The sequence below is a fragment of the Rhododendron vialii genome, chromosome 2a (genome assembly GCF_030253575.1).
Source record: "Rhododendron vialii isolate Sample 1 chromosome 2a, ASM3025357v1".
Lineage (NCBI taxonomy): Eukaryota > Viridiplantae > Streptophyta > Magnoliopsida > Ericales > Ericaceae > Rhododendron > Rhododendron vialii.
In genome coordinates this window covers 20170016-20313067 of record NC_080558.1, presented here as the reverse complement: position 1 = coordinate 20313067, position 143052 = coordinate 20170016, and the positions used below count along the sequence as shown (strand labels likewise).

The 143052-nt window shown below is 37.5% G+C and overlaps 9 protein-coding genes, 4 long non-coding RNA genes and 2 other non-coding genes across 22 annotated transcripts; 9 read left to right on the top strand and 6 right to left on the bottom strand.

Moving 5' to 3' along the window:
* Window positions 1-13304: 13304 nt before the first annotated feature.
* Window positions 13305-18162, bottom strand: LOC131315689 (uncharacterized). Its single transcript, XR_009196863.1, has 2 exons — window positions 17558-18162; window positions 13305-15220 (listed from the first exon to the last, which is right to left on the bottom strand). It is a non-coding gene; the product is annotated as an uncharacterized LOC131315689 (long non-coding RNA).
* Window positions 13922-18162, top strand: LOC131315690 (uncharacterized). Its single transcript, XR_009196864.1, has 2 exons — window positions 13922-15225; window positions 17566-18162. It is a non-coding gene; the product is annotated as an uncharacterized LOC131315690 (long non-coding RNA).
* A 13427-nt stretch (window positions 18163-31589) lies between these two features.
* Window positions 31590-44430, top strand: LOC131315688 (splicing factor U2af large subunit A-like). 2 transcript variants are annotated; one of them, XM_058344881.1, is made up of 18 exons: window positions 31590-31809; window positions 33115-33260; window positions 33579-33692; window positions 34602-34669; window positions 35279-35349; window positions 35420-35473; window positions 35548-35607; window positions 36784-36844; window positions 36943-37055; window positions 37915-38030; window positions 38933-39031; window positions 39223-39298; window positions 39599-39687; window positions 40389-40455; window positions 40545-40643; window positions 40751-40832; window positions 42112-42179; window positions 44104-44430. In XM_058344881.1, the coding sequence occupies exons 1-18, from the start codon at window positions 31723-31725 to the stop codon at window positions 44239-44241; spliced, it is 1608 nt and encodes a 535-aa protein (XP_058200864.1). In that variant the 5' UTR covers window positions 31590-31722; the 3' UTR covers window positions 44242-44430. The 2 variants fall into 2 exon arrangements, with proteins under 2 accessions (XP_058200864.1, XP_058200866.1); XM_058344883.1 differs by having other exon boundaries at window positions 31660-31809; window positions 33084-33260.
* Window positions 44431-47522: 3092 nt separating this feature from the next.
* Window positions 47523-50678, top strand: LOC131315686 (stem-specific protein TSJT1-like). Its single transcript, XM_058344880.1, has 4 exons — window positions 47523-47909; window positions 48541-48781; window positions 49414-49534; window positions 50398-50678. Exons 1-4 carry the CDS (start codon window positions 47692-47694, stop codon window positions 50592-50594), a joined length of 777 nt encoding a protein of 258 aa, XP_058200863.1. The 5' UTR covers window positions 47523-47691; the 3' UTR covers window positions 50595-50678.
* LOC131315687 (uncharacterized) lies at window positions 48873-49463 on the bottom strand. The gene is made up of 2 exons (XR_009196862.1): window positions 49356-49463; window positions 48873-49049 (listed from the first exon to the last, which is right to left on the bottom strand). It is a non-coding gene; the product is annotated as an uncharacterized LOC131315687 (long non-coding RNA).
* A 6774-nt stretch (window positions 50679-57452) lies between the features above and the next one.
* LOC131315685 (putative serine/threonine-protein kinase) lies at window positions 57453-66163 on the top strand. Of its 4 annotated transcripts, none has more exons than XM_058344877.1 (7): window positions 57453-57974; window positions 60148-60268; window positions 61258-61370; window positions 63021-63231; window positions 63326-63563; window positions 63913-64063; window positions 65534-66163. In XM_058344877.1, the coding sequence occupies exons 2-7, from the start codon at window positions 60193-60195 to the stop codon at window positions 65861-65863; spliced, it is 1119 nt and encodes a 372-aa protein (XP_058200860.1). In that variant the 5' UTR covers window positions 57453-57974; window positions 60148-60192; the 3' UTR covers window positions 65864-66163. The 4 variants fall into 4 exon arrangements, with proteins under 4 accessions (XP_058200860.1, XP_058200861.1, XP_058200862.1 ...); XM_058344878.1 differs by having other exon boundaries at window positions 60143-60268; XM_058344879.1 differs by having other exon boundaries at window positions 60037-60268; window positions 63976-64063.
* Window positions 66164-67182: 1019 nt separating this feature from the next.
* LOC131315684 (RNA polymerase II C-terminal domain phosphatase-like 1) lies at window positions 67183-81687 on the bottom strand. 2 transcript variants are annotated; one of them, XM_058344873.1, is made up of 17 exons: window positions 80984-81687; window positions 79064-79540; window positions 78034-78244; window positions 77789-77946; window positions 77302-77372; window positions 77050-77155; window positions 76874-76957; window positions 76211-76768; window positions 76015-76078; window positions 73045-73172; window positions 72828-72881; window positions 72522-72618; window positions 71504-71739; window positions 70735-70821; window positions 69081-69146; window positions 68833-68906; window positions 67183-68080 (listed from the first exon to the last, which is right to left on the bottom strand). In XM_058344873.1, exons 1-17 carry the CDS (start codon window positions 81254-81256, stop codon window positions 67975-67977), a joined length of 2850 nt encoding a protein of 949 aa, XP_058200856.1. In that variant the 5' UTR covers window positions 81257-81687; the 3' UTR covers window positions 67183-67974. The 2 variants fall into 2 exon arrangements, with proteins under 2 accessions (XP_058200856.1, XP_058200858.1); XM_058344875.1 differs by lacking the exon at window positions 70735-70821 and having other exon boundaries at window positions 80984-81681.
* Window positions 71228-71335, bottom strand: LOC131318337 (small nucleolar RNA snoR100). Its single transcript, XR_009197660.1, has one exon. It is a non-coding gene; the product is annotated as a small nucleolar RNA snoR100 (small nucleolar RNA).
* Window positions 81688-88416: 6729 nt separating the features above from the next.
* On the top strand, window positions 88417-91460 carry LOC131317296 (uncharacterized). Its single transcript, XM_058346855.1, has 2 exons — window positions 88417-88521; window positions 90741-91460. Exons 1-2 carry the CDS (start codon window positions 88417-88419, stop codon window positions 91458-91460), a joined length of 825 nt encoding a protein of 274 aa, XP_058202838.1.
* Window positions 91461-95056: 3596 nt separating this feature from the next.
* Window positions 95057-95497, top strand: LOC131317295 (uncharacterized). Its single transcript, XM_058346852.1, has one exon. The coding sequence runs from the start codon at window positions 95057-95059 to the stop codon at window positions 95495-95497; it is 441 nt and encodes a 146-aa protein (XP_058202835.1).
* A 4015-nt stretch (window positions 95498-99512) lies between these two features.
* Window positions 99513-104642, top strand: LOC131315683 (uncharacterized). Of its 2 annotated transcripts, XR_009196860.1 has the most exons (4): window positions 99513-100737; window positions 101846-101994; window positions 102205-103782; window positions 104141-104642. It is a non-coding gene; the product is annotated as an uncharacterized LOC131315683 (long non-coding RNA). The 2 variants fall into 2 exon arrangements; XR_009196859.1 differs by lacking the exon at window positions 104141-104642 and having other exon boundaries at window positions 102205-104113.
* An 8280-nt stretch (window positions 104643-112922) lies between these two features.
* LOC131315682 (uncharacterized) lies at window positions 112923-117457 on the top strand. 2 transcript variants are annotated; one of them, XM_058344871.1, is made up of 4 exons: window positions 112923-113094; window positions 114488-114556; window positions 116207-116410; window positions 117245-117457. In XM_058344871.1, the coding sequence occupies exons 1-4, from the start codon at window positions 113044-113046 to the stop codon at window positions 117446-117448; spliced, it is 528 nt and encodes a 175-aa protein (XP_058200854.1). In that variant the 5' UTR covers window positions 112923-113043; the 3' UTR covers window positions 117449-117457. The 2 variants fall into 2 exon arrangements, with proteins under 2 accessions (XP_058200854.1, XP_058200855.1); XM_058344872.1 differs by lacking the exon at window positions 112923-113094 and adding an exon at window positions 113549-114376.
* LOC131318233 (small nucleolar RNA snoR100) lies at window positions 115014-115121 on the bottom strand. The gene has a single exon (XR_009197567.1). It is a non-coding gene; the product is annotated as a small nucleolar RNA snoR100 (small nucleolar RNA).
* Window positions 117458-126962: 9505 nt separating the features above from the next.
* On the bottom strand, window positions 126963-131425 carry LOC131315681 (uncharacterized). The gene is made up of 4 exons (XM_058344870.1): window positions 131025-131425; window positions 128611-128778; window positions 128284-128519; window positions 126963-127442 (listed from the first exon to the last, which is right to left on the bottom strand). Exons 1-4 carry the CDS (start codon window positions 131307-131309, stop codon window positions 127196-127198), a joined length of 936 nt encoding a protein of 311 aa, XP_058200853.1. The 5' UTR covers window positions 131310-131425; the 3' UTR covers window positions 126963-127195.
* Window positions 131426-135355: 3930 nt separating this feature from the next.
* Window positions 135356-137164, top strand: LOC131317294 (kinesin-like protein KIN-4C). The gene is made up of 6 exons (XM_058346851.1): window positions 135356-135446; window positions 135698-135763; window positions 135863-135954; window positions 136044-136169; window positions 136543-136650; window positions 137009-137164. The coding sequence occupies exons 1-6, from the start codon at window positions 135356-135358 to the stop codon at window positions 137162-137164; spliced, it is 639 nt and encodes a 212-aa protein (XP_058202834.1).
* The last annotated feature ends 5888 nt before the right edge of the window (window positions 137165-143052 follow it).

Genomic DNA, 143052 nt, shown 5'->3' with positions numbered 1-143052 from the left:
AAATGTTCCTTATGATTTTTTTGTGCATTTTCAAATCTCAAAAAAAATATACTTTTGAGTATTAAGAAAAGTAATATGTAGAAATATATTTTTTGGGGTTTGAAAATGCACAAAAAATCTTAGGGGACATTTAAATTGGAACGAAATGAGTACTAATATAAGCCATCAAATAATTTTTTTAAAAGAAATTAACCTCGATTAATCATAAGTGCTTCATTCAATAATTCATTTTTCCATTCAGAATTCATGATCTTGAAATCTAAATATATTTTGTACAAAAATCAGTTCCAATGGATATCCGAAAATACTTGATTTTTTTTGTTCAATTGATAAGGAGAAATAATTACATCATGTATGAAGTATAAAATATAAATCACATGACATTACATCACTCATGTGACAGTCTACAAAATAACCAAACCTAACAACTCAACCAAAAAGACAAATAAGCTCATTAAAGGGATCATCACTGTAAGCCCGAACTTCTACAAGGGCCATTAGGGTGGAAAATAATTCTTACAAATACATAGAGAAGAACACCCACACTTAGATAAGGAGACCCGAACTCCTAATCTTTTATTGAGATGCAATAGTCCTCACTAATCGATTCAATTGTCTAATTTTTTTCTTTAGAATTAGAATAATTGATTGAAAAATTGTAATAAATTCAAGATCAAATTAAACTGTTTTTTTTCCAAGACAACTTGAAAAATAATGTTAGATATGAGGAACAACTTAAGCACAACTCCTGTTGGTTTTGAACAAAAAAAGAAAGTATATAAACTTGAATTTCTTGTTTGTCCTTTTTCAAAAAAAAAAAGTCGTATTTGTTAGTTTTGCTTCAAAAGCTACAAATTATTGATTGATTTTGAAGAGAGGATACAAAAAAGTACACAATTATGATCGACAGTCATAATTTTTTTTTAAAAAGACAAAAACAAGTCAAAAAATAGCCTTTTTTGACTTGTTTTTATCTTTTTAAAAAAAGTCTTTTTGATTATTTTTGTCTTTTTTAAAAATAATGAGTTTCAATCAAAATCTTTGCCTAATTTAATTTCGCTTGTCGAGACGAATCAATAATTCACAAAAGTTTGAAACAAAATTAACAAATGCGAAAAAATTTAAATGAAGACAAAAAAATTGAGTTTATTTTTTCTTCCGAAACCACCCGGAAGCAAATCAAAATATTAAACAAGAAAAAATCTGTCTTGGATGGACTAGGGGATCCGTTTCATGATTCATTCAAGTCAGAAGTAGGGGTATCTTTTGCTAGCCAGGGGAGGGGAGTAGTGATTTGGGGCAATGTGGTCATTTAAGTTTAAAAGCGAAGCATTTCTGTAGCACTTGACAGTGTACTGAGACTGACGACCAATCCAATAAAAAATAAAAATGTTGATTTTAGCATTTGCCATTTATAGTAGTAACGTAGAAAGGTTACGATGAAAACATGCCGTAGATAAGTTTCAGTAGAGCTCATGGATGTCACGAGGTAGTCAAGGTTATGAAAAAATAAAAATGTTTGTTTGGTGGTAGGGTTCTTCTAATCGGTGCGATTAAAAAAGATGAACCGTCCTTCTCTATTCAGTTAAGAATTAATAGCAAGTTGTTGGGACTCCCACTTTAATCCCGATATTACAATTTTGGGTTGGCATGGTGGGTTGGGCACGCACAATTATTTAGTTGTGGAGTAGAGAGAGCAATGCGCACCCGCCATATCAAAGTCCCAAATACCACCATTCAAACATTTTGATGCCCCACTTGGTTACAAGCCCACGCTACTAAGCTCGGCGTTTAAAAGGTGCAACGTTGTAACTTATAAAGTGAAGTATTGAGTGATAATTAACCGATGTGGGATCGCAAATCAGTTTTTGACATGCATCTCATGCGATTAAAGAAAACCCAACAATTACTGCCCAATAGCCAGGTTTTCTGTTTGGAAATTTAGTAGCACCATAACTAGTACTAAGAGCTAATTCTTTGAATCGAAAACGTTATTAATAGGATTTTGATAGATCATAATTCATGTTTCATATGAATCATATGTGGTAAAAGAGCCTTGCAATTAAAGAAACCTAATACTATATCACCATGAGAGAGATGGTAAAATATGAATATTTTATGTGTTAGAATTTGGGAGTTATTCTTAAGAACTCCATCAATAAAACAAATTACAACCTCCAGTGTGCATAAAATACAATTAGAAAATTATCTATTCCACACGAGTGAGACAAATATGACATCAAAATCAAATAAAGGATATACCAAAGATAAATTGATCAGACGGTCAGATGTCACAGAAGCACATGCAAGTGATTGATGTACATCTGTCACGCTCTAATCGTTTGTGTTGGGCCCCAAAATAAGTCCCACAAACCCATCAATCTATGCACAATTTCTGCAATGTGTAGTAACCACTGTTTTATTGTTTTCAAAATCAAAATTGCTATGGGTACAACACTTGTACATCATCTTGTCTGTGACCCACTTCGAGGTCCCACATAAATGTTACTCCCTCCGTCCCAAAATATTTGTCCGGTCCGCAAAACGGAGTCTTAAAAATAATACGATTTTTGCAAGAAAAATTCAAAAGTCTTTTAACAGCTTACTAGATATCAATGACTTCGATTAATTTGTGAAAAAATTTTGAATTTTTTCTTAAAAAAATTGCATTATTTTTAAGTTATCGTTTTGCGGACTGAACAAACAATTTGGGACAGAGGGAGTATGAGCTGTTCACTTTGTTTAAAAAAAAATTGAAGGGTCTTGTAAAAAATCCGTTCAGCTGAATATCGGTAATTCTTGATCCATACGTCCGCTTTTGTTTTTTGGTCCGTCCGATCAAAGACCAAAAAAAAGAACGTCTGTATCAAGCAGTTACGTATCGATATCCGGCTGAACTAATTTGTTACATGAACCCTTTGAAAAAATTCTGAACAAATTGAATGGAATCACGGTGTTCCTAAATTAGCCGAGTCCTTTTGTTCATTTTTTGTGGCTCTCTCTCGTTCACCAATGTTATGATCGACACACATACGCACACGATTTACAAGTATAAACAGTAAAGAATCAACACAAAGATATACGTGGTTTCCCAAAATCGGGTACGTCCACAGAAGCGAGAGCGGCTGCTGTTCTTTATTATCACAATATGAATTAGGGTTTACAACATAGAGTATTTATACCGACTCTATTCTAACCCTAATATGGTATTTGGTCTATATCTCAAAAATACCCCTATACGAACCGTACTGTACCGCGGGAGTCGTTGACCCCCGTACCCCCCAATTATGGAAAGCCTGGGCCTTTGGCCCAGTCTACTTTCACTGGATCATCGGCGATAGGCCAAATGCCGTCGCTCCACTACGCTCCGGCATCTGGCCTTCTTTTTAGAACTCCTTAGTATCTCTTCATATTTAACATATGAGCCATAGTTCTAACAGTCTCCACTTTGGCGAATTCACTCTCGCCCCTTCAGAAGATAACCATCACCATTTAGTAAGTTGGGGGGATGCCTCCTTTTTCCTAGCATCGGGAGACATTAACCAAGTCCAAGCAATGCTCGAACTTGTCTGCGTAACTGTCTTTATCAACATATCAGCTGCATTCTCAGAAGTGTGCACATTTTTCAGTATCAAATCACCTGCATCAATCATCTCTCTCACCTTGTGAAACCTCACGTCGATATGCTTGGTTCGAGCATGATACACCTAATGCTTTGCCAAATAAATGGCACTCTGACTGTCATAATGTAACTGAACTCCACCTTGATCTATGCTAAGCTCCTTAACAAACTCTTTCAACCACAATGCTTCCTTAGCTGCCTTAGTCACCGCCATATACTCAGACTCAATAGTAAATAACGCCACCAGAGGTTGTACCATGGATCTCCAACAAATAGGCCCACCCACAAGTGTAAACACATAACCAGTTATAGACCTTCTGTCATCCAAACCCCTAGCATAATCCGCATCCACATACCCAACAACTGAAATCTGACCCCGTTGCCTACCAAACATAATCCCGCGATCTGAAGTACCTTTCAAGTATCTGAACATCCACTTGACTACCTTCCAATGCTCTCAGTCTAGTTTGGCCATGTACTTACTGACTGTGCTAACTGCATGTGCCAAATCAGGCCTCGTACAAACCATTGCATACATTAAACAACCCACTGCACTTGCATAAGACACCCTTGACATATCCTCAATTTCTTCATCTGACACCGGACACTGAGCTGAAGATAATCTGAAATGACTTGCCAATGGAGTGCTGACCGGTTTGGCATTATTCATACTAAATCTCTCCAACACTTTCACAACATAATTCTTTTGAGATAACCACAACTTACTAGCTGACCTATCTCTGCGAATCTCCATCCCAAGTATCTTCCTAGCTGCTCCCAAATCCTTCATGTCAAACTCTTTACCCAATAAAGACTTCAGCCTGTTTACCTCAACGATACTCCTTGCAACAATCAGCATATCATCCACATAAAGAAGCAAGAAAATATAGGAATCATCATCAAGACTCTTAACATAAACTCAACAATCATACTCGCAGCGTGTGTACCCAATCCGTATAAAGGAGTCAAACCTCTTATACCATTGTCTTGGAGACTGTTTCAGCCCATAAAGGGACTTCTTCAACTTACAAACAAGATGCTCAATCTCTGGCTGTTTGAACCCCTCAGGCTGTTCCATGTATATGACTTCCTCCAAATCACCATGGAAGAATATCGTTTTCACATCCATCTGCTCTAACTCCAGATCATAGCTAGTCACCAATGCCAAGATAATCATGATTGACGTATGCCTCACCACTGGAGAAAAGACCTCATCAAAATCAATCCCTTTCCTTTGTAAATACCCCTTTGCCACTAACTGAATCTTGAACTTTTCCCTCTCTTTTTTTGTTGCTGCCTCTTTCCGCTTGTATACCCACTTACAACCCACTGGCTTCTTTTCCTTGGGCAGTTCTTTCAACTCCCAAGTCTTATTCTTATGCAAAGACTCCATTTCCTCTACCATGGCTTCCATCCATCTGTCCCTTTCAGAACTCGTGATAGCATCCTGAAAAGTAGATGGATCCCCACTAATAGTAGTCAATGCATAAGAAACCAAGTCATCAAACTCATACCTCACTGGTGGCTTGATAGAGCGCTTGGTTCTCCCAACGGCCAAGCTTTGTTGCTGCTACTGCTGTTGATCAAGCTATTCATCTGGCTTAGTATCACCTATATCAAAACTCTCCAGCTCAATCTGTACGCCCTGCTGTTTGCTGTTCACTTCCTCTGACTCAGAATTTTAAACCTTCTGATGTGCCTTGATCATAGAGTTCTCATCAAATACCACATCCCTATTGATCACCACATTCTTTGTCTCTGAATCCCAAAGCTTGTACCCTTTGACCCCTTTCTCATAACCAAGAAAGATACACTGTCTAAACTTCGCATCAAGCTTTAATCTCTCATCACTGGGAACATGAACATAGGCCGGACACCTAAAAATTCTCAACCTTGAGTAGTCAACGTCTTTCTCTGTCCACATCTCCTCAGCTACCTTCCCATCCAAAACAGCACTCGGTGACCTGTTTATAACAAAGCATGCCATACTTACTGCTTCTGCCTAAAAAACCTTCGAAAGTCCCGCATTCAATCTCAAACACTTTGCCCTTTCTGCTATAGTTATGTTCATCCTTTCTGTCACCCCATTCTACTGTGGTATCTTCCGAACAGTAAAGTGCCGCTGAATCCCATGTTCCTCACAAAACTTCAAAAAATGTCCATTCTTGAATTCCTTCCCATTATCTGTCGTGAGGCACTTAATCTTTTTCCCTGTCTGGTTTTCAACTTCAGCTTTCCACACTCTGAACTTAGCAAAAACTTCAGACTTGTGCTTCATAAAGTACACCAAAACTTTCCTTGAAAAATCATCAATAAAGGTCAAGAAATACAGAGATCCTCCTTTCGAAGCTACCCTCACTGACCCCCAAACATCTGAATGAACGTAGTTAAGAATTCCCTTCATTCTGTGAGTTGCATTCCTAAACTGCACCTTACACTATTTTCTCAAAACACAAAACTTGCAGAAATCCAATTTACAAGATTTAACCCTTTTCAGCAGATTCCTCTTATGCAGCTCTAACATCCCACGCTCTCCCATATGTTCCAACCGCATATGCCAAGGCAGAGTATCATCAGTATCGTATCAGTATCGTCTGTTGTAGTGGCAGCAGCTCCACCTACAACTGTACTCCCTACCAACTTGTAAATATTACCAGGAATTTTACAAGCCTTCATCATCACCATAGCACCCTTCGTTACCTTCATGACTCCACCCTCTATTTTATACCCACAGCCATTGGAGTTTAAGGTTCCCAACGATATTAAATTCTTTCTCAATTTTGGAACATGTCTAACATCCCCCAAAGTTCTCACAACACCATCATACATTCTGATTTTAATTGTGTCTATTCCTATGACTTTACACGATGCATCGTTACCCATAAAAACATTACCACAATCCACTGACCTGTATGTATTGAACCATTCCTTGATAGGAGATATGTGAAAAGAAGTAAAGAACATGCTGAATCCATAATCCACGAATCTGCCATGTGATCTGAACTTGCTGAGACCGAAAGCATATCACCATCATTTGACTCCTGCTCCACAACGTTTGCAGAAGTTGATCCATCTTTCTTCTCCCCTACCTTTCCCTTCTTCTTCCAGTCAGTTCCCTTACCCTTCTGCGTACAGTCTTTCTTCATGTGCCCCAGTTCATGACACCTGTAACACTTGAACTCAAACGTGCCCTCGGACATGTTCTTTCACTGAGACCTCCCACGCCCTGAAACTGATTTACCCCTCTCATTCCTGTCACGATCCCCGTACCCCTTAACCACCAGACCTTCACCCTGCAACGATTCTGTTTGTTGCTTGTGTTGATTATACGCCAGAAGAGCTGCAGTGACTTCCTCCAGTTCTAGGGTTTCTTTCCCCCGGAGTAAGGTTGTAACTAGGGTTTCGAGAGAAATCGATAGTGAACACAGTAACATCAGCGCTTGGTCTTCCTCCTCAAATTTTACGTCAATCCGTTGTAGGTTGCTCACAACCTGATTGAACGTGTTGATATGATGAATCAGATCAGCACCCTCGACCATCTTCAACCCAAACAGTTTCTGCTTCAGAAACAGTTTGTTCGTCAATGACTTTGACATATACCTGCTCTCCAGTTTAGTCCAAACCCCAGCCAGCGATTTATCACCCAACACATGATACATGACTTCGTCTGCAAGACACAGACAAATCGTACTCACCGCCTTCATCTAGAGTTATTCTCAATTGTCGTTTGACATAGTTTCTGGCTTCGCCTTCAACCTCTTGTACAAGCCCTGCTGCACCAACAGATCCTTTACCCTCTGTTGCCACAATCCGAAATTCGAAGTTCCATCGAACTTCATCACATCGAACTTCGAAACAGATGAACTCGATGACATCGTTCTTCTGTGTGATCAAAAACAGCATGTTGCTCTGATACCACTTGTTAGGATCGACACACACACGCACGCACGCACACGATTTATGAGTATAAATAGTAAAGAATCAACACAAAGATATACGTGGTTCCCCAAAACCGGGTACGTTCACGGGAGCGAGAGCGGCTGCTGTTCTTTATTATCATAGTATGAATTAGGGTTTACAGCATAGAGTATTTATACCGACTCTATTCTAACCCTAATATGGTATTTGGTCTGTATCCTTAAAATACCCCTATGCGAGCCGTACCATACCGCGGGAGTCATTGCCCCCCGCACTCCCTAATTACGGAATGCCTGGGCCTTTGGCTCAGTCTACTTTCATTAGATCATCGGCGATAGGCCAGATGTCGTCGCTTCGGTACGCTCCGACATCTGACCTTCTTTCTAGAACTCCTTAGTATCTTTTCATGCTTAACATAGGAGTCATAGTTCTAACAACCAGGAAAACGTGGATGTGGTTACAAACGAACGACCTTTTCTCCATGACAGAGATATATAAACACATTCTAGTGTGAGAGTGGCTAGCTGTAAAGTGAAAGACTCAACCTTCGTGAGCCACAATATTCATTCATGTGGTGAAAAAGAAATTTAAGTGATTGGTTGGACACCCTCGTACATTTGCAATTGACAGGTCATTACGAATTAAAATTTGAAAAGACTCGACAACTTAACCAAGACAAAAGAAAAAAAAATATCTGAAAATACTGTGAAAACTGTCTTTCATTATTTTTTTTTTGTTCGTTTTATGGCTGTACTGCTATAGATGTTCAATTTTTATTGTAGAAAAGACTTATTAGCACACAAAAAAAATTATTAAAAACAAATAAAATATCCCTAAATGTCAATTCTTTACCATTGGCTAGGACCAGGAACCAATTCGAATTTGAAACTTGACATGTGTCTTTTGAAAAAATTAATCTAGGCAAAAATATATATGCACAAGTAATTTATTTAATCCTCGTATGGCCTATTAATTGGATGGTTATGTCAGCCTCTTAATACATGATTGTTGTATTGTTTTGTTATTGCTCTCTCATGATACATGTAGACATTGTTCTCTAACCTCTTAAATAAAAATAATAAAAAAATCTCATTTTACTTCGTTCCAATTTTCAAATCTTAAATATCTCATAATTCAGTTATAAAAGGTCAAAACGTTCAAGTTGTTGAAACTATTCATGAGTGATACCGTGCGTTATTAGGCTCTTTTGATACTGACAGTTTTTTTTTTTTTGACCGTTGCTAAAAAACCGATGGGAGATCTCGATTTTTTTTGTAGTGGTAGTTCTTTTAAAAAGTATGGAGTACGTACCTTCAAAGCGAGGAAAAAATGTTGAAAATAAATCAATTGTATTGCAATTGAATGAATTGAATAAATTTCAAAGATTTTCAAAAGCAGTGCATTTTGATTTGACTCTAACAGCTCATAGTAAATATCACTGATTTGTTTGTTTTCTCATTATCAATTAGGTGTTGTTCTCCTCATCGAGCTTTTTGGGCTCTTTGAATTTTGTCTTTATCTAAATTTTTTTCGCATTTATTAGTTTTTTATCAAATTTTTATAAATTATTAGTTCGTCTTATTGAGATGAATCAAAAAAATAAAAAAGCCCAAAAAGCCAATTATTGCTAACAGCCCAATTATTTGCAGGTCATGTAAGGTCCAATTAAGTTTGTCTTATCTAATTTTTACCCAACTGTTTTTTGAAATGCTATTCAAAATAAAACCCAAAATGCCTAATAATATATAGAAATATATATATATATATATATATATATATATATATATATATATATATATCTGTGTGTGTGTGTGTGTGTGTGGGGTTTAAAAATGTATGAATTTTCGTATGGGACATTTAAAGTGGAACGGATGGAGTATATACAACACCAATTCAAAATGCACTCACATGTTATCGTCTTTGTGTACACGCACATCCTTCATGTACACGGCACCCTATGAGCGACAAGCATTTTTACAAGACTCAAGAGTGATGTTCAAAAAAAAAGATAAACTGCTTTACATTCATGTACATACATCACGTACATACAGGTTCTGGATTTGTCTCAAATCCCAAAATAATGATCGAAGCTGCTCATTTCGTCCAACTCAATCCGATTTTGGTAAAGATATTTACAAAATATACAACTTTGCTTCATGTTTCATAAACGCTTTTATAAAACAAATTTGAATGTTTCTTACACAAATTTACCAATATTAAATTGAGTTGATTTTTATCAAAAACCTTAAACAAATCATTTTAAACGAAATAAACGGACTGCATCATATTTACATGGATGAATATATAGTAGTATTAGGGAAAGAAAGAAAAAGGAGTCCTAGGAGTAGAATCGAGGGTTCGTGCGTCAGCGCTTACGTTGATCATTCCCCTGGACCGTACCTTTCCGGATAAGCACAAGGAAATGATCATCCAAAAAAGATAAGCGCAAGGAAAAAAGTAGAAATCGGCGGAGGAAACGGACCAAAAACTGGAGAAGTGGGGACCGAACCACTGAAAAGAACACGTGCGGTGGCCGCCGTCCTTTCCGTTCACTATCTCCGCCTTTGGGGTCCCACAGTATTAATGACAGATGGTCGGGGGTTTGTCGTATGTATGTTGCCTATCCGTACACGTCACCGTACTACTGTACAACCTTTGCCTACTTTTGTTGGGTGTTTTTTCTATCGCCTACTTTTGTTGGTTGGTTCACGCAGCAGAGATTTGCCTACTTTTGTATACTCCATATGTTGTGAATTGGTGTAGCGGTAGGGACCGGGGCATTTCCGCACTGCAGAGGCTATAAAGCGGTCGATTCGGTCGTCGTTCATTTTGACGACAGATAGCTCGTTTTTTAATTCGAATAATGACGATTCAGATTAATGGAAGTTCGGATTAAATTCAAGCAGTCAATGTCAAAATGAACGGCCGGATCAGCCGCCTTACCACCCCTGCAGCACTGTAGGATTTCCCAATCCTAATAGTAGTGTCAGGATTCGTCCTGTTTGGTATGGTCCAGTTTTTTTGTTTTCTTTTGCAGGTCATGTAGGGCACAATTCAATTATTTGAATAGTTCATATTGTAAAATTTATTGGCAGTACCAATAACCATGCCGAAAATCATCTTGATCGGATTTGTATTAATATCTGAGTGGAACATATTGGAGTAACTTGCAACAATTGGATTCTTATCCAGTGTGCCTAATTCCATTTTATAGAAAAAGTCCGCTCCGATCAGGGATCAATACAAATTTGATCACAACGATTTTCAATATGGGTACTCGTATTGCCAGGTTCTATAATATAAACGGTTTGAATTATCTAATTGGGCCCTACACAACCTGCAAATCAAAAAATAATAATTTGACCAACTAGACTATACAAAATGGACAAGAGTTGAATCTGTAGCGAAATGAGTGAAACCTTCCCACTACTTGCCTAAATAGTTTGGTTTGAACATTTTACAAACCAAATCAAACTCATGCTAATGATTTGATCTGGTTTGGTTTGATTTGACTAGTTTTTTTTTTTAAAATTGTCAATTTCATTTCAAAACCCGAAGGCAATACAGATTTCATCAAAAGGTATAGGAAATAACCAAAACTACCAAGACTTTGATACAGGCACCCCCTGCAAGCAGGACCGACAAAACGCCTAGATTATAAACCAATCTAGGTCCAAGTAGTAGAGAATCCTAATGGACCCTCAGCTCAAACCCGCAGAAATCAAAGCATAACTAAAATCTGAAAAAGCAACAACAACTAAGAAACAACAAAAGAGAAAAACAGCTCTCATGTCGGAGCAAAACCAACAGTTGATTCACCCATGGCGCCTGAAGATCTGCATGCTCCACTGTCGGATCGAGTCGCTGAAGCTGAACACACCACGAACTTATTCCACCGTCGCACACCGGCGAATCTGAGGAAGCCTCAGACCGACAGTACTTCGAGGAGATCAAACCCCGGTGATGCTATTCACCCACCTCCTCTACCCTCCAGATACGGGGAAAATCTGAACTGGAACACAACCGAACTGGGAAAATCAGTCAGAGAAGAGCCGGATACTCCGGAAAAAAAAAAAAAAAAACCCCAGTTTGATTTGACTAGTTAATTCCCATTTTTTCAATTTATTACTTATGCGCAAGCAACACTCAATCAAAAGGTTTTTGATTTTTTTATATACTAATCATATTTTTTTTAATGACCTAGCGGAAATAAACTAGCAAATGTAACACACAACAATAGTTGTTCTCTAAGGCTCCGTTCAGTTGTCGGGAATAGTATGTAGAAACATTGGTTCCTAACTAAAAAAAGTAAAATGAGCTGAAGTAAAGGAAAATGAAATTTAATTTCCTGTATGTATTCTTTTAACTAGAAATCTTGCAGTAAAGTAAGAAATTCTTTCATTTTAGCAACAACTATTTTGTAGGAAAGTATTTCTCAATTAAAAAGTTGAAATTGTTGGTCCTGCAGTTTTTCTGATAACTGCACACAAAAAGTTATAGAAAAAAAATTTGATTTTTTGATTATTATTAATCCTTTCCGTGCAATTGATGGAGGCCTAAGAAAAAATTATAACAAAAGTATGCAAAACACTAGAGTAAGAACTAACCACTAGAAACAACATTAGAACAAGTCAAGATATCTAATTGAATCATTGAGAGCAATACTTGCAAGCAAACCCTACGTTTCTCATCAACAAGATCGAAAGCAAAAGAGATGAGGAGGCGTTGCACATCAAAACCTTAGAGAATACTCATAATAGGAACCCAATCTATTTTTGTTGTTAACTATATATATATATCGGGGCGGAACTGGACCCTTAAAAAAACCTCTAAACCCCTCAAGTTCCCGATTGAATTTTGATGTTCCGAGCCGCTCAATATAATTAGAATATGATTTTAAGGTTAACCGTGAGAAATCAGCAAAAAAAATGACTGGAGAGGACTTCATCCGAACAATTTTTTTATTGAACTTTATTGAACGGTTCAATAAAAAACTGCTCAAATCAAGCATTTTCTGGTTATTATTTTTGCCAATTTCTTGCTATATGTGTGTGTGTGTGTGTGTGTGTGTGTGTGTGTGTGTGTGTGATATTCAGTCCAGTCTGATCTATTTTGGATCGGAATGTGGCAAACCGAACCGAACCAAACCAAACCAATTCTTTTTCAGTTTGGCCAAAACTCAAATTAGACCAAACCATTTGACTCTATATACCAAACCAAATCTCTAGTTTGGCCCGTTTCGACTTTCAGTTCAGTTTACCAATTTTTTTCACCCCTAATTCCCACTCCCTTGAAGCTGTCTCACGCTCCTTCACCACTACATGCAATATAGGATCATTAAAAAATTGGACCCTCTCAATTAACCGTTCTGGACACGAGCTAAAGTTATCACACATGTATAAAACTAGGGTTTGCTCGTGCACCGCTCTCTTTACACAAATTAAATGAATTATTTACCCAATTATATATATATATATATATATATATATATATATATATATATATATATATATATATAGTCTTCTTTGCTATTTATTCGAAGCGTCTAGTGATCTTCAACCAATTATGTGCTTCAATATAATTATCAGGAGTAAGCGCTGTAGCCTGTTTCCAATACTCAGCGGCTTGATCGAACCAAGCCTCCGCAATTGCAAAATCTCCCTGTCGAATGGCCTGTTCCCCCCGGGCGGAATAGGCCGGTCAATCCCATCCCTTAGAACCGTACTTGAGAGTTTCCTATCTCATACGGCTCAGCCATCAATTCTTTTGATATCGCATTTTAATCTACCATATCTAACTGAATGAGATTTCTCCTAGATCTAGCCCATTTTTCGGGCTAAACAAAAGAGGTTAATTTTATGAGTTTTAAACTTGAATTTGGATGAATAATCGGTTTTCGTTTTATCTTTTCTCCCACCTTCATAGGAATAAAGAATAGACATTTCCCCTTACCCTTAGAATTTTCTGAAAGGTAACTATCTCAGTTTCATATAGATATTTATATAGAGTCTTTGAAAAAGACTTCCCTTCCTATAATCTAAAAAAGAAAAGACTGACTATCGTTGGGATCTGATCCTACACTGCTGCTCACGACCTTCGTGGCTCGACCTTATTACATAAGTCAATTCGAAACTTTTATATCACATCATGACATAAGTATGCAGTTATTATTGTATTGGCCTAAAACCTCGCTAATTAATCTTTACAGTGCTTCCTCTATCAATTAGATTCTTTTTTATCCATAGAAATAAAAGAGGCATCTCTATTTCTTCATATTTAGGCTTCTATGAAGTTTATTTCTTTACTACAGCTCATAAAAATCGTTGTTATAGACGATACATATGTAGAAATCCTTTTTTGTTTCTAGTATTTACTAGCAGATTTTTTCTTTCTTTTCTTTTTTCTTCCTATAGTGGAGATAGTCGCACGTAATGACAGATCACGGCCATATTATTAAAAGCTTGAGGTAAGAATGGATTTCGTTCGAGTGCTCGAAAATAATATTCCAAAGCTTTTGTATGTTCTCCGTTACTTGTGTGGATAAGGTCTATGTTATAGAGTATAAAACTTCGATCATAGGGATCAATTTCTAGTCGCATAGCTTCATAATAATTCTGTAAAGCTTCTGCATAATTTCCTTCGGATTGAGCTGACATCCGTTACGGTCGTCATTTAAGTCAAAGAATCTCCGTTCCAGAACCGTACGTGAGATTTTCATTTCATACGGCTCCTCCTTTCTGTGTATAATGAAAAAAATACATGGAATCAAAAAATAATATGAAAATATTCTCATTCTTAACTGAGCAAGGCTAGTGTTTTTACAAGAAATCTCTAACCAACCTTCCTGCAAGAGCTCTTTTCTTAACATCAAACGTGTTGGTGCTAGATAGAAATGATAATTCCAACAATTTCTTTGTTCTCAACGCCTCTGAATTTCTAGGAACGAGTCACTTCAACAGCCTTCGATGGTTATACGAGTATCCAAAATACGAACGAGATGGACGTTTGTTGTCCCAACCATTCTTGTTAATCCCGAGCCCGATAAGTAAAGGGGTAATTTATAACATAGTTTTCGCGTTGTTGATTCCTAGGTGTAGTGCTTCTTCCTCTATGCCACCTATTGGTACTAGTAGAGTCGGATTGAGCTGGAATACAAACCGCTAGGTGTAACCTTTCGCTTAATACCTGAATCCGCAGTTGAAGTATAGCATCTGAGACTGCATTAATCGAGGATACACGACAGAAAGAATTGGTTTCTTTACAAACTTCACTTTCAACAAGCGTAGATTTAGTTCAAAAATTTTATTTTTATTCCGAATCCTGTGTCTTTCTCATAAGACTGAGAGCGATCAAAAAAAATCAAATCGCACCATCTCTATAATACGTAAATGCCTCTTTTTCTCCTGAAGTTGTCGGAATTATTCATAATAAGATATTGGTTACAATTGAAAAGGTCTTATCAATAAAATTTCCATTCATTCGAGATCTAGGCATAAGTAGCAATCCATTCTCTAATTCTTCTCATTATCCCTCATGGTAAAATGATCCCACAAAGAAAAGAATTGTACCGTACGAAATAACATAAAAGAGATTCATTTCAAAAAAAAAGGGGGGGACATCGTCTTCGCAAATATAAAGAAACCCTTTTTTTGAACAGTTTTTCCGAAAAAAAAATTGTATCTTTTGTAACGCCCCGATTTTCCAAGGAATTTCGAAAGCATTAACCCTAAAATACACTGAATTTTATAAACTACTAGGCCCCTATTTGTCGTTATACAAAATGTACATTAAAAAAAATACAACAAAAAGAATCCAACATTTTATTTGAATATCTTCAGAGCAACTCTAGTCTTGATTCAAATCTCACGCACACTTGGTCTCTGCTCTTGGTATTCTTCCTGTGTCAAACAGCTCCACCATTGAACCCTGCACCTTCTGGCATATTGATCGCCGAAGCAAACGATTTACCAGGATACAAACGTATCCGTGAGTGATAATTCACCCAGTAGAATAATCCCAATCCTACCAATCCCTTACTCTACATTTAGCAGATCAACAATATATCAATTCATAGGAGGTACAGAATAATAACACATCGCCCTTTCTTTTACTATCCATTATCTTACATGAAATCTAAGAATCCTTTCCACAAGGTCCTTTCCTCCCATATTCACTAACTTTGACCGTCCCATGGAATAACTCTCCCTTTATTTGTCCTGCACTAGGGTTCTAAGCGAATACTACTAAATTATGTATCCAGTCTGGATTCGCTTACAACCATAATAAAGGAACAGCTCACCGTGACAACTTAGCATTAGCGGTCGCACTATCTCATTGTCAGGATCCTTTACCGTCTCCCAACTCTACACACTGGGTACTTTACCTTACCCCTAATCTACACACTGGGTACTATACCGTATTCAAGGATCCTTTACCGTTTCCCAAAATACTGTACCCGGAGTCCTTTACCGTCCTCCACACACACACTGGGTACTGTACCGTATTTAAGATCCTTTACCGTATCCCAAATACTATACCCGGAGTCCTTTACCGTCCTCCACACACACACTGGGTACTGTACCGTATTTAAGATCCTTTACCGTATCCCAAATACTATACCCGGAGTCCTTTACCGTCCTCCACACACTCTGAGTACTTTACCGTACTCGGGGTCTTTTACCGTTTCCCAACTCAACTAAAAGTACTTTACCGGTACCCAACATCCTTAATCAACTTTACCATTTTATCCTTTACTTAACCACTTCTACTTGTTCACTACTCGAAACCACCTATGAACCCAAGCCCATTCCAACACGAACAACATGATACAATCAAAAACAGCTCGATTCATAACATAATACATTGCAATGAGATAAAAGTACATATTAAATAATATTGTGCGAGTAAGTAAACACATAATATTTTATGATTGAACCGATGCCCTTAAGATTCGTTGAACAAGTAAATTAATTAATTATAGCATGCGCTTATTCTACTAAAAATAAATCAACCACATAGTTTAGGTTCAAATTGAGAACTAAAGTATATTCAGGGGCAAACTGCAATTTCATAATATCTCACTTTAAAAGAAAAACGTGCATGTTACAGTAGCCTTCGGTTTTCAATTTTTCAAGAAACAGAGTACTTCTGGTTTGATTCGCGGGTATGACAAATTCCATTATAACTTTTCAAATTCATCATATAGAAATTATTTAATATTTAGGAGAAAATAGGGAAGCAATTATTCTACCTTAAATCCGGCCGAAAGAGCAGGTACTAGTTTGCGAATGATTTCGGTAAAATGAAAAAGACGGCGGCGGCAGCAGGAGACTCGGGGCTAATTGGAACGTGGTTTGTGGATACTTGGTGATGTAGTGGTTGATTGAGAACATGAATATGATGTACGGAGGGATTTTATGAAGAAATCCGTCTCTCTCTCTCTCTATTCTAGACTCAATAATAGAATTGGGAGTGAAATAATATATTGGTGTTCAATTTTCGGATTTATGTGGGTATATATAATGGGAGAGAATAAGGTAGTAAGAATATGAGAAGATAAGTGTGGAAGTGGTAGAATGGAGAAGGAGAGTAAATGAGAAAGATACTGATAATGATAAGAGAGATAGAGAACAAGTGCCACATTTGGTGGGGTTTTCTTTAATCTAATGTATGTGGACGCGTATATGTATAAGATAAGAATGTATGTGGACGCGTTTATGTATAATGTGAGAATGTATGTTGACGCATATATGTATAGAATGAGAGAGAGAGAAGTGGAGAGTTAATTTGAATAGAGTTCTAGTTAGAATTTAGATAGGAAAGATAAGAGATGAATATGGAATCCCTAATTTCCTGTATATCTAAAGTTTAAATATATATCTTAAATAATAGCGCAAATAATATCAATTATACATGTAATAATATATTTTAATTATTCAATCTAATTAATTATTGAATTAGAAATTTAACAATATAAATTTGTATTAAAAAAATTAGGTCAAAAATCCGGGTCGTTACATCTTTAGCCCCCAAGCCCCGAAAGAAAGATCATTCTTTAATGAAAACTTTCTTTCTAGTTCGAATTGATGGGTTATACCTATCCAATAATAATATAATTGGAATGACTCGCTATTCACTCCGTTTTTGTGTCATAATCATTATGTAGGAGAGATGGCCGAGTGGTTCAAGGCGTAGCATTGGAACTGCTATGTAGGCTTTTGTTTATCGAGTGTTCGAATCCCTCTCTTTCCGTACCTTTAGCTAATGGACCAATGTTACTGACCGTAATGTATCAAATAGCAATAGATAACATTATTCCAACAGTTAGACTTTTTGATATAGATTCTCTATCTCGAATTGCTGTGGCACGGAAAATACTGGAACAGTAAAGGGTAGACAAGGAATGAAAATATCTCTGCTGGTCTATGATACATAAATGAGAGAAAAATTCGAATCAAAACCTTATTTATCTTAACCTTAGGTCAATTTACTTCGCTGAAAGGTAGTAAAATTGTCGGACCCTTTAGTTAGGAGTTAGGTTTAAATCTGACGAGATTAATATTCTATGACTCGCATTTGGTTTATTTTCAAACCGACCCATTTACTATCTATTATTTGATTAATACATACACACACTACATATGGGAGTGATTCTCTCTTTCTATTCATTATCTTCGAATAGCAACCATGAACATATTCAACGTTTTTTTGTACTATTTTCTATTAACTGGATGAATGTGTGTTCCACGTAAAATAAGAAAGAAGATAATTAATTTACTTAAGAATGTAGGAGGCTTAATTATTTTTGGGCGCTGCTATTCGCAGCCCTTTATTTTCTCCCATAGCCCACTACATTTCGGTAAATGGTTGTTGAAAATCATAAATAACATTTCGGTAAATAGCTGTTGAAAACAAGATTATATTTCGGTAACTACATGTCGAAAATATGTTCAACTTTCGGTAAACAACTGCCGAACATATATTTTTAGTAAATAGTTGTTGAAAAAAATATTATATTTCGGTAATTGGATGCTGAAAATATATCTCAATTTCGGTAACTAATTGTCGAATATAATTGAAAATTTTTAACGGGCTTTGGGAGAAAATAAAGGGCTGCGAATAGCGGCGCCCTTATTTTTGAACTCGAAGATATCCTTTTTGGCATCAATCTCTCTTTACACCCATATCCATATAGCTATGAAAAATTCTCTTTAGCCCCATATATTTTGTTTACTTTATAATTACAATTTTGTCATCTTACGATTTACCGGGGTTTTTTTTTCACCCTTAATTAAAATAAAGACGCAACATGCTATCATCTATTATTGTTAGGAGTAAAAATGTAAAAGTATTAGCTTTCTCACATCGTCTACATACATGTATTTTATATTGTTCATTAAAAAATAGGGTTTTTATTTTTTATTTTATTCAGAAGTTGGGGTTCCCGTAATTCATTTAAAAATGTTCTGAAAATTGTGTTCTTCGACTTAACTTTTTGATGTCTTTTTAGATTCTGTCTTTTTAGTTGTTTTATTCTTTACTATTGTTAGATCCGGGCCAAATTTTTTGGAGCAATCGCCCATCCCATCTTAACGAGAGTAATTGGAAAAGTATAAAAATACGATAAAAAGTTCACTATAGGCCCTGTAACACCCCGGAAATTTGGAGACATTAAAAAATATTGAAAAGAGATTTTCAATAATATTTTTCTTTTTCCAGGCTTTAAAATTTCCAAAGACAATTTTCGAAAGAGAAATCCATAGATTTACTACGTCATTGTTCCAAAAGCCCGTGTCACCATATTACAACCATATCGAATGTAGTTTAAGTATTTTGAATTTGTCAAAATATTATAATTTCTGAAAAATTAGGGTTCCCTAATAATCCGTAAAAAACCCTAACTATATGAAATGGAATCACTAAGTAAAATTAACAACAAAAAACTACGCAAAGCAATCAATCGCACAACGCAAAGATATACGTGGAAAACCCCAGAATGGGTAAAAACCACGGGAATGAATCAAATCACTATAACCATTTTGCAGTTACAGATATACCTATCCAAACGGTGTAAATCCTCACAACGTTCTAAGTACTACCTGTCGAGTCACACGTACACTGCACCCAGTGATCTTGATCGCCAACGGCCTTGAGTCCACAAGCCCTCCAATAGACCTAACAGAAATCCCTTACGAATGGCTCTCAGAAAAATAGCCGCCGCTATATTTTCCTCCTTCTGCCGCTATATGCCTTCTTTTTTTAATCTCAATACACGTTTGTTTATGTGGCTGCAGAACTTTCGATGACTGCCCCTTTTCTTTTTATAGTTGTAGTGAAACCCTAGGAGAAAAATAACAAGTCCAACCCTTATCTTTTTTCATGTTCATTTAAATGACAGAAGGAGCCGACTAATAATCCGATTGATCCGTCTTCGCCAAAATTCGTTTTTGTTGTAGTCACTACAACACGAACGGGCTATTGTGAGGAAATTATTTTCTCGCTAAAGCACCAGTTTTCGTCGCTAATGGTATTTGTGAGGAAACATTTCGTCGCTCATTTTCCTCGCTAAAGCCTTGTCGCTAAAACTATTTGCAAGGAAAGTTATTTTCCTCGCCTATTTTATACAATAGGCGACAATTTTTTTCCTCGCTATTTCTTAAAAAAATCGTCAGTGAATCCAAAAAGAAGGAACATGGCATTGTCATCTTTTGAAGCTCCTCGGTCTCGAACCTTGGACCTCCTCGTTTCACACACGCATCACCTACCATCTGCACCACTTTACACTTCTGGGCACAATGTGAACTTTTTATTATATATCATGTTGTTATCTTGTCTTCTACCTTTCAAATTAATATTCCAACATTAAGATCTTTCGAGTTTTTGTACTCTGAACTTTGTTTGAGCAAGTCCAATATTTGGCTAGCACAACATATTTTTTAAGACAGGCACGTGTTTGATATTTTTTTCGGCTTTTAGTGAATTTTTTTCTTTTGGCCATAATTTTGTACTTGTTAAACTCTTCTCGTTAAGACAGATAATTAATCTAAAAAATATCATATCATGAATAATGAGAGCCATCACCGTCCAATACACTAAGAGTTAGTTTGGCATAATTTTATTTTGCTAAAGACCAAGAATATTATAGATTCGTAGTTATTTTTTAAGATTTTTTTTTTCAATTCATAACTATAAAGTTGCCCCTAGTAACCTCGTTGCTCAATGTATTATTATGGGTAGCTTGTCACTGACAATTACCCACCCAAAATTGCAAAAATTCTACTATTAGATGAGTATATTATTATTAAACAAAACTATTAAAATGATAAGTAGATTGAATAACGTGTCTTAAAATAAGATGATTGAATGATCTCTCTAAAATTAAGGATAAATTTGAATATCTTTCAACATACCAACTCGTGATCCATTTAATAATATATGATGTCATTCACTATTTAATTGTATCAATTATCCCTCATTGAATCACAGTTTGATACAATTAAGGAAATTCATGCCTTACACTTGCTAGAGTGGGCGAGCCAATAGGATACAATTAGCAAGGAAATTGTATTTTGCCGCCTATAGGATACCAACAGCGAGGAAAAGTTCATTTTGTCGCCTATTGGACATGAATAGCGAGGAAAATACATTTCCTCGCCAAATGAGAATAATTTGCGACGAAAAGAGGTTTATAGGCGACGAAATTTATGTTTCCTCGCTAAATGGATATAATTTGCGACAAAAAATATTTTCCTCGCTAGTTTTGTTATTAAAGGCGACGAAATTTTTTTTCCTCGCTGAATGTGTACTATTTGCGAGGAAAAGGAATTTCCTCACAATTTTTCCTCGCAATAGACTATTTATGTTGTAGTGAGTCGACCTCCTTTTTTATCCAACACGCTCACTCAGAATTACAAATAAAGATTCCTTCCACTTTAATCCTATACAGACTCCTTAGCCTATTAAAAATAATAAAATTACAACTTGATATAAAATATGTGTTTTGTCGAACGGAATTGCCAATACAATTAAGACCCCGGAATTTGGTCCTTACAATCTCCCCCTTTGGCACTTCCATGACAAAACACACTACATCAAAAAACTAACGAATTAAGATCGAGTTGTAGAGGAGCTGCAAGCAAAACTAAACATCCAAACATATTAGAACAACAGGCAACCTACTCTCCCTTTCATCATTCTCCCCCTTTTTGACATGAAGTGACAAAGGGTGAATAGGATAAATAACAAATTTAAGCGAAGCACAAATAATAGCATAAATAACATTGCAACTAAATTCAGGCACGCAAAACTCAATAACACAAAATTAAATTAAACGCAAAAAAAAAATGATAAATCTGAAGATACGAGCATGAGATAGCTTTATTGCAAGTATTATATCATAAGATGAGACGAAAAAGACATCCAAATTTTAAGGCACCGCTTAATGATATAACACCATGCAAGGCATAAGGAATGTAATACACCATGATCATCGACATGGGAGGAAAGTGTGTGTGTGCATCCATAACCAAAAAATTCAGCAACTCAAAACAAGGCCAAGATGCTCAAGTGCTTAGGTTTATCTAGTGACTCCCCCTCAACAAGATACACCTCTTTAGGTTCGACATACAAGTCACAGATAATTAATCACAAACTTTCCCTCAACAACAGGCAGTTGTTTAAAAAGTAATCAATAGAAATTCATACCGTATTTTTACTTTTACCCCACCGCTGTTTGACACGAATATTGAGAGTAAGAATACCTTATACCCAATGCCCGGTTACTAAGCAAATGGTCCAACACGGGTGCTTTCACAAGGTCTATCCATTTTTTGACGCGAACGCTCAGAGAGAGAATACGTCACCCCAATTGTCCGGTTACTTGATGAACGCCCGGATAAGCAAATTTTGGAATAAGCGAGGGCTCTATCAATGGAAACCAAATAAAGATGGTCACGACTCAGGGAAGACACAAGATAAAACGAAGCATATGAGAAGAGTGATCCCTATTTGAGAACCTGACCAATAGACATGGATGAGTGTACATAATGTCGAATACTCATGATATATTAACATTCAAACTTAATTACAATGAGAATACCATGAAAGAAGTGCAACAAAAATTTGGATGAACATGTTCATAAAATCCAATGATATTCAACTATGCACCAAAGACTATCATGCTCAATCCCCATAAGCCCCTTTTTTCTTTTTCTTTTTTTGAATTTTTTTTTTTAAAGACTAGAAACAAAAAAACACAAAAAAAACTATGAAACAAAAGAAACACAAAACTATGAAACTCCATAACTCTAGGCAATGAGATATGCAAGAACAATTAACCTAGGTTATGGAATCACGATCTAGCATCAAAAGGCAAGGTCAATCTCTCCGAATGAACTATAGTCATCAAAAGAGTCAAGGTCATCATCAGTATCTGAAATCAACTTAGTTTTTACGAACCCAAATCTGTCTCGTTTTGGCCTTTCCAATATGAGTCTTTTTATTTGTCATGGGCTTTGAATTTACCTTTGTAAAATTAACATGCGAAGGCATCCTACTTTTAGGCCCTTGAAAATATTCCCTACGATTATTCATGTTATCATACCGGGGAGGAGTCCTATGGTAGCCGTAAAGGGCAAAGCAATATGGACGAATATGGCCTCTAATTCCGCAGTGATGACAAGTGGGCACAAAATAATTATGACCAGAAGGATGAGCTACATGTGCATGTGAAGTGTAAGACTCATGCATCTTCCTACAATGCGGTCTAATATGGCCAATCATACCACAATAATGACAAGTAGGAACAAATTTATTAACAACAGGAGTAAATACGTGAGACTTATCAGTATTAATAACCTTAGATTTTACCTCCTTGCGCTTGGGATGTCCGCTTATCTCTGTTGCCATTTGCTTCTTTGTCATAGGAGAATTAATCATGTTCTGCATGTCATTCGCATTAATTTTCTTACCTTGACGTTTAGTTTCGTTTCTCCCTATCGATGGAGTTGAAGACGTTGCATGATAACCAAGTCCTGAACGATCGCTAGGTCGCCATTGTATGGACAGAATATGATCTAACACTTTGGTCCCTGTTTGTGTGTCATCCTCTAATTTATCCTTAGATTTATCTCTAGCAGTCAAAGCTTTGTTTTTCTCAAGAATGAGCTCAATTTCTTTATTTCTCTCATCACTCTCTTGAGTGCGTTCATTCAAAGTATTCTCCAACTTCTTAATCTTATCAGAAAGTTTTTCACTCACTTCTATCAGTTTTTTACTAAAACCTGTTCTCGCAGCCAATCACCACTGTGCCCTACCTAGGGTTACGTTTCTCAAACAACTTGGGCCCCTGTTAGCACCCATTAACATAAGACTGGGCCCCTGTTAGCACCCATCTTTAAAACCATGACTCAATCACTTTCTCATTTTTTCGTTACTTATCAACGCCTACGTGATCCTCTAATCGTATACCACTCCAGGAGCCTATTTGTCCATTCTATAAGTACAGTAAAGTATCATGCAATCCAACATTTTAAATAAACATAATTATCATGCTAACAATATTTGATCATGTGATAAAAGAAATCATGCGATAAAAACAAATCAAGTACTTCTTTTTATTTTCTCTTTTCCTTTTCAAAACTAAAATCTACGATTACTCTTAATCATCTCGGGTGTATTGTCAGTACCAAAATAATTCATGATCGCAATAAAACTAGGATTTAATCGAAACTAATTAACTTTGGAGCTTATAATATTAGTTTTTAATACTCATGGTTTTGATTTATAAGCTAATCTAACTTGAAGGACTAGACTGCAATTATTACATTTCCATTTCAAATTCCAGGGCCGTTATATTTCGGAAAAACAAACGGGGTTTAGGCCGGACTTCGACCCGCGCGTTGAGTTCGATTATTTTCATACCAAAACACAAAACAATCAATATGGAATATAATATATATTTAGGGAGGTGAGTTCGGCCTACTTCTCGTCTTGCGAAATGGGGATCGGAGAGAATCGGCGGCGGGTCAAAGCGGAGGTGGAGTTCGGCTGGTGGTGATGGTGAGGAGTACAGTGGTGGTTGCTTCTTCTTTCTTTCTTCTACCCAGAATCTCTCTTCTCTCTCTCGGCCAAATGAGAGAACACAAAAGGGAAAGAAAGAGAAGCCAAAAAAAAAATATGAAAAGGATGGTGGTGACCTCTCCTCTCTCTCTGCCGATTTGGAAAGGAAGTGGGCAATAGGGATTTAAGAAGAAATCAGATAAGTGTGAGGGTCTTGATAATGCCACGACTATATTTTCTAGAGCCACGACAATTTATGTTGACTTTATGTTGATTGACTACTATACCCCACGTTCTTCTTCACCCTTCGATTACCCTTTGTTTCACTACAAAACCCACTTGCCGTTTCACTCTCCTCTCTCTCCACTGCAATTGAGGAGGCGGCAGATCTAAAGTCACCAATCTCTATATGCTTTTGCAAATCTCACCCTGACCCAACCTCTTCTTCCCGAACAAGATCGACCAAATTGTTCACAACACGCCTCCGTCCGCCCATGACATCGACAGAATAAACTTTGAGTGGAGCAACACCTTTTTATTATTCTCTCAATTTTTATCTTGTCTGAATGTGTGGGGAGAGAGAAGTAAAAATTGCAAATTTTCTACCTCATCATCTTCATCTTATTGTCTTTAGGAGTGAAGAAATATTATTTTCTGGGTAAGGAAATCCATAAACCAACGCAATTACTGTTTGCAGTGGTTTATTGTCTGGATTTGTAAAAAAAATTGCAGATTCGGAATGATTATCTGGATGGGTTACGATGGAGGGATGCAATCCAAGAGCAACGAAGGCTGATTTCTAGAGAGAGAGAATAACAGAGATAAGTGAGAGGAGTGGGTCCTGTGGTTGCAGAAAAGGGAGGAGGAAGAACTCATAAGGGTTAGCATATGATTTGGAGTGGTGAGTGGTGTGCTGTTGTCTGATGCTGATGATTAGTGAAGCCAAGGGAACGAGCCAATGGAGAGGACGGAGGGGTGGGCACTGTGTCATGAGAGAGAGAGAGAGAGAGGAGCACTGAATTGTCTGGCAAAGACTTTGACTAATGAGGGCTCAATAGTCAATTACACAAAAATTGTCGTGGCCCTAACAAAAGGTGTCGGTGGCATTAGGGCCACCCTAAGTGAAAACCAAGGGTTAAAAGAAAAGTAATTGGGTTGCCATTTGTTAAATGGAAAATTCTAAAATCAGCCCAAGGGGCTGACAATAATGAGTGTGTGAATGTGTATTAAAGGGTATAAAAAGTACACAGAAATACGTGTTTTTCTTATCTTCTAGTATGCTTATCGTCAGCTCAGTGGACTGATAATAGCAAGACCGTTGTTAAATATAGGTTAATAGGAGGAAACGGTTAACAAAAAGAGATTAAATTCATAAACCTCTTGGTTATTAGGAGGATGTGAGTTAAGGTTTTTACTGGATGGGTAAAAGAAAGGGAGAGCTGCTTTTCGCCCCCCACACACATCTCTTCCCACCTTTTTGCTTATTTGACCGAAATACCTCCACTTCACTCTTTAATTCCTTTCTCGATTTAATTCTTTTTTTTATCTAATTGCTTTTATCATATTTATTTAATTCCTTTCTTTATTTTATTGAAATACTTATTTAATTTTATTTTGATTAACTCAAATTATGTTTTAAACTAAATTATGTTTTTACATTTAAATTTGCATTTATATTTAAGAATTTTACACTATTTTAATTAAAGACCCCGTTCCACTAACAACTTTTTACACTTTTTTGTTTGTCTTTATTTGAATTTTTTTGCATTTGTTAGTTCTGTGCCTAATTTTTTTTGTTTTCCGATTCGTTTCATCAAGACGAGTCCGAAAACTAAAAAAAATTACTTTTACCCAAATATTTTGAATAAAGACTACGTTTTTTTTACTTAAAAGCGGTCCTTATTCAAAATATTTGGATAAAAGTAAAAAAAAAAATATTGTTTTTCCCACACCCCGACACCGCCCCCCCCCCTTCTCTCTTGCCAAAAAGACCAAAATGTCCCTAACTCCCACCCTTTTAACTAATTTTTTTAATTCTTTAATTCTATTATCTTATTTAGCTAGGAGGTTGATTTCGTAGGGATTCATCTACAAGAAAAAGTTTAACCTCAATTAGCAACATCTTAGGGCAAGGCTTCCTAACGAAATACTTTGAATCTTTAGTTCCACATTCGATTCTTGATTTAAGTCATCATCCAATTGTTCGGAAATTCCCAGCTCGGCTGTACTGCCAATTCCGCGCCTTGCTTCAATCCGAAGATTGTTTTGACAGAATTCCACCCAATTTGGGACGGTAAACTTAAACTCAATTTACGTTTGTGCAACGGTCAAACTATCTCATGGTTCTACCCATTTTACCCATGGCCGAGGTTGTGAACCTAAAGCTCTGATACCAAGTTGTAACGCCCTCAATTTTTGGGTACGTTAAAGAAGGCAATTTCATTGAAAATCTAAATAGAGTCTAGCTCAATATTACAACATAATTCTCCCAAGAGTACTTTATTAAACAAAAGGAGGATAGACTAGGGTTCCTATCTACTGCTCCGCCTCTTCTTCCATTCTAGCCAGCTCCTTGGCTCCGAAAGCTTCCAAGGTATAATGTTCACCCTGTTCATCTATGAGGTCTGACACATTATACCGGCGTCGCCACCAATATAATACGTCAGGGTCACCAAATGTAACACCGTGAGCTTACAAAAGCTCAATAGAGTAAACCCTACCCACTAACTTATAACTTTCAAACAGTAAATCATACACGACGAATAGTAACAATCACACATCCACATTCACTATTCAAGTGTCGTTGGTGTCCATGTTTTTCTGTGTTTCTCCTACGCAACTCATCGTAGACCGTGTCTCCATTTTCACTTTTCATAACCAAATCAACATTTTCAAAATCCGTTTTTAACACACCCGACCTCGGTTCCGCCGTTCCGGTCTCCCGAGTATCCTCACAATGGTTCCGCCGCACCGGGTTCCCATTGGCACACTTTGCATTGGCTCCTCTCCGCGGATAACCAAGCCACACACCCAACTTCGGTTCCGCCATTCCGGTTTCCCGAGTATCCTCACAATGGTTCCGCCGCACCGAGTTCCCATTGGCACACAAAACACACACCACACAATGGGCTACCATGTCCGGCCACATTGCGGTTTCCAAACATTTCACCTTTTCAAAACACGCCTTTTCGTTAACCACACCCTAGGTGTCATGTTTCTAACTTTCTCGATTTCGTGTCACGTTTTCATGCATAGACTCCGCGGTAGGACTTTTCACAAAAATAAGCATAAATCATTCATTGAAACTACATTAGCAAGATCATTCAACTCAATATTACTAAGCATGCTCGAAAAGATCAAAATATGAATACTTCAAATCAAGCGTTAAAATCTTATCTTTCGAAAATCGTTCTATCTTACTTTTTGAGAAATTCAATACAACATATGTTTATTTAAGACAAAGTCATTTATCTAACATGCTCATACCTCCATTAGTGAGATAAACTTATTGACAATCATGCATTTTAAACGATAGATAACCTTATCTACTTGAAACTAAACAATAGATAACCTTATCTACTTAAGGAAAACGATAAGGATATTGATACTTTGAATCAAGAACATTCTACTTTCTAACGTACGATTCTATGCTATACGTAGGGTTATTGGATGAGGGACTCTACTTATACTTAGGGAAGTGAGTAGAGAAAATCTACCTTGATCCGAAACTTAGTCGGGGCCGAACAAGCTAGTTGGAAGATTTTCTACGGGCGGTGAAACTTTCAAATCTGGACCGAACTTTGGATGGCAGTAACTTGGTCAATATTTGGCCGAATACGATCGTTCTTGGGTCGAAGTTGAAGCTCTCGAAGTGCTCTACGACTTTCGTGAAGGAAGTTGATCCTAGAAACTACTTTAGGTAGGAGAAAAATGGTGAGAAAGGAGAAGACAGTATGCTGTCTGGAAATAGAAATCCGAGATTTTTACTGAACTTCGGATGCCAATATCTTTGTCATTTCTTCACCTATTTGGATGGTTCTTGGGTCTAACTTGAAGGTTTCGAAGTGCTCTACAACTTTTCCGAAGGGAGTTGGTTCCAAAAACTACTTTAAGCAGGAGAAAAAGGAAGATTTGTGGAGGGCAGTAAGCTGTCTGGAAATGGAAAAGGGTTCTTGGAGAGGAATGAAAGCAAGGGAGTGAAGGTGTGAGTTGAACTTGAAGTGGGCTTGCTATTTATAGGCACAAGTCTTGGCTCCCTCCCCCCTCCATATGGCCGGCCTCCCTCTCCTCTCTTTTCCCCATGGATTAGCTCCATAGTCTTGTCATTTCAAGACCTTAGTCAAAACCCTAGCCTTTCCTCACTTGTCAATCCAATAACAGGCCAAATCCTAGGTTATAATGAAGGCTCTATGGCTTGTCAAATCCTAGAATGGGTTGGCTTGTAAGAAAGAATAACATCATTGGCTAGGATCATACTTAAAGTGGTCTAGTCATGGGTTGTCAAGTAGCTTGTGTAAGTGTCCAAATTTGCACACACACACACACACTCCCTCTCTCTCTCCCCATCCGGCCTCCCCCCTCTCTCTCTCTCTCTCGGATTCTCTCTCTCTCTCTCTCTCTCTCTTTGGTACATATATATATATATATATGTGTGTGTGTGTGTGTGTGTGTGTGTGTGTGTGTACATGTATATATATGAGTGTCTAGGAAAGTAAGTCTAGGTTTAATAGGTTTTTAAGGCTAAAATCCTAGGGTTGCATGCATGCATGGCTAGGTTAACTAGTTTTGGAAGTAAAATGATGAGCTTCCTTGGCCCATGATTTTGTATGGTCAAATTAAAGCCTTATTGGCAACTTGATAATCAATGACCAATGGTAAAAAATTTCCCTAGCATTCATGGACCAAAGGGTAAAGGGATATGGGTTATAATTAGGGTTTGAAATGACTTGTCATGGGGTATAATGATTACCCCTAAAAGTCTAAGGGTTCAATTAGGGTTTCGGGGGTTCAAAAGGCTCCAAGACGGTCAAAAAGGTCCAATTAGGGTTCGGGAAGTGTAACTAGGAGAAATGGTAGTTTGGTTTGTCTAACTAGTCGGTTGGAAATTAACTCTACTAGTCAAGTAAGGCTTTTAATCAAAAGAAGGAATTTTAAAAGGACTAAAACTTAATTATGACGAATTAACAGAATTAAAAGAAATATTTAAAGTAATGTCAATTAATAAAAAGAAATAACAACATTTAAATGAAATTTTTATTTAATAAAACTTAGAGTCGTTACATAATTTCTTAACTATATTTTTTAATATATAAACTATATAAAAAAATAAGTATTTCAATTTTTAATTCTTTTGAACCGGTGCGAAGAAACTAAATAAGAAGCTTTAAGGTGATCGTTGAAAGGTCTTAGAGTCAAAAATTCACTATGACCATTGAAGATAAAATAATAAAGAAAATAAAATCTTTGCACCGATTCAATCAAATTGAAAATCGGAACACTTAAATAATATTAAATAAATAAAAGAAAAAAAAAGATATAAAGATTATTAAGGAAATAAAGGAGAAATAATTGAAAATGGGGTTGGGTATTTCTGAGGTGTAGGTGCGAGGGTATTTTCGGAAGATGGGTGTGGGGTCGAGGGGGTGTGTCAGGAGGGGTGGGAAAAGCAATTTACGAAGAAAGGGTTTAAAAGCTCTGTCAATCTGTGATTGGCTATGAAGAAAAACGTAGACAAAAATATATAGGAACATTATGCGATGGGGAGGAGACGGTTGGGTCGCAAACGAATGGCTGGGAATTTTTTTTTCAGAAATGCTACACACACATACAATCTGTGCACAGATTTTGTTGTGGAGCCCACCACGGGTCTCACACAAATCATCCGAGCCGTTCATTAAATGTAAAATATTTTTTCAAGGGTCCCCGTAAAAAAAATGTCAATCCAATACCTATAGATGCTCGATCCAATCGTATAACTTTTCATTATCCGAAAATCTGAATGAAAAGTTAGATGGTTGGATGAAGCACCTATAGATATTGGATTGAGCTTATTTTTTACGGGGACCCTTGAAAAAATATTTTACATTTAATGAACGGCTTGGATGATTTGTGTGGGACCCGTGGTGGGCCCCACAACGAAATCTGTGCACAAAAATCTGTACCGGTAGCAGGACTCTTTTTTTTTTGGGTTGGTTGAAAAAAAGATTTAGTGCAATGCATGCCCATACTAAAAAAATTACTTGTCGGATACGCACGCGTACGCAATCGATTACAGGATAAAATTTGGTGTGACGAGATAAAAAAAATTCGCATTAAATAAACTAATGAGAATTTTTTTTTTGTTTTGATATTAATTATTATTTATTAAAAATACCGGGTCTTTACAGGCCCATAATCTTTAAACCTTGTTTGGTTAAGGGTTTTAGATTTTAAATTCTAATCATTATCCTATTTCTTTCTCCACTCATTATTCTATATCTCCAATCATTATACTCATTTTTTTTTTCTCCCTTCAATCATTACCTCTATTTTCAATTATTACTCTATTTCTCTGCACACTCATTACCTACAAATCCAAATCTAAAATCCCAAAACGAATAGAATGTTTATAGCTTTTTTCCAACTTTGTGCTACGTGTTTATACTTTTCCAAATGGGAAAATGACGGCAAAAGACGTGTTTTGATAATTAATACTTGCCAAAGACATTTTTAACATTAACAAATGTTCTCAGCATGTCTTTGGCAAGTATTAATTATAAAAACACGTCCTGAGCCGTGATTGTCTCTTTCCAATTTTTTTTGTTAAGACGAATAAAAACAACCAAAAAGACAATACGAGAGGCCCATCACTACAGATGCTGGGCCGGCTCATCACTTCATCTACTGGGCCGGTTCACCTTATTAGGCCATTCGTAACTTATCCACCCAACCCAACGAATCGACTACGTTTGGGCCAATTATAAACCACCGGAGCCCATTTCGCCAACAAAACCCGAACAGAGCATTCCAACTGCTTACGCCAAATGCCGATCTAGGGCACAAATTGATCTTCTCTCTCCGCTATAGACACAAGGAAAACAAGTTAGCGCCAAGGATTAGGGTTTCTAGGTACCAAGATTCCATTAATGTCTAGCTACGACGACGACGGCGATCGGCATACCAGCAAAGGCGACGACCATGGACGCGGAGGGTCGTCCCCCTACCGTCACAAGGTTATTGGTTTACGTTTTTTTTTTTTTTTGGTTTTATTTTCTTGCTGATTGAATGATCTGAAGTGGGAGGTAGAGATTTTTGATCTGTGAATGAGGCATGATAATTAGGGATGACAATCTCACCAGAACCTTAGAACCGTGCCGAACCAATTGGTGCGGCTTTTAACTGAATTTTTAACCGTAGTTTTGGTTTTGGTTTCTAATTTCTGATTTCGGAAAAATGGCCAGTTCGGTCACGGTTTAGATTTCATGTGATGACAGCACTGGAAATCAAAACCGAACTATAACCGTAACCGAACTGCATCTTAACTACACCAATACCCTTCGAAATTTTTGGATTTGTGATTAGGGAATGATTATGTTGTGTTTAATTGATATCACTGGTTGAGTGTGTAGATCCTTACTCCTTAGTGGCACTTTTGATTTGTGGTGTCAAGGTTATTAAGAGGGGAGTGATGTGGATCAGATTTCATTATCAAATAATCAAGTCACCATTTGTACCTACTATATAGATTAGCTAAAGTGATAATGCTTATTACAAGCGAAACTTTTGATCTAAAATCCTGAAAGTTTTAGGTAAGCATTTTGGTTGCAATCAGACCCAGTAAATATAGTTTCTTGGCGTTTCCGTCATTGAACTTGGAAGTAGGAACAATGAATCGAGGCATTATCCATATGAGATTTTTGGCTTACACTCAGTTAGGATTGAGAGAATGGAGAGGGAAGGGGAGTGCTAGTTACAAGGGGGAACCGAAAAGGTGGGGAAAGAAAGGAAGGGAGATAAACTCCCATTGTTTGGCAACCAAAGAGGGAAGCTCCGGTTGTTTTGTTTAACCATGATGAAGAGAAGAAAGTGAGGTGTATTATGCACTTTTACTACTATTCTCTTCTTCTTACTTTAATAACTTTAAAGTCTTGTTTATTTTCTGAATGGGTATAATCAATCTTAGACAAATAACTTCCCCTCTGTAAAACCATGGAAAAGTAAGATTACTAACTTTCCCCCACTATACCCTCCACTTCCTTCCCAAACTATCTATCCAAACTGAGTGGGAGATTCATGCATGTAGGCCTAGGGCATTGACATACAATATAGTTCTGCAAAAGTAAGAGAAGGGTGACTTTTTTGGTTTGTCTGAAGTTAAAATGGTTTTCTCATTTACATCCCGGATTCAGTTTGTTGGCTATGGCTGTCTCCCCTTACGAAGTGTATAATTTAGCTTTTGATGTGGCCTTACTTTTCTTCCTCTGTTATTATTTGGTTATGTATGCAGGCTATTGACTAGCTATGTTAAATAATTGCAGCATAAATCTCGTGAATCAAACAGTGAGAGGTCAAGAGAATGGAACCGAGACCGTCATCCCAGGGACTACAAAGAGAGAGATGTGAGGGATAATAGGGGAAGGAACAGAAATAGTTATGGCCGTTCCTCAAATCGGGATTATGAAAGGTTGAGATACAACATTTATAGTTTCTTCATTTTTTCATTTTCTTACCCTTTTCCCAAACTTTTACATGCCCTTATCCGGCCTATTCATTGTCATAGTTTGTCATTGCTTCATGGCTATGAATTCCTGATTATCAGTGTCCTGTATCCATAGTTCATGCCTGTTATCCTCCATGATTGCAAGGATTTGGAACTGATGACACACTCTTGTTTCTTGATTGACACATACTATGGAAGTTGTGTTATAGATAACTGCCAATGTCTTGATCTTATTTTGCATTCTTATGTTGTATGTTCTCATAAAAGCAGTTGCTTTTGCAGGCACCGAGATTATGATCATGACAGAGATAGGCATCATAGACACAGATCACGTTCTCGATCAAACGAGAAATATAGAAAGAGATCTAGATCTCGTTCCCGCTCTCCTTCCAAAAGGTCTTAAATATGATCTCTTTGCTGATGATCTTTTTCAAAGCTTAAAATATTCCTACTGTTATGCCTTAGTAATGTGGCCTCTGGACCTCAATGAAAACTATATGATCCTATTGTGTAGGGTGCAAGTGTTCTTGGATCTTACATTGTTTCATTAGTGGGCTAACAGCTGTTGTTTAGCATGAAGTATTGGTTATTTATGCTTGTTCGTTAACAAATTTGATTACCGTTTGGATAAATGATAATTGACATCTTTTGCATAAGCTGGTTACTTTGTTAGCTCTCGTCTTACCGAAATCACCATTTGGATAATCAACAAGTGACATTTTTTGCATAAGCTGGTCACTCTGTTAGCTTTCGTCTTTTGAGTAAGTGTCAATTTTTTATGACTTTTTTTTGCATATACTAGAGTTACTTTTCATCTTTGTTGAAGATCTTCTGAATTGAGAATCGCCTTGTTCAGTAGGTTTGTGGTCTTGTTCAATAAGTCTTTTCAGTCTATGAGTGACCTGGGCACTGTTCTCTTTTTTAGTTGCTACGTTAAAGAAACTAGGACTTGTCACCTAATCCTCGTGTATGATGTCTTTTTTCGTGCTAAGCTGTTTTTCAGTGTCAGCGTGTCATCTTGTTTCGTGTATATCTAATATCTCTGCTTTGCTTCCTTGTCGTATCTTGTAAGCAATTGCATTTCATGGAATTGTTTTCAAGTTCACATTGTTTAGCCTACTGAATCAAGGCAAGAGCTTTACCGGAAAAAAAACAAAAAAACAAAAAAAAACGAAGGCAAGAGAGTGTGATGTAAGAACATTTTGGAGCTTGTTAAAAGTAACATTGGAAAGTTTTGTTGTTTTATGTTGTTTGTGAAGCTGTTTCATCCAAGTTGACGTGTTGCATCTGTATCTTTTTCTGCAGCAAACGAACAAGTGGTTTTGACATGGCACCACCTGTTACATCTTTTCTTGGTGTTGGTGCAATCCCAGGTTAGCTATCTAGCAGTTGGCTATTAAAGCAAAGTCCCACTATTCTTGAGTCACCCAGCATCATTAACTACACGAGTTTTAGCATTTGTGATTTATTTTGTCATCCTGCATATTGTTATTCTGTTTCTGTTTCTTATCTTATTCCTCATTATCATAACTGAGAACCGTTGTTGTGTTGTTTGGCTGTGTTGTGTGGTTGTTTGTTTGTCTTTTTGTGTATCATTGGGTAAGAAGGCAATGTTGGGCTTCATTTCCCATTGTGCTTCCCATGGACGTGACTCCACTGTAGATTTTATGTTCAACAAGGAACCAATGCACCGATTAGCTGGATCTTGTTCGCTATCAACCGGCAACTGTTATTATTTGGTAGACTTACGAATATTTCTCCAGCATCTGCACTGATGAAATTAATTTCTTTCTGTATTGCCTGAATGCTATATAATTATAGGTACGATATAGTTTTTTTTGGTACTTAAAAGCTTGTGCATTGTTTATAATTATGTAAATAGTTGTAAACTTCTGATGTGTTGCTTCTTGTCTCAAAGTAGCAACACATTGCTAAATTTCTCCTGAATTTACTTTTTTTGTTTTTGCGGTTCAATTATGCAGGACAATTGACAGGTGTCCCTCAAGCAATGCCCGGAATACTTCAAAACATGCTTCCTTTTGGGGCGACACAGGTGGTGACAGCTACTTCACTAAATTCTTTCATTTGCATCCTTATCTGGCTAATCAAGTTAATTTTGTTAGGTTAATCCATTGGGAGCTCTTTCCTTGATGCCAGCCCAAGCTATGACTCAGCAGGTAGATATTGTGACATTTCATTTATCTTACACTATCGCAAAGTAAGGTTGTTTCAAGCTTTTCCCTCTCTATAGGCTACAAGGCATGCACGCAGAGTTTACGTTGGTGGTCTACCTCCCTTGGCTAATGAGCAGGTTATTGTTATTCTATTTTGGGTTATTTTGAATAAACTATGACTCTTCCCCCTTGTGGCTACTGCTTCCTACATAGCCTAGTCCCATAATAGATGACTTGATATTCGTCAGAGATTCTCTATCAATTCCTTTCTATGCATCTTTTTCCCTTCTTTTTTTTTTTATAGTTGTAACATTTTTACTTGGTTCGAAACTGTATGTCATGTCTTTCTTTTGCTCTTTGTTTGTTTAATGGGTTTGGGAAGGACAATAGAAAAGTAAATTCCACGGAAACCATTATGCATTGTTGGTTACCATGGAAGAAAAGGTTATATGATGGAGGTGAGAAATTCTTAGTCCCATGTATCAGTCCTTCTCTGTTTCCTGGTTCCTTGTTATTTAGAGAACAATAATCTAAACTATTGCAAAGAATTATATACAAAATCATAAAGGAAAACAATTTTCTTTGTTCCTCTCTCATTCCTCTCCCTTTCTTTTTGTCGTACTATGTCCAAGTTCCAAATACTTCTCTCCCCGCCTGTCTTTTGAAGAAAAGAAATTGTTTGCATGTTTTGAGAGTACCATAGTGTGAATTGTTAGGTTTGCAAATAGTTTGGGGTGTTCTCTGCAATTGTGCTTTAGACCAACTCCAAGAAACAACATTACTAGGTTGCAGAAGGGAATGTATGCAGTTTTACTTTTACCCCATAGAGAACATATTTTATTGCCTGATGGGTTCTCAAGTAGGTAACCTTTTTATGAGTTTGTTATGTTCTTTATGTCTGCAGGAGAACTGTGGAAGTTGATATGGTATCTGCATTCAAAGCCTTTTTTTAATGTTCAAAATGCTCTTTATTTTCTCCTGGATGAATGGGAGATTGGTTTAATAAAGAAACCAAATAGGATTGACACTACTGTCTGGAATAAAGAGAGGAACATAATGAATTTTCTGGTTTGGATTCTGATGTTTGTTTGTAATAGTACTGGACACGTGTTAACTATAGTTAACAATTTACATTTATATGTATTTTGACATTTCAAGGAATTTAGGTTCTCGCAATGTATGGTTATTTAATCATAATCCAGTTTCTTGTTCTCTTCTAAAGTACTACTCAATGACTTACTCTGTGCTGTTAAAATATTTGTGATGTCTATATTATTTTTCGCATTTTCATTTACTATGGTTTTTTCAAGCAGACAATCGCAACATTTTTTAGTAGTGTTATGGCGGCTATCGGAGGAAATTCTGCCGGCACTGGTAAGCTTGCTTCGAAACTGTAAATATTGTATCAAATGTGTTCCATTTTCCTCCCGTGTTTTTGTAAGATGTAAGGCATTATTCGATATTAACTTTAGGTGATGCTGTTGTCAATGTGTACATTAATCATGAAAAGAAATTTGCATTTGTGGAGATGAGAACTGTTGAAGAAGCAAGTAATGCAATGTCATTAGATGGGATTGTATTTGAGGTATTCAAAACTCACTCACTCTCTCTCTCTCTCTCTCTCTCTCTCTCTCTCTCTCTCTCTCTCTCTTGTATGCACAATCACATCAACAATTGGCTGGAAAATGTAATTGAAGAAAATTGATACTCCCTCTGTTCCAAATTGCTGGTCCCTTTGGAGAATCCAACTGTTTAAGGAGATATGCAATAAATGCATTCACACTTAAAAAGATACATTTATTTCCGACAATGCCCTTATATTTCAACTTTTGAATGAAACCATTGTTATTGGTAAAGGGACTATTTTGGAAGATTGAATACATTTTGTTTTGACTTTTCAAAGAGGGCTAACAATTTGAAACATCCCAAAATAGTATAAGTGACAAGCGATTTTGAACAGAGGGAGTAGAAATGAAAATACGCTGTAAAAAGTTTAAATTCTGCTCTTCTTACAAAACTTAAATAGAAGTCGTCTACCAGTGGTGGAACGATGAACATTTAAGCTGTAACAAGTTCTTGTGGTCATTGTCAAGAATTTTTTGCTTCTGTTTGCTGATAACTTTGTAATTTCAATGAGGCCTATGATAGTAAGCCATAATCAGCATTTACTTTACGTTAGGTGCAAACTTCAAAGCTTTTGGGATTGAAATGGTGTCTTTTCTGCTGGACACACCATCAAATGCATGCCCTTTCATTTTCTTTCAATTGCTTATGGGTATCTTTTAGAACACAGAACTTGAAGAATGGTTGACTTGAGTTTTCTAACGTTGATTCTGCATAGACAGTTGACTTCAGCTTGTTAATCAATTGGTTGCTCAGTGGTTAACTTGAGTTTTATAAAGCACTGGTGATTGTGTCTGATATCTCTTCTCCAATCATGATAGGGAGTCTCTGTGAGGGTTCGAAGGCCTACAGACTACAACCCTTCATTAGCTGCAGCACTTGGTCCTAGCCAACCAAACCCTCACCTTAACTTGGCTGCTGTTAGACTAACACCGGGGTAAGTTGGTGTGGTTGTCTTTTTTCCCTTCACTATATTCTCATGATTCAATCTACCAAAGATGGTTATGTTGTAGCACTTACTGCACAAAATCAAATGTTGGAACATTGAAATTTTGCTCTACTTGTTTATATCTTTGTAGGAGTTGTAAGTGGATGCTACTTTTCATTTTCTTGTATGTGTAAAGTTTTCTCAAAATTTATTGATCATCAAATAAAAAGCCTGCGACACTGGAGGAGAATGAGTGATGTAACGGGAAATTGGGGCATACACAATGCTATCATTCCCAGGCCCAGGAAAGTGGAGTGCCCCTCACAACTAACAAAGTCATATTACCTGAGGTTGGCAAACTAGGGATTGCTTTAAAGGACCTGGACCAACTAATTACATGTCAGCAATCAATCAATAAAAGGATTGGAGTAGTTGACAAGAACCGTGCTGTTAAATTTCGAATTATGGAGTCTAGGAGGCAATTAGCGAAGGGATATCATCCATGGGACCTTCTACCGGTACATGGGATACAAAATGAGCCCTTCTGTACAGAATTACTGAATTATGTTCATCCAAAAATAAAATCTTTTGCTATTTCTTAAAGTTCTTATCTTTGAGTCTAGGAGGCCATTAAGTGAAGGGATATCATCCAGGGGACGCTCTACGATACTAGTAATACAAAAGATGCCTGTCTGTACAGATACTACTGAAATATGTTGTTCTTCCAAAAATAAAATCCTTGCTTATTCTTGAAGGTCTTACCTTCTTTGTTTCAATTTAGTTCTGTTGCTTTTGTTTATTGGAATATCATCCAATGCATTATAACTCCAGTTTTTCAAATCCATTTCGGCTGTTTGATCTATTTGTTGATTGGGTTAATTCTGGCATGCTGACTCCTGATTCATTTCTAGTATGGTTGGTGGAGTTGAGGGACCTGATCGTATCTTTGTTGGTGGCTTGCCATACTACTTTACTGAAGTACAGATACGGGAATTGCTGGAGTCCTTTGGGTATGGGCATCATTCTGCCATTTATTCCTTCTAAGATTTTTTCTTCATTCAATTTTCATTGTGCAGTCATTTTGTTTTTGCTGTGTGTCTGATGGATGATCTGCAGTTTTTGAGGCATTAGGATATCCATTTCGTGGTCATTGCCATCTTTTCTGTTATGGTAATCACAAGTTCTGGTTGTAAATATGCAGACCGTTGCGTGGGTTTGATCTTGTCAAGGATAGAGACACGGGAAATTCCAAAGGATACGGTTTCTGCATTTATAAGGTGAATGAAGCTAACATTTTGTATCTTCAAAGTTTCTCGTTGGGCTGCTGTCCAAGAAGTTTTCAAAGCTATCAATGTTTATTTGTATCCTGAGAATCAAATATTCTACCAATCTTTTAAAAATAAAGCTCCATGTTCATGACTATTGAAAGCTGCCTTCAGTTTTCTCATTGTGACATGGTGCTTTATAAAATTGAAGTTACGTCTCTTGTCCATACAGTTGTAACTTTAGATTTTATATGTATTTCTGATGGGCGTTCCTCACTTTAATTGCTGAATGTTGGCTAATATTTACCTCAGGATCCAACGGCAACTGACGTTGCTTGTGCTGCTCTTAATGGCTTGAAAATGGGGGATAAGACTTTAACTGTCCGGCGTGCCACTATGAGGTTGGTGTTCTCTAATAAATTGGATGGAAAAAAGGATAAGTTTTCTTTGACGACAGCCATTCTTTGTCGAAATTTCTGTTGGTTAATTTAGTATTATTTCCTTGCTTGCTACCATTTTGTGTCTTAGTTGGTATGCTCTGGAACTCTAGTTTAAAACTTAAAATTTCTGTATTGTTTTTTCTTTTGGTTTGTGAGGCAGAGGTGTTATATGCTGAAATCTTCAGTGGTTCAAATCTCTCATGTGCAATGGCATTTTAATGATGGAGTTACCAGTCGATGACACAGATTCTTAAAATTAGCTTTATCATGTGTTTGTGTTCATACTTATTGTGTTATTTTGCTTTATTAAATGGGAACAAGACAATTTATCTTCCTTCGGAACAAAAATAGGTCTTCGGGTTTATAGTTCCATGTATTTAGAAATTAAATGTGGTTTTGCCTGATTTGTTTCCTATGACACTCTGGAATTTGAGGCGAGGAGACTTTTTTGTCCTCGTGGCAATTAATTTGGGATGTTTCATCTCTATAGATTATTGTTGGCAATGGCCGACATAGCTTCAAATTTGATCAATGTAGTGGCATTTGAGATTGATATGTTGTCCGTGGCATATATAGTGCGTAGGAATTGCGAAACACTGTTGGAATAATGTTAGCTAAACATGCCTATTTACACAGCTGATGCCTTGTCATTTTTCTTTCAGCAATGAGCCAGTTAACTCAGAACAGGAAAGTATATTAGCTCAGGCACAACAACATATAGCTTTGCAGGTAAGGAACTATGCTATTTTCCCTTCGTGGTTAGCTTCCTACCATTTTAGTACTGAGCGATGAATTCGGACTTTTTTATTTATTTATAGAAAATGACCTTGCAAGCTGGTGGTGTGAATCTTCCTGGAATAGGGATAGGGCCTATGACAACTGGAGAGACTCCAACAAAAGTTCTATGCTTGACTGAGGTACTGTTAACCTCTGAAGTCCAACTCTTTTTCACTTCTTCCCCTACTTCCTTATAGTGATTAGCTATGGTCCTGCTAATGATGATTCACTTTGGGTATCCTGAAAGGTAATTACGTCTGATGAACTGATGGATGATGGAGATTACGAGGAGATATTAGAAGACATGAGGGATGAAGGGGGGAAGTTTGGTATATGCCTTATCCCTTGGTAGTTTGTTGCTTGTGTTTTGACCTGTTTTTTTTTTTTGTTGGTAAGTGTGTTTTGACCTGTTGTGCTTGACGTCAACTTATAGAACTTATATATCCTCATAAAGTTCCGAATTTATTTGAAAGATGGCTGTCCTGAATTCTTGTAGGCTGTTTTGGTTCTGGGACTTGTAGGGATAAAAAAAGTTAGAATAGGTGTTAAAACATATCCTAATTTGTCCAATTTTTTTCCTTTTTCCCTTCACAAACACAGCCTTATTGTCAGCTGCTTTTAGGTGCCCTTTGGGCCAACTTTTTGTGTCTTTTTGGCAGATTTTTTGGTTATTCTCTCTTAATTTTTACTAGATCCGGGTCAATTTTGTCACGTTACGTCGTTTGTCTCCTCGTACATGTATTGGAAAAGTATAGCAATATAGTCTAAAGATGAAGAAAGTTCAAAAAAGACAGTCTTTTAGTGTCTTTAGCATCATCTTATGGGCTTTTTTCAACCTTGGTCCATATTTTTGTACTTATCCAATTCCCCTCCCAAAAAGGAACCCAAAAGTTAAATAATAGCAACTGTCTTTAACAAAAATTAACCTCGTCCAAACCCAGTCTGAACATCATTCTAGCAAAAAGATAATCAGCATGGTTGTTTGCAAAAGACTGTTTCATTGGTTTTAGCTTTGAGCAACTTGGACCACTTCTAGTATTTGAAATAGATACACACTAGATAAAGTTTGAGTAATTCTATGGTGATCACATAGGTGCACCATCCGATTAGGCTTCTTACATGACACTAAACCAATCTTGGGATGGACCCAACATAGCACATGTGATTTGGGCATGTAAGATGCCACCTCAGCTGGTGCACAAATGTGGTCGTTACAGCAGTATTGTAAAGGTTTAACAACAAAAGAAATTCAGCCTGTGCTTGTACTCCACTTATATAGTTTATATGTCATATTTCAAAGCACTGATATAAATCTGATTAGTTTTTATGAACTAACTATTAGGTTATTTACCACTATAACAATAATTCTTGAAGTAGCTTTTGTGTTAGAATGTTTTTAGTTTTTCCCAGGAAAGCCACCTTGTTTCAAAATGGAAGTCATGCCGTTGATGTTCACGGCTACAGGACTTGCATCTATGGCTGATTACTTATTGCCCCTATGTTGTCATATTATACATAATATGTGTAAAGCATGTGTAGAAGAACTTTGTTAAAGAAGTGGGTAACCAATCTGGTAATTCAATCTCTTTTTATGGGTGAATGTTTTAGGACTATTGAAAAATGTTGTTATTCCCCGCCCGGCTGCAAATGGAGAGCAGGTTGCAGGTGTTGGAAAGGTAAGTGTTTTTTTTGCTACATCTGAAATGATAGGTTGCTGTTTGGCTTTGGCGGATTGAACCCCAAGCTCCTGTTCTCTTTTTGTGCAGTTTCTTCACTCAGCAGATTACTTTTAAGAAGTGTTGTGTTGTGTTATGAATTCAGGGTGAACAATTTCCTTTTATTGCTTATTGGATTGGTTCTTGTTGTCGACTTCATCTAAGATTACGAAAATCCTTTGATCATGAACATCCTCATTCTCTGCTTACATTCCATTTTAGAGTAGAAGTCCTGATTTCTAGGTGGGGGCAGAGCCCTGTTCAGGAACAAAGGCAGAGGGGGGCTGGGGTGGCCAGGGCAGCCCTCAAATTTAAACGCACCATGAATCTACTTGTCCCATATCACAAAGACACAAACTAGTTATTAGATATCTTATTGTCTATATTGAAGTCATAATATTTTAGAAGCTAACCTCTTTTTTTCTTGGCTATACTTACCTTGGCCACCATAAACTACAATTGACCCTGTTAAAGCATCCAACTCCAAACCAATTGGCAAGGAGTGGAGAGGCCGCTCAGGCTCATGTACTAGTTTTGGAGGAGATAATTAACTAATGTGGGGCAAACTCCAACACTCCCTCGCACCTGCGACCCTTGACTCGCACGTTGAGAGGTAAACAAACGATCCATAATACTTGGATCGCAACAAACAACGGTGCACTTATGGCACAAACAAGGGGAAATAAATTCTCCGAAACCCTAGCTTTGATACCATGTTAGAGCATCCAACTCCAAACCAATTGGCAAGGAGTGGAGAGGCCACTCAGGCTCATATACTAGTTTTGGAGGAGATAATTAACCAATGTGGGACAAACTCCAACAGACCCCACTGAGTTGTTAGATTTTGACTTTCTGTATGACTCAAAGTTTTTTTGGGTAGATTTTCCCCTAAAACTCTATTAAATCTTTGATTGCGGCCGCTAAACTTGCAGAAAATATAACTTGTACCTATAGTTGGAGTCTTTTATTACATTTTTCCTGTGATTCAAAAATTTTGACCCACTTGGACAAAAACTGTGGCTCTGCCTTTGTTTTTTGGTGGATTCGGTGAAAGGGAAATTGGTGCTTCCTATTATATTCTTATGTCTTCATTTTAAGGCCATAACTCAAAGTGTAAGAACATTATGTTGAGATGGACACAGTTCTTGTCATCTTGCTCAAGGGTCTGTTTAAGGTGATAAATTTGTATCGTGAAATTCTGCTCTCCCGGTTCGTATTGATTGTTGTTCACGTGGACCTCCAGCCCTAAGTAATTTCACTCTTAATTAGACAGACCATCTCATAACATGCTGATTTGTTTCTTGCAATTCTAGTTAAATGCGTCTCTATTGTAATATGTGCATTTTTGTGTTCATGTAGCATGGGGAGTCATGTTTAATTTTGTTTATGATGAAATTGGAAAGTAGTCAACTGTATTTTTCTCTCTTATTTCCATCTTTTTATAGACTTTCCTTACATTGTTGCCCTTCAAGCAAGTAGCAAAGAACACACCACCCAAACCACATGGGCCAAATAAATTCAACCCACATTCATCATATCCCGTAGGGCCTGCTTTTCTAGTGAGAAAAAGTATACTTAACACCATATATATCTTGCAAAGATGAATGTACACTCCTATATACGAATCTATATGCATTTACATGCTCTGTAGCCATACTGTTCACAACACAATAAAGTTCAGTTGTGTCATGCGTGACCCCATGAAAACGCTCATGGCGTCTACTTTCTCATATTTATCATGAGTTCTTAGCTGGGATTTTGAAGGCAACAATTTCATTTACTTATTTACTTATATATCATATATGTTGGACTCCAAACCTGTGGTTGTAGTCTTCTTACTTTCTTCGAACATGGTTGTTGCCTCTAATTATGGTTTGATTTGCAGGTGTTCTTAGAGTATGCTGATACCTCCGGTTGTGCCAGCGCAAAGGATGCACTTGGTGGGAGGAAATTCGGGGGCAATACCGTGACTGCTGTGTATTATGCCGAAGACAAATTTTACGACATGGACTACGGTGCTTAAATTGGCCGATCGTGCAGAATCCTTTTTTTTGTTTGGTTTTCTTTGTACCACTGTACAGTTTAAGAAGCGTGTGGTGGTGTTTTGTTTATTGTACGGATATCAACTTCATGTTTTAAGAGATGGTATTCTATTCACTGAAAGCTTCTCTGTAGCTTTATTCTTCTAGTAAAATATTTCTTATGTTGATCATTTGCAAGGATGAAATGAAGATAGCTTTTTATTGAAAATTACAATGGGGGAAGCAGGTTTTTTTTGGATGGGAGTAGCAGATGGATTGAGGCCCGGTTTTGTTAAGAGAAAATTAAACTTATTTTTTGTTTTAAAGGTAATATATTGTAAGAGAATTACATGTCTTGTCAAGTGAAAGATAAGTACTTAAAAAATAGCAAGGACTTCAGCGGAATGGGGCCTCAGTCCATCATATAGTAGTAGGAGTAACAATTTGCTGCGATACAACTGGAAATGATTGGGAGAAACAAATTGCCTAGAAGAAAACTGTTGTGACTCAATTTTGTTTTTGCTCAGCCTGTTGTGAGTTGGGCAGCCGAGCACTTATTGAGCTGAGTTGAGTCATTTATTAAACATGTCTCTTTAATCGAGTCAAGTCATCCTTAATGAGCCGAGTTTTAGCTGAAAACTTGATTTCAAGCTCAGCTCGTTTACTAAACAAGCCGAGCCAAACTCACAAGTTGCTTGGTTCATTTACAACCCTAGCTATTACTCAAATTATGACACCATCGTCACTCTGTAAGACAGATAGAGCATCTTTTTTTGTTTTTTTGGTAAATCCTAGTAGGCCCCATTGGTCGTTGGTTAAGATACAAAAGTGTGTTGAATATACATGTAGAAATAATTGCAGAGAAGTTGTCAATCTGGACATTGTATTCATATCATCCTGATATATGGTGAAAAAATGTCAATACAACGATTATTTGTAACGCTTGCACATATATGAAATCCACCATTTAAAAGGTGGTTACAAGTAACTGTTGTATCTGTACAAATTTTCTGGTATGTGCCTTGCAGTATATGCATGCAAAGCAATTTATTTTAGTTTATTACACAGGCCTGCCAAAAAACGGTGCCTTTTTACGTCATTACGTGGGCAGAAAGAGAAGAGTGTTGAGCTGAAGTGGGGGGGGCCGTTTTGGCCCTGCGCTACACCTTGTAGTGCACCCCGAACTAACGGGTCCTGCATCCATGTTAGGTTGAGCAAAAGACGAGTTGGGTTGGGAGGGGAAACTGTTTGGTATTTCTAGTCAGTGTGGTCGTCAGTATACACTGCCCGAAAGGCTCCACCAGCATATATCCAAACGTTACATCCAGATTCTTTGCAATTAGATTGCAGAGAAAACCTCCGTAGTTTTATGTGGATTGTCCATCTCGGCAATTAATGTCTCAATTTTTTTATGATTTCTTCTATGAACGGAACATTTAACGAAATTTAACAATTAAAAACACTTTTGGATAATGAAGGTAACATGGGCTGCTCTCTGCAGTTCAATCACAGACTCCATAAGTTAGAATCTTATGTGCATGTGGAACTTGTGATTAAATTATACAAGTTCCTCTTGATGCAGTTGATTGTGTTAATTAAGGGTTCATTTGGCCTAACTTATTGCTGGCTTTTTTTCACTCGGTCTTATTGATTATGTTCTTTTTATTTATTTATTTATCTAATTTGGGTCAAATCTTTGCATTACATCGTTTATCTAAATGAGAGAAATAAAGAAAATATAAAATGACAAAGGACTCATTCGTTGCTCCGAGACTTGTCCATCTTCTGTAGGGGCCATTTCAGGTTGCTTTTACTTCTTTTGGCGTGTCCGCGGTCTTGGAGCATTGCACATTTTTATGTTATCTAAACACTTGATACTTGGCCCCACACAAACACACGGTGGATAAGGGGTCACCAATAGTTTTTCATTGACTTCATCTCTCTAGCCACGTGGAAATATGTCAGCAGGGGAGCGACAATTAAAATTATTTTGTAATTCAATTTCCTTGGGAGTAGAGTAGCTGGGAAGGGAACAAACAACAAAAAAATACTCCTCGTTTGGATATGGGTGGTAAATCTATCCACCGACCGAGATTTGATTCGATGACTAATATCACTGTCACCCTCACGGATACCCCGGGGATTAGATAAGCCTCAAACCGGAGAAATTTTTCAGTGCGGGTGGGCATAGGCCACGTGGTGCCGAGCACGCATTTCGGTTGTCCAAACGAATTTTGAACGGTCCAGATCTGTTTAGGTTTGAGGGAGTGTTTTGGTAAGTCTACACTAAAAAATTACCCAAACAGATCTAAGCCGTCCAAACACATTTAGACGGCCGAAATGGTGCTCGGCACCACGTGATAATAGAAAATGCCACGTCAGAAAATCGAAGGGGATTAATAGAAAATGTAAAACCAACTTTTGGAGTTAAAAAGCTTATATTTGATTGAATCGGTTAAAATTTTAAAGGAACTCAAAACGGCTTCACTATTTTTTATTGTGACTATGCGTGCACGTATACTGCATTATAGATTAGCTTTTAAATATATTCGTTGGCGCTCGAAGGTTATTCTTAAACGTAGAAATTCCGAATCAAAGAGTTTGAATATCTAGTTTATTCTCATGGGGTAGTTGTATAAAAGGAGATTTAAAATGTCACATTGACCAGTTTATATTTTATAGTCTCTCCTATATCACTTTTTTTTTTTGGTATAATATTAATGTGGTTATCTATAAGCGTCGATATATAATATAATACCGAGATAGAAAGAAAGATACTCACAAGACGGATAAAGCTCTTCAATGGACTCATACTTGAGTTAGTCAATTAGAACTCAACACGGAATTCTATAAATAAGATTACATATTTCATAGTTACTATTTGGCATGGTTTTATTGCAGAAGTAAAGTTGTTCAAATACAATGGTGACGTTTTTATTCAATTTTTTTTTTTTTTTTTGCACCGTTCAAATTGATTTGGACCAAATCATTTGGTTAAAGAATTTCGACAGAATCGTATCAATTTGAACATTTTGCACCCATTGATTTATCGGGGTCCATACAAATTGGATAATCTTTCTTTAATCTCCTAGACAGTTAGTAAGTCTTTTTATTACAGCCTCAAATCCCATTTCCCAAAATAACTAATCTCTCTCTCTCTCTCTCTCTCTCTCTCTCTCTCTCTCTCTTCCCAAAATAACTAATCTCTCTCTCTCTCTCTCTCTCTCTCTCTCTCTCTCTCTCTCTCTCTCTCTCTCTCTCTCTTCAATCCAAGTTTGGATAACAATGCCACCTCCCCTCCGACTAAATAATCCTATTCCTACCTATATATACCCAATCCATTTCCACATTATTCTCCAATCCGTGTACTTCCTGTGTCCCTGCTTTATTACAATAGTTTTAGATCTATCCTTTCATAGAGAGAGAGAGAGAGAGAGAGAGAGAGAGAGAAGATGTTGGCAATATTCAAGAAGGGATTGGCGGATCCACCACAGGAGCTGAACAGCCCAGCCTCATTGAAAGCTTCCAATAAGCCCAAGCTTCCTGAAGAGACACTGAGGGATTTCTTGTCCAATTTCCATCCCAGTGGAAATTCTTTCTCTATTGGATTTGCAAACAACGCCTTGCTCGCTTTTGCCCCTTCTGATCGACAGTATTCCATCCATCAGAGGTAATCTCTCTCTTTCTCTCTCCCTCTCTTGTGATCTAGAATTACTTTTCAAGTTCGAAACCTCCTAAATGCTATATCAGTCGCTTTGCTCCAACTTTAATTTGACTTCCTGCAAATTGCTCCAACTTTAATTTGACTTCCCACAAGTGGGTGGTGTAATTGGCTCCCAGATGTACCTGAGTTATCAAAAAAATTGCCCAAGAAGCCCATATTAGGCCTTACTAGGTCGCCTAATTTTTTGGTAGTGCTGTCTGCTCTTGGTGTCAATAATCGCTCTGCGCTGCCGTTCTGAATCTCGCGCTCTTACAAATTTTAGTGGAATAGAAAATTCTTGAAAGACATTATTATGCTCTCGCTAACACTCATGCCCATTACATGACTTAGGCTCCGTTCCACTAAGGGAAATAAGTAGTTATTTTTTGAATTACGCCCATTGCGTGACTTAGCGTGAGTCAGGACTGCATCCAAATTGATACGAGCTACATGTCAATTCATTGTTTTTTTTCTAGATGTACCGTTGCCAGTAGAAAATTGTTGCAGATCGAAATTTCAGCAATTACCGAAGTATTGAAATTTATGTTCCCCTTTTTGTTTGTGTTTGTTTAATCATCTAATTCTTACAAGTCTGCAGGTTGTTTTGTGGTTTGGATGGCATATACTGCATCTTTTTGGGGAGCTTGAGAAACCTTTGTGCTCTCAACAAGCAGTATGGCCTATCAAAGGGTGCCAATGAGGCAATGTATGTGATCGAGGCCTACCGGACCCTCCGTGACCGGGGCCCATACCCTGCCCATGAGGTCCTCAAGGATTTGGATGGAAGCTTTGGGTTTGTGGTGTATGATACCAAGGCCGGAACTGTTTTTGTGGCACTGGTAAGTTTTGTTCACTCTCTAATGATATACGGGACGATGTTTTTGCATAACACTTTTCAAAACCTTGCTTCTGAGAAACTTTTTTTTAAAAAAAATATTTGGAAATGAAAAAGATGTTATAAAATGCTCGAAAGCCATTTCTGCTCATCAATGAACGAGAATTAAATTCGATGGGTGTTTGTGTTTCTGAAGAAGACTGAATGCAATACGTTCTGCAAAGTTGGTTTTTCAAAACAACCACCAGATTACTGTTGGATTTCGGTGGGTACTTTGGAAAAGACTACAATACACACCTCTTAAAAGGGCGTACCATATGCACCTATTTTATGGTTCATTCATAACATTTTAGTGTGTTTCGTAACTTTTGTTCTAAAATTCATAACCTTTCAGCAGTACAATTCGTAACAATTTCATTATGATTCATAACATTTTGGTGTATCTTATAACCTTTATACGATTCGTAACTTTTTAGCAATACGATTCGTAACATTTTCTCTATAATTCATAACATTTTTTGGGGTGCATATGATATACACCCAAATAAGTGGTGTGTATTGCCGTCTTTCCCGGGTACTTTTTGTCATTTCACCTTTTAGCTAAAAATTGAATCATTTTGTGTATATGCTGGATAGGGTGCTGATGAAGGTGTGAAGCTTTTCTGGGGCATAGGAGCTGATGGGTCAGTCGTGATTTCTGACAATTTGGAGGTCGTAAAGGCAAGCTGTGCCAAATCATTTGCCCCTTTTCCAACTGGTGAGGTGTTTCTTTCCTCTTGCCCTGCAGTGCTTGTGAAACCCTTTTTAGTTTTTTTTCTGGCTACAAGAATATAGATACCATAGTAATGCTTCTCCATTGGGAAAGGCAAAGTAATTGCCATAAGCAAATTTTACAAGAAGTCATGAAAAACCAAGCTTAATTGTTTAGTTATGCATCTTGTCAGATTTCAACGATATCGTTGGTTGTGTCCAATTTGCACAAGGTTTTGCATTGCCAAACTTGATGTCACCAAAAGACATCTACATGTACCACTGATCTGGTTGGGCTTGGATGTTGCATGGTTCAATTTTTACCATTGATATGGTTGTGCGAAGATATGACTATTACATCACTGGAGCAACATTGCTTAAACTGCACATTTTGGTTTTCCAGCATGCCAAATTATGGCTGTAGTCGTTGAGAACAACCATCTGTGGAGATGCTTCTACCGAATATATGGGAAGTATCTTCTCGAGAATGATATGATTGCTGCAGTTTTGTTATTGAAAGCCATCTCGTTGATTTAGTTACGTACGAGTAATTACTATTCGACTTTTGCTTTTCTTTTTCCTTTCCGTTTGCATAAACCATTAGCAGGTGTTTTATTTCTTGGGAACAATAGGACTTACATCACCAAAAGATTTCATAACACAAAAGGAAAATGATTGGGTACAAAGAACCCGTCAAGAATGATGTGGCAGTAACACTTTTGAACCAAGTCATTACAGTGTGTGTGCTTTGGCCGGAAACAAAGAGTACTAAAGAAGTTACCTATATCTCTAAAGACTGAATACTTGCATGGACAAAGGTAATCTGATTTGTGTGTGTGTGTTTTTTTTTTTGTGGGGGTGAAATTGCAGGGTGCATGTACCATAATGAGAGGGGACTGATGAGCTTTGAGCACCCAATGAACAAGATGAAAGCAATGCCTAGGATTGACAGTGAAGGAACCATGTGTGGAGCCACCTTCAAGGTTGATTCCTACTCAAGGATTAGCAGCATGCCTAGAGTTGGAAGTGAAGCCAACTGGGCTACTTGGGGACCCCTGGCTAACTAGCTAGCATCACCCAATTAACAGTTTTTTATTGTGGGTTTTGTGTTTCAGACCTCAGTATTGTGTGTATAAAGTGTTAATTTTCCTTGTCTTGTTTCATGACTCTCTTTGCATTCCCTTGGTGTAAATTTAGCTTGGGGTTCTTGGCACATGAATGCAAAAATAAGGGTTACTTTGTAAGTAATGCAAAAAGGGGTCCATTCACAACAACTGCCTTCCATCAGAACAAATAAATTAAGACAGATTATAAGGTACATCAACTAATGGTTAATTGGATCCATTTCTCACTCCACCACTCAAACAAGCTTTACCTAGAAAACGACATTACTAGGATTCGTGAGAGTGAGAATTGAGAGTGGTAGCAGAACATTTTAATCGGAAAATTATGTGACCTTGATAGCTCCTATGCATTGATGTATCACCGACATTCCATTTCTCATTCTGCCACGAACACTGAATAGGTTTCTCATTTCTCCGTTTTATTTGTCTCACATTTTTTTCAGAAAGGTGTTCCCAAAACAGCTTATATGGAGAAAACAAATGATAGAAATACGATTACATTATTGATTTCTAGTACGTTTTCAATTTGACGAAACTGTGTAAAAAAAATTTGCATAGAAAAATATTTCTCACCTCTAATTTAGATTCTACAAGTATTAGGTTTCTTACCTGTATTAATTTTTTTTAAAAATATTTTCCCAAATAAATTTTGAGGAAACGATAAACTGAATTTTGGAAATTGAAAACGTTTTCTATTCCATTCGTTTTCTTAGGAGACAAATGGAAACTCCCACAGTCCCACGGCTCCTCTTCAATCCCCTTCCAGTTGCGCATTTGTGCATTCTTCCCCAACCAACTTTCATGATCGAAAGCGTTCATTTTGTGTTCGTCGGGAATTTTGTTTTCTTAAAAAATTGTATTGATTCGATGGTCAATCAATACATGATTGCAAAATATTTATCTGAAGAAAACAAAAATTTATTGCTTCTATGATGAATGCATTTCAAAGTATCTATCTATTCTAATATATAAAGGGGGAGCACCAGTTTGATGTCGCTCCCCTGTCATGTATTTTCCTTTCTCATAAATACCCTCTTACAAAATTTATTTTAAAAACCCCCGTGGGACAACACCGTAGGGGCGCCGAAGTAAAAACGCATCACACCCTTGTGGGACAACACTGTAGGGGCGCCAAAGTAAAAAACGCATCACAAAGACCCCCAAAAAAAACTGCCTCCCAACTGCCAACCCACGTCCGACACTCTCATTTCTCCTCAACTCCTCCCATTTCTTCATCTTCCCATTTCTTCATCTTCACCAGTACTTTTACAGAAAACTTTCACAGAAAAGAAAGCTTCGAAGAGAGAGATTGGGAGACAAAAGAAAGAGAGGAAAAATTAATTATTTTTGTTAGGACTTCACATTTCTTTGGCCTGCATCTGCCCAAATGTCAAGAGTTTCACAAAGGTGTAAAGTAAGTTTGTCTCTTATGCTGTTAAAAGTTTGTACCTTCTTTTCTGTTTGTGTTTGTGAATTTCATTGCTACCAGTACATAGATGTTTTTTCTTTTTCCCCTACAAGAGATTTATTGGGTACCTTCTTTTCTGTTAAAAGATTCTATCATCGATGTTTTTTAGTGGACCATTCATAAAATGGAATAACAAATACGTGGAGGGAAACATTATAGGTGTAGACTGATTGTTTATTTGCTCTTTCTCTCGGCGTACGCTCCCTAATAAGTTTTACTAGAGGTCATCGCGTGTGCAAGTCGAATTTTTACAACATTTTGTAAAAAATTGATCAAACAATAAGTAAAAAGCATTTTTACAAAAATATTGTGAAAATCCGACTTGCACCCCCGACCTCTAGTTTTACCTATTGGGGTGTTTGTGATAGTCTTTTTTTTTTTTTTTTAATTTTAAATTCTGCTATTATAAATTACAAATTTTAGAAAAGTTATGAAGAATATTTGTTGTAGCTTTGGATTTCGAGGAGAGACGACAAAAGTCGAGGGGTAGTGTTCGTTGCAAAATAAGCCTTTGAGCATTCATGTACTGTATTACGTTGTGCTTAGACACGGAAAATTCCTAGTACATATATAATCCTCTTTAAGTGAGAGATTCCGCACATTGTTAACGTGCTGACTTTTAATTTCAGCCGTCGGATGAGATTCGACGACCGGGATTAGAAGCCCACACGTTAACGCACATTGTTCCCTTACGAGAAGCCGGGCATATAGCTTCTTAAAAAAATCAGTTTCAAGCATAAAAACAGTTACCAACTAGGGTTAAAAAAATCAGTTTTCAAGCATACAAACAGTTACTAACTAGGGCTAGCTTAGTTGGTCAGAATTCTTGCATGTCACTAGGAGGAGAAATTTTTCAATGCCGAGTGGGTATATCTATGTGGTGCTTACTTGGCACTCCCGAGCCGTCCGATGCACTTTTGGACGGCTCATATTGAAACCTTCTCTCTCCTCTCACCCCTCCTCTTTCTCTCTCCTTTTTCTCTATCCAAATTCGAGCTGTCCAAAACCGAAATAAACGGCCTGGATGCATCGAGCGGACACTACGTGGTGCCCGCTTGGCACTGAAAAATTACTAGGAGGTCAGGAGTTTAAATCTCTCCCCCTGCGTGTAGGTGTTCTTCTCTTATAGGGTTTTCCCTTTCTTTTTTTGTCTCTACCCTATAATGGGTTTATTTCTTGTTTTAGTTGAATTGTGTCCCGGATTTGTACTATATATTCTATATCTGATGTAAAATGATCTTTTATGTGGATTGAAAAAAAAAAGTTCTTCCAAAAAAGGGGCAAAGATTCTCGAAAACTAAAATCTCAAAATCACCTCAAGAATCCGTCGCAAACACGCACTAATGTAATTTTCGACACCATTGACAAATTCTTAACAATTAACACTTGCAATTATTATGGGAATGATAATGGAAAGATCCAACAGAGATCACTTTCAACTGGATCGTTGAAATCCAAAAAATCTATCCATCCATCCATCTATCAATATAGACCGGGGTGTTTGGTTTGTTCATTATTGCACATTCACATTCACATTCACATTCTTGCATTTTGGCTGTCACATTCTTGCATTTTGGCTGTCTGGTTAGTTCATTCTGAAAACTCATTCCACAAAACTAATAGGGTGTTTAGGAGCTTGCTTTTTGGCTTTTCATTTTTAGCTTTTCAACTTTTTGGCTTTTTGAATTTTGATAAGAATGTATTTTAAATTTAGTAGAGTGCTTGGATGATATGTGCAGAATGCATTTTGCAGCAAGAGTAGTGTTTGAAAAATATGTAATGAAAATGAATTATGTGTTAAATTTTTACCATGTTGCCCTTGTTTTGAGACAAACCAAATTTGTCTCTCTTTCACACACACTAGAACCCTGGCAAATTAACCAATTCCGAACCCATTTCTCTCTTCTCTCCTCCCATACCCAAACCTCCACTTCTGCAAATCAAGAGCCCATATCCGCCTAAAAAACCAACACCCCTCCTCTCTCTTTCATACAAAATCAATAGAATATGGTGAGTTTTGAAAAAACAATTAGAACATTAGATGAGTACTCGTTGGGTTTTGAAAAATCAATTGGTGAAGCCACTCCAAATTAAATGGTTTCGAAATTGAATATAGTGAGTTTTGTAGAGTTTTTAGTGAAGTAGCTGAATATGGTGAGTTTTGTAGAGTTTTTAGTGGGTTTGATTTTTGAAAACGGAAAAAACAAGCGAAACAATGAAATTTGTTAATTTTTGTTGAAATTTGTATGTGTTGGAATAGAAGATACAGAGTCGAATTTATGTTCTGGGTTTCTTTTATGGTCAGATCGAAATGGAAACCATAATTCTAACCCAAAAAAAAGTCTCCATGTTCTTGTGGTGGGAGATGCAGAGGTGTGAAAAGAATAACGTATTTGAAGGGCTTTTGTGAAATTATCCCAAAAAGAAGGGATAGAGATATCTTTTGGCATGGCTGAGAGAAGAAAATGAGAAAATAAGAATGGAAAAAGCTCCTCTAGGGCTCTTTCTCACTTCTCTTCTCCTTTCATAAAATCTGAAAAACCATTATCAGAGAAGGACTTTTCTTCAGGCGATCACCACGGATTGCCATCGTACTCGATCCCAGCCGTTGACGAGAAGGATGTGGTGGTGCTGAAGGACTCTAACTTCAGCGAGTTCATCGAGAGGAACCGACGAAATGCTTTTCAATTTGTGCATGGATTGAGCCTTTGAAGTTTGATTTAGAAGATGGGTTCTCCGATTTGTGGAGACCGCAGAGCGATAGAGATGGTTTTTAATTGACAGGAGTTTTATGACATGGGCAGGGGGCAACATGGAAAAAAACAATCCATAATTCATTTTCATCTATTATCTTCCAAACGCTATCCAGGTTGCAAAATGCATTTGCTTCGTCGCAATCTAACCTCTTAGAAAGGTTCACATTCCAAGCATAAGACTAGATCGTTGAAAGCATAATAACCGGTAAGACCAAAATTGTTCCCACAGAGAAATCTTCTTGAACGAATTCGGATTAGATGTAGCGTAAAGAGTTGTGGCATTCAAGCGGCCAACTTTGGTATTCGATTTGAATGACAGAATTTAAACTTGGAATTCAACTAGATTAGAGATGGTTGAGTCAAGGGATTGTTTTACCCACAACTTAGCCATTAAATGGTTTCTTCATCTAACTCAAGAGTGGACCGAAACCGTTTGGGTTCCACTAGAAGAATTAAAAGTTAGAAAACTACTTATAACCTATCTCAAAGCTCTGATTCAAGTTGAACTCATTTAACGCAGGTGAGAGACGAAAAAGAATCGTTCGCACGCGTAGGATTATCAAGCTCGTAGCACAAGGCGATAAACTTCATTGATCAAAGAAGTCACCAACCCCATGATCAAAACTAGACATCATGGGTTTAATTCATTCAAAACCTTGAAATTAGGCTAAAGCTTAAAAAAAAAAACCATTTAAACAACTAAATCATAGAGTGAATCTCACCCATGACCAAACCTATATACTACTCACTCATAGCAAAAAAAACTAGAAATTATGCTAGGGAATGAAAACATGATTAGCCGATAAAAATGAAAATAAACTTGATTTATATGAAGATCCAACTTGTAGCTACAACATTAATATTTGAGAATTAAACATACAACCACTACTTACTTAAGTTGTTGAGGAATTTAAGACAAGAGCTTGAGGGCAATAACTATGGAATTTCTAGGAAGAAAAAGACTTAAAGTGTAAAAGATTACATATATATGTCATAAATGGCATTAAAGGCTATTTATAAGCCTTACAAATCAGCCAAATAGTGGACCAAAATACTCCCAAAATATCCCAAAAACATACTAAAAATAGAAACTTTCCATATATAAAAGGTTGAAACATTCAGCACAAAAAAACTAGTCGAAGGGCATTGGTACCGGTACCTCAAAAATGAGGTAATGGTACCAACTCAACTATCTTCAAAATTAGCTTGATGGTACCGGTACCTAAAAAATGAGGTACCGATACCTCAGTGTGAAAACTGCAGAATAGACTCAACTTGGCACTTCAGGTCTTGTGGTGCCCCAACAGCCATTCAATGCTTGATTTCTTGACCAACGAGACTTGGCGTAGGTGTTCGCTGTGGCCTAGGACTCTCCGACACCCTCGGCAGCTTTCTTTAATGCAATTGCCTTCTTTCCGAAACCTTGGCACTTCGTGACATCCTTGACCAACGGGCGTCCACCGAAGCTTCTTACAACACCGTTAAACTCCGGTGACAATGAAACGTAGGCTACCGGCACTTGGGCACTTGGTTACCTCCCGGAATGTTCCTTAGCCTTCAAAACCGCCTTATTAGCATATTTTACCTGAAACACACATAAAAATACCTTACGTGCAATATGGGATAAAAACGACTACTTAAATGCATAAAAGCTACAAATTAGAGGATTTAAGCCCCAAGATTACACAATCTTGGGTGCTAATCAGCATTCTGCATATATCATCAAAACACTCCTATCAAATTCAAAATACATTTTGACCATAATCCAAAAAATCAAAAAGTCAAAAAATTGAAAATGAAAAGTTAAAAAGTAGGCTCCTAAACACCCCCAATTTATAGAAATGTAGTTGAAGCCAAAAAGCTCTCAACCCTCAATCTTAAATTCCTAGAATTTAGAGTTTTGTTTTTAAAGAAAATGAAAGAGAGAAAAACGTGGGAGTGGGCCAGTGGGGGAGGGGAAGAGAGAGAAAAAGAGGGGGGGAGGGGAACGTGGGAGTGAGAGAGAGAAACTTATGAAAAGTTATTCTGTCCCAACAAAGTACCATCACGTGGTATTCTAAATTCATTTTGCATAACATATGTCGTTTAGCGTACATAATGAAACTAATGCTAACGTGCATCGAACATGAGACAAAAAAAAATAGATTATAGTTTTTATCATTAGAGTTGTGCCCGTTCGATACACATAGTCAAAAAAACTAATGTTAATTTTTTATCTCATGCATTGAACGTGTACAATATTTGATTTTTTTTGTTCCAAATTAATTTGATTTAGTTTTTTTTAAGTAATTTAATTTGATTTAATATTTGTTGCAATCTCAATCGTCAATGCAGAGCATGGACGGTCCGAATTTACCCAACACTCATGTTATTCCCGAGGGATAGCACGTACTCCGGGTTTCTTTTCTATCAACTAGCATCGTTCCCGTTTAATGCACAGAACAAAATATTCGTGTGACTCCGCTACAAAATATCGAACTCATACAAAAATTAATATTATTTGTCCCGTGCATCAAACAGAAAACGACGCTGGTTGGATAAAAGGAAAATCGTAGCGTGGCGTGGAGAAATCGCAATTGGCCAAATGGAAAAAGAATCAAAAACGAAACTCCAGTCTCAGTCCACATCGCACATGGGAACACCCGAACGAAGGACACAGCTGTCCGCCTCCATTGTCCTCTCCATCCTCGCTGTAGAGCGCTCTCTCTCTTCTCTTGTCAACTTTGAATTGGTCCAAAATGATGGTCCAAAATGATGGGTTAGTTGGAAAATTCTTCACCTTAAACCCTCCGGATATCTTACTAGTATATTTCCCTCGTTTTCCATCACCAGTTGCTTTCCATTTTTCCTTCCTGCTCCAAATCCTCAACCACAAGCCCCAACAAAAATTCGTCCCAGGCGACCGATGACTGTTGAACGCTTCTCGTCGCCCTCTTTTATACCACCCAAATTCGAACGACTAATTGCAACATTAGGGTCATCAATCAAGGGTAACAAGTTCATCAACTTCTACTCGTTGGCCGCGAATGCGAGAATTTCCTGTGTGGCAGCGAAGTTGAAGTCCCAGTCGATCTGAGCCCGTTAATCGCGTTAGTTAAGGTAATTTGATCACTAATTACGGTGATTACGAACTCCGGTTGCCTTGCAATGTGATTTGATTGGGTTTTGTGAATTTGTACTGAGACTTATGTGAGGGTTAGTTACCACCGCACATGGAAGGGTTTAGCGTTTTTGAAAAGTTAGTTCGTTTAATTACAGCCTATAATGTGGATTGTTGAAAAGGAAAATCTTAGAGACGGGATCATCTATTTTGGGGTGTGACCTAAAACATGGAAAAGAGGTAGGAATTTATTTAGTTTTGATGAATGGTGTTGAATTTGAAGTTAAATACTTAAATGCATGCACGGAGCCAAATTCGGTCAATGTAATTCTGCCCTTTGGGGCCATTTCCTATCAGCTTAAGGTTTTGAGACCATTGGCAACTTAACATGGTATCAGTGTTGTGCCCCTGAAGGACCCAACCGCAACCCGACGATCATTAATGATCATGATATTGAGAAAATAATCAAACCAAACATATGCGAAAAACTTATGGAGAAACCAAACCAAACAAACAAAACGAATAAGAGAGACCAAGATATACGTGGTTCGGCTTATGGCTGTAAATCTACTCCACGGGCAAGCGAACGAGAGACGATTTTACTATGCGAAGAGAACAATACTCCGAAGAGTTACAATGGTGACGAACAACAAGCCCTCACAAAGAGACTCTCACCAATCTCAAAATACAAGTTCTCTCACCAAATAAGAAACCCGATTGGAATCTCTCACCAAATATAGACTCTCTCTCATGATCAAGTCTCACAAAACCCCTAGAGTTTTTAACCAAGAGACACAGACAGAACGGAGTTCCACAGACGTGACCGGATGTCACACAGAAACAGATGATTCTTACTAAACCCTACGGTTTCAACCAAAAAGAATCACCGAAACAGATGATCTTCCAGATGGCCGGAGGCCTACAGAACCAGCCATAGAAGGGGCAACCACATGTAGATGAAGATCGAACAGATGAACCCTAAGGTTCTACAGATGAGACCCCCCAGGGGCCTCTCAGAGGGATTCACTCAAGAAGTCCAAACCCTAGTGAGAGAGCAAGGCTATATTTATAGCCACAAATTGCTTCCTAAAGCCAGAATCCTTGCCAGATTATTTTTCCTTTGCATATAAAGTCCAATACCAAAAAGGAAACTCCAAAATCAATATTTAGGATGTCCAATATATAACCAAAATCGGCTAAAACACGCAAAACAAGTTTGCGACAAACCGGTAGTCCGACCGGTAGACGAACCGGACTACCGGCTCCCCAAAGTACTGCAGAACTGGTTGTCAAGGCTTCTGGCTGGTAGTTCCTTGGTAGTCCCTGACTACTGACCTGACTACCGATGGACAAAATCGAGCCGAATTCTTCAATCAGAGCCCAAGTTGCAAGAGGTTTTCGGTTCTAGTATCTCTGTTTGCATTTGTTTCCTGTTTGCGTTATGTTTCTCCCATTTGCTTCATATCTCCACATGCAAGACGAGTTGCACACGAGGGAAGGTGTTGAATAGCTTGATATGCATTGTTGGGTCCATGTCCTAACAGTTTAGGCTTTTGGGCCAATTGGTAACTTGACAGTAATTAGTCCACATCCTCTTGTGCGATGGACATTCCCGTTTGCCCCTTGCTTTTATTCTTGTTGACTGATCAATGAGGTAATTTCGAGTAATGTTCGTATAAGTATGTGTATGTTTTTGGAGTTTTCCGTTGTCCAGAGGGTAGCTTCACTTAATTCTAGTCTTGATTGCTAAGAAGTTTGAATAGGGGGATAGTCTATTTTGTAGTCTTTTGACTTGAAAACATGGAAACCTATTGGAAAATTGAGGTTTGAATGGTGAATGGCGTGGGGTGGGATATGATATTTAATCGAATCCTTTGACTAAACTTTAATAACGGGAATGTTGTTGTCTTGTTGAAGTACTTACCGTACAGTGTAATTCAGCCAAGTTGGGCTATCATTAGTCCATAATTCTCGTGTGCTCATCATTGCATTTGTTTTAAATGTCATATTCAACGTAAATGGACTTATATTTGTATATATACGCGCGTGTGTGTGCTGCAGCTTTCGGAAGTCCAAGAAGATAATGCTCTTGGGGAGCAAGTGGGGTTGTTAGGGGTTTAGAACTAAGGGAGATATTCTGATGGACTTTTGTTGTATCTTTCAAAAGTTTAGTTAGAAGACGGAATTCAGAAGATTAGACAATAATCAGATACAGACATGGGATGTACCTGCTTTGGTGTCTCAATTGTATGGCGGAAAAGTGGTGATTCTCGTGATCGTGATGACTTGGAAGGTAAGGACTATAGCAAATAGATAGGAGCCTTATGCATTTGATGAAAAGTTTGTATAAAGAACGTGCTTGTTATAGCAAAAGACATTTATTTCTCATTTCATTTTCTCTTACATATTAATATCCTCTTCTTGCTACTCTCAGTCTCTGATTGTGTATCACCTTTTGTTTCTCATAGACAAACCTGCCGAAAAGTTGTCTTACAGTTAACCATTTTAAGCAATTTGAAATCTTACTACGGCCCTTTTGAAGCAACACTATGCCCCACTTGTTTTTTCCAACACCATAGGCAACAACCTTGCTAGTTTCTTGTGCCTTGTGAAGGATCAAAAATGCAAAAGTCGTTATGGGGCACTGTATTTTTCTGTCTATCTTGTGTCTCACTTGATTCAAATCAGAATACATATAAATGGAACTGATCCACATGTTAATTTCTCCTTTCGTCTTATCGGAGAAGCACAGACAGTTTCGTGAATAATATTCCCTGATACATACGTGACACTTGTTTACATGTGTCCGACTATCGTATTATTGTATTTTACCTGAAAGGAACACGCTCAGCCACTTGGGAGACACAACAGGGAACACGTTGCAAGTTTGGAGAAATAATCAGGCTGATCAAACAGCTATTTTATGTGGCTGACCATTCGCCTTGTGTTTCATATACTGTTCATAGTTGCTTCTAACGCCTCTTTGCACAAAAATACAAGACCAGGAGGGTGAGCCCAGCTTAATCTAAAAGATAAGGTGTTCTTCTGAAGCGCATCATACTAGTTTCTGAAAATGCGAGAAGAGAACCGTGGGAACTGAAGTGCTCTATGATACATTCTGGCTTCTAAATTCATGTATTGAACTGATACAATATAGAATAAGTCATAGGGAGATGATTGGATTGTTGCTTTGTTACCCCTCATTTCTTCCTCCAGTAGTAACATTACAAGCCTTTGTTTTGTTTACATCTATGTGATTTTCTTTTTCTCCTTATTGCTTAGGGAAACAGCTTGGGAACATTCGTAATTTCTCGCACAATGAGTTAAGAAACGCGACAGATGATTTCCATAGAAGCAATAAGCTAGGGCAAGGAGGTTTTGGAATTGTTTATAAGGTACTCCAGTTTGCAAAGTTTTACCCTTATTTGTCTTTTTCTTCGCTTGTCCAATTTTACTACTATTTTATTTCTAGTATGCACTTCATATGGTTGGTTGATCTTTTCCAGAGGGACATTTAAACTTTTCAGGATCATTATTTGAAGACAACTACATAACTATGGTGGTGGTGTGTGTAATCCTATTGGCTATTTCTATTGCATTTAGTCTCATTTTATGTAGTTTTGTGCTGGGTTTGCGTTATAGAAGTTCGGTGAAGAAAGAGGAAAAGAAAAAGAAAGTTGGCCTGAACACTTTTATGTACTTAATTAAAGTTGGAGGATAAGAGATTCAATTTAGTGCAGCTGAAGCATTCTAAGCTCAAAGTCAAGGGTTCAAGACTTGGTGGGAACATTTATATTTCCTTGTGTCGATCAAAATATTCAAATATGCATCCGCCCCCCCCCCCCCCCCCCCCCCCCCCCCCCCCCCCCTCCACTCGAAAAAAAAAGAAGAAAAAGAAAAATGCTCCCTCTAATTCTTGAATACTTGACATCAAACTTAGAATGCTTCTACCACTTGAGCTGCACTAATTTCATTCTCTTATCCTCCAACTTTGATACATAAGTGTTCAGGCCAACTTTGTTTCCCTTTTTCTCTTTCTCCGAACTTCTAAAATGGCTACCAATCACAAAAATAAAATGAGACCAAATGTAAAAGAACTAGGCTTAACAAAGACTAAATTTGAAATGAAAGTATCTTTTACACTAAGATGTGTACATCAGAGTGTTTCATTAGAACTTTTATCTGTCGAAAATGGTCTATACAGGGGAAGAATACTACTCTCCCCCGTCCCAAAAGGCAGAGCTCTTTAATTTGGTGTCAAGAAATTTTAAAAATTATGCACGAAAGTACCTTATTTTTTTATCCGAAAATTGCACGTCTTTTCATGGTGTACGAACTTTTTGTTCAGGGACTAGTAAGTTCCATCTCTTAAGGCATAAGTTGGTTGAAGACTGGAAGAAGCATAAACCTAACTGGTGGTGATTCAAACTGTTCAATCTTGACTTGAATGATCCAGTATAAAGCAAAATAGAGGCATTTAGGCGTATGACAGCTGTTATTGTTTGAGGTTTACTGTAGAACAATATCTGAAGAGAATACTCATACTTTCTACATAAGAGAGATTAGAATCTTGCTAGATTGTATCCATTTATTTTTTTTAAGGCCTGACATGCACTTATTCTTGGAAAGTTTAAAACTCTGTTGAAAAATTCAGCCAAATTGAGGACTGGATTGTATGATGTTCTCTAAGACACTAAGATGAAGAGATATTTGGCTTGGCGGATTTCTACTCTTCATTCTGGTCATATTTTGATGACATCCTACACTTCAGCTATTAACTGATATTCCTCTGTCCCTATTGTTTGTCATGCTCCATAGTCGTGGCTTTAACCGGGATCAACAAACTATGTATTTTGCATATACGTTTTGAAGGTTTTTCCACCCATCGTTGGGATCTTTTAATATGGTAAAAAATTGAAAATATTATTCATGAAAATACATGTTTTGGAGATACAAAAGGGTTGTTTTAATCATATGTAAGGGGCTTAATTGGTGAGTTTTTTGTCAGGAGTCTTCCGTTTATTTACTCTGAAGCAATTTTGCAGGGAATCCTCAAAGATGGCACAGAAGTCGCAGTGAAGACACTTTCTGCTGAATCAAAGCAGGGGGTTCAAGAGTTTTTAACAGAGATTAGTACAATATCAAATGTGAGGCATCCAAACCTTGTTGAGTTAATTGGCTGTTGTGCTCAAGGAACTAATCGGGCTTTGGTGTATGAATATTTGGAGAATAATAGCCTTGATCGTGCATTATTAGGTAATTGGCCAACGTATGAAATACTAAAAGGTTGTTAATGTTGGTCTACACAGGATCCCTGAAGGCCTGAAATATAGCTTATTTATGCTTGCAGGTCGAAACAGTAGTACTGTAAAACTGGATTGGGGAAAAAGATCTGCTATTTGCATGGGCACAGCAAGAGGGCTTGCATATCTTCATGAGGAACTTGTGCCGCATATTGTGCATAGGGACATCAAAGCTAGTAATATACTCCTTGACCAAGACTTTGCACCAAAAATTGGAGACTTTGGGTTGGCTAAACTTTTTCCAGACGACATCACACACATTAGCACAAAAATAGCAGGAACAACGTACGTTACTCTTCTTTCACATGCCCACTTGAAGTTTTGGTTTGGCCATGTTTTGTCCCTTTTTTTTTTTTTGCAAGGTTAAGAAATTGGAGTGATGTGCCATCCTGCAGTAGTTTACACTTAGTCCCTGATATCTTTAAGGGGATTTAATTATTCCACTTGGTTAACTGCACTCTTGCTTGCATAACCGCATGCTGTTTCCGCTTCTTTGTATCATGTGGATAAAAATTTCCCCTCTTAAAGATGGATGGTCTGAAGAACGTCTGTTTATCCTAGCTCGTTTTACGTTTCATCCTCATAATATTGATACTGCCCTTGGCCTTTGTGTTGGTTTGCTGGTTTCATGCAGTGGTTATTTGGCACCTGAATATGTATTGGGTGGTCACTTAACATTGAAGGCTGATGTGTACAGCTTTGGGATCCTCGTTCTTGAAGTAGTGAGTGGCAGAAGCAGTTCGAAGGCCAAGTGGGGAGGGATGCAAAAGTGTCTCCTGGAATATGTGCGTTAGTTTTCCTTTTCAAGTTCTTACAAAAGTATTGGTAGCATTAGTTCTCTTCAGGTCATGCATGTCATGGAATTTGTTTTGTTTTTTGTTGTTTGATTTTCTTCCTTCAATCACCACTTCAGTTTAGCATTTTCAACTTTTGTTGGTGTTTACTGTTGGATAGATGTTGATTGTTGGACCCATTCATTACCAGCCGAGTTTTAAGGACAATTGAGTTATTAACATGGTAAGCTAGCTCTGATTCCAGAAACTCCTGGACTCGTGGGCAAGTCTTGTATGAAAAGTTTGTTTCAACCATTATGACTATGATTAGGCCTTCTATTTGTGTGTTTTTGTACCCTGTTGAGTTTTGTGTAGTTGTTTTGCCCCTCCACGTGTAAGGCTGGCTCTATTTGTTTGTCTCTCTTCCCTTCCTTTTAGGAGGTGTTGGGGAATAGTTTGATGTACAAGGCTCTTTTCTTATCATCAGATAGAGTTCGTCCCACGTTGATTAAATATCACCTCTCAAGGTAGCATAACCCGCATTTTTTATTGGTTTTGAGTTGAGCATTTTGATATGATATGATGTCAATATAGCCAAGTTTTGGGAGGTCTAGGCAGGATTTGTTTCAATGTTGTGCTTTGGTAATTGTTCCCCTTTCTTTGTTGCTCTTAGTTCTATAAAGATCCCTATAATCTGGATCTCTACCTCTTCACGCGTGAGGGAAGTTGCACATGCAGGGAAGTGTTGGAGCTTCTCTCGCCAATTTAGGAATAGCAATGGGGCAGGGCGGGTTTTTGTGTACCCCGACCCGAAAATTATTACCCTACCCCGGCCGGGTATTTTTTGGGTACCCTTGTTCTCGTCCCGATCGGGGAATGGGTTTACCCGTCCCACCCCGCTTCGTAAAAAATTTAAAAAATTGGTAATCTTACAATAAAATAAGCAAAATAAGTATAAATAAAGTGTTAGTTTTGTATAATTGTGAAAATATAAGGGTTTTTTTAGTATAATGATAATAATATTAGGGTAAAAATATAAAATTTGAAGTATTGATGATAATTAGATTAGGATAAAAGTATAATTTTATAAATAAATACATTTTGGGGCGGGTAAAATCGGGGCGGGGTACTATCACCCCAAACCCTACCCAAACTCGGCCGGGTTTTAGTATTTTTACCCCGACCAGATCCACCACCCACCCCGTTCAGGGCCGGGCCGGGCGGGTTCGGGGCCGGGCAGGTCCAATTGCCATCTCTACTCGCCATCGGTTAAATATCACATCCCAAGTTAGCATATCGGCCGATTGATGATGTAAAATACATAATTGATAAGTTGGAGGCTACACAAAGCAGAAAGAAACTGAATCAACATATCAAGAATGTTGATTTCGCTGTTTATTTGTTTTCATCTCATTCAAATTCAAGCATTCTTCATTGGTGTGAATTGTAGGTCGCGTAACACATACAGTTTTGCTTGAACAGGCATGGCAGCTTTATGAAGAAGGTAAGCTTTTAGAGCTAGTGGACCCAGAACTGGATGATTTTCCTGAGGAGGAAATCATTAGGTACATAAAAGTAGCATTTTTCTGCACCCAAGCTGTAGCAAATCGGAGGCCATTGATGAGCCAGGTCATTGAAATGCTTTCAAGAAATATCCGGCTCAACGAAAAGCAACTTACAGCACCAGGTTACTTCCAAGATTCAGGCAGCTTAAGCGAATTGCCCTTTTCCAATAAGAAGTCATCTGAAAGCTCGACAAGCTATCAAATGAGCTCCGCTCCCATCACCGTCACTCAGGTGACCCCTCGATGAAAATTGGAGTCTTATATATATCCTAGTTTTGACAGGATAGACCTGATCTTTCTTTTTCATTTTTTTTTCTTGAAAGATGGAGGTTGATCAATTACTCTATAGTCCATATTCTTTTGCACCCAGAGTGAATTTTTTTTCTTCTTGTTTTCAGCTTTTTTGGTTCCGGGGTTGAGTTGGGGAAGGAGAAGGGGTAATTACCAATCCTTTTAATATTGTTGAGGTCAATTGAGAAATTTGAATTAACTTTGTTACAGCTGTAGCTTTATACATTAAGAAAAATTGTTCAGAGTACTAAAAACATTCGAAAGAAACATGAATTATTTTATGGAGAAAGCGCTGTACGCTTAGGTGTACCATAGAAATGTAATGTGTTTTTTGGTGTATGTAACGCATTCTTTTTGGGCATGTTGCGTATTCTTTTGGTTAGCTACACCGGAAGGTATGTATTCTTTTGGTCAGCTACACTAGCTACACTTGGAAGTGTATGATACGCATAGTTTTGGAGGACGATGCATATTTTTGGGTTATGATGCACATGCTTTTGGAATATAATATGCATATTTTTTGGCTCATTAGTTATGCATATTAATAGTATTAATTGTGCATTTTCTTGAATAAAAGTACAAATACGGGTGTACAGTAAAGTCCAAAATAATTAAGTATATTTTGGTTTTAATTATGCATTTTTTTGGTACTGGGTATGAATATGTTTTTAGTAAAAGGTACGTACTTTTAAAAAAAAAAATCATCATTAGGTGCGCGCACTCCTTCTCTCTCTCTACAAGTGTGCCTTGCACAGGTGCATACCATGTGTATTGTGCACGCATCATGGGGCCCACTCTAGTCTTGTTAATTTATCTAAAACAGTTCAACCCGGAGGAGGAGCTATTCTTGTACACATACTCATTTGGATTATTTTGTTCATCCCGTCGCATAGTCCACATAAAAAAGTCATATTGATCAAACATCGACAAGTGTTTTCGAAATACTCATTTTTCTTGAAAAAAAAAGCAACTATAGATATGCTTTAAAAAAAATGTACCAGAAATGCTCATCAGCCAAATAGCCAGAATTCTTACTAGGACTTTGTACTCTACAAGGTTAAAAAAATGAGCCATTCAGATCAAACTATGAAATCCTGGGTGAGCCCCATAATGGGTACATAGCAGCGTGTGCTATGCATACCCTTGCCATCTCTCTCTCTCTCTCTCCCCGCGCTTGTTCTGAATCATGTTTTAGTTCTATTTAAGACTGAAGAGACTTCCCTTCAGCAAAAATGTTAATCTGATAGCGTCTGTATTTCATAAACAGCTATGGCATGAATTTGCAAGTATTATTCTTATTATTGTTGGTAAATGATAGTAGTAATTTGATATTCTAAAACAGTAGAACTAGCAGAACGAAGATGGGCACAGAGGCCGTACAACTCGTTATCGTTAGCTGCAAGGTACAAGCCCTAGCAAGCCATTCCCATGATGGAAAATGAAATATAACTATTCCTGTTTCTCAATCAACAGTCAATATATCAAATTGATGAAGTTCACTCATCAACATTGTTGATACCTCTACAACTTCACAAAACCTTTAACCACCCAACCGGCGGGTAACCTCAAAACCAGGCGGAAAAGAAGAAAAGAGCCAGTCAGTTGATCTGCTGTAAGACTGCCCATCGGTTAATACATACTCCGGGAAAAACCAGAAGCCATCGGAGATCAGCCACACATTCCGAATACACCCACTTACATATATACATCCGAACTTTAAAAAGCCATTGAGAGTAACCTCTCCCACTTGGGTTATTAGCCCTTTTATCACCTTGTGGGGTATTTATACATTGAGAAGCGAAGAACTGATGCAACACAGCCCAAACGTCTCGCAACAGCCATTGTGGACGGTTTGGCCGAGCATATCACCTTCCTCCGAAAGATTCCAAAATTAGGTCAACAGGATTGATCCAAAAAGCTTCACTCTGCTTAAACTAAGGTACGGAGTCTCAGAAGTGAGGCAATTAGGAGGAGATGGATCTCGACAGCTCCTGCAGTGAGATGTGTCATGTATGGTACAAGTCGGTTAAGCTACACCAGGTATGATTAAAAGGATGAACAGGCTCCTCAGGGTACAGAGGCATTCCTTGGGTATCTCGCAAAAGATGGCATTCGCTGCATAACTCGGGAGTACTCTGGCTTTGATCGTTTATTAGACATCCCCTGCACTGCCCTGCTCCACACAAAGAACTAAGCTATAAAAGCTGGAATGGAAGTATGGGGGCAGTGGAGATCTATTTTACAATAATAGAAGAGTTGGGAGCCTCAAAATCTCACTCATAAAGAAGAAGATAGGAGTAAATACAAAAGATAAAGGAAAAAAGGAAAAGAAATATCAAAGGAAAAAGGAAACCATAAAAGAATAGGAGTAAATCAAGAATTAGAATATTCCGAAGTACCCCAAAAAAAAAAAAAAATCAAGGATTAGAGACAGAAAATAATAGCAAAAGAAAATAGGATTAAAGCCAGACTCTGTCTTTGGATATCATGTATTGGAGGAGATACTTAGCATGCAAAGGAAAAGATAAAGGGAAAAGGCTAAATTCATCACCCAATCACAGCCTTATGGAATGCCAAGAAGAAAATAGACAACACAAAGACTCTTTTGTTTTCCTATCTTTTTGTTTTTCATTTTTTTTTATCTTCTTAGTTTGTCCTCTGCAAAAAGTTCCCCCATACAGAAAAAGAAAAAGTACATGTGCGTCCTGTACAACATTTTAGCTAGTACTCTAGGATATAACTTTCTAAAAGTAATTTAGACAAACATGCAGCAAAACCAGTTAAAGAGGATGAATCTTCCACCCAAGCCAATCAAACAAATAGTTCTGTATTGTATGTCTACAGCAATAACTCAAACCCCTTGCACAAATTTTTTTAAAATAAAAGTATAAAAGAATTTGCAAAGAATCACTTGCAACAGCTCACCTCGGAGAAGCATGACGTTTTTGAGAAAATTGACTGGGCATCGACCTCAGACTTCGCAGACCGTTTTCAGCAGCCTAAGGAAAATCATCTTCAAGTTTTCAGAATCCTCTAATTCGCACAAGAATAAGGTGCATAGAAGTCGGATGATAAAAACACACAATCAAGTGAAAGAACAGGTCCCAAAGCAAAGAGAAGAAGATGATAAAAAGAAACAAAGACAGGAAAACGAATAGAGACCAATAAAATACCTGCATCTTGGCCTCATCCCATGTCAACCCGATTCCCTTACCTAAAACTTGTCCGTCAACTTCGACCTAAGACATAATGCCAAACAGGAACAGGAACTTTAATGGAATGAAGGAGAATAGGACAGAAACCACACATCATGTTTGACTTTAATTCAGCACAAAAAGTCTGGATCAGGGGCAGAGCCAGGATTTTGGGCCACAGTGGGTTGACCTAAAAGACATGTTTTCACCGGAACTGAATTTACTCAGACCCAATGCAGCAAACATTATATGAAATTATATTGCCCTTTTCTTTAGTCCACTAAAACACCTATGTACTTAATTTTTTTCCATGATAGAATCAAAAAAGTTTGAAAAGACAACATGAAATAATTTATAGCTATTACTAGATCTGATGCAGGACATAAGGCTGCGATTACAATCCCAAGAAATGTGTGATTGATTGGATATCTATGTGATTGAGTGGTAATAGATGGAAGGGTCTTACAATTTTCCTTTTCTATTTTAGTAGCATGTTCTGGCATAATTTTAGGCAGATTTGGACTATTGATTGTTTTCCTTTTTGGTTAAGATCCTAGTAGTTTAAGTATTCTTGTAAGGCATAAGGCAAGGCATTTTATTTTTCCATCTTCAATAACATTCCTCTTGAGAGTAATCTCTCGTTCTGGTGGATTCCAGTCCCGTGGACTCGGGAATTAAACATCTCGCTTCCGTTCTATGTTAAGATCCGACAAAACACTATTTAGATTACAAGGGACTACTCCCTCCATCCCAAAATTTGTGTCTCTTGGAATTCTATACATTTTGAGGGAGCATCATCATTTCTCTTTAAGAACATATAAACTTCCAAAATTGTCCTTTTTATATGCAATGATTACCTTTTGGACTCCAATGCACTTTTTTCCCTCCACTTTCGTGTTTGACTTTCAATATGGGAGGAAGGGCAAAAAAGGAAATGGTTCAATTTTTTCCCCTTGACTAGTCAAAATAGTCAAGATTGGGTGGGACAATCAAAAAAAGGAAAGATGGACTAAAATTTTGGCACGTAGGGAGTGATACACTGTTATGTCAACAATACACAAACTTGTATATATTATGAACTGACTATATCAAAGTTGGGTGGGGCTGCCAGCCATGTAGTTCAGTCATTGGACGCTATTAATATAAATGCCCGACCACAAAGCAACCACTGTGGTAGTTAGTGTCCCTAAGGGAGCCGTCACTTGAATGTCATGGCCCCAAAACGCTAAAACGATACAGGAGAGTTGCAGAAGAAACCATTTTCAAATGGGAGACTTCGCCAAAAATCCCTTATATTTGCATTTTTTGAGCTCAAGGACAAACACTTTTTGCAATCAAACATAAGGACAAATGTGCCTATGAAAGTGCCTAAAACCCTAGGGGGTACCATATATATGAAAGTGCCTAAACCACTAAAACCCTATAATAGGAAAATGCACTCTAAAATCCTATAAAAGTGCCTAAACATGTTTTGGCCTTGTGGCTAAAAAACTCAAAAAGTAGAAGGACCTCCACTGAAAACTATTTTGCTGGAGTCTTTCCCCTAAACGAAAACTATTTTACCAAGGACAGCTAATTTTCCCTTTTCAAATTTAATACCAAAATTAACAAACAGAGTCATGTAAATGGATACCTGGGCATACACTTCGTTTTTCTGGATTGGATTAGCTGAAGATGGAGGCTGACCTTGAAAAGCTACTGCAAGGCCCTCCATCATGCACTGAAGAAACAGAAAACAGATTCAAGGCATGCCAATGATTACAACCTCAAGGCCATGTATGTTTGGCCGGATTAGAGAATCATATTAGACACCAAATCCAAGTGGATCACATATCCCATGTTTGGTTGGACCTTTTGCAAATAGGATTAAATAACCGTTGTATACTCCTACAGACATGGGGACATACTTATTGGGATGTGGTATTATGATCCCCCCACAATTAATCTGATATAATCACTTATTCCTACATTAACAACAACAGAACCCATTTAGTCCACAATCATTGGGTGTATGGGCAATCATTGGGTGTATGGGCAAGGGAGGATTGGAGATAGACATAACCTTTGGCAATATGCACAAAGTGGCTGCTCTCATAATACCACTGAAAGTGGTGTCCTCCTATACCTGTTTTGCTGCAGAACCATACCCCCAAATCAAAGCCAAGTGGCATCAGAGAGGGCAGGCCTAGAGACCCAAATCAATTTATGTGCACATTACCATGCTTCCTTCATTGAAAGTCTAGAGCATCGGCATTCACAGAATAATCAGTTATTCCTACAGGCCCATATGTCCTTAACTATTCGTCCATCTGAATAAATGGGGACTGAGATCATAACTCCATGACAAAGGTATAATAAACATATACAGTAAAGAAAAAAATACTCAATTAGTTGAGTCTTACTAATTCTTCGAGATCAGAGACTGAACCAATTGATTTCTTGGAGCCCTCTAGCCTTGGGTCGAGAACCCTAGATGAGTCTGATGCATTTGAAAGTGACGGAGACTGCTCCTTGGGCAATCGCTGATACCCAAAAGAACCCACAGCACTAATAAAACCATTGTCATTGGCACTAGAAAACCAGCTCCCCTCCCCATGGACAGAACCAGAATCAGACTTGAGACGTGACATATATTTATCTGCAAAAACAATCCAAGTAAATATCTTGAACGAGAGATCCTCTCCAACAGTATCCGAAATTCTACCAGTAAGAGAATAAACATGCGCATTTAACAATTTTAAGTTGTAAGTAGAATGGATAGATGAAATCAACTTGATTTTGGGCCTGAAAATGAGAGCTTTAAGCGTATTATTAGCCTTTGAAATGGTAGTTTAACATCAGATAGTGCTTGAGATATTGTACAATCTTGAGACTGGTCTTTTAAAAAGGCAAACCATATAAAACCATAAAAACGGTTATCTGCATTGCATATAAAGTAGAGCAGATACTCAAATTAATACCAAACTGTTATTATGCTGTTCAGTTTTGCCTTCTGTCTCCGGTTTTCTGGAGCTTTCAATTTCAGCTTTCAAAAGTTATAAGCCCATCGGAGGCCATTCTGCAACCTAGCAGTTGTTTTTTTTGCCACATGGTTTATTAGTCAGCCACATTTAGTATTTCAAACTCGTGTCATTCCTTTCCGAAATGCAACATGTGCAATTATCAAGCAAATACTCAACCACTTCAATGCAATATGAACAAACAAAAGAAAGAACTGAATGAAAGCAGAATATGAAGATACGGTCTGGCAAAGCATCACGACACATGACTAAGTTAAAAGTACATATTCATGCACTTTCCTAAAAAGGATTCCACAGAAAATGACCAAGGTCAAGCGCGCACAGAATTTCAAGATAGCAAAAACACTGAACCATATACAGTAGATGAATCCACCTATACAGACAAAATAGCAAATCTCACCGGCCAAATTCATGAGGGATCCCTCTGCGGCCTGATGCTGGGCTTCCCTTCTTGTCCTACCAATTCCTTCACCAATTTTCTCTCCCGCAAACAAGACCTATAAAAACCCAACAGATGGCATGAACTCCTAATGATATGTCCCTCCCTTAAACAGGATGCACATGATGGATAGACTCACCCCGGAAAAAAACAAACAAAAGCAAATACAGTGAAAAAACATATCATCTAGTAACTAGACTAGAGGAAGTAGAATTTCCAAACTACAGAAACAGAAAAAGTGATAATTGGTGAGCAAGAATCAAATACCTCAACAGAGAACTGCAGGTCCACGCTTGAAGCCAAAGCTGACCTAAACTCCACCTAAAAATTTCCATTTTCACAAGAAAATAACATTTCGTGAAAATAAATAATAATAATAATAATAGTAATAAAATACTTGCAGGATGTGCTCACTTTATGACTACAATACTTGCAATAATATCTAATCACAACCCAAGAAAGGAAGATGTAATGAAGTATGTACCTTGGTGCCACACTTGATAGCAATATCTTGTAAAGCACCGGCAGGAGTTTCAGCGTACAGATCAACTCGCCCAAGTTCAACATCAAGATCCCTGCTGGATGGGGATCGACCCAAGGGAACGTCCTCTCCTGCCAAAACAGAATAAGGGAAAAAAAACTAAAAGTTCACTATTTCTCTTGGTTTGAAAAGTCAAAAGTCGTATATTGGATAAATCATTCAAGTTGCAAGATGTTGAACTGAATGTGGATCTCATGTTGTACTGAATGAAAGCAATCAAGTTCACAATTCCTAAAATATAGGACTTGAACTGAATGCGTATCTCATACTAACGTTCAATCAGACATTATTTTCCAATTAAGGATGTCTTTTTTCCAAATATCTAATATTTAGAGTGCCACATTTTTTATTTCTTCCAAACAAGGAGATCTGTTTTCTAGTCCAGTATTCCTTGAACTCCTATCAGAGGCCAATGTAATTGTTCGAAAAGTTTGTAAGGAGTCAATGCTTCTCAGCTACTATGATATCCATCTGCAGTTACTTGTACATCCAATGGCCAGCAGTTTAAAAAGGGAAAAAATAAATCAATGCTATTTTGAGATTTAAAGGAAACAAATTTGCCATTGAGAACAAAATTAATAGCACAGTTTTCAAATTCGAGAAACATCTGCCGGCTTACCAGAAAAGAGAAAGAGAACTACAAAATCATGTATCCCTAGACTACCAATGAATCTACACAGCCAAATGTTACCACATCTATTAGAGTATTTGAAGCCATCCAACCTAAAATCAATTGGGTACAAAACACCACCACTGACTGATAATACTCACAGAACAGTATGTATTCTACTGTCTCCCAGTCAATTGTTTTTTTTGCTCAGCAAAAATTTTTATTAATCTTTCAAAAGGAAAAACAAAGATTAAACGAACCAAAGGCATATTGGCAAAATGCCACATGAGATCCATGAAACCAGGAAGGCAAGGTGCCAACCAAAAACACCAAGAACCAAAATAACCGAAACGCCCACACCAAAACACCCAAAGCGCAACCGAACTACAAAACCCAAACAAACAAAACCAACATCGATAACCTACCAAAAACAAAGCCAACAACCCAGGAAACAACAAGCTAAAAAGAACCCTCAACACCCTCACTACACCTCAGCCCAAACTAGGACATAAACCATTTGATAAAGGAAATCAAAACTCCATATATATATATATATATATATATAGAGAGAGAGAGAGAGAGAGAGAGAGAGAGAGAGAGAGAGAGAGAGAGAGAGGCACTGTCCTCCAAATCTGCATAATCACCATCTTCCAAATCAGCGATTTCCCTAGCCTCCCTATCTTCCCCTCCTCCATTTCAATAATTTTCTTTAAATTAAAACTCTTCCCCCCTCTAAATTTTACCCTCAGCAAGGCACTAGAATCCATCAACTTGCGAGCATTCTTGCTTAAGATGGGAGTTTCTGTTGTTAATGTCAAAGGAAGAAAAAGACGAAGAAGATACCTCCTTCTCTCAGTTTCTAACTTTGTTCGCTTTTAGCCAGAACTCAGAAAGAAGTTTCTTCTTTTTAATCTCCCTTTTCGATTTGTTCAACCTCCTTTCCAATTTTAATATAGCTCCATGGATTGAAGCTTCCCCCGGAATGCTAATCCCTTCACTACACCTCTTATTACCCAATTTTGAAAGATTGTTCTTAAGACCAACCTTCTGGACACGAGAAATGGGTCTTATAAATGATAAGCTCTCATCCGAAACTAACTAGCGGACCAACCTCCTTCAAACCTGAATCATCACAATTACCACCACCAAGACCCACATCAACAGAGAGATTTTGCTGCTTGGTCAATTCAACATCCAACAACACTACCCCAGAATCTCCATCAATGCCTTCCTCTAAAGCTTCATAGACATCAAAATCCACCAAATCATCATCCCCAGGATCAATCTCAACCACAGCCTCCTTCCCAACATAATCATTCCCCTTCTTTATCTTAATCGTAAACACGTGCTTTTCAGTTGCTATAGCACGTGACCAGCTTCATGAGCCCTTGGCAAGCCTAGAGGCAAGATTACTGCTCCTATTTTTGCACCTATACTCTAGCATTATTTATCCTAGCAGCTCATGCAAAACTTTTGAGCCCCTGGCAAGCCTAGAGGCAAGATTACTGCTCGTCTTTTGCACTTATACTATAGCATTATTTATCCTAGCAGCTCATGCAAAACTTTAAATTCTCATCTTCCTTACCTCCTCTGAAAACAATGTCAAGTTGATTATGTATGTATTGGGCTATATTATAAAACGTGTTCAATCTGCAAATAAAAATAACCAAACAAGAGCTTTGCCAAACCATGTAGAAACTTGTGTTATTGTGTATTTGTAGTTCAATGCATCTATCAGTATCAACATTAGCGTTTTAAAGGCCCAAAACTAAGTTATCTTTTCCCTTCCATGGAGGAAGATAAAATTGGGCACATATTGGCATTTTTTTTAGGGTCATCAGAAATTGTCAGTTCTCTTGTAATATTGATTGGTGGAAAATGGACACAAAGGAATATGCTATAGTGGTCTAGTAGAAGATTGTACAAGCAGAGCACACATGGGACAGACAATGTTCCACAGAAAAATCAGCATGTTCAAGAGGAAGGGTGGAGGGGGATTGAAGTTCAGGAACTGATGTGTCAAAGGAAAACATGATTCAAGTTGTACGGATGATACACGTGAGCAGTTATACTGCTATAATACAACTGAACCATATCCATAAAATAAAGTGTTCTTCTATGTGATCAACACATGCACAGAACTGCATGCCAATGCAATCCGCATACACACAGACATGCACCTATCGCCAATGCTTCTATACCCAATAACATTGTACAAATTACTTATAACTTCAAAACACCATGACGAACTTACACTATATATGTCCCAACTCCAACTATATATTCCATACTTCATGCAATACCTGAGAAAGAATGATAGGTTGACAGTGAATGATTCATCCTCAATCGATCTTCTCTTTGAAGAGCCTGCAAACATGACACATAAAAATCAGTGACGATGTAATACTCTCACTTTAACATAGACTGAAGGCTATACGGAGTGGCCCACTAGAAGTACCAACTATTTTTTTTGAAACGACAACTAAAAGTGCCAACTACCTCCTTTGGCAATCTTTGATTTTCTAAAACTCTATCAGATGAGATAGAGGACTCCATCTTCTGGACAAAAGGTGGATGATGTGGACGGTGCTTCTCAATATGCATTGCCTCTGAATTCATAGGAAATTCCTTGGTCAGTAGTCTTGGGCTCATCTCTTCCTCCATAGGAAACCAGTTTCCACGTGCTTGAACCCTAGGAACAGAAACTTGTAGTGGAGGTCTACCTGGAAACTGGGGTTCACCTAATGGATGATCTCTTGTGTCTTGTCCGTGTTGTAGAATAAGAAGCCTCCTCCTTGTATCCGGATCAAGTTCAGATTCTGGTACCTCTCCCTCTTCCCTGGCAGGAGAACTTTGCAAGCTTGCTTCAGGAGGGCGGACTTGAATTAATGGTTTGACAACTGGAATCACTTGTTGTAGCTGAATACTCCCAAAAGGTGAACTCCCTTGAAATGTTGAAGGTGGAACTGAGATAGATGAAGCTGCCACTGTATATGGCAGAGGAGAAAACCTTGGATCTAGGTTAGCAACTGCTGTTGGAATTGCTGAAATTGATTCCTGAATGACCAATTTAATACAATAAGTTCAAAAGGCAAGGCTAGCTTAACATCATATGTTGAACAACCAAATCTTTGGAAAGGCTTATATAACAATATATGTCACCTTTAGTATTCTTTCAACCTCGGCATCTGCCATTCCATCAAATGTTAGAGGATCTTTGTTTGCATTCAAAGTTGAACCATCATCCTGATATCGGTACAAGTCAAAACCAAGAAACATCAACCACGGAATAGGGAACACTGACAAAAACCAATACAGCTACATGACGACCCACTAACCTCTGAAACCAAATAATTGCTCACATCTGGTGGAGATGGAATATCTTTGATATCGTCTTCATACATTACTTCGGATATTTGTTGTAACATACCTTCATCAAAATCTCTGTAGAAAATTAGGTCATGTTATGCAAACACACGCGGAAATTGAACCTGCAAACAAATAGAGTACCATAGAACAACTACAATGGTGACAATTAAGGTTGTTCAAGTCTGTGCATATTATCTTCCTATGGTTTTGTGTCTCCTTACTTGAAAAAACCACCTCTAACGTTGCAGGCAACATTTCTTGCAACACACAGGACAGGCACAGCATTATTTGCCTACAATGTAATGAGCTGATAAGTAGCATAACACTGAGAATTAATTATCAAGCAACAATAAATGAACATGTAAATGTATGTACATTATAAACTCCCTCCGTCCAATATTGCTTGTCCATTTTCAAAATCATGCCTTTTAATGAAAAAAAAATGTATTTTCATGAATAATTTTTCAATTTCTTTTACCCAATCAAAAGAACTAACTGAGATCTGGTGGAAATTCTTCTTAAAAATTTCCATCAAAACGCTTTAGTTGTTGATCCACTTAAAAGCATGATGTCCGAAAATGGAATATTTGAAAATTACTAACGAGAATGCATAAATTATGAACCGCTTAAAGGCATGATTGCCAATAATGGACAAACAAAATGGAGCATAGAATACCAGTAACACAGTCAAGAGTAGGTAGTGCATACTTCAGCTTGAGGAGCATAATATGGAGCAAACGCAGGAACAACGTGCACCCGAGGTTGATCTTTCTCATCCCATACTTTCAAACGATCATCAATAACCAAAGCCATCTTAGGATGACAGATTCCATCTTGGAAAACGTTGAACAATGATTTTCTCAAGCCTAATCAAATTTACAAAGGGCAATAAGTACCAGAGAAACACAACGTTATTTTTCCCACGATCATAAAAAATAGGAAAAGAAAGTTACCAGCTTTAACACACACGATACGATTCAATAGCTCTTTGGAGTTAATCAAGTTTGAGTCGGGATCTAGAAGCCTCCACATTTCTAATGCATAATCTCTTTCAGCCATTGTGCAGACATAAACCTCAAATCGCTTCCTACCTCTTGCAGTCAAGTAGCTCCGGAGGTCCTCCCATGCAGGTCTTAGCCTCACAAGAACACTTGTGTCACGAATCTAAAGAGAAACAAAACTTTCGTATCCTTAATTGCTTCCTTATAACACTATAATCTAAAAAGCGAAAGGTTGAATGATCAAACCCATCAAGTGCTGCCACGAAGCAAAATCTAGCATTCTTGTAAGTTGCATTTTCTCCCCCCACCCCGCTCAGGATTGTTCAGGGTGTGGGGGTGTTAATGGCATCAACATATCAAGTACATTAGCACACGAGAAGCCTTGTGGGAGCTGTAATTCCAGAAAGATAGCACGGTAAACCAGGACTCTTTCTATTTTTTTGGGTGAAAAACTAGGTTTTAACCAATGTTGTCAAATCAGAAATCGAATCCTGATTCACTTTGATGACATAGAGCATCACCAATTGCTTCAAATTGTGATTCGTAAATTCACTTTAATGGCTCTAAGTATATAGTCTTATATATGGATCCAAAGGAAAACATGGTGTGTGAAATAAATTAATATCAATCTAGAGTTAAAGACTAAATTCTATAATTGTATAGTGTACACAATAGGACAAAAATCAACGTAAATAACCAGTTTCTTGTATTTTTCCCCAATAAAGAGGTGATAACGACACCACTTTATGGATTATCGAAACAAAAATAGAAACAAAATTAAGCCATAGGGACCAGCAGGAATCATCATGGAATTAACTTGAATCGCATATTCACTCGCAAGATTCCCTTTCATATTCAACAGCAAGATTCTAATCGAATCAGTTAAAATGCGTCTCGAAGAGTAGAATTAAATCACGAATTGCGTGATTCTAACAACTATGATTTGAGCAGGAGTAAAGTTGAAGAATTAACATGAACATACCAAGGGATTAATACGGGTCAGGATGATGTTTTTGTCTTGCAACCGTATAAGAGGGCGAACAATAGATTGATAGTTGGCTGCCAAAGCTGGAACAACCTCAGACTGTGATTTGATCACCTTTCCATTGTCAACTACCTGATCATTTTCTGCATATTGCTTCAATATAATTTTGTCCTCCTGATAACGCTTGACCTCTGACAGTATACCAGAAATTCGTTGCGGATCTGCCTCGGAGTTTAATTTCCGCTGCAGAGCCTCAATTCTATCTTCAAATGAGCGCATTGTGTTTGCAACTATGAGTGTTTCATCAAGATCAAATACAATTCCAAGACATCTAAGATTCAACATGACAAGGCAAGAGTTGTACAGTCCAAATGCAACTTTAAACCCCCAGAAACACAGGCACCTTCCATCATTTTTCCTGGAAGGCATGGCAACCAAATGTAGCTCCTCACCAGTTAGTGACACTACTGCAGTCTGCAGAAAAAATATACCACAATCATCACTGTTGATGGTTTTTAATGCGCACTTGAGAATTGAAGCTGCGCATGTGAGCGACAATAATAACAGATAAATCCAAAATGCCCAAATTGCAAAGGATTTCCATCTATGTTTGAAGGGATTTGATTCATTTGAAGTGAATGAATATGAGCTACAGAGAAAAACAAGAATATCTATGTTTGAAGGATTTCCATTCAGATGCTGCAAAAGATGTTAAGGCCACTTATTATGCATGCTTATGTTCAAACAATTAACCTTGGACCTAACGATTGGAAAAACAAAAAACAAAAAACAATTAACCTTGGAAACTAATAGAAGAAAAATAAGAATATCTATGTTTGAAGGATTTCCATTCAGACGCTGCAAAAGATGTTAAGGCCACTTATTATGCATGCTTATGTTCAAACAATTAACCTCGGACCTAACGATTGGAAAACAAACAAAAAAAACAATTAACCTTGGAAACTAATAGAAGAAAAATAGTCCTACACAAATCAATCCAAGGCATCAATAAGATATGGTTCCGTGGATTACTCCATTTAATGTGCAATTTATGTCTAATAACATGCATATGTCCGTAATGCAATTTGTCAAATGAGTCCCAGTCCACATTCCCTTTAAGCTCTGAGACACAAATCAAAATACAGGAACAGCACAGATTGTTTCATAAGAATTTTAGGGTTCCTTAGAGAATCTAATTCTCATGTCCACTCAAAAATTCCTGCATATAATCACAACCAAAAGCATGCCCCACTAAAATCCACACGTACGCAACTGCATTCTTTTCTATCAATCCAACGTGAAATATTCTTATCATCAGAGAAACCCAGCTTCACAAGTTCAGGAATTAACCAACTGTATACTCAATTGGTTCACAATATCAGAAAGTGGGTTTTCACTATTCAGTCCGAATTTGGGGCAAACTTTTAAACCCAATTATTATCAGTTCTTAAATTGTTCGAATTCACTTAATCTAAATTATAGGGCCTCTGAAATTGTTCAAATCACTGGGAAATTTTAAGCTAAATTATGGAAGTTCTGAAATTGTTCAAGTTCGCTTGTAAATGTTAATCTAAATCTGGGTTCAGAAATTTTTCAAAATCACTGGGAAATTTATGTGGGTCCTTGTTCAATTTGTCCAAAGTCTTCTCTAGGGTTTTCGTACAAAATCACTGGGAAAATTTTCAAAATCACTGGGCTTTCCAATCAGGGTAAATTTGTACTACTAGGGTTTTTTTTGTTCTTTCTAAGCATCAAGATCTGAACTTTGTTCTAGGGTTTTTCTTCTTTCTGAGCATCAAGATCTCAACTTTGTTCTAGGGTTTCTGTTTTTCCTGATCATCAAGACCTGTTCAAAGTACAGTTCTTTTAGTGATTTCATTTTTATTTTATTAATTTGGAATTTGGGCAACAAAATACCTTGTTATCTCTGATGCAAGAAGAGTGTAAAAGATTCAGCAGCGAGGAGTCCTGTGGTGATTGCAAATTGGCCTCCATTTTGAAGCAAACACCGGGGGATGAGCTAGTCACGGTGTGTAGCACCGCGAGTGGCGGGCACCTCTCACTCTGTTGAGAGAAGTGAGAGATCCGTATCTCCTTCTCAAGAAAAAAACTTCCACCATTCTGGTTCTGAGGATAAACCTCTACTTCCCCCAGTACTTTATCCCCTTCGTACACAACAGATTTATACATTCTCAATCCAATCCAACCAATCAAATCAAATGAAGTAGTATTGTGTTGAAATCAATCAATCGATTATATTGATTTGTGATGGATCAATCGCTTTAGGTTTCCGTTGGATACGTCGTTCGAGTTTTTGCAAATTTACACACAAATAAATGGTGAAAAAAAATTAGGGCTTTTTCCTTGGGGTGCTTGTGAATCTTGAGAATATTAGTAGATCTGTGGGAATAAAGAGAAAAAGAAAAGATCCGATGGCGGATAATTTTGATTGATAGGTGTTCCTGAACCAGTTGTTGCTAGGGTTTGTTGATGAGGGGAGGATGGGAGTTGTCACACGAAACACAAACCCTAGATCCAGAAAAGTGATGTAAGTCAAAAACAGTTCTCTCTCTCTCCCCTCTCTCTCTCTCTCTCTCTTTCTCGCGTTGTGATGATATGATATAGTGGAGTAGACGAATTTTATATAGCAAAAATACGGCTAGGCTGTAATATTGAAATTAAAGTTCCATTTTTTTAAAGGCAACTAAAGTACTGGTGTACTATTCAAAACACAGAGTATTTGGGTGCTGGGCGGTCACGGGTTTGAGTCTTGTTAATGATGGTCTCTCGATTTGGCTGTTCTGTGGTCTACTAGGCTTTGGTAAGGTGGTAGTTGTTATGGTTCTTTGGTCTCTTTCTGAGACCCGCTGCGAGTCTAGAGTCTCTATAGTTACGCTCAAGAGAGGATTGTTATGTTCGGTCGCCTCCTCCCCCACCCTTTTCGCTTGGCAAAAGAAACACTGAGAAACCAAAGGGTTAGTAGCTCAGCGGTTATCTCCTGATATTCCCACAAGAGAGACCAGGGTTCGAGCCTCGTTAGAGACATTTGAGGTTCTAGACTATGGACAACTTCTGAACGTACTATGGGCTAATTAGTAATTACTAATTCCCCCGTTAACTCCACTTATTTATAAAATAATGGGGAAAAAAAACAGAGAGGATTTGGCTTAGCAAAAAAAACTCCGTGTTATTTGAACCAAAAAAAGTCTCCCAAAAAGACTTGGCGGGTAGCTAAGCGGTTTTTAAGTTCATCATTTATTTTATGCGGTGATGAGCAGTTCAGTTTCGTCCTATGATTTCAAAATAAATACTTATTGATATTGGATTGAGTTGATTTTTTATAGAATTTTCTAAAAAATATTTTAAATTTTGAAATTTGAAATGGACCCCACGAAAATGTATAGTGTAAATATGTAGTATGCTTAGCATTTTTGTATATTTCCAATCTTGGAAGATCTTGTCTTAAATTTTTGCTGACTCGAGACAGCTGGGTCACATGGTGGTGGTTGCAAGTGTCCTGTAAGAATGAGTCCAAAGTGATCCCATTTCAAAGCGTTGTTTGTTCCCAAAAAAAAAAAAATAGAAAAACACCTTCAAGTATTTCAATTCATGATACTAGTAGTACTATTTTCATCCACAGGCAATTTCACTCTCTTTTTATTTATTGATGCTCCCCTTTTTGTTTTTATTCACATAAAATTACTAAATTATCATTATCTCTTGAGTCACCTTTTTTTTTATATATGTATATAAATGTCAATTTGATACTTTCATATGAAAAAAGACAAGAAAAGAAAAGAGTGTCAATGGATAAAAGAGAAGTGTGAAAATCATTTCCTTGTATTGTCATCTTTCCTTCTAATGACCAAATTTTGACAGAGGTTTGCCCAAGCTACTTTTTAAAGATATGTGTAATTTTCTATGTCTAACATCTCTAACTACTAAAAATGCGGACTGTGTTTTTTTTTTTTGGTCTATTTTTTTTTTTAATATCTTGTTTAGTTCTTTATCGTAATTTTTATGATTAATTATTCATCTCGATGAGAGGAATTAGAAAAGCATGGAAATGTGGATCCAAGTTGAAAAAAATCCATATAATAAAACACTTTAGACAACAATACCATCTGTTTAGTACGGAGTATTTTTTTTCGTCTTCAATGAACCTTTTTTTATTTTATTTTTGATATTTTTTTTACTTTGTAGACTCCCCTTGTTGAGATGGATGATTAATCCAAAAATCAAAATGTGAATCTAATAAAAATTCACAAAGGACGAACAAAAATATCAAAAATTTTGGGTGAGTTTTCACTAATTTTTTTTGTCTTTAGACTAATGACAATAGTCAAGTTATTTTCACTAAATTGATATTTTAGTTAATGTATGTAAGGATAATGACTTGCTTAGGCCATCCATAGTGGTATAATCAAAAGCCAATTATTTCTAAAGTTAACAATGTTGGTGCAAAAGATGGCTTTAGAGTATCCACAATGCTATAATCAAAAGTAAAATATTTTTAAAGTTAACAATGTTGGTGCTAAATATGGCTCACAATGCTATAATCAAACTTAACAATCTCTTTAGAAATAATCAAATTTTGGGCTTTGGATAACTAAAATTAGCAACTTTTTGACAATAACTAAATTTAATAGACTCTACATATTCTCAATCAAATACACCAATCATTATACAAAAATGTTTTATCTCTCTTCCCTTCTCCTCTCTCTTTTTCTTTTCGAACAATATTTTCGAAAATATATATATTTTACTAAAAATTTGTTTTTTTTAGAAAACTGTTTTTTAAATATAATTTTTTCCAAAAGAAAAGTTTCGAGAACTATTTTCTATTTCTAGTAAATAGTAGTTTTTATTAGTTTCAAAGCTATTTTTAGCAAAAACTATTTGCTACTATTCACAGTTTTTAGGTTTTTGTAGTTTAAAAATATGATGTTATAAGTTTTAGTTATCTAATTTTGATTATGTCATTGTAGACATCTACATTGTTAACCTTAACAATCTTTTAAATGAATAATCAAAAGCTAATGTGGCAACTTTTGATTATCAAATTTTGATTATAGCATTGTAGATGCCCTTACAATAGTATAATCAAACTTAGCAACATCCTTAAAAATAATCAAATTTTAGGTTTTGGATAACCAAAACTAGCAACCTTTTTCAATAATCAAAATTTATGGACTCCACACCACATAAGTTAACTAGTTCCAAAAGTTATATACAAGCATATTTCAATTGATATTTTTTTCTTCTCTTCTTCGCCTACTCTATATCTTTTTCACTTCACTCACAAACTATTTCTTTTTCTTTCCCTCAAAAAGTGAAGATCATATCTCTCAATTATCTACAATTCAACCCATCATCGTCGGATTAAGATATTTCACTTTTCTTTCCCGTTTCTTTTTTTTTTTCCCAAAAAATATTCATAATATAAGGGAAGAAAGTCACCGATTTTTTTGTCAAATTTAAGAGAGGGAATCGATATATTTTTGCCAAAAAAGAAATGTAAATGGAGGGAAATGAATGGAGGGAAACAGAGGGGGAGAGAGAGTGAAATTGCAGTGGACCCTTATTTTAGTTATGGATTAGAAGTGATCATTGTAAAGCTCAACATTGTTAAACTTACCAACCTCTTAAGTGAATAACCAAAAGCTGATGTGTCAACTTTTGATTATCCTTTTTTGGTTATACCACTGTAGATGGCCTTAGAAATTAAAAAACACAAGGTTTAGTCATTTTTATTCAATACAAGAAACTCACCCTGGATACTGTAAACAATGTCTAGAGAGCAGGGACTATCAACGTCAAAGGAGAGCAAAAATGGGGAATGTGTTGTCCCTTTGCTGTTCCGGTCGAGTGGGGTCTGCTCCAGTCTTGTTTTGATGGTCAGAAACGTTCACTTCGTAGCGCTCATCGAGTAGAATATAATCCATAATATCAGCTCGGTCGGATATCACTAAGTGCCTAATCGGAACATTTTTATCTTGAAAAGAATGGATCCGAAACACTGGATCAAATCCACTAGAACCTATTATTGACAAGTTATATGTGTTTTGATCAAACACTTTATGATATCCAATCAAGATGATTTTTTGCATAGTTGTTCTACTCGACGAGCTTTACGAAGTGAACGTGTCTGATCATCGAAGTGAGACAAGAGCAGGTCCTGCTCGGCCGAGACCGATTGTTGTCCCTTAAAGCCAGTCCTAGGGTTTGGTCCAACAGTAAGTAGACATAGATAAAGCACGCACAGATCGTGCATTGATCTTGATGTGAGGCCTATATATTACGGCTCCCACAAAAATGATCTAAGTCGTCCATTAAATTTAAAACATTTTTTTAGAGGGCCTCGCCAAAAATTAGTTCAATCTGATACCTAGAAGTACTCAATCTAATCATGTAACTTTTCATTCAGGTCCAAAACTAAATGAAAAGTTAGACAATTAGATCGAGTACTTCTAGGTATCGAAATTGAGCTGATTTTTTGTGAAGCCTCTTGAAAAAATGTTTAATATAAAATGTTTAATATTTAATGAATGACTTGGATCATTTGTGTGGGACCCATAGTGCCCCACATCTTGATCAATGCACGATCTGTGCGTGCTTTATCCGTGTCAATAGCAAGGTTGTAGTTCCAGTCGGGTATAAGGCAGGGGGAAATCCAAAAAGAAAACCAAATGAATTTTGAAAGTACACAGGAAAAATCATTTTAAACTTTAAACAAGTATTAAAGCCTGTCTAAGATGATGAATCCCGACCCGTAACCCCACTCTCATGTCTACGGCGTTCAGGAAAAGAAATGTCGTCTTTTAAGCCTCACGCTTGATATTCTTCTCGATCGGATTTGTATCGCTTGTCTCACGTAGAAGAGATTGATGACGCTGATACGAAATCTATCCGCTCTACGCAAGAATTCAAATAGAGTTATGAGGTTGCCAATTGAAGATTTTATGATTTCGCACTGTATTCATGCCTATGAAGGTTTGATTTTATCTTTGTGGTATTATTCCATTTTGACTCAAAATTGTTTAAAAACCTCATGGCCTAATGTCCACCGTACACGTGAGAGTGGTGGTCATGATTCACAGTTGAAATTTGAAGAATATGAGCAGAATAACAGCTAAAGGTGCTTATAGAATTTTCACTCGCAAGACCTGTCCAGTGGCCATTGGGTATTTATGGGTTTTGTTAATTACACGCGGGGTTTATAACTTTGGATCCCATATCGGTTAGTTATCACTCAACGGTTCACTTTATAAGTTACAACATTGTACTCTCTAAACATTGAGCTTAGTAGCGTGGGCTTGTAATCAAGTGGGGCATCAAAATGTTTGGATAATAATAATCTTTAGAACTTTGATATGGTGAATGCACCGCTCTCTCTACTTCACAACGAAACCATGATGTGTATCCATCCCACCATGAATTGGCTAAGCAAACAAAAAATGTAGATATTAGGATCAAAGTGGGGGGTCCCACAACTCGCAGTTCTTGATTGATTGATCTGACTGGTTGTATAGAAAAGAGAAACAAAAGTGCTACACACACAACGGTTGTGTAAAACACAACACACAACCAATCTAAGTGCTACACACACAACGGTTGTGTAAAACACAACACACAACCAATCTCTAACCGTCCATCCGTCCATTGCTGTAATAAATTGTTAGAATTCACTCAAATTTTTTCACATAAAAGTTAGACTTTTTCTTGGAAGAATTTGTTTAATACCATCCAAATACATCTGGACGGTCAGAATTACGCACACAACCAACACAACGGTTGTGCAAGTAGCATTTTTGAAAGAGAAATCATCTTTCGTAATCACACCTATTAGAGGAATCCAACTACCAAACAAACATTTTTTCATAACCTTGTAATCGCACAGAGAAACTTATCTGTGATCTCCTAGGGTTGCAACATTTACATTCTTGCAATTGAAAAAAAAGAGTAGGTTAAAGGATTAAAAGCCCCAGCAGCTCCTCACTTTGAGTTTAAAGAGTTATACAGAGAATGGTGGTCACTTTAGACACAGAAATGATTCGTGCACAGACTGCTGTGCACAGCAGCTTTTTTCTCCCGCCTCGGGTCGCACAAAGATGATCGGAGCCGCTCATTTTGTTCAAAATATATCGTTTAAGGTCTCTGTAAAAAATGAGCTTCGTTTGATATCGTTTGAGGGGTTAACTTAAATTCTGAAGTGATTTTGGGTGTTTTGTTAACCCCTCAAACGATATCGAACGAAACTCATTTTTTACAGAGACCTTAAACGATATATTTTGAACAAAATGAGCGGCTCCGATCATCTTTGTGCGACCCGAGGCGGGAGAAAAAGGCTGTTGTGCACAGCAGTCTGTGCACGTAGCACAGCTCCTTTAGACACTAAAATTTTTGGTATGCCTGAGTTGTTCAACCTCATAAGTCAAATGGTTTTTTTTTTTCCTTTTTCTTATTCAATTTTTTTTGCATTTGTTTGTTTTTCGTCTACTTTTTATCGATTATTGCTTCTTTATGATGAGAGGAATCTAAAAAGTAAAAAATTACGACCGAAACCCAAATTTTTTGAATAAAGATAAGCCAACAAGTCAATTTTTTGTCTTTATTCAAAAAAAATTGGGTTTTGATCATAATTTTGTACTTTTTATATTCTTCTTGTTATGATGAAGCAATAATCTACAAAAAATTGATGAAAAACTAATAAATGCGAAAAAAAAATTTGAATAAGAACAAACAAAATAAGCCTTTTGGCTAATTAGGCCTTCCAATGACATTTTCAGTATTAATAAATATTCTTAACATGTCCTTGGTAGGTATTAAATATCAAAATATGTCCTGAGCCGTCATTTTCCCAATAGATATCTTGATTAATTCAAGTAAAAAATGCTCAAAGCCTTCAAATAAATTTGGGTTTACCAGAAAATTAGAGGCTCAATCTAGTTGAAATGCGGTTATGACAAAAAGAAAAGAAAAAGATAGGCTTAACTTATTTACCAGAACGTGTTAGAAATTTGGGCTAGTCCTAAGATACGGCCCACCAAGTTAACCTTTAAAGGAAGAGTCAAATATATACTCCCTTCCGCGGTTCCTTTTTTAGGGTCCAATATTATATTTGAGACTGATTCTTAATAAATGTTTATTTTGTAAAATTAGTGAAAAAAAAGTTGGCGCATTTTTCATTTTCGATTCAATGAATCAATCAGATCTTTTAGTACTCCTAGTTGGAATTGGGGATGGTATTGTGCAGTTGTGTGCGCAGCACGGCCAAGCCATCAGATCGTGCATCCAATGGTTCGGGTCTCATATAGGCAATGAACGGCTCTCGATTGTTGGTTGCCGAGATGAGATCCGAGCCGTCGAATGCACGATTCGACGGTTTGAATGTGCTCAACACGGTGCTGTACACCTTACTGCACACCACTAACTCGAAGTCCCTCCTAGCTATGGTACTACTAAATTTTCAAACAGAAAACCTGGCCATTCCGCTGTAGTAATTGATGGGTTTTCTTAATCGCATGAGATGCATGTCAAAAACTGATGTACGAGCTCGCATCAGTTAATTATCACTTAATACTTCACTTTATAAGTTACAATGTTGCACATTTGGAACGCCGAGCAAAATGTTTGGATGTTATAGTCTTTGGGACTCTGATATGGCGGGTGTGTTGCTCTCTCTACTCGACAACTATACAAACACAAACTTGTAATATTGGGATTAAAGTGCATGGGGTCCCAACAACTCGCTATTACTTCTTAACCGAACTAGCGGGTTGTATAGAGAAGATGGGTCATCTTTCCTAATCGCACCAATTAGAAGAACCCAACTACCAAACTAGCATTTTTATTTTTTAATAACCTTGAGCTCTACATAAACTTATCTCCGGCATGTTTTCATCGAACTTGGGGACGGTATTGCGTAGCCCCGTGCTGCAAAGCGTGCTGTGTACGGCAAATCGTCGCCGCTTCAGTCTCGCTTCGATGATCGAAAATGTTCACTTCGTAGAGCCCGTCGAGTAGGACAAGCGTTAAAAAAATTAGCTCGATCAGATATCATTAAGTGCCTCAATCTAATTTTTTCCGTCCAGTTTGGCTGACATGCATTATCAATTGGACCAACTTAGTACGAAAACCAAACTTAAAGGTCAAAAGAGTTGCAATTGATACTTGGAGAACGAAAATGAAACTCGAGTGAAACTAGGAGGACCATTTCTATAATTTTCCAAAGTAATATGTTGCAGTGCAATACTCAAAAACTGTAGTATATTGCATCACTAGGTATTTCAAAATAGAGACTTTTTCTTATAATTAGCTTGCACAATCAAAATTACCTCTACTATGCAATTATATATGTGTGTGTGCGTGTGATTGACTCGTTAAGGTTAGTGAATAAGCTCGAGTACGAGTCAAGGTTCAACTGGTTCGGTTTGTACTCGACTCGTTAAGTTTTTACTATATGTTTGAACTCGAGCTCACCACAATTTAATAAACAAACTTGAACACAGTACAATTTGACTCGGTTGATTTACAACCTTATATAGGTTAACCTTTGTAACTTGTAAATTTAACAGGGGATTTGGCGGACTAGCCTATTCAATCATCTTCTGATTTGGATACATTTTTTTCCCGGGGCTTATGCAAGAATTATATTCTTGTAATCTTAAAGTCAACTTAATTTTATGGGGTACAATGAAAAAAAAGTGGTGAAAGAGTACGGCCCCGTTCCAGAAACCTTCTTAAAAAATAAGCAGGTTATTTCACATTTTCAAACTCAAAAATAAAGTAAATGAAAAATAATTTTTCAAATTTTTTTGCATTGTATAAAAGATCTCATCAAGATCTTCCAAACAAAATCCATATTGCATATTTTTAGATTTCAATAAGGCCATAATTTTTTAGCTTGAAATTGCCTTCTTAAAAAATAAATACTTATTTTGGTTTCCGGAACGGAACAAAGCTAACAACTTCTTACATACTCTGAGTTAAAAGAGTTGTACAGAGAATTGTGCTCCCATTGCCTAACGGCACCTATTAGAGGAACCCATCCCTATCAAACAAACATTTTTTTCCTAAGCCAAAAACAATTCCGAATACTCATTTTTTTTACTTAGGGTATCCACAATACTATAATAAAAAATTGAAAGTTAAAAGTTGTCACATCAGCTTTTGATTATTTATTTAAGAGATTGCTAAGGTTAGCAATGTAGATGTCTACAATAACATAATCAAAATTGGATAATCAAAATTTGCCACATTATCTTTTCAAACTACAAAAAAACTAAAAACTGTGAACACTAGAAAATAAGTTTTCTAAAAATAGTTTTGAAACTAATAGAAACTATTTACTAGAAATAGAAAATAGTTTTTGAAACTTTTTTTTTGGAAAAAAACTATTTTTTTTAAAAATAATTTTTTTAAAATATTGTTTGAAAAGAAAAAGAGAGAGGAAAAGGGAAGAGACATAGAACATTTTTGTATAATAATTAGTGTATTTGATTGAGAATATGTAGGGTACTCAATAAATTTGGTTATTGTCAAAAGGTCGCTAGTTTTGGTTATTCAAAGCCCAAAATTTGATTATTTCTAAGGAGGTTGTTAAGTTTGATTATAGCATTGTGAATCATATTTGATTATTCCTAAACCTACTTGGACTGATGTTGTCACACAGGATCCTGGTGGCCCTCGTATGAAATTATCTTTCCATCCCCCACAGGTTAAGGAAGCCAAGGTCGTTGTGTGCCCTCCTGAGGATGTAGTTGAGGCAGGGATTGCTAAATGGAATAACTATGTAGTCAGGTATTTTCTAGACAAGAAGTTACCATTTGGTGCTGTTTCGAATACTGCTTTCCAGATTTGGAAGAAATTTGGTATCCAAAAGGTTATGTCTAATGAGCAGGGCTTTTTCTTTTTCAAATTTTCACAAGTTAATGCTCATAAGAGGGTCATTGCTGCTGGTCCTTGGCTTTTTGGGGATAAACTCCTAGTCCTTAAACCATGGACTCCTCAGATGGAGCTTCGGAAGGAGCAATTTGCCAAAGTCCCTATCTGGGTTCAATTGTATCAAGTTCCTTTGGTTTTATGGAATGCAGCTGGGTTGAGCTATATAGCGAGTGCTATAGGAATACCCCTCCATGCTGATGCTTTAACAGAGAGCTGTCAAAGGCTTAGCTATGCTCGACTGTGTGTTGAGGTTGAAGTTAGATCTGTCTTGCCAGAAATGGTTGATGTGGAATATTGTGGCCTATTTGCAACTGTGGGGGTTAAGTACCCTTGGCGACCTGTGAAGTGTTTGGAGTGCCATCTTTTTGGCCACTCTGAAGATCAGTGTATTGTTAAAGCAAAGGTGACAAAGCCTAAAACTGAATGGGTTAGGAAAGGCCTCTCTTGAAGAAGGTTCTTCGCCTACAGAAGAGGTCATTTTAACACAGTTGGCTCCTGATTTACCTATGCCTATCTCAGAGAAATCTCAAGGGAAGCAGGCTGTGGTTTCTGCAGCTACTATTCCTGAGTGTGTGTCTCCTCCTGTCGTGGAATGAGGTTTGGATACGGGTCAATGTTCTATTGCTCGGAGTGGCAACTCTTTCTCTGTCCTTGCTGAGCTTGATCATATAGCTGGTAAGAAGGAACTTGAAGGGGTTGGCCCGGTTTTAGTAGCAAGAGTGCCCCTTGATTCCCCTGATCTCCCTGAAATTGTTGTGCCTACTAAAAAAGGTCGGGGTAGAGGCAAAGGGAAAGTTGATCCCCCTATTCCAAAAAAGGGGGTGGGGGGTGGTACTAAATCATAGATTTTATGTCCAAAATTAGCTTGGGGGCCTGGAACATCAGGGGTTTAAATGATCCCTTGAAACAGAAGGAAGTTCACTCCATGATCAAGGTTCATAGGTTGGGTATGATGGGTGTTGTTGAGGCCAAGGTAACGCCTGAAAACATTGACCATACAGTCAAGCGTTGTTTCCCTGCTAGTTGGTCTTTTCTCCATAATGCTTCTAATGATTTAGTTGCAAGAATTGTTATGGGATGGGATCCTCAACTTTTTACAGTAGATATGATTCATTCTTCTTCTCAGTTGTTGGTGGTTAAGGTACTTACTATTGATTAGCTTATGTTCTATGTTTCTTATGTGTATGGCCATAATTTGCTGTCTGTTAGAAGACAGCTTTGGATGGAAATGAGATTTTTGTATTCTTCTATTGGTGATGTACCTTGGATTCAACTAGGTGATTTCAATGTAGTTCGAAGGCTTTCTGAATGTCTAGTTGGTGTTGATGGGGGTGCTGCTATGGAATTTAATGATTGCCTTGATAATATTTGTATGGATGATATGCCTTTCAAAGGGATGTGGTTCACTTGGTCCAATAAAAAGGGGGGCCTTGGAGATAGGAAGAGTAAGTTAGATAGGATTCTCATTTCCCCTACTTGGCTGGATAAGTTCTCAGAATCTGAAACAACTTTTTTGCCACTTGGAATTTCTGACCATTGCTTTATTTTAGTGGATGTTCTGCCTGAAATTCCTAGAAAGATTCCTTTTAAGTTCTTTAGCTTTTGGATGAAACATGCCAACTTCAAGGATGAATTACAAAAATCTTGGAGGGAGCCTTTTAGAGGCTCTAGACACTCTCAGTTATATGGGAAACTTGTGAGATTGAAACCAATTCTCAGGGCTTTCAATAAAAAGTTTTTCTCTCATATTGGGGGCCGGGTTGACCAAGTTAGACAGGAGTTGGCTTTTATTCAAAAGCAATGTTTTCAACGTCCTTATGATGCTACCCTTATCGAAGAGGAAAGGATTCTGCATACAAGGTTTGTAGAGTTGAGTTTAGCAGAGGAATCATTCAAAACACAAAAATCTAGAATTCAATGGCTTGCTTTAGGAGACCACAATACCAGGTTCTTCCACCACAAGACTTCAAAAATTCTAAGTTTGACTGATGCTTTTGGTACAAGGTTAACTGATCCTGTTGAAGTGAAGGGTGAGATACTGGGGTATTATATGGGCTTGTTGGGTACCTCTTTCGCTCAGAAGGTTGATGCCTCTCATGTGGTAAGTATTGCTGTAGCCCAACGGCTTCCTAGTGATATGAAAGAAGCTCTTTCTAAGCCTGTCTCTAGCATGGAAATCAAGGCTGCTATGTGGTCAATTAAAGGGGAGAAAGCCCCTGGTCCAGATGGTTTTAGTTCTAATTTCTTTCAGAAGAATTGGGATGTGGTGGGTGAGGAAGTGATTCATGCTATTCAACTATGTTTTCAAAGTGGGATAATGCCTAGACAATGGAATTGCACAGTTTTAACTTTGGTTCCCAAAATCTAGTCTCCTAATACTATAAGGGATTATAGACCCATTGCTTGTTGCAATGTGGTCTATAAATGTGTGACAAAAGTTCTTGCCAATAGGTTGCAACCTTTTCTTCCTTTCATTATCAGTCCAAATCAATCCGCTTTTGTAAAAGGAAGATCGATATTGGACAACATTTTGCTTATGCAGGAGATTGTCAAGAATTATCATAGAGCGAGTGGCAAGCCTAGGTGTGCCATAAAAATGGACTTAATGAACGCCTAAGATTCAGTGGATTGGGAGTTTGTGCTGAATATTATGAAGACAATGGAGTTTCCTAGTCAATTCATTCATTGGGTTCAAGTCTGCATAACTTCGCCCATGTATTCAGTGGTGATAAATGGAGAATTTGAGGGGTTCTTCCTTGGAAAGAGAGGGTTACGATAGGGGGATCCATTATCTCCTTATCTTTTTCTGCTTGTCATGGAAGGATTTACTGCTCTTCTTCAGTATCGTATTAGCCAGTGTCCTAAATTTGCTTTTCATCCAAGATGCAAGGCTTTAAACATTTCCCATCTAATCTTTGCAGATGATCTTTTTGTTCTCTATGGGGCTGAAGCTAACACTTTTCAGTTAGTGGCAGATGCTTTGGCTGATTTCCATGTGCTCTTTGGTCTTAGTCCTAATATGCAGAAAAGTACCATATTTTTCTCAGGTGTTGATGAGGTAACTAAAGTTGGTTTGAATGTTATTCTACCAATCCCTATAGGCACTTTACCTGTGAAGTATTTAGGGGTTCTTCTTATCTTAACTCGTCTCAAAGCTACAGATTGTGCACAGTTGAAAGAAAGGATACTTAGTAGAATCCAGTCTTGGTCTAATAAAACCCTTTCTTATGGGGGCAGAGCTCAGTTTGTGCAGTCAATTCTTTTCAGTATACAAGTCTACTGGTCTTCAATTTTTATTCTTCCCCAGAGGGTTCTAGCTGACATCGAAAGGATGCTGAGATCTTTCCTTTGGTCTAGCCCTGAGCTCAAAACTTCTAATGCTAAAGTGGCCTGGCAATTTGTGTGTGCTCCTAAGGAGGAAGGAGGATTGGGGTTCAGACTTCTCAAAGATTGGAACCAAGCATCTATGTTAAGGCATTTATGGGCCTTGTGTCTCAAGTCTGACACTCTTTGGATAAAATGGATTCATACCTACATTATTAAAGATCAAAGTTTGTGGAGAATTAGAATTCCTATTGAGGCTTCTTGGACCATTAGGAAGCTTTTTCATCTTAGGGACCTAGTCCAACCTTGGATTAAATATACTATTGGTGATGGTTCCTCTACCTTTCTCTGGATTGATAACTAGCATGCATTGGGCCCCCTGTATCTGAAATTTGGTGATGCCAATATGGGGAGATCTTTACTTGCTAAGGTATTCTCTATTATTCACCATGGTTCCTAGAAGTGGCCGAGGCCACGAAGTGTGGTTACAAGGGAAATAGTAGCTTAAACCCCTTCTACTTTGGTTCCTAATACTCTTACTTCTGATTTGGTGCATTGGACCCTTACTCGAGATGGTCATTTCTCTGCCATATCTGCTTGGCGGGCTTTGAGGGTGTCGTATCCCATTGTTCTGTGGGCGGGAAGTGTTTAATTTCCTCATCATGTTCCTCGGTGGGCGTTCATTGTGTGGATTGCTTTTTTGGGGGCAGACTTTCAACTATGGATAGATTCGGTAGATGGGGGATGGGGACTACTGTCGGTTGTAGCTTGTGCCTAAATGGCGTAGAGACTCATGAACATTTATTTTTCTCATGCCCGTATTCTAAGGAGGTTTGGCAGGTGGTTCTGTCTAAGAATCATATTACTCGATCAGTTTTGGGGTTGTCAGGGGAAATTGACTGGGTATGCTTTCGGATGAGTGGAGCCTCACTCCGTTGCAGAGTTTATAAGCTTTCTTTGGCAGCTCCGATCTATTGGATTTGGCGTGAAAGGAATAACAGAGTTTTTCAAAGAAAATCTCTTCTTGCTCCTTTGTTGAGTTCTCACATCATCGCAGAAGTTAGAGCATGTCTCTGCTCTTGGAGAGACCTTCCGCGTACTGATGAAGCCAGATTGATGTCTGCTGTTTGGGGCTTAAGTTCTAGGATTTTCAGTCTCTAGTTGTGTACTGCCTGTTTTTTCCTTGATTGTTGTCTGTTTTGTCTTGCTTTTGTAAGTGGGTCTGGGTGACTTTGAGGTTTTCCCTTTTATGGTGTTCACTGTTCGAACATCTTTTCAGAGTTTGTTTTGTATTCTCTGTTAGTTTGAGGCTGTTTGCTTTATAAAGTGGTTTAATTTACCCAAAAATACATTGTTAACTTTAAAAACTTTTTACTTTTGATTATAGCATTGTGGATATAAGTTTTTCTTTCTAAACTTATTTTTAAACTCAGTTAGATTTATATTTTTTTTTTCTCACGCTGAGACGAATCCTAAATTTCAAATATGTTGACTAGAGGTTTAAAAAAATTCAGTACCAAGGAAAATAAGTCATTGTCCAAAAAAGCAATTTAATTTAGTTCAAATTCCAAAGCTACTAGGTTACATCTCATTTTCGTATTTTACGATAGTTGATACTCCCTTTATCAAAATTTATTTTCTACTTTTTCTTCCAAAATATATTTACTTCTAATGATTAAAAAAAATTAGATGTATATAATCTTATGTTTGATGATGAAGGAAAAATCCAATTTCATGGAGTTAATTACTATCATATAAGAATAAGACAAACATAAATGAGGACTTGATCTTTATCTCATGTTATAGGAAGAACCATTTCCAGTGCCGCATCAATCCCAGAAACCCCAAAAACAAAAAAAAATAAAATAAAATTCAATTTAGATTTTAGAAATTAACCTAATACAACCGTGAGAGAGATGCTAAAATATGAATTTTGTATGTATTAGAAGTTGGGAGTTTTTTTTAGTCCACCTTGACACATATGAAACATGAATTTTCTCTCAGAAGACCTGGCCATTGGGCAGTAATGAGTTTTGTTAATCGATCGCATGAGATGTCAAAAACTAATTTAGGATTTCACATTGGTTAGTTATCACTCAATGGTTCACGTCTTTGGGACTCTGATATGGCGAGTGCACCGCTCTCTCTACTCCACAGCAAAACGATGGTGTGTACCCATCCCATCATGGGTTGGCTAAGCAAACACAAAATCTAGACATTGGGATCAATCAAAAAATGATTTCTCATATAGTACAGGTTACGGAGCTGGTGGGATTTGAACCCTCACTTTGTCCAGGGAGTATTGGGCGTCTAGCCGTCTCTGTTCTCGATTGATTTGAAAGGTTGTATAAAAAAGAGGGGTCATCTTTCCTAATCGCACCTATTAAAGGAATCCAACTACCAAGCAAACATTTTTTCATAACCTTGTAATCGCACAGAAACTTATCTGTGATCTCCTAGGGTTGCAACAATTACATTCTTGTAATTGGAAAAAAAGAGTAGGTTAAAGGATTAAAAGCCCCAGCAGCTCCTCACTTTGAGTTTAAAGAATTATACAGAGAATGGTGGTCACTTTAGACACTAAAATTTTGGTATGAGTGGGTTGTTGGGCCTAATAAGTCAAATAACTTATTTTTTTGTTCTTATTTAATTTTTTTTCACGTTCGTTTATTTTTCGTCAACTTTTTGTTGATTATTACTTCTTTATGAGGAGGAGGAATCTAAAAAGTAAAAACTTACGACCGAAACCTAAATTTTTTGAATAAAGACAAAAATAAGCCAATAAGTCAATTTTTTTTTTGTCTTCATTTAAAAAAATTGGGGTTTCAATCATGATTTTGTATTTTTTAGATTCTTCTCGTTATGACGAAGCAATAATCTACAAAAAGTTGATGAAAAACTAACAAATGTGAAAGAAATTTGAATAAGGACAAAAAAAGCTATTCAGCTTTTTAGGCCATCCAATGAATTTGGAAAATAGATATCTTGATTTTAATTCAAGTCAAAAATGGTCAAAGCCTTCAAATAAATTTGGGTCCACCAGATAATTATGGGCTCAATCAATTTGAATGCGGTTATGACAAAAAAGAAGAACGATGGGCTAACTTATTGGGAAAATGACGGCCCATGACGTATTTGGATAATTAATATCCGCCAATGACATTTTCAGTATTAACAAATGTTCTTAGCTTGTCCTTGACGGGTATTATTTATCTAAACACGTCCTTGGCCGTCATTTTCCCTAACTTATTTACCAGAACGTGCCAAAGGGGATTGGGCTAGTCCCAAGACACGGCCCACCAAGTTAACCTTTAGGGAAAATGACGGCCAATAATGTGCTTAGATAATTAATACTCGCTAAGAATATTTTCATAATTAATAAATGTTCTCAGCATGTCATTGATGGATATAAATTATCAAAACACACACGTCTTGGACCGTCATTTTCCCTAACCTTTAAAGGAAGGGTCAAATATATACTGCCTTGCTCTACAGATGCAAAGACCCTACCTCTAGCATGAACCATCCTTCCGCCCACCTCAATTTCACTACCACTGGCCTCCTTTTGAAAACCATCATTCCTAGCCCAAGATCAATAAGATTCTCCCGCATAGTGTAATATTATTCTCAACTTCTTAAATTCCATATTTTAAAGATCCTGGTCTAATAGTTAAGCTTAAGCCGGCTAAATTTTGGTAGGAACTATTGTCAGCTTCTACTTTTGTCATTATTTTTGTTTTGTTTTTTTTTTTGTTCCTTGTCCTCTTTGTAGGACCTATAGCCAGCTTCTACTGTTGTCATTATTTTTGATGTTTTTGGTTCCTTCCTTTCTTTGTTGTCACAAAATGTCGAAATGAATTAAATATTGGATTTTTGGGTTATTGATGCTGATTTATCAAAACCTTAATTGAGAAAAGATATACAAAACTGTGATACTCTGAAATGGTAATTGATCTGAATCTTGTCTGCTAATAATTCTATATGATTGAGCTGGAACTAAACCCTTGGGTTAGCACAACGTAGCTATTGGTAGGATAATTTTCTTTTGGTAGTGTTTTGAAGCTATAACTACTCGTTGGTAGTGTTTCATAGCTATGAAACATGGTTGTTACGATAACGGATACGACAGATACGGGTATGGCAATATGCAAAAATCTAAAAAAATTGGACACAGATACAACCAAGATATAGCTGTAAAGAAGTTGTCTTACAATTTTAGAGTCAGTCGTGTGAATTAGTTTAAGATCCTTTAGCCACTCTAAAGAATGTTGATACACATATGTAACACCATAGGGATTCGTCAACTTAACATACTGTGAAAAGGTAAGACATTACTCCTGTCTGACTATTTTCTTTTTCCATCAAAAGTATTTCAGAAACTTAATGTTTTGTCTATCGAGATATTTATTCTCCTATTCTATGCTAAAATATTACAATCGCAATTTCTTAAAAGTTTGGATGTGCAACTTATTGTATTTGAAATTATTAGATACGTATGCACAATGTATCCGAGGAATATGGTTATCCAAAAGGGAGGAAATATGGATATGATTCGCTTTTAGAAGTATCCGTCCAAGGAATATAGTTATCCAATCGGGAGGAAATATGGATACAATTCGCTTCTAGAAGTATCCGTGCTAAATAGCTTAGTAGACTATCTTTCTCCCTTGTTTTTAGACCAGCCAAGTAGTTTTTAAGTGTTTTTCATAAACCGTAGATAACACTGATTTTGTTGAATGATCTCGTATGCAGTGGGAAATTAGACCATCTTAATTTGTCCCGGAGGTAAATGGGTTTATATTGTAATTTTCAACTGGCGATTGGAATTTGAACATTACTTAGCGCTAACAGCAGGGGGATTGAACATTAAAGGCTTCCTGTGGTATGTTACAAATTAAGTTTTGTTTTTACCTCAAGTGGATTTGTTCTGTCCATCACCTTTTTGCATTCAATCTCATGGTAACCAAATTGTATGGAAGATTGTTTTGGAACCTAAAACTAAAGTGCTTTAGAGAATGAGAATTATACCTTGGATTTTCCTAGTTGTTCTCCTGATTTTCAGCGGAGGCTGAAAAATCATACTAACTTGTAGTTGATCTCAAGAGAAAGTAGAACCTGGGACCCTTGTGATTATTAGACCAAGTAAAACGAAGTTTCCGTAGATGCCTGGGGCTGAAAAATCATACTAATTTGTAGTTGATCTCAAGAGAAAGTAGAAACTTGGACCCTTGTGATTATTAGACCAAGTAAAACGAAGTTACCGTAGATGCCTGGCAAGCCATAATGAGTGTAGGAGGAAGCCGCCACTGGATCTCTAATATCCTCCCAATATGGACGGCTTCCTTCATCTGTCTTCGGTTAATTCCTTTTGGACCCCATTATGTTTTTTTAGACATGACAAAAAGGAAAGAAAAATTTTCTGATTCTGTATAGTGGTGGTTTTCAGAAATTTTTTTTTGCAGAATACTTTTCACTAACTTGTTTGGTTGACGGCTTTTTGAATTTATTTGATTAGTTTTTTTTTTCCTGGTAAAGTAGTCCTTTTTTAGATAACATTAAAAAGATATTCAAATTCTCAAAAACATTTCTACTAACTACCAATGAGATGCGGAAATAACAAGTAAATAAAATTTGTGGGAAGTGTTATGCAAAAGAGATGGTGAAAACATTTCCAAGACTGGGCCTTGTTTTGGAGTTGCTTTACTTTTCCAGTAAAATTGTTTAGTACTCTTTTTAACAAAAACTAGCAAAGGTGGAGGCTTTGTGATGGACTTCTCAATCTTCCCAAGGTTCACTGGGTGGGACCCATGGCCAACCACAAAAGCATCATCAGGTTTCAGTAGTCAATCGACTCACACAGGAAAGTTCTTTAAAAACCCGGGGCTTAGCTTTATCTATCGCTATTTTTATTGTTGTGGGCATCCATCTCTATTTTGATTGTTATACTACTCGTTGATCATATATATATATATTGTTGTTGTGCATACATTGAGGGGGAGCATATACATAGAGGGAGCATTTGTTCAGTTTTTACTTATCATTGTTTTTAAAAATCATATTTTGTGTCATTATCAAAACGGGGGAGATTGTTGGAAATAACTTATTTTTTTATTATATTTTATAACAAAATTGATTTCTTTAAAAGCCTTGTTAAATATGACTTATTGAAATTGATAAAATCTTGATATATGATCAGCGATCAAAATTCATTTTCTTATACTATTTCGTTTCGAACTACTTTATAAAATTTCGTTTTGCTAGATGAACCATTGGCCCAAAACATTATTTAAATACTGTGGCTCAAAATTGATTAGAGCCCAATAGAAGTCTGGCATAAAGTAACCTTTAGCCAAAATGGTTTGTAGCCCATAGCATGCTGGCCCATTTCTTGACCTAGCAAAGTGGTTGTCCATTATTAGGCCATCCACAGTGGCATAACAAAAAATGATAATTAAAAGTTGACACATCAGCTTTTGATTATCCATTTAAGAAGTTGCTAGGCTTAACAATGTTGAGGTTTACAATGGTCACTTCTAGTCCATCACTAAAATAAGGGATACACTACAATTTCACTCTCTCTCCCCTTGTGTTTTCCACCATTGATCACTTCCCTCCATTACACTTTTTTTTTGGCAAAAATATATCGATTTTCTCCTTTAATTTTGAGAAAAAAATTGGTGACTTCCTTCCCTAATATTATGAATTTGGAAAAAAATTCATGTACTAAAAAAAAAAAAAATAGATGTGTTCTTGAATTTGTAAAAAAATGTAAGGTTCTTTTTGTACTCAACCACAGGGAGAGGAACGAAAAAAGAATAAAGTAAAAACGGAAAAAAAAAGTGAAACACCTTAATGCAGCGACAAATGTTTTCCACCATTGATCACTTCCCTCCATTACGGTTTTTTTTTGGCAAAAATATATCGATTTTTTCCCTTAATTTTGGAGAAAAAATTGGTGACTTCCTTCCCTCATATTATGAATTTGGAAAAAAAATCATGTACTCAAAAAAAAAAAAAAAAAACAGATGTATTTTTGAATTTGTAAAAGAATACAAGGTTCTTCATGTACTTAACCACAAGGAGATGAACGAAAAAGTAAAATAAAAACGGAAAAAAAAGTGAAATATCTTAATCCGGTGACAATGAGTTGAATTGTAAATGATTGAAAGATATGAGCTTCACTTTTGGACACTTTTGGAGGGAAAGAAAAAGAAAGAGTTTGTGGCTGAAGAAAATGAGATATAGAGCAGGCGAAGAAAATGAGAAGAAAATACCATTTGAAACACGCGTGTACATAAATTTTAGAACCAGTTAACTTATATGGTGTGAGATCCACAAATTTTGATTATTGAAAAAGGTTGCTAGTTTTGGTTATCCAAAGCCCAAAATTTGATTATTTCTAAAAATATTGTTAAGTTTGATTATACTATTATGAGCTATTTTTTACTCCAATATTATTAACTTTAAAAATAATTTGTTTTTGATTATGCCACTGTGGATGCCTCAGAGGTTGTCGTTCAGATGATTTTTTGTTCCGCTATTGTTGACCTTCAAGCTTTGCAGTTACGAATCTTACGATCTAAATGTTCAGGCTATTACCTGAAGCTTCACCAGAAGAGAAGCTCACCAAAGATCCCACATTCTGCAATACTCCGAGAGTAAAACCTTCGATATCTCCCGGTCTCTCGTAATCTACACTTGTATTCATCTTTGAGTGCAAAAATATTGTGAGCTTAAATTGTACCATCTTTCTCTTCTAAGAGAATTCTTGCCGAGAATTTGAGTCTGAAATTCGTCTGTAAATCCCATCTTTTTTGTAGTTTGTGAGGGAAAATTCATTGTTCAGAAATTGGGGTAAATTTTTGTAGGGCACTTGTAATATGAGTTTGGTGAAAAACTTACAGCGGTTCGACAAACTCCTCGGGAAAGTTAGCAAAGCAGTTCGGTAGGCTCCTCGGGAAAGCTACCTTTGTAAAGGTTTGGATCGGCACCAGAAGCTGACCATTTGAGTTAGTGGAAATGACTCTAGGGCAGTGGACGAGGCTGGACAGTGGGCGCTTAACCACTATACATCGTCTGCACTCTCTCTCCCTTATCTCTTTACTTACTTGCCCTTTATATTGTATTTAATTTGTGCATTTACTATACATAGTTTAATTATACTAACTAAATTAGCTTTATTCCACAATTATTTGTTAATTACCCAATCCACCTCCCTCTTGGATTGCCACCTGGGTAACAATTGGTATTAGAGCCTGGCTCTTATGTTTGACTTCACAGTCTTAGAGTAAATCTATGGCAACCATCGTTATCACATCCATGGCCGAAGGTCAATCGATCACCAGGACTCCTTTATTTTCTGGGCATAATTATAATTATTGGAAAATTAGAATGATGATTTTTATCCAATCTATGAAATATGATCTTTGGTCTATTATTTGTAACAGTCCCATATTACCTACTAAAAAAAAGTAGAAAAAGTATTAGTTCCTAAGTTCGAGGCTGAATGGAACGATACTGATAAAAGGATGTTGCAATTGAATGCTAAGGCTAAGCATACTTTATACTGTTCGTTATATGCATCTGAATTCAATCGCATCTGCATGTGACACCGCTAAGGAAATATGGGTCAAACTGGATGTAACCTATGAAGGTACCAATCAGGTTAAAGAATCCAAAATCAGCATAAGAGTTCATGAATATTACTGTAACTGTTTAAAATGGTTCCTAATGAATCTATCTCTATTATGTTTACACGCTTTACTGACATTATTAATGAATTCAAATCTCTTGGAAAAGTGTATTCAAAAATGCAGAAATGGTTAGAAAAATTCTTAGGTGCTTACCAAAGAGTTGGGGTCCAACAGTCACTGCCATCCAGGAAGCTAAGAACTTACGAACACTCAGTCTAGACCAGTTGATGGGTTCTCTCATGACCTATGAGATAGAGATGAAGGCCAATGAGGAAGATGACAACAAGAAAAGGAAGAACATTGCCTTCAAGTCCATTTCCTCACAAAAGGAAGAAGATGAAGATCTGCCAAGCAATGAGGATATTGCACTGCTTAGCAAACGATTCAACAAACTCATCAGTAAGAGAAAATTTGGCCGTCGACCATTCAGAAGGAATCACTAAAGGGATGAAGAAAAGAAAGATCAAATCATCTGCTATGGATGCCAAAAGCCTGGGCACATCAAAACTCATTGTCCAACCTATCAAAAGAAAATAGAAAAGGAAAGGACAAAAGCAAGAAGGCTATGATAGCTGCTTGGGGTGAAAGCGACATCGATAGCTTAGAAGAAGAATTAAGCGACTCCAACGTTGTTAATCTCTGTTTGACAAGCAAGGGCAGAGGAAGAAGTGTTCCTTGAGTCACGCTCTCACCAGCTTCGAAAATGACAATACCATCAACCTCTACCTTATGGCCTTGGAAGATGATGATGAGGTATATCTAGACCCTATTTCAGTTGAAGAACTGCAAGATAATTTTGATGAATTGCAATTGTCTTTTAATGATTTATATGATGAGTCTATTAAACTAGCTACTACTAATTCTAGATTAAAGAAACTAGTTGCATCTCTCTGTAAAGATTTAGATGATTTGAAAACGAAGAATGTTTTTTTAAAGGAAAAGAACACTGATTTGACTAAAATAATTTTCAAATTCACTCAAGGAGAAGAATTTTTTAATAAACTGTTAGGTGCTCAAAAATGTGTTTTTGATAAAGCCTGAATTGGATATAAACCCTTCAAAAAGCAAAAGTCTTTTAAAACTATTTTCAACCAAATGAATGTCATTGTAGGTCTGCCTCAGGTCAAAGTCCAAACAAGGGAAATGATATTTCGATATTGGATGCTCCAGACATTGGAGACAAATCAATGTTTTCAACCCTTGCTGGAAAATATGGTGGATATGTTACCTTTGGCGACAACAAAGGCAAGATCATCTGTATAGGTACCATTGGTAAAACTCCCTCTACTACTATTAGAAAATGTTTTACATGTTGATGGATTAAAGCATAATTTACTTAGCATTAGTCAATTATGTGATAAGGGAAACAGAGTTACTTTTGAAAAATCTATAAAAAATTGGTCTTACCTCCATTATGTGAATTTTATAAGCCCACAAGTCCACCTATTAGTTTTGCAAGGTGTCAAGTCTAATTTCAAAAGTTCATAGTATGCCAAGTCCATTCCCTAGGGTAGGGTATGGCACCCTTGGGTTTAGCCATTTTCATAGGATTTTAGGGTGCACTTTCCTATCCTAGAGTAGGGTACCCTAGGGTTTAGGCACTTTTATATGGTTTTAGGTGCACTTGCCTTGCCTATTATAGGATTTTAATGGTTTAGACACTTTCAAAGGGTACCCTACGTTTAGGTTACGCGCCTGGACTTGTGGGCTTACAATACTAATAGGTGGACTTGTGGGCTTATAAAATATCTATAGTGGACCTATCCCCAGAGCTCCCAAAAATCTAAGTGCATAATTGAAGGCATCAATGACAACAAAGTACTACTTGCCAGTCAAAGACATGAAAATGTTTATATTATTGATCAAAATGATTTATCGTCTTCAAATGTTAATTGTTTTTCTGCGATAGATAGTGATAGTTTGCTATGGCATAGAAAGCTTGGACATGCACACATGGACCTGATTTGTAGACTTTCTAAAAAGGAGCTTGTCATTGGTTTACCTAAAATATCTTTTTCAAGGGACAAGTTGTGTGAAGCACGCCAACAAGGGAAAAAAACTAAAGTTTCTTTTAAATAAAAAAATATCATTTCTTCATCCAGGCCACTTCAACTATTACATATGGATTTGATTGGTGCTTCTAGGACATTAAATTTTGGCGGCAAATCGTATATAATGGTAGTTGTTGATGATTTTTCTAGATACACTTGGGTCACCTTCTTAGCTCATAAAGATGAAGCTTTTCCATCTTTTACTAATATTTGTAGATGTCTTCAAAATGAGAAAAGGATTTTCTATTTCAAATATTAAGACTGACCATGGGCGAGAACTTGAAAATTCTTCTTTTGAAAAATATTGTGATGAGCTTGGTATTGGATTTTCTATTTCTAATATCTCTCTTCCCAATGTAGTAAGTGATGACGAAACAGGCATAGATCATAGAATGAAAATATTTGAATGAACATCGAAAGATGGACCCTCAAATCAAATAATGCGAGAAAGGCAATCACAAGAATGAGGTGGAGACAATCAAGATCTTCTAAAAGAGTGGAGATTCGTCCAAGATCACCCCATTGATCAAGTCATAAGTGATATATCGAAAGGTATAACTACTCATCAATCTCTTATCTTAAAAATATATGTGGTAATTTAGCATTTCTTTCACAGCTTGAGAAAAAAAAATTCATGATGCTGAAAATGCTGAAAGTTTGATTTTAGCCATGCAAGAATAGTTGAGGGTTATTTACCTAGACACCCCTCCAAGTATACTTGTTTTTCACAGTCACCCCCTCTACGAATTTTCGCTACGACGAGTCCCCCTCATTAAAGTTTATTTTTCTCAGCCCTAACTCCGAAATAAGTGGAAAGACCATTTTGCCCTCACCTATTTCTGCCTCACCAGTCAACACCCACCACTCCCACACTCTTTCTCCTCTCTTTTGGCTGAAATTTCCCCCAAATCAAACCCATTTCTCCTCCACCTCACCAGCGCCCACAGCCACCACCAATTGGAAAAAATCATCCATCAAAGCCGAAGATGAACAGACCAAATCTCTCTCTCTCTCTCTCTCTCTCTCTCTCTCTCTCTCTTTCTCTCTCTCTCTCTCTCTCTCTCTCTCTCTCTCTCTCTCTTGTATATATAGACAATTCAACTAAAATGAGGACCCCCTCATTTGAAACAAACCGCGCGTGTGTGTATTGGACGGTTCCGCTCACACCCATTTTGACACGTCATCCTTTCGGGTCTCATTGTGCTATTCTGAACCGTTGATCTTTAAATGAGTAAAATAGAGGGCCCTGCAAAAATTCAGCTCATTTTGATATCGGTAAGGGCTTGATCCAAATAGTTTTGCAAACATCAGTTCCTGTCACAGTTTTTGTAAAACTGTTTAGATCAAGCACTTACGGATATCAAAATGAGTTGATTTTTTTGTAGGGCCCCCTATTTTACTATTTTAAACTAGATCAACAGTTCGGAACATCATAGTGGGACCCGAAACAAAATCGGGTGTCAAAATGGGTTTGAGCGGAACAGGCCCATATATATATATATATATATATATATATATATATACATATATATATATATATATATATATATATATATATATATATATATATACACAGTCAGTCTCAAATGAGAGAATCCGCATTTTAGTTAAAATGCGGACCTCCTCATTTCTTCCATTTCCCGATCGAATTTTGATGATCCGGGCCGCTCAATGTGTTCAGAACGTGATTTTAAGGGTACCCGCGAGAAATCAGCAAAAAAAATGATTGGGAAGAGCTTCATCCAAGCAGTTTTTGTTTGAACCGTTCGAACAAAAAAAGTGAGGTCCGCATTTTATTAAAATGAGGTGGTCCTCGTAAGAGCCGGACTCTCTCTCTCTCTATATATATATATATATATATATATCACTCTCTGTGTGTACATATTTGCAAATATAATCACAAAAATGCTTGTGTATTTGCATCTGCTATGGCCGTTGCACCTTTTGCGAGTATTTTTTTTTATCAATCTTAGATAGTTCATTGCTTCTGTAGGTTAAATAGAAGTCCTGCTTCGACCTTTAGATGGCCCCTCTTCGACCTTTGGATATGGGCTTTTAATTTTGACTGGCCGGCGCAATTACCTCATAGAATAGAACAAATCTCTCTCTCTCTCTCTCTCTCTCTCTCTCTCTCTCTCTCTCTCTCTCTCTCTCTCTCTCGTTGTGATGTTCGCACCATCTCCAAATAGGAGCTGGTGGGTGGAGGTGTATATGGCAGTTAGTTGCGTCTCCGGTGGTTGGCAGGTGGTGGCGGAGGTGTGTGCTGGTGTGTGGTGAGGTGGAGCAGAAATGGGTTTGGGCTGGGGTGGACCAGAAATGTTTTGTATGGGGGCAATATTGGAAGCTTGCACCACTTTTGAAAGAATCCGGATGAAAAAAGTAATGGATTTGGGCGGAAGGCTGGCGGAAGGGGTCTTGGGGGAAAATAAACTTTAATGAGGGGGTCTCGTCGTAACGAAAATTCGTAAAAAGGGTGACCGTGAAAAATGGATATACTTAGAGGGGGGGTGTCTAGGTAAATAACCCAAGAGTTAAATTAGTTGGACATTAGTTACTAGACCTAAAAATCTCTCTCTGGTAAACCACATTCACTACCAGCTTAATTTCTTTTCTTTTAGTTTCAGAAACTGTTAGGCCCAAATATTTTTTTTAGACTTGTGACCTATTTCGTCTTACCCCGATCTTTACTTATTTTTGATGATGCCACAGGGGGAGAAAAAGAGTAGTCACAAGAATTTCCAAGAGTTGGAGTTTTTTCTGTATTCACATATAAGAAGATCAAAGGTGCTATCCACAATGAAACTGTTAGGCCCAATTTTTTTTTTTTTTTCGACTTGTGACCTATTTTGTCTTACCCTGATCTTTAGAATTAGTGTAACTATTATTGTTGTTTTCTAATGAGGGTGTCTACTAATCCACGGGTACATTTAGTTCCTGTCCCGCATATGCCTGTGTAATTACTGGCTAGTCTTGAAGTGAATTGAGGAATGAAATAGATACTAACAGATGAGGGATGTATGAAACTCCATTCCTTGGGTTTGTACCTAAAAATCAAGTCTTTCACGAAACCTCACAAATTTGAGCTGGTGCACTGCCCTAGCCCTATATGTGTGTCTTTATAAATTGAAGTTGGTTTCTGAAAGTGGTAATTCTGTGGTGTTCTAACCTAATAGCATTTAAAGTGAGTTATTGTTGCTTTCCTACACTTCCTTTCACGGGATTTATCTTTTGATGTTGCCACAATTATGTTATTGACTTTAGCACTTAGATGATGATTCTGTAGAATTGGATGCTAGATAGGAATAAAATGACATCGTTTAATAAATGAATATTGGTATTAGAAATTAGCAAGGATTTAGAAGTAGTTTTGAGGAAGATGGAGGTTTTGCTAGGGAATGAGGATATACCTATCTGGTGGACTTGGTTTAGGGAATGTAGACGATGTGGCTCAAAGATGATGCCTCGGTGTCTAAGTATCCGTTTGTAATACAATGAGTGCTTACTGTTTTTAATTCATATTTTCTTTGTCAAGGATGGAGGTTTCCACTGCCTTTTTCCTTTGGCATTATGCTAGGGCAGGGGCCTCATGTAGGTTCGTTTCTACCCCCTCCTCTCTAACCTTAAAAGCTGGATTTCTCCTCAATTTCAAATTGAAAGGCCCTTAATTTCCATACCGATTCTACCTACCCGATGGATTTACTTCAGTGTAGGGCCAGATTAAATCCAGACTAGGAATTCGAATTTCACATGTCTGACATTTGGTGGTCACAACTGGAAGGGGGACTATCACCTCTAATAACACCATAGCCTAACAGAAACAGAAATGTTTTCAGTATGCTGTTGCTGCATTGACACTAATAGAACCCCGAAAATCTATTTTCACCTCTTGGAACACTGCCTTGCTCTACAGATGCAAAGACCCTACCTCTAGCATGTAGCATCCTTCCGCCCACCTCAATTTCACTACCATCGACCTCCCTTTGAAAATCATCTTTCCTAGCCCAAGATCAATAAGATTCTCCCGTACAGTGTAATATTATTCTCAACTTCTTCAATTCCATATTTTAAAGCTCCTAGTCTAATAGTTAAGCCGGCTAAAATTTGGTAGGAACTATAGCCAGCTTCTACTGTTGTCATTATTTTTTATGTTTTTGGTTCATTCCTTTCTTTGTTGTCACAAAATGTCAAAATGTATTAAAGATTGGATTTTTGGGTTGTTATTGTTGCTGATTTATCAAAACCTTAATTGAGAAAAGATATACAAAACTGTGATACTCTGAAATTGTAATTGATCTGAATCTTGTCTGCTAATAATTCTATATGATTGAGCTGGAACTAAACCGTTGGGTTAGCACAACATAGCTATTGGTAGGCTAATTTTCCTTTGGTAGTGTTTTGATGCTATAACTACGTGTCGGTAGTGTTTCATAGCTATGAAGCATGGTTGTTACGATAACGGATACGACAGATACGGGTATGAATTGGACACAGATACAACCAATATACAGCTGTAAAGGAGTTGTCTTACAATTTTTAGAGTCGTCAGTCGTGTGAATTAATTCAAGATCCTTTAGCCACTCTAAATATGTTGGTACACACATGTGACGTCATAGGGATTTGTCAACTTAACATACTGTGGATAGGAAAGACATTACTTCCATCCGACTATTTTCTTTTTCCATAAAAAGTATTCCAGAAACTCAATATTTTTTCTGTCGAGATATTTATTCTCCTATTATATGCTAAAATATTACGGTCACATTTTCGTAAAAGTTTGGATGTGCAACTTATTGTATTTGAAATTATTAGATATGTATGCAGAATGTATCCGAGGAATATGATTATCCAATAGTGAGGAAATATGGATACGATTCGCTTCTAGAAGTATCTGTGCTAAATAGCCCCTTGTTTTTAGACCTACCAAGGAGTTTTTAATATAATAGTTCATGGTTTGAGAGGCAGTAATACTTGCTTTTTTAGACCAACCAAGGAGTTTTTAATATAATAGTTCATGGTTTGAGAGGTAGTAATACTTGCTTTAGATTGGAGACTTAAAACTACAAGTGTTTTTCACCAACCGTAGATAACTCTAATTTTGTTGGATGGTCTCGTATGCAGTGGGAAATTAGGCCATCTTAATTTGTTCTGGAGGTAAATGGGTTTATATTCTAATTGTCAACTGGCATTTGGAATTTGACTTATAATTTGAACATTGAACTTAGGACTAACAGCAGGGGGATTGAAGATGACAGGCTTCCTGTGATATGTTACAAATTAAGGTTTGTTTTTACTTAAAGTGGATTTGTTCTGTCCATCACCTTTTTGCATTTAATCACATGGTAACCAAATTGGATGGAAGATATTTTTGGAACCTAAAACTAAAGTGCTTTAGAGAATCAGAATTATACCTTGGATTTTCCTAATTGTTCTTCGGATTTTCAGCAGAGGTGGAAAAAACATACTAACTTGTAGTTGATCTCAAGAGAAAGTAGAAACTTGGACCCTTGTGATTATGCTGGCCATTTCTTTGGCGAGTATTGAAGTTTTCAAGAGATGATGCAAGTTATGACCACACAAGAGATGATGCAGTGAAGACCACTAAATGGCTGTGGTTTAGTGGATCTGGTTTCAGGTTTTCAGGTAAGTTTTGTTTCAAACAAGATGATTTCTATAAAGAGGGCCCGTCCCGTTTCTCGATTCAAAATTCAACCAGAGGGTCTATCCCATTTTCTAGGGTTTGTCCCGTTTCTAAAACAATTCAAGGGTCTATCACATTTCCAAAAAATTCAAGGGTCTGCCCCTTTTTCAACAGAGAAAATTTCAACTTCAAATTCAATATTGATGCGAGGGTCCATCCCGCTTTCTACTAAAATTCAAGGGTCTGTCCCATTTCTAAAAATTCAAGGGTCCGTCCCATTTCTAAAAGTTCAAGGGTCTGTCCCATCTACTTGCTTGCATCATAAACATTGTCATGAGCATGATTCTGCTTATCCATTTGCATTTGCCCCAATGAACTACGCAGATCTGATCCCTACAACGGGGTACGTAGGTAGCTCCTCGAGCGCGACCTCATGTTTACTCATTTGCTATTCGGTCCAAGGGTTTCCAGGATGCTCTATTGGGGTGTCCTGATCTTTAACGCATACTCGTATCCCATCGTGGCACCCGAGTATTCGCCAAAGAGGGACAACTGTAGACACCCCAATTTGAGACTCCCCGGACTACCTTAGATCTCCAATGATGATACGAGACAGAACCCCGGATTTGAAGGCTTGATCGATGACTTTTGAGTATCCTAGAACCTGAACCCATCAACTGCCAAGCACAAGGCATCAAGTGCCCAGGGCAAAGTACCCATTGCTCAGCGCAAAAGAGTCCAATACACTCTCTAGCGCCAAACATTCACTCCCCAGTGCTGGGAATCAAATTCTATTACTGACAGCTCTGACTGTTGCAGGAATCTCATCATGACCCTACAAAGCATCTAGCCGACTCTAAGCCTGCACAGATGTTCCCCCTCCGTTTTTCCCTATAAATAGAGGTGCCTAGAGCCATTTCAACACACACACATACATACATACAACACCCATATACACCCCCACTCCACTCTACTCCACAATACAACATCCCCCCTCATTTCTCTCTCTAAAATATATACATATTTTGGCTTTTCCTCATACATACCTGAGGAAATATCAGAAATGTCTTATATTTGAAGAGAAAAATCCCATCTCCATCCTAAAAACCTACATTTCTTTAACACTCCACTACAACAATCCTTCTTGGTCATTCATCAACCACCAAACGACCCTCAATTCATCCAAATTAAAGCTCAAGGTCTCATTCAAGCACTCAAAAGGTAGTAAACTACCTGCATTTTTGGTTTCTGTCCATCTGAGAAAACCAAGAATCCAAAGCAGAGATATTAGCTAGCTAACGCAATTGCGGGCTTCTGTTACGAAAAAATGTGATTGCATGTGCTTTGCGTTGGGCACTAACTCCCCAGCGCAAAGCACCTGTTCCTGGGCTGGCTAACTGCCTTGTGCTGGGCACCCCCTCCCCAGCACAAAGCTCTTTCTCTTGTGCTCGCTGATTATTCCAATATCAGTGGGGTCCAGGGACTTATGTGTCTATTTCCAGTATTCGTTATTCGTTATTCGCTTTTAATACTTTTCAATGCTATCTTCTACCTGTCTCATCTAGAAATACCTCAAAATAACATCAAAAAGTTATTATTCTTGCATTTTACTAATTAATCCACTGCTTGGATAAAAAAATAAAACATTTTCAGAAACTGATCAAGACAACTGCTTTGCGCTGGGCACTGAGACCCCAGCACAAAGGAGTTGTCCCAGAAGGTGCTTTGCACTGGATATTAAATTCTTAGCGCGAAGGAGTTATCTCCATCTTCTACAGACTTTTGACAGTTTGCATTCATCTCATCCATAACATGTAACTTTCTATTTTGTTTCATTCTTGTATATATTGTACACTCCAGCACATGTCTACACCACACATTTAACTTGCTATGTGTTTAAAAGTTAAGGAAAAAGCATTTTTCAAAATCCCACAAGTATTTAGTAGAGACCGATCTTCGTATCGGGCGAGAAGGGTGCCGAATAAAAGCCTTCCCTTCTCGTAACTTGGCTTCCAAATCCAAAATCTCTGATTTATTTTCAAACTCAAATATCATTTTCAAGTTCCAAGTTTCTCGGGTGGCAAACCATTTTACAAAAACCCGAGTAGTGACTCTTTCAAACTTTCAATAAATCCAAGGATGGGCAGCGCGAGGGGAGCCCCTCTGAAAAGGGGTCTCTCGGGCTCTGGTAGCCCACAAGAGTGAATTAAGATTCGAAAAAGGTACTGCGGATAAAGCGATGACAAATTGATAACTTATTAACATTGCTTTTGTTCTATTTAACAGTCTCAATGTCCCTTACGTTGATGTTTCTGCGTATATTTCATGCAGCTACGCGAGAGGTATTTTGAATATTCAGGCCAGTGGACGCTTGAGGTAATATGTTTTTTTTTTTTGGGGGGGGGTGTGGGGGGGGGGGGTGGGGGGCGGGTGTAGGTTAACCATTTTATAACGCAACCAAACTATAAACTTTGGGAACAAGCCCATACATCAGAACAAGGCTATCCCATCCCTAACCAACTAGGGAAAAAGAAACGAACAAAGCAACAAACACAAACAGATTTACAAGGGGCTGAAAATCCTAGAACATAGGCACCAGTTCCTTGCAAGTAGCCTGTTTGAATCATTAATCTTCAGTCCTCTCCAATAGCTTAACCACGCTTTAATATCCCCAATAATCAGAGTACTAAGACCAGAGGCTGAAATCTTGGTTCATTGAAACTGCCTCCTATTTCTTTCTCGCCACAACCCATAGATAGCAGCTGCCAATAACTTGCAAACTCTACTAGGACAGGAATCACTGGATCGATGAGTCATAACCCAATCAATAGAATCACCTTCCATATAGACTTTGAATATTCACCATCAACTGGTCATGAGTTTCGTCATCAATCTGGCAAATCAAGTGTGTTTTATTCACCACCATACCCCAGCTATGCAAACGGTTCTTTGTTGACAGCCTTCCCAAGAATGCGAGCCATTCTATAAATCCCCATCTTCGAACGTGGTGGGTAAACCATTCGCATTTCGTCCATGGGACAATGGGAAAAACCTCCCTTAGCTCCTGCCAAGCAGATTTTGTATAATATACCTATGAACTATCCAAAACCCATGTCACAGAATCAAGAATATTCACATTTGGCACTAGATTAGGATCAGTATTTGCTATAATCTCGCTGGAAATGGCACATCTAGGCCTTGGCCACTTCCACAACCCATTGTGAATAATTGAAGCAACCTTATTAGTCAAAGATCTCCCAACATTGAAACCTGTATAATCTCCAAATTTCTGGTAAAGAGGGCCAAGATTATGCAATTATCATCCCACAAATAAGTAGAGGCACCATTACCTATTACATATTTAATCCAAGGCTGGACCACAACTCTAAGTTAGAAAAGTTTTCTAGTAGTCCAAGAAGCTTCATTAGGAACCCTGGCTTGAGGTAATATGTCGTTACTTTGGTCCTTCAAAGTGTCGCGAGTCTTCTACTCACTAGCGGATGCTGTAGTTATTTTATTTCTCTCTTGTTGGTCATAATTAATTGTTGTTTTTCTTTGGTTAGGATTATGTAGGTGATGATTATACTTGGTCACATGAGTTACTAAACTAATCTTCTCTGTTTGAACTTTGAACCTTTTCTCACATCGCTTTGTATATGTAATTCCTCGGGCAACTTTGTTGTTGTTTCTTCATTGCTCAGTTGAGTGGTCTCATCTATCATTATTAAGTAGTTGTGGATTAGTTTGACTAAGGTTTTCATTGGTGTAGGATGTGAATATACTTGAAACACTTATAGATAGCACAATTGCTGTTATGAAGAAGATGTCACCATTGAAGGTATGGATTTGGATGGTTTGTTATTTGATTCCTGTTATAATGTTCTGAACTCCTTTACAAGTCTGTCTGGATTTGTTGCTAATTATGGTTGTTTAGCTGAATTTTAACTGGAACTTCTTTTCATAGTTTTTATCTTATTTAACATAATCCAGTCCAACGTTGGCAATTAGCTAGCAACTGTACCACCAATTAATAAGTACCATGAGTGCTCTTCTTTTCGTTTGCTGATGCTTAAGTTCTTGTTAGCAGTTGAAAATGGTTTGATCTTACTATATTGTCAAGGAAGTGATCCATTCTTCGTGTTCTTCAACACAACACAACAACAACAACAAAACCCATGTAGTCCCCAATCATTGGCGGTATGGGCGGGGGAAGATTGAAGATAGACCTAACCTTTGGCGGTATGCACAAAGTGGCTGCTCTCAGAAAACCACTGAAACGGTGGCACCCCTATACCTGTTTTGCTGTGGAACCATACCCCCAAATCAAAGCCAAATGGCATCAGAGAGGGTAGGCCAAGAGACCCAATTCAATTTCCATGCACATTACCATGCTTCCTTCATTAATAGTCCAGAGCATCGGTATGCACAACTCATGTACTTCAACTGATTGCTAATTAAATCTTTGACTTTCCGAGAAAGAATCGAACTGAATCTTCTAAAATATTCATGGTTAGAGTGTTATTTTTTGTGTTGTACGTGATACTTTGAGGCTAGCGTTCTTAGAATTAAATATTTTTCAAATCTGGTTCTAATATTTGATACTCAGTGGGTTGCCATGTGGATTTGCATTTGGATACTAGATATTGAAAGTAATCAAAGTTATGATGGAGAGGCATGACACATTTTAGATCTCTATTCCAAAATGCCCCCATTCCCTCAAAATCTATCAGGAACGATTGTAGAAGATAAAACCCAACATTAGTAGTTGAAGTCGTCTTGCTTAGTATCAAGTTCCTACACTTAGGGGCTTGATTTGTTACTGACAAATCTCTTCTTCCTCCTCCACTCTATTGCTTGACGAAGAACGTTGAAAGGTTTCTCTCTTTAAGCTCACATATGAAGGAGATGGAGAAATTTGGCTTTTGGATTGTTTAAGGCCGTTATATATCAGACATGGGAGATGGATACATACACGGAACACAAAAATGTCAAAATAAATCGGGATACGGACACTGCAGGAATAAGGCAAACAAAGTGAGATGAGAAAAAGTTTTTAGAATTATAAATTCACCCTAGACGTGTCCCCACTATGCCTTGCTTGAGACACATGTTTGTGCGTGTCCTCTGCATATCCGTGTTCCATATGTGTCTGACACAGATACAACGACCACTTGAGCATATCGTCCCTTAGGTTTGTATTTTCATCAATGGACATATTGTTGTGCACATGTTTGGTTGAGATAGTTTGACCAAAGAAATTACGCTAGTGCAATTCTTGGATGTTATGCATTGTTGAAATATCTTTATACATGCTCTTTTTTTGGAGATGTATCTGGTTTTACCTTTTCTTGGATGTTAAGAGATCAGACGCTATTACTGTTGTGATAAATTTAATTGTTTGCAAATATAACTTTTTCTTTAACAAATGAAACTTTCTTCGGGTTCCTGGTTCTTATTTTTTGTTATTTTTGTTTCATCTTTACACCAGAGAAATTGTGCTACGCACCTCATGATGGAATTGGCACAGTGCAAGTGCGCGTGCATCTCTGATACTCTGTTTTATGAGTTCTGGAGGGACATTGATGTCTCGCGCCTGGAGGTGTTCAATCTCGTCTCACCTAATAGTTTAATGCAGTTGCTTCATGATATTCTTAACGCCATGTTCAATCTATTAGAGTGGAGAAACCTTGAGGTAAATCCTTTTATGGCACATATCATTTGATAATCGTTGTAACTGTAATTTTTTTTCTGAGGTTTCTGCTCCAATCTGTTGAAATTATGGTTATTTGGCTGGGTGCAAATGCTGAATGCTGCCTTTGTTGTCATCATCCGGTAGCATTGAGTCTGGCCTTGTTGCCATGAGCTGCTTAATTTGTGGCTTACCTTAGATAGTGTATCAGTTAAAACTCTACAATTACCCTCTGTCCCATCCCCCAAAGAAGCACACCCCAGTTTATACAGTTCGTTCAACATTTTCTACAGATACCTATCATTTAGATGATGGTCTTAGATTGCGAGAAACATTCGGGGCATATTTTCTGTCTTTGTGAATCCAGGAAAGTATTTTTGCCAGCCAAATGCCAAAGAGTGTAGCGGAATTATTCAAAGCAAATCTTCTGACTTGGAAGTGGTTCTCTCGCTTGATATGAATTCCATGTCAAAACAGATTGCAAGTTTGACTTATTAGGGACAAAATTTCTGCCCGATCCCAAAAAATTGAATAGCTATTCTTGACTGATTTAGAACTTAGGGTATTTGTTCAACAGGCGATGAACTTCGTTGTATGAGTGAAAAATGGTGCTATATGGTGACATAAAATTCTAGTTAAAAAAAGAAGGGGTTGAGCATAATGCCCTTTTCATAGGCATTCTCACTAATATTAGTTGCTTAGTGATGTCAATATTATCTTCTTTGATGGGGTGTGGGATGTTCTAATGTTAGTTGCAAAGTAACAAGAGACATTTGGGCATATGTCCTAATAACTACAGATGGACTACTTAATCTTTATCCTTTCTCTTTTTTACAGTTGTGTCACTCCACGTTTTCAGCCATGTTTCCATTGGTATTTGGTGCTTTTGGGGATTGGGCGCAAGACGTAATTGACATTGTCGAGCATGCTGACTGTGAAAGAAGATTGGGATCACTTTATTCGCATTCGGCATCTTTTGTTGGGCCTTCTTTCCTCACGGATTGCAGAAAGTGTCGAGGAATTTGGGCGATTCAGAGATGATAGGCAGGAATCTTCCTGTGGCTGGAGTGTTTGGTAAGACCTTGTTTGCTTCCCGTGGATATGCACTTACATAGTCCATGGAATTTATTTTCCTGCCGTGTTATGTGGCTTTGTTATTGGCTTTGTGACGACGTGTTCTATATTTGGAATGTTAGTTCCAACCTTAATTGTACGCTTTTGATGAATGTGCTTTAGGCGTTAACGCAATAAAACTTGAGCACCTGTTTTTGGGGATTATGGTGGCAACATTGGGATCAATCAATGTCCACAATGGATCAAGGACCTACAACTCACAAGAAAAGGACTTGCGGTGGAAGAGTACATTCCTGCGGTTCAGGAGCGCATGTTTGATGGGTTCACAATTGATTTTGGAAATCTTGATACAAAGGTAAAACCCTTTGGAGGAAACACTTCTTTATTATTTTGCATGAATATATGTTTTGTTCAAACAAGGGCCACTGATTTAGTTGTAAAAAACTGACATAGAATCATGTGTGTGGGTTTGAATTGAGGGCAACCTCTAATATGCTATTAAGAGTATGGTGGTTGACCTATGTTATGGAGGGAGGCAACTTTGTATTATGACACGGTTGTCGCTCGGACTCTAAAGGGTCTCACCAGAATTCGTGGTAGACTGGTAGTGCATGCTTAAAAAAACACTTAGAAAATGGCAGTGGTGAGAATGCTATTTTGTGGGATAGGTAAGAACGCAGAGCTATTATTTGGTGGTGTGGGGTCGAGGGTGAGAGTAGAACATTGAATGACGCAGGTTTTGTTGGTACTCGTAAGTGGTTTCACCATATTCTCCGCGTGTGTATCCTTGTAGAAATACTTGCAAAACGGGAGCCTAGTGCTCTTTTCTTCCCTTGTTATGAACACCAGAGCTATTTTTTGGGTTGGAGGTAGAGGGCGAGAGTTGGTCCTCTCACTTTGGCTGCTCTAAAACACTTAGGCTGAGGCTCACCTCAGGAACGTAGAGCTATCACTTTGGATAAGTCCTAGGTTTCCCTTATTTATATTGCTGTTTTGTGGATTTATATGCTAGCTTATAGTGGAAGTTTTTATTTTTATTTTTTTGATAATCGGATGTTCGGGCCAGCTTGCGCGCACCTCGACTAATTCCGGGGTCCTGAAGGTAACGACCGGGGATAACCCCATGTGGCCCCAGGTTTAGAATGTTTGGCTTCCGTGGGAATGGAATCTGTAAACTCATGGAAGAGCACAGAGCACTTATTGCTTTCTCACAACGACTTGAACTCTCCAAATGCAGCTTGAACTCTCCAAATCTTATATTTTCTTTCTTCACTTGGTAATTTGTCCCATGTTCTTTTTAATTCATGGTCAAAGTTTCCTTGTATGACTTCATGTACTTTTTCAGCTGTTGTATTGTAAATTCTTTCTTTCCCCTATTGAAGGCCTTCGTAGGGCAGGGCATTGCCAATGAAAGGGTAAAATGGGATGCGAGCATGGCTATCGACATGGTTGCAGTGTTCTCTGAGGTGAGAAATTACTCGAGGGTTTGATATTTTTTTGACAGCCTCTATTGTGGCTAATTCATGTGTTTCTTGATTCAGAGAGCGAAAAGTTCACGGAAAGGCAACAGAGATCGAAGAAGGGACGATGGTCCAACAAATGCCCCTAGTGGGATTCTTATCGACCGATTGCAGAATTGTGCAAGTCCCACGAGCTCCCCATGATATGGGAAAATGGTGGAGAAGACAGTGAGGCGGAAATTTAAAGATTGCAGAAGAAGGGTAAGAGGAGGTTGTTATTTTAGCAAGTATGTGCTTGTTTTGGTTTAACAGGTAGATAGTTGTAGACACCTCAATCTGGACTTTCCAGATTAGTTTACTTTCGGTTTTTAATTCCCCGATGATGAAACGGATCAAGAACATCCCGGGAATGATAGCATGCTTGAGTTTTGAGTGTTTGCAAAACCGTTGAATCTAGCCAAAACCCTATTGGCACGCGCTGGTGTGGAACCTACGCGCGCGGGTCAAATGGACAGGTGTTAGTTTGGTTCGCGTGCGCCAATCCGAGACCCGCACGCGCTGGTCAAACCCTGTCCCATCATCTTTATTTAGCCTTGATCAAGAGGATCTTTGGGGCCGGTGGAAGGCTCTGTTTGGCCCAAATAGCAGTCTTTGCCAGGGGGGTATCTTTTCCCCTATCATCCAATGAGAGGGAAGGCTTAAGGGCTAAGATACCAGCCTTCCTTTGGCTAGTATCTTTCTCCCATCCTCTATATATACCCCTCTCTCACACCCTAGCAAAGGGTTACAAAAAAACAACAAGGTTACAAGATTACAAACTTGGTCATCCTTCATACAAACCAAAAAAACACACCAAACAAGCTTTTAAGAAGCAACACACTACCATCCAACCTCAACTCGAAGCTCAATCATTCCATTCAAACCCTAAAACTAAAGGTATAACACCTTTGTACTGCATTCTGTTCTGATCCCTGAGGGAGGCTGGCAGGGTCAACGCTGATAATCAATACCAAGTCCTGGCCCTAAAGCTAGCAAAGTTTCAAAAACCGTAGTGGCAAGGACTAGCGTGCGCAGATCTTGCGTGGGGCCTAGGGTTTTGTTGTTTTATGCTCTCTTTTGTATATAGATCATTGAAAGTATGCTAACAACCAGTTTACTGCTTTTCTTTGTTAAAACTGCTAGTTTTATTTCAATATGTATATCTGCTGCTATAGAATGCCCCTGGGGCCTTTCTAGACATGTCCCAGAATCCAGAAACATGTAGAACCAAGCCCTGGTTTGTTGACTCAAACCTGCGCACAACAGTGGTATACCCGTGCGCGCAAGTCTGGTCTCGACCAATGGCTGGCCTTTGCATGGCTAACTAGGCTTTGGCCTTTATTTTTGTCCCCACACTGTTTATGGGGTGTTTTATTCATTTTGTGGCTTTGTAGCCCATTCAAACTGTCTGTAACTGTATATTAACTGTCATATGAACTATTTGGTTTGTCCTGGGTGTGCACTAGTCATTCCAAAGCCCAGAGGGTTGAAAATAAGAGCTGTGTGTTTAAACCTACTGGAGCACACCGGCCTGCAGTGATTTAATCAGTGCAAGCTGATTTCTTCCTGCGTACGACACTCCAAAACAGGGCTTTCTAGTCTGTTTAAACTCTCATAGGAGTCTGTTTTCATACTAACTGTTTCAATAAGCGAGCATGCCAATAAGTGAGCATGCCATCTATCACATCCTGCAAATCTGTAACAGTTTTAATTCCCTTAAACTGTTCTCCCGTCCTAATTGGCTAAAAGTTGATTAATAAAGAATAATCTCTAACATTTTCGCAAAATGCTTAAGTAAAGACCGATCTCCAGATTGGGAGAGAGGGGTACCATAAAACTCTTTTTCTCTCGTAACCTGGCTCCCGAACCCAGATATGGTTATGACGGACTGGTGCCTTCACCTTTTCAAATTAAACAACGTAGCAAGCGTTTCAAGTTTGGTTCCTTGGGTGTCGGACCTTTAAACTCAAGTGGCGACTCTGAATTGAGCGCTCGTCTGCTAGCGCTCTTTGATTCGCCTTTGTTCATAAGGGCATGTTGCCCACAATAGTGTTCTAATGACAATTGAGGAAATGATTTGCTATGGGGAGTGTAACTAGTAACACATTACTAGGCCTTAAATGTGAGTAATTTCCTCATTGGTAACCCCTCCGACTATGCCTCAGTTATGCTCTAAACCCCTTTAACTTTTATGGTTCATACTTTACCACCTTTAACTATCAACATGATGGCATCCGTCGACGATGAGAGCAAATTTCCAATGTTTAACTGTTTTATTAGTCCGATTGGTTGGTGCATTTTATATGAACTCTGGAAGAGCATCTCGAATGCTTCCTCAAATCTTTCATCCAACTTAATCTTGGTTGACAAAGGGTAAAGGGAAAGGATGTGCTACAATTAAAAACAAAAATCATATGAAATTGAGAGAACCTAATTTTTTTATCAAAGAGAAATTGTATTTTTTTTCATCAAAATTGGTGAAAGAAGCTTTTGCAGATAATCTAGGATTTTGTAGAAAGATGGGGGGTTTAAACATGAAGTTGACCGTGACAAGATTTTCAAGGGGGCTCAATACATTGCTAACTTTACGCAGCCGCCGCCCGCCGCCCGCCCCCCTTTCCTTCCTCCACTGCTTTGGGGTTGAGACTTGGTCAGAATTAAAAATGAAACCGTAATTTAACCAGTTTTGGAGTGTGTTTGTTAGGGGTGAGGAAAAAACCACCAATCGTCAATCCAGTACGAACCACAGCCCAAACCGCCGGTTTGGTTTGGGTTGTTTTTTTTAGTAGTAAGGTTTGGTCCCGTTCAGAAAATGAAAACCGTTCTAGATGGTTTGGTTTGCAAATTTGTGCTAATGGGTTGCGGTTCCAAACTAAACCGAAATATATACATATGCACTGATCGCTTTTATTTTGACGGGGACTTGGGAGAGGATGGGACTTGGGAGTCGATAGACTGTAAAAAGTACTCCCTCCGTCCCTATTTTAGAGTCCAGTATTCCATTTTGGGCTGTCCCTTAATAAGTGTCCATTTTGTAAAGTTAGTGGGTAAAAGTTGGTGAATTTTCCATTTTGCCCCTAAAAGTAGATTCCATTTTGAAAAGTTAGTGAGTAAAAGTGTAATGATGATGGGTAAGTAGGGAAAGTGAAGGAAAAAGTTGATGTGAAAGGTATAATGATGATGTCTTTTTAATAAGTTGGAGTTACGAAGCAGGACACTTAAAAAGGGACGGAGGGAGTATATTTTATCTTGGTGTAGGTCTCCAAAAACAAGCCATTAGATGTAATGACAATATTTATGAGAGCTTTGGCCAGAAGGACATACTATAGGGTTTAATGATGTAATTAGGACATCAAAAAATTCCAACCAGGCTCCAGGACATTTTCCCCCGCCTTCCAAAAATACCCCCATTCTAAAACAAACACGGAGAGGGCAAATCCCAAAACCGTTTCGTCAACCCCCAAATGTCACTTCTCTCTCGTGATCGCCTACAACCTCTGACGATTGAGAACTCTGTGATTTTCTTCACGCCATCTCCAGCAACAACCTCTGGCAATCGATGCCGGTAATTTTCCAGCGCCATGTCCGTGGGTGTAGCAGGCGTGGAGTAGAAACTCGCCGGAAAGTATGGTGATCGGCGGGGGTGGCTCTTAGCAATTGCCGAGTTAAGTTGATCCATTAGTTGACTGAAATTTTTTTTTGGGCGGCACCGGCGGCGAGGGGATGCTAGGCGCCGGAGATGGGGACTCGGAGGGGCTCGTGGCAGGGGCGGGTATGGGGTGTGGATCGGAGATGGGAATGAATTCGCAACCACCGGCACCAACGAAAGTGTGGTGGTGGGTTTTGGGATATAGAATATGACTAGAATCAGTGGTACTTTACAGCTTTCATTTGTTTTACTTGAATTCAATGTTCTTCCTTTATTTTTGTCACCAGAGATGGCATTTTGCTCGGGAAGAAAATGTGATAGTGGTGGGACACAATTACCATTTACCAATGTACTTGACAGAGGTGAGTTTGAGTATAGAGATGGGGAAGATGGGTCAGTGATGACTCACTATATTTCTACAAAAACCTACTCACATAGAGATGGGGAAAGAGATGATTATTTGTTCTCGGTAGTTGACTCTCTCTCCTCATTTGAGTTTCCTTTCCAAGGTCTACTTTGGGAGAAAAATATCTCCAGTAACTCTTTTTTTCTCTTACATTTGTTGTGTTCCAAAAAGATAATGGAAATAGTCATATCTATAAATCAATTATATGTGTGCCTTTCTAATAAGAAAAATGCAAAAGAAAGAAAAGGCAAGACAAATTAAACAAATAATATTAAATGCGCTACTTTGTCAACTTAATAACACAAAGATACACACACCATTATATGTGTGATACCCAAAGCACACTGATATTCTTATATGTATTTATCAATCATCTATATCTTCTAAAAAAATGCTAGATGATGTTAACTCTGTCAATTTATTCTTTTATTTTTCTAAAATAAGGTAACAGATAAAGTTATTTGTGTAAATATTTTCTTTGCATCTTCCAAAAAAGGAACAAATAACATTAGCTATGCAAATCGATCTATTTTTTTTCTCTAATATAAGGCAATAGATAACGTTATTTGTATAAATATATTCTTTGAATCATCCAAAAAAAGAACAAATAACGTTAGCTGTGCAAATCTATTTTTTTTCCTCTTTAAAATAAGGCAACAAATAACGTTATTTGTGTAAATATATTCTTTGGATCTTCCAAAAAAACAAGAACAATTTTTTTTCTCTTTAAAATAAGGCAACAAATAACATTATTTGTGTAAATATATTCTTTGAATCTTCCAAAAAAAAAAGAAGAACAAATAACGTTAGCTATGCAAATCTATTTTTTCCTTTAAAATAAGGCAACAGATAACGTTATTTGTGTAAATATATTCTTTGGATCTTCCAAAAAAAAGAACAAATAGCGTTAGTTGTGCAATCTATTTTTTCTCTCTTTAAAATAAGGCAACAAATAACGTTATTTGTGTAAATATATTCTTTGTATCTTTCAAAAAAAAGAATAAATAGCGTTAACTGTGCAAATCTATTTTTTTCTCTTTAAAATAAGGCAATAGATAACGTTATTTGTATAAATATATTCTTTGTCTCTTCCAAAAAAACAACAAATAATGTTAGCTGTGCAAATCTATTTTTTTCTCTCTTTAAAATAAGGCAACAGATAATGTTATTTGTGTAAATATATTCTTTGGCTCTTCCAAAAAAACAACAAATAATGTTAGCTGTGCAAATCTATTTTTTTCTCTCTTTAAAATAAGGCAACAGATAACGTTATTTGTGTAAGAATATTCTTTTGGATCTTCAAAAAAAAAACAAATATCGTTAGCTGTGCAAATCTATTTTCTTCACCAAATTCACAAAACACATAAATCTTCACCAAATTCACAAAACACATAAATTCTACCCATGAACTGATCATGCACACACCACATTGTTCAGTGCACGCCCCTCGTATAATTGACACGTTTTTCTCCATGCAACTACCATTTTTTATTCTCATTCTCTTTAATATAAGCACTCAAAACTAGTTTGATCATCTTATATTTAGTTCCTAATTAACCCTGAAAAAAATAGTTAACAACAAATATCAATTACTTCCATTTTAATTATTAAATATTACAATTTTCTTGCAGCAAATATGGTTATCTTTTTAAATTCATACTCTGTATTATATCAAAAACAAAATAGATAATGTTATTTTTGCAAAATCTGTACTCTTTATAATCGCAATAAAATTAATAGATGTGATTATTTGTCTAAATCTGTACTAAGTATTATATCAGAAAAATTAACACATAATGTTATCTTTGTGAATTAAGTACTCTATATAATCGCAACGAAATATAGTTATCTATTATAATCTATATTCTGTATTATTCCCAAAAGACTAACATATATGGTTATTTACTCGAAATCTATAATCTATAAAATGAATAAAACCTAGAAATATTGATATGATTATTTGTCCAAATCAACATCAATGTTTCATTTTTTTGACTTTAGCCAATTTTTGTTGTAAAAAAATTTGAGAGGTGATTTTCAAATCACTGAAATGTGGTCGTAGTCATCTACCCAATTTTGATATATATTTTTTTTTTTGGCTTTATGCTGAATCAAAAGAAGAACACTACACATGTTTATGAAAAACTTTGAACACCTGCATGACTATCCACTGAAAGACCAAACATTAAAAAATTATTATGCAAACAAATTAAGTTCGTCACAACTCTGAGATTTTCTCATAAATTGCTGCTCATGTGATTCAAGAAACATCACTGATCTCCGGCGATCTCCTTCTCTCTCTTTCCATCGGTTACCTCCCTCTCAGCTCCATCTTTGTCTTTCTCTTTCAAGGCTAACAAAAAAAAAGAAAGGCAAAATGGAAAATGGAAACCAGCGTATGGCAGCCATGGCCGCCGGGTTCCATCGCCGCCACCACTTCATCTCACTTCACCTCTCCTCCCTTCCCTCTTCTTCCTTCTCTCACCTTCCCTCTTTTCCTTCCCGACTCCTCTCCCCTTCTCCTTCTTCCCCGGCCGAACCGTTGCCACCGCCGTCGCGGCACAACTATGTGCAACTGCTGCTGCCGTGGGCTACTGCTCTCTCTCTCTCCTGTGTACTCGCAAGTGGGGTCTGGGTATGGTGCCGGCGGTGGTGCTGCGGCTACCATTTTCGTCGGGGACAGAGAGAGAGACAGCGAGACCCGAGAGGGCCACACGGCGATATAGAAAGACATAGGAAAAAACAACCGTCAATCATTCCCGGGGTATTTTTGTCCATTAAAGGACCTTCGGCACTATAATTGTTAAATCAATGGACTCTACACCCCATACAAACTTAGCGTGGGCTAGTTGGCCCAATAGACTCCTATTAAGGAGTTTAGACCAATTTTCTGAATATTTAAATGGGTTCATGATAGAAATCCGATGGGTTCAACTGATCACCAAATGCACCATTCGGGCAATCAAACCATACATAGGCAACAGAGTTTCTCTAGATTAATGGGATGATTTTGTTCGTCAAAAAAGTGAATCCACTCCCTTAATTATACGTGGCATTACTGGATGCAGGAGGGAGGAGGGGCAGTTATCTTTGAGCTTTGTTAGAAAGCCTGGTAACTCTAGAGATCCACAAGTCCTAATAGGGTCTTTGAGAGGAAAATTAGTACTATTACTTGCTATTGGAACACCGCATGGTCAAATAATTTTTATGTTGGCGGAAACCTCTCTTTTCTTGTGAAATCTTTCTGCTTTGTAGTGCTACCACTTAATGCAGTTGCGGATGTATTGAACCCTCGTTAGAGTGACTCCAAGAAACAAAACTAAAATTTTGTCAAATTTCAAGAGTCATATCTCTAAAAGTCTCCCGAAGCTTAAAGGCTAAACTATTTTTTTGTCTAACTTTTTGAAAATAGAGGAATGGTTTTTCAAAACTTAGCAACATTCAACATAAAAATATTCTAAATTAGGAAAATATAGAAAATAAATTGAATTTGCCTGTTAACTTATTAGAGCCCTTCAACATGTCCGTGTCGGGAAACAAGAGGTGTGATGCATGCCTTCATGGATACAAAATCAGACATATCAGAATCTAATTCGACGAACCAGCCTAATTATTTTGAAGACCTTAATGTAGGCTCATTAAATAAAGAAAAGAATCAAGTTGATCAGATTTTGGCAAAGGTTTCATCGATCATATATATGTTTGAATAAGAACTAGCATGAGATTCTACACCACCGTTTTGTGAAAGCAATTAAGAAAAGTTACCACGGGGTTTCACTAAAGCTTCTGTCGCCAGCATGGTTTATTCCTCTCCAAAGTGAAGTGAAATCGGAAGCAGCCTCAAGTTTGAAGTTCCCAGTATGAAGAAAATAAAAAACCACCAGTTCAGTCCCCATTACTGGAGATTGAAGGGATACCTTGGGAACGGATACAACATTTAGATTTTATATGCACAAACTCAAGTTCAACCTATAACCTCAGGGTTAATAACCCCAGTTTTAACCACTGATCCAATGGACCCCTTGAAGTTCTCAGTATCCCGACAAAAATATTTACACAACAATCACTGTGAAAGTGACTGAACATGCATCTCAGGCATTTTCGATACTCTAGCCAGCCTTTGGAACACTTGTTAATTTAACAGCCACATCCCGTAGATGTCAATTACGGTTACTGAGGAAGGTGAGAAGTAGCTGGTTCACCTGGTCAGGGAATTGCTCCTGAACGAAATGGCTACCTTCGGGCACGTAGATTGTCTCCAAGTTCGGGACATAAGTCTTCACCTCTCCACTTCTTATGTAGTCTTCTATTCCTGGAAATTTGAAGACATAGTCCTCCTCCCCCATGATCAGCATAGCCGGAACTTCGACTTTCGGATCTGGTATGTCCAAGTGTTTGTGCATCGACCTGTTATGTAAAACCAAAGGTTGAAGGTTTCCGTGATTTTGATGAAAAAAAAGAGAAGAAAAGAGTACTCCAGAAACAAATAGGATGATCCCTTTATTCAGTCAAACAATGGTTGCAACAGCCGATTAAAAAAAAAAAAAACCACAATGGTTGCAACTCCATACTCAGGGATGAAGGCAAGATGTCATCCAAGTGGAAATAATTTCGAAAACAAAATGTTGTATATGCATATATTTAATCTCCACAAGTCCCCAAAGCTTTTCAAAATATCTAACAACCTCCCTCATGTGCAATTTCGTCTTCCACTTGGATGCGCAAACATCCAAACATATGATGCAGCACAAGGCAAACTGAGAAGAAGAATTCAAACGGATAAGAAATGCAGATTGGAAGACTTTAACCCAAGCGCTCACATAAACTAAAGCTATGGTAACTTGTTCATACCAGAGCTTAAGCACAGAGGAAATCAATAATACGGATAAGGAGCAGAGTTTCGCTTCTCCCTCTCATCTTGGTGATTATCATCGGAATAATCTCTTTCCAATAGCAAGATATTATGACAAAACGGCTTTTTCGTAGACAAAATTAATCAAATATCAAGTAACCACCATTGCAATTAACCACATGAAAAATCCAGCAAGTTCGTGCTTTAATCATGTACGTATCAGTAAGAACAAAACATAGCATCAGTGGAACGATCCACCCTTTGCAATCATAGTGACAAGGTCATCAACCAAAATTTGTAAAACAAAACCAAGATAAATCAATTTTGTTGGAGTTTGGAAGGAAAAGATACTTCACTCAAGTTCTTCAGTAACATGAATGCTATATAACCCTTCACCTGTAAGGAACTTGTAATGCGGTTTGAAATCCGGATTTCTCATATAAAGCTCCATAGGTTGCCATATCTTCATCTGTGAACCAAGGGGGTAAAGGAGTGAATGGTTCCACCATATCCATGATTTCCTTATTTTCCCCAGCTATTGGTATTTCACTTTTGGAGAAGAGTATATAGATGTTCCGAACGACTGTTTTGGCATCAAAGCGACCAAAATCAGCTTCAGCTCGTCCAGGTTCCTATAATGAATCTCCAAATGAAGTGAATGAAAACCAGTAAGATATGCTTTCCAATTCTGGACACGTAAGTTGGTATAAAGACCATGCGTACCTTCCATCTTGAGATGTAGAAACCTTCTGGGAGGCCCTTGTGATGTGTAGGAGGACGTGGGGGCATAAATGGGACGCCCAATGTTACTACTCCTGAGATCCTCTTTGGGTACAGAAGGGCAATGAGGTAAGCGATTGGGGATCCAAAGTCTTTACCAACAAGAAATACCTGTAAGTAAATAGGGGGGGAGAAAGAGAGCATTATAACTTACAAAGAGACTAATCGTTCGGACTTTGGATTCTACCATGTTAACTCCAAGTACCAAACTTAATTAAGCAAGAAGGATCTTGAGATTTACATTCCAATACAATCCCCAATAACCCCAAACCACAATTTTAACAACTATGACAAGACGGAAACTCTCGCGAACCGCGTGCATCCCAGATTCACAAAACCACATGTCATTAAGTTGTATTTGCAATTTTAATTACGTCACTAATCCGATAAACAGTTTTCAGTCTTCAATAGCAAACTTGTTAGGATTCAAAAAACCCATCAATGCCATGCAAACCAAACACATGTGTTCAGCAATCTAAGATGAAGTTAACATTACCACCAGGAGCAAGCCTGAGATATAATGGAGGCAACAAATTCTATTTTCTCAAATATCCTTATCCCTCTGTCCTAATGCATTGGCAAGCCACGATTTGGTTAGAATCTCAAAACATGAAAATATCGGGTCACGAACGTGCAAATATTCATACACTAAAACCTAAGAAGCACAGACACAAACACAAATGCAGACACGAATATGGACACGAGATATGATAATTCCCAATTAATAAGCATACGGGCACGGCCGGAGACACGAAAGAAGTGGGGAAAAAAAAATGCTTATACTTCTAAATTTTAGTTGTGATTAGTACGGATGTGGGATCTACAAACTCCCAAACTATTAGGAAATAACATTAACTTAGCACAAAAAAGACAACTAACACTACTTCTACATAATTAAGAGATAATCCACCAAAAAGACAAACCACAAGGCACAAGTGACAAGTTTGTTGCAAATTGTAACTCTTGAAATAGTTTTATAACTTATAAGTACGAAATGACACCACACCGTGTCTCTATACGTGTGTCACCTGAGACATGTGTGCCTCCCATGTTCCATGTGTGTCCCTTGTTCAACTTCATTACAAATAATTAGAGTTAATCGAAACAGCCATTTTTTAATCATTTTCATTTTCCAAAGACTTAAAAATAACTTTCTCCAAAATGTTGAGAAATGTGCCAAACCACAACACACACAACGCGCGGAAAATATTCAAGGAAAGAACGCAAACAGAAAAAATACAGAGTTTTTATGTAATTCACCAACTATGAAGTTGAGTACGTCCACAACTCACACCACTTTTCCCTACATATCGAATGAAAAGAGTACAAGACTGCACCACTTTATATTATCCATAGAATGAAGAGAGTGCAAGAGTTACATGAGGAGCTACATATATGCAAGTATTCATAAGGTTCACAAATTACCCTAAAACAACTCTGCCAAGGTTTTGGGAGCAGAACAAACCCTGAACAGTAAGCGGAGTGCAATTAAACCGAATCAAACTTCACAAACCCAACACCAAACACTAATAAAAAAAAGTAAAAATTTCCCAAACAAAACCGCACAGGAAAAACTACACTTTTTTCCCCAAACAAATCCGAAGAGGAAAAACTATCTTATCTCTATTTTCCCGACTACCAAACACAACTACAAATCAAACCGAACCCGCAGCTGAGAAGAGGTTTTCTTCTTCCAGAGTAGAAGTGCTACGTACACCAACTACGACCCCAACCACAATTCTCTCACATATAAATGGCCCCACACATAAAGACTATGGGGCCTCCATCAAGGACGGAACGAGGGGCGGATGACCCTGGGCAACCTCCCCTCCCTACCCACATTACACATTTTTAATAATTATAGTAGGGTTTTTTTTTTCAAAACTCTAAAATTATGTAAGTTCGCCCACCCAACATTGTTTAGAACAATTCAACACCCGTCCAACCCATATTTACTGAGAAAACAATGTTTATATTTAACAACAGTTTTATCTTTCGCAATATTATTTTGCTTTTAGTAATTGAATAGGCTCATCAAAAATATGTATATGACAATCTTCTTAATTTTTACAATTTTTAATAACAACATTAATATCGCCTTCTATGTCTAAAAACACTTTCTTGAATGTTGGGTCACCCAAACTTGAAGTTGAATCCCTATGACCTACGTGCATGTGAGAGGGTTGTGGTTGGAATTATGATTGGTGGCCGTTTTGCTCATTACTAAACTTGTTGAAGAGATGAAAAATAACCAAGGTATATCTTTTCGATCAAAGGTTGAATCGATCATCAAATAGAAGAATTAGGCCAAAAATTAGGATACAATCGGAAAATAAAACTTCATAAACAAAGAGTACCTTCGTAATGTCGAGAGCATCGAGAAGTGCGACCATGTCATGGACGGAGTCAAGGAGTGAGGCGTTTTCGGGTTCGGGCGGCGGGTCGGACAGCCCGTATCCTCTGTAATCGGGTGCGATCGCTCTGTAACCGGCGTTTGCGACGGCGATCATCTGGTGGCGCCACGAGTACCATATCTCTGGAAAGCCGTGGAGGAACATCACCGCTGCCGGACCCGTTCCGGTCTCAGCTACGTGGAGCTTCAGACCGTTCACTTCCACGTACTTGTGCTGTATTTGGTCCATTGAGTTTCTACGGAGAGAGAGAGAGAGAGAGAAAGAGAGAGTAGAGTAGCTGTGAGGCTGTACGACCCCTCCACAAGAACGAGTGGTAAAAGATGGTTTCTAGACCACTGAAGCCCCGTTCCAGAACACCTTCTTAAAAAATAAATATTTATTTTACATTTTTAAACTTAAAAATAATGTAAATGAAAATTAATTTTTCAATTTTTTTTTGCACCGTATAAAAGATTTTAATGAGATCTATCAAATAAGATCTATATTGATAGGAAAATTATTAAGTAAATAATTTTTAAGCTTAAAATTGCCTTTTTAAAAAATAAGTACTTATTTTCCTTTCCGGAACGGAGTCTGAACAATTTTCCCTGTTTATGACAATCCCATCAAGATGATCACAATTCTATTAGTTGAACACCGTAAGTTATAATCCTCATATTTATTAATGAATTTCTAAAGTGTTTCAAAAAAAGAAAAAAAAGATAGTGAGAGGGCAAAATTATAACGGTGCCTCTAGTTATGATAATTTTTCAAAAATGAAATCCGATTGATCATTGATCGAATTAGAAGGATTCATAAACCAATTATCTAATCGTTCTCTCAACTTTTTGGGCCATCTTTTCAACAAAAAAAAAACTTTTCAGGCTATCTTTTAACTGTGCAATTAAAGTCTTTAATGGTAGGATGCCATACAATGATTCTTCTTTCACGATCTGGGGTTAATTTACCTACTAAATATCACTCGTCTCGACCCAAGATCCCAGCATCACTTTTTAATATTTGCTAAATAATTTTTAGTGATTCGAATCTTTTAGAATTCGAACTTGTTTTATTATTTTTATTATAAATTGACATTTTTTTATTTCTAATAACATTTATTTCTGCAATCATTTTTTGTTTCGATTTTGTAATTAATTATTTTTTATTTCTAGCCCCAGAGTAAATACCACATGTGTGTTGATTTCTAGCCCCATTTCTAATCCTGTCTCGTCTAATTTTACTACATATTCACCTCAACATTCTCATTTGCGCTACACTCATCTTATTCATTTGTTATTTCTTAATAGGCCAATATTCTGTCCTGTAAAACATCATTGGTTTGATGACAGTTCCATATTTGGACTAACACTTATATCAGGAATAAGTGGCCTATAATTATTAGTACACGTCGAGTTGGTGCGGTCCAGTTGTTAGAGAACTTCATATTTTGAGGGTTTGTGGAATAATGTCGTGTCACAGTTGTTGGACCGATGTGCGGTACTCGGTAGTATGGACGATCCTATGGAAGTCATGTTGTATGAATACTACAGAAATTCTATGTGTACCGACTAAAGGGTGCTCGGATCAAGCACCTTACACATTTCGGATGCCGTTGATTCTCGCGTAGGGCCCCTCGGTTTTTTTTTTTAAATTTTTGGACGGTTCGGATCGGCCGTCCGGTGGCCGTCGGTACGGTTTCCCTACGGAAACCGTCGGTACAGCTAGCAGTACTCTGAATATAATATATCCATGTTGTATAGACACTAATCTACCCTCATCAAAGCATCCACGATGGACTAATCAAAATTGAATAATTAAAAGTTGCTACATCACCTTGATTATCCATTTAAAGGGTTGCTAAGGTTAGCAATATAGATGTCCACACTGGCATAATCGAAACATTGAATAATCAAAACTTGCCACGTCACATTTTCAACCTGTAAAAATCTAAAAATTGTCACCATATAAAATATTTTTTTAAAATACTTTTCAAACTAATAAAAACATGTTATTAGAAAGAGGAAATAATTTATTGAAAACTTTTAAATTTTGAAAAACACTTTTCCAAAAAAGTTAAAAAAAAAAAAAACTGTTTTTGAAAAAAAAGACAGTTTTTTTTTTAAATAAAAGTTTTTGAAAAAAAAAACAGTTCTAAAAAAACAGTTTTTAATAAAAAAACAGTTTTTGAAAAATGGTTTAACTGTTTTTGTAAAATATAAAAATGCTAATTTTGATTATTCAATGGCCAAAATTTGATGAGTTGCTAATAGGTTGTTAAGTTTGGTTATGCCACTGTAAGCACTTTTTTGAAAAAACATTGCTAACTTTAACAATCTTATGATTTTGGTAATTCCACTGTGGATGCTCTCAGACATCAGTTAAAGCAAAACAGAATGCACATTTCTATGTACTCTTTTTGCATTCAAGGACTCTTTTTCTTCCGTCCATCTTTTCGTTAGGAATATACCTTGTTTCTTAAGAATGTGATTGATTTATTCACTGCTGAATGGGTGCTGCCAGGGCCCAGTGCTTGCATAGTTTTTCTATACTATTTTATCCTTGGCATCTAGAACTATTGGTGCTTAAAAATCTAGTTTTAGCCTTCGTCCTCAAGTTCCTTTGACGATTGGTCATATGTCATTTGTTCCTTCACTTTGAAGCCTCCTCTCGGAAAAATTTGTGAACATTGATAAGTTATTTTTTCATAAAATTGTTTTCTTTTTGCAGGCTTTAGGTTTTGGAAGGCCGAAGGAACTTCAATTGATATTTGAGATATTGTTTATGTTAGAAAAAGTAATTTGTAATCTTCTAGAATAATGTAAAATAAGTATTTAAATATCTAAGTTAAAAAAATAATAAGAATTGTGTAGAAGTTATAATTACTAGAAGATATTAAAGCACATAGATAATTCTAGAAGATGGGAGATTTTTTGTAATTAGGTAGATGTGCTTAACTAGACTTTTCTAGAGAAAAAAAAAAGTCGGTGGAAATAGAGCTTGGTGTACTTTTTATTAATAATGAAAGCAAGCATAAAAAGCTTTGACACTCTTGTACTTATTGCATCAATTACGCTTCATTTCTTTACAACCTACTTTTCTTGTCTAATTTCATTTAAAATTTAACTAAGCACAATAGTTTCCGGATCATATCTGACAACTCCGAGATTTGTGCAAAAGTTTGCAACTTAAACATGATGCGCGAGTTTGTCTAATGGTAATGTAGGTTGGATGGGCAGTCTAAACAAATACCGAAAAAATGAGAAATTGCGATGGGCAAGCCGCCCACTTGGAGCGAAAGTATTTTGCAAATAGAGTAAGAATTAAAGTTGCAGGGCTTAGGTGATCAATAAGAATGCATGAGGAAAGAGGCAAATTTGGCACAGCAAGAACAAGAGCTAGATGACTCTATTTATTATGGCCCACCACCCTTTTCTCTAGGTATTTATATTTCTCTAGTGTGTTTTATAGTCTTTTTGTTGGGTAGTGTGCATTTTTGAATTGCTTTTGTCTGGGTTTTGTTCATGGCTGCCATTGTGAAAACTTCTGGAAAGCTTAAAGTTACAGCTAATATAGGTTTTCTATTTGTTTGGCTTTAGGCTCTTGAGGGTCCAAAAAACAAAGTACGTGTTTATAAACAAAGATGTGATTATACAATAGTTTCCTGAGTAGGTTTTCATGGATGCAGGTTAGAATGGTGGTTGATATGATTATGATATTGAATTCTAGAAAGACAAGCAAACAAACTCAATTTCATTTCATTTCCCTTCAACATTCTAACATTGAAGTAGGATAAAGGAAAGAAATTTAATAGGAATAATGAAAAATAGGATCCACACTCGAAGCAACATAAAATGTTGCTCTAAAAATAGCGGAAATTAAAATGTTCAATATTTGATGTAAAGTGCTAGGCCACGCAGGCTGTAGTGTTATACAGAAACCATACGAATCATCAAGCATAAAGTGCTTGTTATTACTTAGCACCTCTGTTGCATACTGCAAAAATAGTTGGCTTTTAATCTGTTGATGAGCTCCTCTAATTTTTGGAACTTTGCATGACTCTGGAGTTGTGCACACAAAAGGTGGGCCAAAGATTTGTTTTGATCCTGTGACCAATTAATATGCATACAAATGTGGTTCGCTTAGACTTTTCTCAGGGCCAATCAATTAATTTTCCTTTGACCAGTGACCCTGTAGTTTAGCATATATTGATGACAAAAAACACTAACTCATTTGAAATGTTACCAATAATATTGCAATCTTAACAACTTTACTTGAAAAACAAAAGTCTTATTAGGATGAAATCTTTTGATGGGGATAAGATTTCTGAAGCCATTACTATTACAGGAAGTCGAAATTTTACCAGAGAAACATTTAGGATTGAGAAACGTACTTTGTCGTCATTCTGACTGATAGAGTCATACCGTATGAAGTTTCAAGTGGGATCGATGGTTTTTCACTTTGAATAAATTGTTTGTTTTATATTTGTTTGACATGCTTTGGGAATGGATTGTAATGTTTTTAGGTATCATTGAAGCCTTGAGTCTATTATTTGTGTCTACCTAGCAATTGAATTGATGCTGCTTTTATTCATTAAAGGTGAAGAAATTTGTGACTTAATATGGCATGTGATTTTGTAGGATTCCCTTGGAGGAAACAGCAAAACAGTCATGGTAGGTATGCTGACCAAACTATAGTCTCTTACAGTAATTGGCTAGTATCCTAACTTAAAACACCTTAGACATCTCTGGTTTTGCTTTCTAATTGTCTGGTATCCTCTTTCCTTTACTTGTTTATGAATGCAGCTTGTGTAAGTCCTGCAGACACAGATGCTGAGGAGACCTTAAACACTTTAAAGTTTGCAAATCGTGCTCGCTACATTCAAAATAAAGCCATTGTTAGTTTCCGTATCTAAAGCTGATTTACTTTTGGACAAATTTGGCATGATATACTTTTAGCGACATCTCATTTTATTTCTACTACTAGATCAACTGTGAGGTCCATGACCCAATGATAGCTCAAATGCAAAGAATGCAAAGCCAAATTGAACAACTGCAGTCCGAGCTCCTTTTCCTTCTTGGAGACTCCGGTGGGTCTTTTGAGGAGCTTCAGGTATAGCACTAACTTGAGTTTCTTTCAGAATGTGCTCTGTAGTTTTAGTGTTGCAATAACAATATATCAGTACCCATGTCCTCCCTAATCGATGGGAGTATTGGCGGGAGAGGGCTGAGACAATCAGTACACATGTCCACCCTTTAGCGATATATGGACAAAGTGGCTGCTCTTGAAATGTTTTATCATTGTACTAGTGGCCTCCTATACCTCCAAAATCAAGGAACTTAAGGGACGTTATACTGGGGTACCTTGCCCCCAAATTAAAGCCGAATACATCAGGCTTAAAGACTCGATTCTATTTCTGTGCTCATTACCTAGCATTAGAGGGAGCAGTTTTAGTGTTACATAAATTTGTTTCTCTATTTTCCAGAAGCACAAGATCTCTTTGCTTGAAGCAAGCAATGGAGAGCTAAGAGGGGAGCTGCAAGAAAGCCAAATTGCTTGTGAACATCTTGCGCAACGTGCTCTTGATGCTCAGGTTTGGGGGTTCCTTCCTGTTCCCACATCATTTTTAACATGCTTGAAACCTAATATGAGGTAATCATTCTAATTCTGCATTCCCCCCTTCTTGCAACAAAGTTTATTCACATCTAACTGTAGATAAAATGGCAGTATCTTAGTTGCACGAAGCGGAGGCGGGAGCAGCTATGTATATTTTTATATATTATATTATATATATATGTGTATATTTCACAATTAGTGGGCAGTGCAAGTTAACTTATGAGCTCCCAACTGCCACAAAAATTCATTTATTGTGCTTTTTAATTAGTGGGCCGACCCCACTTGTCCGCCCTTGCTTGTTGGTTAGAGTTACTTCTCTATTGAGGCATATATAGGATGCGCATTTGCATGAGACCCCACAACTTCCTCCACCAGCTCGGCATCCACACCTTGTTGTCTTGCACAATGAGTGTCTATTGCAAGTGCAACAAAGTCCAGAAGCAGTTGTTCTTGTTGTAAAGTCAAAAACATACCTTTTGATTTTGTTGTAGAAATTAGCTTTGATGAAGTACTCCATAGACAACACAACAAGAATAATTGCTTCTGGACTTTGTTGCACTTGTAGTAGACATTCATTGTGCAAGACAACAAGGTGTGGATGCCAAGCTGATGGAGGAAGTTTATGGGGTCTCATGCAAATGCGCGTCCTATAGATGCCTCAATAGAGAAGTAACTCTTACCAACAAGCAAGGGCGGACAAATGGGGTCGGTGCTCATTAGAGAATGGTGGCACTTCGCCACTTGGTCTTGGAAGCTCGGACTCCCTCGAGGCATGTCCATGGTGTTCAAACGCGCCTTATTTATACGAATTACTTGAAATATACAAAAACTTACCTTACGTGCAATATCACATAAAAACGACAACATATATGTACAAACACAACATACTAGAGGACTTAAGCACCAAGAATATGCATTATTGGGTGCTTATCAGTCGGCCCAATAACCAAAAAGCACAATAAATGAATTTTGGTGGTAGTTGGGAGCTCATAAGTTAACTTGCACTGCCCACTAATTGTGAAATATATATATATATATATATATATATATATATAGTCCCCTTCTTCTAAGGACCACCTTAACTTAATAAAATAAGGACCTCCCTTTCCCGATCGAATTTGGATGATCCGAGCCGCTTAATGTGTTCAGAGCGTGATTTTAAGGGTACACGCGAGAAATCAGCAAAAAAAAAGATCAGTAAGGGCTTCATCCGAGCAGTTTTTGTTTATTTTTTATCAAACGGTTCAAATTAAAACTGCTCGGATGAAGACCTTCCCGGTCTTTTTTTTTGCCGATTCCTCGCGGATACCCTTAAAATCACGTTCTGAACACATTGAGCGGCTTGGATCATCCAAATTCAAACGGAAAATGGGAGAAATGGAGAGGTCCTTATTTTAACTAAAATAAGGACCACCTTATTTGAAAATGACTGTATATATATATATATATATATATATATATATATATATAGATATAATATAATATAAAAATATACATAGCAGCTCCCGCCCCTGCCCCCCGCTTCGTGCAACTAAGATATTGCCATTTTAGCTGCGGTTAAATGTGAATAAACTTTGGTGCAAGAAGATGTGCAGAATTAGAATGATTACCTCATATTAGGTTTCAAGCATGTTAAAAATGATGATTGAGGATTTGAAACGAAAATAGCATCAAAAAGGTTGCTTTGAGGAACCTGAGCCTTTAGAAGTTCATCAGCAATCAAACGCCAAAGAGCATAAGAGGGATGGCCAAGACTCTCGACAACATGAATTTCAGTTGCCTTTGAAGTTGTAGGAAGAACGAAGAAGACGAATTTGTGCGAGAGCTTCAATAGAAATCAGAAGGAATGAGAGAAGAATTTGAAGTTCCCCAAGTTAAATACGTTCAGGGTTTTTCAAGTTTGAATTTCTCAATTGACACGCGTAAAAGGATATCGGATCCTGATTTTGAAATTTGGTTTGGGCCCAGATGAGTTATGAAAGTAAATTAGGCCCAAATGGAAAAATAACTACAATTTATCAGTATGGGCTTTAAGGTGATAAAAAGGGATTGAAATAAAAACCTTTCTTGGTATTTATTATTTCTGAACGAACATTAGATGTTTCGAAGCCCTCATTATTAGTTGAAACATTAAAGTAATTATGCAAAAGGAAATTCCATTAATTAAACTCACAATATTTACAAGAAATGGAAATTGCATATTTACAAGAGAAGTAAAAGGAAAATACTAATTCCTAATAACAAAAACAAAAGATAGTTTAGGCCTTTGAAGGGCCTGGGTGTTGAAAAACAGCCTTATTGTTCTTGAAGTAGTGAGGAAAAGACCAAGTAACAAGGCTGTGAAACTTGGTCCATGCAAATTGGAGAAATTGCATCTCCTTTTTTCTTATATTCTCCTCAGCATCCAACCTGAACTTCTTTTCCAAAAGAGGCCTAAAACTAAGCACCAGACCCTTAGCCTTCCTTTGGAGCCAAGCTTCCTTCCTTGGATACTTTCTCTGCATCCTCTTGAAGCACCTTCAAAGTCGCTTGTCAGCATGACAAGGCACCACTTCGAAAGACTCAGACTTGAAGCTCTCAATCTGATTATGCAGCTTCTCAATCCTCTCTTTGGTAAGATCAAAATCTTGGAGATCTTGATTGAAAGTATAGGCATAGCAGTATTGGCTTCGAGCCACATCCTTTTCACTGGAAGAAAATCCAAAAAACAATGGATTTGATAAGAAACCACAGGGGGAATCCTGCAAAGGATGAGTGTCTCACAAGCCCATTTAAAGTTGGTACATGGAACTTATTCTTCCAAAATAGAAATATCCAAGAAGGAGAAAGCAACAAGGAGCTGTAGAGCCTTGCTTTTGTCAGAAGGAAATGATGGAATAACCATAGTTCAATTGGAAGTGAGGAGGATTGTTGGCAAGACTGGCCACCTCCCCAAACCAATTAGGCTCTTCTGAAAGAGGAGTGAGATTGGTTGACTATTCGAAGTCAACAGGATAGTGTGGAGTCTTCACCCCCGAGAGCCACAAAGTTCTTTGATTTTCGGCCTGACGTTTTGTAGACACCCCAATCTGGACCTCCCAATTGTTTTACTTCATTTTTCGGTTTCTTGTTTCCCCGATGATGAATTGGATCGAAAAGCAGTCTTGAGAATGGAAATGTTTGAGCTGGAGTGATTGGAACCCCTTCTAAACCTATCCAAAACCCCAAAACCTTAAGTCAAAACCCTGACCTCAGGTTTAACCATCGTGCGTTGAACTGGCACTCACGTGCGGTGATCTATCTGCCAGGTGTTGGTCAAAGTCAAAGCTTTGACTGTTGACCAGCGCGCGGGTTGGTATAAAACTCGCGCGATGATATCACTCTCGCGCGCTGGTCATCGTCTGTCCCTATCACCTTTTTTCAGCTGGATTTTGTGATGATCAGGGGTCTACTGACCTGTAGAACCCCGTTTTCATCACCAGTATAGCGTTTTGTAGATTGCATGGGTTGCACCACCCTCACAACCACTCCCATCACCTTATTGGCCTATTTTTCCACCAAGGGAGGTTGGTCAGCCTTGTTGGCTGGTTGCTAAGCCAAGTTCACCAACTTTGCACCCCTCTTTCCCTATATATACCCCATTGGTCTTCCAAGTCCAAGGTTACCAAAAATCAAGCAAAAAAGGCTACAAAAATCCTAATACACTTGATATTCCCTCACTCTTACCATTTTCCTACACTCATTACACAAGCTCTACCACCTTGTTCAAAACCATTTCCATATCACTCAAACAAAGGTATAAATTTACTGTCTGTTTACTGTTTTGATCCATGAGGGGGGCTGGCAAGGCCAAGGCTGGTAATCAATACCAGTTCTGACCCAAAGTCAGCAGAGTTACAAGAATCGTGTAGTCAGTATACCCACGCGCGTTGGAGCCACTTACGCGCGCGCCTGTCTCAGGCTGCGCGCGACGGTTCACGTGGGGATGAGGTACTGGTTATTTTCTGTTTATACAGTATTTTAAAATACTTAAAGCATGATCAGAGTTAGCCCACTGTTATGCATAGCTTAGTTTAGATTGCTTATTTGTTTGCTTTGGAATGCCCCTGGGTTGTTTCTGAATATGTCTCAGAATCCAGGCATGCAAGAGCAATTTCAGGAAGTCCAGTCATGACCCACGTGCGACTATATCACTCTATCGCGCGCTGGACATATGATTCCCAATGATTGCCTTTGCATGGGCAACTTGGCCCCGTGACCTTTATTTTGGTACCCCCACTGTTTAGGAGTTGTATTTCATTTTCATTCTTTTTGTTTGTAATTATTATTTATTTTCAGTACATATTTAACTGCTTGGTTTGCCCCTGGGTGAGCACTGGTCCTTCCAGAGCCCAGAAGGGGATAAAATACATCTTGCTAGTAAGATGCCAACATGCGCGCGTGTATATGGGTCTGACGCGCGTTGGAGGACTTGCATGCACGTAGATACGTGCATGCATGTTGGCCACTATTCGCGGCAAATTCATACAAGGCACTGTTTTGGCATCTGATCATAGTGTGGGGTTTTATCCCGTTTATTATTGTCATTCAATCCAACCATGCTATTATACATCACATCCTACAAACTGTTACAGCTTTAATCCCCTATTTACTGCTCCCTTGCCCTAATTGGCTAAAAACTTATTAATAAAAGAAGAATCGCAAAAACTTTTCATGAAATGCCTAAGTAGAGACCGATCTCTGGATTGGGCGAGAGGAGTGCCTTAAAACCCTTCCCCTCTCATAACCTAGCTCTCGAACCCAGATATGGTTATGACGGATTGGTGCCTTAACTTTTTCAAATCAAATAGCGCGGCAGGTGCTTCAAAATACGGTTCCTTGGGTGTCGGACCTTCAAAACTCGAGTGGCGACTCTGTATTTCGAGCGCTTGCTTCCCCGCTCGCGCTCCATCGATTTGGGCCCTTGCTTTGGAATCGGAAAATTTCAAGGGCATGCTGCCCACACGTTTAAAGTCACAATAAGGAGCTGGCCCAAGATAGTTTTCCTCTTATTTAAGGAAATGAAAAAATTTGAGGGAGGAATAGATAGACTTCAGCATGCCCATATGCGTGGTGTCTCCATTGGATAAGGGCAAGAACGAGCTCGCAAAAAGGGTTCGAAAGTGATGAAACCTATTTGGAGTAGAGTCAGGTTGGTCAAACTTGATCACAACAACACCAACGTTGGTGTCAACAAAATTTTCCTCCAAGGTTCCCCAACTAGACTCATTAATAGAGTTCGAGAGGGTGGAAGAAGATTCCCAACCCGAAGGTGAAGGGTTAGGGACATGAAAAATTCGATCAGAAAGAATTTTTCAAGCTAGCATACGAGGGGAATTTGAGGGGTATTAGGCTTATGATCGAGGTTTTCTAAGACAATGTTGATTTCCAGAAGAGAGTCCATGACTAAAAGACTTGTTGTTTGGAAAGAATTCGATTTCGAAGAGATAAGGAAGACGATGTGATTTGTTAAACCCCAATAATGATCACTATTTATAGACGAATTTAATGAAGGAATGCAGTCATCTTTGGGAAGTTCAAGAGATGTGCATGGAAACAAATCTTTTTCCATGCCTCATACATCCTTATTTGTAGGAAGACGTGGGTTTGCCATTAACACTTATTTAAATTACTTTAAATAAAGATGTTAATGTGGGGGGTGTGTTTACATCCTAAAATATGCCACCCAATGAAAGAATTACACATGGCAACAAACAGTGTAAGGTCTAATCAAAACACGTAGTAATTAAGCCCAAGACACAGAAGATCAAGGGTTTAATGATAACGTTATTTTATAACTATACGGTATCGTATAGATTGGAAACGACCACGTTTGGTCAACAAATAATAGATATTAAGATGGGAATTAAGCATAACCGTTGTTTAACCCTTAGAATCATCTAACGGTGTCATTAGAGACTTGTTTCATAAGGGAAATCAGTTATATTTATAGTGAATCATCTGGGTAAATTATTTTGAAGCACTAATCTATGTTACACAAAAACAGGAACCCACTACCCAGAATTTAGCCATGATCAGCATCAACGAACGTGGAAGGAGAAGAGTTTTCTGAGAAGACCAAGTCAAGCAACCGTTCGAAGACCTTTGTAACCGTTTTTAGAGGGAAGGGAGGGCATTTGAAATCAAATTTGAATGAAGACTTGGGCGCTAAAAGAAAACGTGGAGAATACAAATTGAAGATAGACTCAATGTCTATAAATAGAAGAAGCAATGAAAGAAGAAAACCCTTGATAAATTCATCATCTGACAATTCATACAAAATGATTGCTCAAAGATCTATCATACTTAGGACTTAGATTAATTTAGTTAGTTTAGTATTTTGCAAGTTTGAAGACTTATT

Bases quoted from the DNA above. Each gene is read 5' to 3' on its own strand.
- LOC131315688 (XM_058344881.1), top strand. From the start codon at position 31,723: ATGTCTAGCTACGACGACGACGGCGATCGGCATACCAGCAAAGGCGAC. The intron at 35,474-35,547 runs GTAGATATTGTG...CCCTCTCTATAG, and splicing joins CCCAAGCTATGACTCAGCAG to GCTACAAGGCATGCACGCAG. The intron at 37,056-37,914 runs GTATTCAAAACT...CAATCATGATAG, and splicing joins TAGATGGGATTGTATTTGAG to GGAGTCTCTGTGAGGGTTCG.
- LOC131317294 (XM_058346851.1), top strand. From the start codon at position 135,356: ATGAAATCTTTTGATGGGGATAAGATTTCTGAAGCCATTACTATTACA. The intron at 136,170-136,542 runs GTATAGCACTAA...TCTATTTTCCAG, and splicing joins GGTCTTTTGAGGAGCTTCAG to AAGCACAAGATCTCTTTGCT. The intron at 136,651-137,008 runs GTTTGGGGGTTC...AGGCATATATAG, and splicing joins AACGTGCTCTTGATGCTCAG to GATGCGCATTTGCATGAGAC.
- LOC131315686 (XM_058344880.1), top strand. From the start codon at position 47,692: ATGTTGGCAATATTCAAGAAGGGATTGGCGGATCCACCACAGGAGCTG. The intron at 48,782-49,413 runs GTAAGTTTTGTT...TATGCTGGATAG, and splicing joins GAACTGTTTTTGTGGCACTG to GGTGCTGATGAAGGTGTGAA. The intron at 49,535-50,397 runs GTGAGGTGTTTC...GTGAAATTGCAG, and splicing joins ATTTGCCCCTTTTCCAACTG to GGTGCATGTACCATAATGAG.
- LOC131315681 (XM_058344870.1), bottom strand. From the start codon at position 131,309: ATGGACCAAATACAGCACAAGTACGTGGAAGTGAACGGTCTGAAGCTC. The intron at 128,779-131,024 runs GTACTCTTTGTT...ATTTACTTACAG, and splicing joins ATGCTCTCGACATTACGAAG to GTATTTCTTGTTGGTAAAGA. The intron at 128,520-128,610 runs GTACGCATGGTC...GATTCATTATAG, and splicing joins TCTACATCTCAAGATGGAAG to GAACCTGGACGAGCTGAAGC.
- LOC131317296 (XM_058346855.1), top strand. From the start codon at position 88,417: ATGAGATCCGAGCCGTCGAATGCACGATTCGACGGTTTGAATGTGCTC. The intron at 88,522-90,740 runs GTACTACTAAAT...GTTGTCACACAG, and splicing joins CGAAGTCCCTCCTAGCTATG to GATCCTGGTGGCCCTCGTAT.
- LOC131315684 (XM_058344873.1), bottom strand. From the start codon at position 81,256: ATGTATAAATCTGTTGTGTACGAAGGGGATAAAGTACTGGGGGAAGTA. The intron at 72,619-72,827 runs GTATTTGATTCT...GGGTTTTTATAG, and splicing joins ACCTGCAGTTCTCTGTTGAG to GTCTTGTTTGCGGGAGAGAA. The intron at 68,907-69,080 runs GTATTTTATTGG...GATTTTCCTTAG, and splicing joins GGGATGAGGCCAAGATGCAG to GCTGCTGAAAACGGTCTGCG.
- LOC131315682 (XM_058344871.1), top strand. From the start codon at position 113,044: ATGCAGCTACGCGAGAGGTATTTTGAATATTCAGGCCAGTGGACGCTT. The intron at 114,557-116,206 runs GTATGGATTTGG...TCTTTACACCAG, and splicing joins AGAAGATGTCACCATTGAAG to AGAAATTGTGCTACGCACCT. The intron at 116,411-117,244 runs GTAAATCCTTTT...TCTTTTTTACAG, and splicing joins TAGAGTGGAGAAACCTTGAG to TTGTGTCACTCCACGTTTTC.
- LOC131315685 (XM_058344877.1), top strand. From the start codon at position 60,193: ATGGGATGTACCTGCTTTGGTGTCTCAATTGTATGGCGGAAAAGTGGT. The intron at 60,269-61,257 runs GTAAGGACTATA...CTTATTGCTTAG, and splicing joins TGATCGTGATGACTTGGAAG to GGAAACAGCTTGGGAACATT. The intron at 63,232-63,325 runs GTAATTGGCCAA...TTATGCTTGCAG, and splicing joins CCTTGATCGTGCATTATTAG to GTCGAAACAGTAGTACTGTA.
- LOC131317295 (XM_058346852.1), top strand. From the start codon at position 95,057: ATGGATAGATTCGGTAGATGGGGGATGGGGACTACTGTCGGTTGTAGC.